The sequence below is a fragment of the Accipiter gentilis genome, chromosome 8 (genome assembly GCF_929443795.1).
Source record: "Accipiter gentilis chromosome 8, bAccGen1.1, whole genome shotgun sequence".
In the NCBI taxonomy this organism is placed as follows: domain Eukaryota; kingdom Metazoa; phylum Chordata; class Aves; order Accipitriformes; family Accipitridae; genus Astur; species Astur gentilis.
The window spans coordinates 35,137,255-35,263,278 of record NC_064887.1 but is presented as its reverse complement, the minus strand read 5'-3'; the positions used below and the strand labels follow the sequence as shown (position 1 = coordinate 35,263,278).

General features: G+C 50.6%; 4 protein-coding genes and 1 long non-coding RNA gene across 17 annotated transcripts; 3 read left to right on the top strand and 2 right to left on the bottom strand.

Moving 5' to 3' along the window:
* The first annotated feature begins 3,878 nt into the window (after positions 1–3,878).
* UCK2 (uridine-cytidine kinase 2) lies at positions 3,879–25,614 on the top strand. Its single transcript, XM_049808612.1, has 7 exons — positions 3,879–4,194; positions 14,634–14,793; positions 15,742–15,838; positions 16,692–16,834; positions 20,666–20,763; positions 22,842–22,890; positions 23,455–25,614. The coding sequence occupies exons 1-7, from the start codon at positions 3,934–3,936 to the stop codon at positions 23,592–23,594; spliced, it is 948 nt and encodes a 315-aa protein (XP_049664569.1). The 5' UTR covers positions 3,879–3,933; the 3' UTR covers positions 23,595–25,614.
* Positions 25,615–44,215: 18,601 nt separating this feature from the next.
* Positions 44,216–60,843, bottom strand: LOC126042259 (uncharacterized). 6 transcript variants are annotated; one of them, XR_007507097.1, is made up of 3 exons: positions 60,696–60,843; positions 53,331–53,407; positions 44,216–44,441 (listed from the first exon to the last, which is right to left on the bottom strand). It is a non-coding gene; the product is annotated as an uncharacterized LOC126042259 (long non-coding RNA). The 6 variants fall into 6 exon arrangements; XR_007507095.1 differs by lacking the exon at positions 60,696–60,843 and adding an exon at positions 57,052–57,161; XR_007507094.1 differs by lacking the exon at positions 44,216–44,441 and adding an exon at positions 49,006–49,231.
* A 2,675-nt stretch (positions 60,844–63,518) lies between these two features.
* On the top strand, positions 63,519–89,774 carry KLHL20 (kelch like family member 20). Of its 4 annotated transcripts, none has more exons than XM_049807088.1 (12): positions 63,519–63,630; positions 65,795–65,855; positions 73,311–73,884; positions 78,212–78,370; positions 79,536–79,630; positions 80,836–80,951; positions 81,333–81,516; positions 82,689–82,832; positions 83,052–83,185; positions 83,814–84,022; positions 85,664–85,770; positions 87,852–89,774. In XM_049807088.1, exons 2-12 carry the CDS (start codon positions 65,833–65,835, stop codon positions 87,934–87,936), a joined length of 1,830 nt encoding a protein of 609 aa, XP_049663045.1. In that variant the 5' UTR covers positions 63,519–63,630; positions 65,795–65,832; the 3' UTR covers positions 87,937–89,774. The 4 variants fall into 4 exon arrangements, with proteins under 4 accessions (XP_049663045.1, XP_049663044.1, XP_049663046.1 ...); XM_049807087.1 differs by having other exon boundaries at positions 63,519–63,634; XM_049807089.1 differs by lacking the exon at positions 63,519–63,630 and adding an exon at positions 64,258–64,425.
* On the bottom strand, positions 89,740–95,453 carry CENPL (centromere protein L). The gene is made up of 4 exons (XM_049807090.1): positions 95,232–95,453; positions 94,689–94,940; positions 93,383–93,925; positions 89,740–91,959 (listed from the first exon to the last, which is right to left on the bottom strand). The coding sequence occupies exons 1-4, from the start codon at positions 95,352–95,354 to the stop codon at positions 91,888–91,890; spliced, it is 990 nt and encodes a 329-aa protein (XP_049663047.1). The 5' UTR covers positions 95,355–95,453; the 3' UTR covers positions 89,740–91,887.
* Positions 95,454–95,480: 27 nt separating this feature from the next.
* Positions 95,481–111,864, top strand: DARS2 (aspartyl-tRNA synthetase 2, mitochondrial). Of its 5 annotated transcripts, XM_049807083.1 has the most exons (19): positions 95,481–95,543; positions 95,737–95,902; positions 96,882–96,981; positions 98,335–98,401; positions 98,695–98,796; positions 99,992–100,087; positions 101,073–101,196; positions 101,838–101,884; positions 102,615–102,721; positions 103,546–103,615; positions 104,195–104,374; positions 105,187–105,294; positions 106,497–106,559; positions 106,740–106,892; positions 107,755–107,973; positions 108,405–108,515; positions 108,735–108,810; positions 109,939–110,136; positions 110,941–111,864. In XM_049807083.1, the coding sequence occupies exons 2-18, from the start codon at positions 95,785–95,787 to the stop codon at positions 110,124–110,126; spliced, it is 1,929 nt and encodes a 642-aa protein (XP_049663040.1). In that variant the 5' UTR covers positions 95,481–95,543; positions 95,737–95,784; the 3' UTR covers positions 110,127–110,136; positions 110,941–111,864. The 5 variants fall into 5 exon arrangements, with proteins under 5 accessions (XP_049663040.1, XP_049663038.1, XP_049663042.1 ...); XM_049807081.1 differs by lacking the exon at positions 110,941–111,864 and having other exon boundaries at positions 109,939–110,934; XM_049807082.1 differs by lacking the exon at positions 110,941–111,864 and having other exon boundaries at positions 95,488–95,548; positions 109,939–110,934.
* Positions 111,865–126,024: the final 14,160 nt, after the last annotated feature.

Here is a 126,024-nt window from a genome sequence, read left to right as displayed (position 1 = left end):
CACCACTCTCCCCGCCTCTTGCTGGGCCGTGAGGCCCCACAGGGCTCCCTCGTGAGTCGCTCCGAGGCCCTTGTTTATGTTGGCCATACCCCTCGCGGTCACGAAGGGGTTGGCTTGGAGCAGCCTTGCTGCTTTCTAAAATTGTGCTCTCCTGGGTTAATTTGCCAATGGCATGAATGTCCTGTTAGTGCGTAGCAGCAGGCGGTGTTTTCTGGGGTCAAGTATTTATAAATACTGTTGCCTGCCCTTTACCAGGATGTGTTGCTGGCCCATGTGCTCCTCGTATGGCCAGCAGTGGAGTACTGCGTTCAGTGATTCAGAGGGCTGGAAGCAGGGAAGTAAATTGTACGTTGCTGCGTGTGCGTAAAATACTCACAGATGGGATGGGACTAAGAAGGAACGCTAACGAGGACAGTGAAATAATGGCAAGGATTTAGCAGAGAGACTAATTGACTTTTATTGCGGCTCCGGCAGTTACACCTGGAGCAACAGAACTAGACCAAATCCACAAGTTGTAATGGGGTAGGGAGACCTAGAAAGCAGAAATACAGAAAAGGAAACAGGGCAGGCAGGGAAGGGCAGGTTTGCGCCTGTCCTTGCGGAACAGAGGAGTCTGCCATCAGTGAAGAGCGATGCCCTGTGGGATTACGTGCGCAGAGCTGAGTGAAAAATAAGGAAGGTAAAAAGCCCCGCCATCACCCTTAAACGCTCCATTCAGAAAGACGGGGACAAAACCGTAGTTCAGAGAAAGCAGTGCCAAGTAATAAGTGAGGGTGTGAGATTAGACAGCAAACAAATCCTCCGGAGCCTGGTGACATTTGCATACAAGGAAACATGAAAGCCACATGTGTGCAGGTGACTGTGCAATGAGTCAGGCATTACTGAAAGTTGCAGTGAAGGACCCTCTGTGCCCCGAGGAAGGTTCCAGTGTTGCCTCCAGGCACGGGGAGCTTCCTGCAGCGTTGGGGGAGAACTGAGAGTAGAACCTGGCAGTAAGCAACGGGAGTCCAATGGGAGTGAGAGCCACCAGGGAGACAGGGATGAAATTAAGGATGGATATTTCAGTTTAGGGTGAGCGGCAGGAAGATATTAAGAGCTGATGATGTGGCAGGACCCAGGATAATATTTTATGCCCTGCTGTGTGCCGCCTCATGCACTTGGCTGTGCTATATGCCGTCCTCCACCCTCTCTCCCTCTCTTTAGAGCTCCCTGGGTTTACTGGCTGCGAGATGTATCAGCATCAATCAAGGCAATATTTGGAAGTAGTTTCTCTGATACCAATATGGGAAATGATTCCCACGATATCGGTTATCAATACTGAACATGGTCTTTCAGAGAACGCTTGTGCAGCAGAAGCCAAGCTGGGAGGAGATGGTCAATGACATGAACCTCTTTCCTCTCTAGTGTCTGTGCTTTGAGCTGGAGGTAGAGCTCAGGGCTCTTTGTAATTTCATCCCATCATTTTGAATCACTCCAGGATCCTTATCAGCAGGTTTTTTTCAGACAACAGAGGGCATATTACTCTCAATGGCATTTCCTTTTTAAAACAGCATTCTGTGCTTTGATCAACATGTAAAGGACAGATGAAGAGTTGGGTGCAGTTTGAGTCGATCTAACAAGCCTGAGATATAAGAAAAAGGAAAGCATTTGCATAACACATAGCTCTGGATGCATGAGCTAGGGACCAGTGCAGTCTAAAAACATTCTAGACACAGCAGAGGTAATATTTATAGAGGTAACCTTGAAACCAGATTAGAGAGAGACATGTCCAAACACATTTCATATACAGAAGTCTCCAGACTTAAACCGAACAAAAGATTAAGTTGCTTTGCATGGTATGTTAGTGACCAGCAGCTAGGATGAAGAGTCTGTAAAATTCTCAGGTAAGTTTTAAGGAAAGATGCCATCTAAAACTAACTGGGACTTGGATTTGATTCACTTCCAGTTTACAGCCCTGTCCTGGTTTTGAAAGAGCTGTTAATCTGATCTTTGCAAATTCTCCTTGTGTTCTGTATAAATAAGCCCTGAATATCCTTAGCTCGTACTCCTCGAGGGCCCATCAAGAGGCATTCACTTATCCTTCCCTCTACAAGTGTGTCTGCTCCTGCCACGTGTCAAGCGTCTGGTTTAGAAGGGGAACTGGCGATGAAATGCCACAATGGGCATCCTGCAGAGATGCTCAGCTCTGAGGTGGACGAACAGCACAGTCCAAAACAGCTTCAGCACAGCAGAGGTTTTGATCTGCCTCCAAGCAGGGCAGTAGAGAGGCTGGCAGCAGTGAGCCTCTCTGGAGAACCAAACAACCCGGAGGTCACAACACGCTGAGGGGGTTTTGCCATTCAGATATGAGTGTGTTGGTGTGGGGGTAAGAAAGAAGAGCTTTGAATAGCTGCTGGGGCCCGGCGGTGTGCACAGGAGCCGTGCCCACAGTCAGCGCTTGGAAACTGGCATGAGGCCGTGGGAATCTGCTGGAATTCATCCCCGCAGGAAGTTCTCGTCCTCATATAGCACTTCCTCCCCTGGCACTGGCCGTGCGCAGTGCCATGCTCCAATGCCACAAGCCGCAGTCCGCGGGGGCACGGCTGGAGGAGAATTGGGAGCGGTGGGAAGAGAGGGGCCATGCTTTCCCAAGGAGATCCTTTCTCACATCCTGCATGATGAGGGCTGGGATGAGGGACCCATCTGGCAAACATTTCCACACCTGTTTCGCTGTATTGAAGTGGGAAGTTAAAAACCTTGCTGAAGCTTATGGTCCTGTGAACAGGGCCAGGAGGAACCTTAGGGCATTGCTTAAGCCATCTCCTGCCCCAACGCAGGATCAACTTTACTAAAAACTTTTTATACGGGAGCTTGCTTAGTGCATTTTTTTTAAATCCTGAGGAATGGAGAGTCCTTACTCTCCCTAAACAACCTATTCCAGGCCTTAACCATTCTCACACCAAGAAAATGTCCCTGAATGTCTATCCTGAATTGCCCTTGTTGCAATTTGAGCTGGCAACATTTTGTTCCAATCCCCATGGGTAAGAGAAATGTATTCCCTTCCTGTTTGTGGCAGCCTTTTATGTATTTGGAAAAGTTTATCATGGGTCCCTGCAGCCGGTTCTTCCCCAGACTAAACACACAGTTTAGTGCAAAGCCGGACCTCAAGCTGTTCCCAAGACCCGACTGGAGACTCTCCATCAGGTCTTGCCTTTCTTGAAACACGGTACCCAGTGGCATTGGTACCTGGCAGAGGGTTAGCTACCGCATCCTACCTACGTCTATAAGTCCCGGTGGGACGTTTGCCTTTTTCACAGCAGCGGGGGCATTGGCATTGACTCTTTGATCCGCTGTACTCCTGGATCTTTATCTGTAAAAGGGCTGGCTAGCCAGCAGGTTCCCATCTTGCATTTTCACGGATAATTACCCCAACCTAAGTACAGTACTTGGCACTTGCCCGCATGGACCTGCACCCTACATTTTGCTGAGCCTTTTTCCATTTTGTCAAGAGCATTTTGACTTTGAATCCTGGCCTCCAGAGCGCTTGCGGCTCCCCCCGGATGGGTCCCATTTGCCAAAGACATGAGCGTAGTTTTTTATTCCTGGTTTGGGGTCATTAATAAGCGTTCCCAAGTTCTTACAGGACCAGGGCCCGGGTGGGGGGACATACAACGGGGGTCCTGCTGGGCACCACCTTGGTGGGGACCACCTTGGTGTGGTCCCAGCGCTCGCTGGAGGCTGACGGCGAGTGGGCGGCGGGGCTCATGGGGCAGAGGGGCAAACCAAGCCGGCGGAGAGAGGGAGCGAGGGCCGGTGCACCGGGCGGTCGCATCGCCTTTGTCCCCGGGCGGGGGAAGGCGGCGGCGAGGCGCTGGCCCATGTGGCCGCCGTGCCGTGCCGTGCCGTTCTGCGCCGTTCTGCGTCGCGCAGCCCGCCGGCAGGCTGGGCCGGAGCATGTGCAGCTGCAGCAGGCACCTGGCAGGGAGCCGCAGCGCCGGGGATGTGAACCAGGCGGGGAGGAAGGCCCTTGACTCATCAGATAAATCCAGCCCCGCACGGAGAGCGAAGGCGGAGGAGGCGAGGCGGCGGCGCTGCTGCTGCTGTGAGCAGGGGAGGATGGCGGGGGACAGCGAGCAGAGGCTGGAGGAGCACGGGCAGCCCAGCGGCGGCGAGCCCTTCCTCATCGGGGTCAGCGGCGGCACAGCCAGCGGCAAGGTGCGAGGGGCGGGGGGGGAGCTTCGCGGCGGTGTCCGCGGGGAGCCCCGGTGGGGTGGGATGGAGCGATAGGGGAGCTCCGCGCCGCAGCCTTCCCCCCGCGCCTCCCGCCGGGCGCGGCGGCCACATGGCAGCACGGCGGCTCCGAGCGGCCGCCCCGCCACGTGCGCTGCCCCGCGGCCCCGCCGGGCCGGGGGGAGGCGGCGGCGGTGGTGGGGTCGGGGGCGGGCGGGCTGGCTCGCTCGCCGCCCCGGCGGTGCACGCTACGGCCCGGGGGTGGGCGAGCCGGCGGCGGCGAGAGCGGGGCCGCCCAGGCCTCCTCTGCCCGGGCGGCGGCTGCGGGAGCTCGGCGGCCGGTAGCCCCGGGGACACGTGGAGGGAGGGGGGGGGGGTGTGTGAGGTGGGTGCAGGCTTTACCCCGCTCCGGCTGGGACCCTGCTCCCCTCCGCCTCGCCGCGGGGCGGGTGGGCTGCCGGAGGGCAGCGGGCAAGGCTGGGGGCTGCGCGGGGCTTGGGCGGCCCCGGCCCGGCCGGGATGCAGGCGGCATTCCCCCCGCCCCCCCCTCCGCAAAATCCTCGCTCCGGTGGCTTTAATGAGCGCTTCCCCGCCGTCACCCTTTCACTTGCGGTGTCCCCGAGGGCTGCTCGCCCCGCAGCAGACCCGTAGGGCGCGCTGGGTGCGATGCGATTATTTAATTTTTATTTTTTTTTTCCCCAAATGGTGTCGGTCGTGCATGGGGCTGCCCTTTTCTGGCCAACTTTAAGGTAGCAGGAGTAGAAATTCTGCAGTAAATGCTGACTCACAGCGGCAGAACGACCTCCTTGCTGCGCCCGGGAGGGGATGGTCCCTGGCAGCGGCAGGTCGGAGCGGGGCGGAGGGCTGCGGGGCCAGCCGCGCTGGGGGGAGCCGCTCCGGCCGGGGTCAATGCGGGTTTTCTCTGGAGGGCTGCTACACCCAAGCTGCAGCGCAGGGCAACTCCGGCAACGCTACGGCTCCCCCCCCCCCCCCGCAGTTATTTCATACAGTGGGTTTTTCTTTATTTGTTTAACCTGAGGTAGGTTGCTTTCTATCTTAATATGAAAAGGAAAATTACTTGGTTTTCTTGTTTAAGAGCAGTAAAACCAGATCCACAGCTAATCAGCCCTCCTATGCAGGGCAGCACAAGACAGTCTACCTGCATTTTTAAGAGGCGTTTCGGAGAGCATGCATAGATTTGGAAGTAGCAATGCCTTTGAAATATTTCTTGTTAAGGAAGCTGAATGTGGGCCGCTACAGGAGGAAGATAGAGCCTTGTATCTCTGGGTTGATTTGTGTTTGGAGGGGGGCCCCTTTTTCTCTTGAAAGGATGGCATTAACCAACTGCTGTACCTCAGCCCATAATAACAGTGTTTTAAGAACATGTCTCTGGGTACCCTATTGATTCTTGGACTGCTGTTGCTACTGCAAGGGGGAAAAATCCAGATATAACAGGGGAGGGATGGTGAGAGAGGATGCAATCTCCTCCACTGGGAACCAAAGCTGGATTGTTCCTGCAGTACAGCTCCTGGTGACTCAAACGCACTGGGTTTGTCTGCTCTCTGATGCGTGGGTCTGCCTCTCTGTAGCTGTCCCAACAACATCGTGTCTGGCGCTGCTGAACTGTTATGTCTCCGAACACTGTGTCTCTGGCCCACAAGGTAAAAGCAGTGATTACAGTACAATACGCCACAGTTGTTCTCAACTTCAAAGTGAAAATGCTTAGGCAGGCTGCCTTAGAAAAAAATAGGGAAATGGTTCTTTCTAGCAAGGGAGATGTACTGACTGGCTTTTCCTGTCTCTCAGCTTTGATTTCCCCCCCTCCAGTGACTGCTGGCTGCTAAAAACCTCTGTGCAGTGCTGCCCATTGAAGGGAATCCAGCAGATCAGTACAAAGTTTGTGGGAAAAGACTGCAAGAATGTGCTGGCAAAAAAAAAAGCTTGCTCGAGGAGAAGTAGTAGGAAAAAAGGACCTGGGGCTTGTGCACACAGGCCCTCAAATTCACATTTGTTGCAGGTGCGAGGCAGGGATGCAGTGGGGTTGTCCCCCATCTGGCTAGTGACAGTGCCCTGTGCCAGGTGATGCTGAGTGCCTCAGCATGTGCCAGGGAAGTAGTGGTGGGGCTGGTGTGGTTTGTTCAGCTAAGGGCTTGCCTGCAGCTAAAATCCAGCCCAGGGTCTGCTGTGCTGGTGCTGGGTGGAAACAAAATGCTCCTAGAGGGAAAGCAAAGCAGGCACCTTTCCTGCTGGGAAAGCGACAAAGCTATCCGACCCGCCTTCACACCAATTGAGGGTTGTTGTCATAACACACCCCTTTGGCAGCACACCAGTCCGAAGATAACGGAGGGCATTTGCCTTCCAAGGGCCCCCCCCAGCTCCTCCCACTGCTGATGGCGGGAAAAAGGCTCCACAGTCCCCCCCCCATCCCTCTTGATGTACCAGCACAATCAGGCTGTGGAAGGAAGGGATCCTGTTTGTAGCTTGCCACGACTTGTTGTGTCGTGTGGTGCCCTGGGGAAGCTGGCATCCGAAGTGGCCAGCCTTCCCCAAAGAGCTGGGGGGAGTGTTTGGCTGGTATTTCTTAAAGGCAGACTGGTGAGAACTCAAATTCAAAGGCTGACTGCTGTTCCCTAGTGAGCAAAAGAGGCTTGAGTAACTTTTTGTACTCAAATAGGAGGTAGAAACCTGAGCGCTCTACTGGTTTTCGATCTTAAAAGAAATCTGGACTGTGGTGGGAGCAAAAGTGGGGAGCCGCAGAGGTCCTGGGCAGGCTGTAATGCTGCAGCCTGTATGAGGGCAGTGCCAGCTGCATGGTAGCTGTTTTGTGTCGGCTCAGCTGGGACAGGCTCTTCACAAAAGCTTGCTGGGAGGCAGCATTTCTCTTGCTGTCCCCCAAAATCCAAGCACTGTGCAGCCTGGGCAAAGTTTGCTGCAGTCTCCTGATGTGGAGGAGATGACATGGCATTAAGACCCGCTCCTGTGCCAAAGCTGGAGAGGACTGCAACTGCCTTATTTCCTCAGAGGGATTCCCAAGGCTGGTTGTAGCATTTTCTTTCATCCTATATGCTTTCAAGTGCCTTGCTCAAGTTCTTGTTACCTTCTTATACCCATGGTCTTTGTGCTAACAGCTTTTTCCCTCCCTCCCACAAGAGATTCCTGACTACCAAGGACTGCAGCACGCAAGGCAGGCAGCCAGGCTGCAGGCTGGAGGAAAGTTCAGCAAACTGACTACTGAGATGAGCTGGAAAGTGTTGGGATACCTCCTTAAGCTCTTCACGTGTCCTCACTTCAGCTTAGCTCCTGGGACCTTGCAGCTCTGCTGGCTGGAGTGGCTCGCTCCATCTGGTGCTGGGGTGGTTGCAGGGGTGGGGAGAGCTCTTTGAACTCAGGCTGAAGCATTAATTGCTTGTCCCCATGTGCTGCAAAGTGAGATGCTGATTGCTACCTTCCAACAGGAGGTTGTAAGAAAAGACGGATTTACAAAGGGCTGAAAGCTTTTGTTGGCTGCCCAGCCTTCAAACTAGTGAGGGCTGAATATGGGTACCACTGTGGCCCAGTGGCTGCATCATTTGAATCTTGAGTTAGCACGTAACATTGGAAGTGTCTGTTTGAACGTGCAGACTGACAGTTTCCAGGCTGCAGAGCACCAAAATTGCAGTGTGTTTTCAGCCGGGTGTATTCTTCACTGTTAATCCGTTAGGCACTTCTGCTTTAAACACCAAAAATGCTGTCTGAGGCTGAGCTGGCTGCCTAGAGGAGTCAGCTAGCCAGGAGGCTGAAGAAGGCTGGTATCGCCCAGCCAGGGTGGGACAGCCAGTGTGTTGGTCCTCGGGGAAGCAGTGGCCCCAGCTGCAGCGCATCTCTGCATGAGGCAGTTCCCTCTCCACATGGGGCTTCTTGCGTGACAGAGCTCAGTCCCCTACACTGGCAAGGCCTGAGGTCCCCCACAGCAGCCTGTGGGTCACTGCCACCGTGTCACCACCTGGATGCCAGGCAAAGAAACCCAGGGGACAGCCGTGGGAGGGGGACTAGCAGGGATTGCAGCAGTCCTGTGTTGGTTCAGCACCATTTCCTGGTGACGCTTGTTCTGTGGCTGGCAGGAACCCTGAATCACAAGGTCTGACTTGTTAAACACTGGTGTCAATGTGTGCTAGAGACTCGTCAAACTTTCTACTAGAACGTTATTCTGTGCCAGCCCCTGATCGGACTGATACACAGGACGTTTTGATGGGTCAGCCCTTTCCTGTTACTGATTGAATATGTGTGAATTCGTTATGGAGCCTGCTTACCATAGCCCTGTGGGCTCAGCCAGCTCCAGGCTGTGGAGTTTGCAGCAGAGGCTTGAGAATAATATCCTGTGCCCAAAACTGGTGGATTGGGAGGGATTGTGTTAGGGGGTTTGTTTCCCTCTCTGCGTGTAATCTGTGTTCAGATCCTCTGTGTTTGTGTGTGCCTGTTTATGCTCCAGCCCCAGACTGCTGACCACGTGTGCAGCATCCCAGGGTGAGTGAACAGAAACCTGGCTATCCCAGTCCCGGACTGGTTGGCTTGTGGCTCACAAAGGGAAAGGCAGGAATGGTGAACCTGCCTGGGAAAGCTCTGGGTGGAGGCCCAGGCTTTTGGTACGAGAATAGCAAGTTTCCAGTCCCAGTGCTGCCATACGGATGTGCTCCATTAGGACTGGAAAGGATTGCGTGGGTCATGAACTAGCTCTCTGCAGTCACAGGCAGACATTTAATAGATGTTCTGGGACCCTTCCCAATTTGGTATCTGTTCTGTGTGCCACCCCAGTCCACCAAGCTCTTCCTAATACTGTATAATTAACATAACCTTACAAAAAGGGACCAAAATCGTAACTAGTGTGCTGCAGGAGGTAAGCTGGACAGAAGGCTGCAGGAGGTAAGCTGGACAGAAGGGCAGCATTACCATGGCTCCTGGTTTCAGGGACCCAATTGAGTAAAAGTCCCCTGTGATGCCTGGAAAGGGAACCGTGCTACAGGGGACATCAGAGAAATGCAACAGGGACCCAGTGGTCCCTGATGTGATCTTAGGGAAAATCCTGCCAGATCCCAAACTGGAGACTGTTTTATCCACAGGCCTGTGATGAGGATACCCCAATCAGGCTCCTGCCAATGCAAAGCCATTGACAGCCTCTGCCAAGCCTGCTCGCATCAGGTCCTACAGGAGGCGTGTTATGGCCGTGGTGTCCCTAGATAAACCTCTGGGCTTCTCTCCCTAGTGGGAAGTGGGATGTGACTGCTGCAGTCTGTCCTTGCTCCTGGCTGTACCATTTGTTGTGGGCCAAGGGCATTGCTCTCTTGGGGAGGACTGTCCTCGTGGTGAGCAGCGTCTTGGCTCAGGGCGAGCAGCCTGCAGCGGTGGTGGGAGTCTGCGCCTCTCTTCCTTCCACACTGGAGCCCAGCACGTGCCTCTCCTGGTATTGCTTCTGGCACAGCCCTTGTCCCTTTAGCTGCTCCTGAGGGGACTGGCAGCTTCAGTATTTATTTAGTGCTGGAATCGCTTTATCTGGCATAAGTCCCTTTTGCTAGGTGTCTCGTCTAGAGTCCTTGGGAAGATGAGTGGTCCTCCATGCTGCTGTATTGGGAGCCTAGCGAGCAGCTCCATGTAGATGTCCTTCTGCAGTGCCAGGCTCCCTGGGGAGGGATGGACTGCTCTCAGCAAGTGGGTTTTAGCATATCAACGTGCACAAGATTTATGGATTCCTCCTAGCCCAGGACGGGCCTTACCAGCCAGGGGCAGAAGTACCCATGCTGCCCTGTCTGCCGCAGCAAACGTGAGGCTGAAATAATCGGCTGTGTCCTGCCTGGTACCTTCGCATAATGGTTAACTGTAGCACTGTCCGTCAGCTTTCTCTTTAATACCCACCTGAAGTTGGAATTCACTGGCTGATCAGAGCTACCCAAGAGGGATTGTGGGATAATCTGCATAATAATATTGGGGAATTAGTTAACTCCTGAAGAATATCTGAGCAGCTGGCAATAGGCCATGAATGAATATGAATTAAATATGTAATGTAATTAATATCTTTCAAATAAATGTCAGGGGTAGGGCTCTGAACACCCATTCATTGAGTTTCTTCCCTTGTTCACCACCTCTCTCCTTTTGGGAAAATATGCTGGAGTTCTTCCCCAGGTGCCCTCTGCATCTTCCCCTCCCAGCAGAATAAAGCTGTACTTCTTCCTTAAACACTGGGTATTTGTGTGCTTGGTTCAGAGGAGGAATCCTGCAACGGGAGCTGCAGCTGCTTCTGTTCAAGAATAACATCTCCGAGTTTGCTTCTTGTGCTGTGATGTGCAGATACCTCCCTGTCAACCGTCTGTGTGTGGTGTGGGTTGGTTTGCACAGCTTTCCCAGGGAGCAGCTCAAGTACAAAATCTGGGGGAGTGTAGCTCAGTGGGTCGCAGCCAGTTTGCTCAAACCTGGAGCTGAATTCCCCTTGCAGCTTGTAGAAGGTCATGAACAATAGCAGGGAGCCCGGGGCTCCCTGCCTGCATGCTTGGAAAGTCCTGCATCGGTTTCATGTGGCTAACACGGGAAAGGTCTGCTTGGCAACCATGGAGGCTCAGAGGCTGCTGTGTCCTGTCTATATTTAGTTTTAAACAAGTTCTGGAGGAGGGGAAGGCTTTTGCTTGAGAAAGCCTCCTGTTGCCAGGAGTGCGCTGTGGCTGAATCGCCATCAGTGTTTGCTTTGGGTCATGGCGAGGTGTGCGGACAGTTTAGGTCTGGGGAAGGGGCTGAGCGGAGGCAAGGAGCCCTGTCATGCCTCTCGTCTTCCTGTAGATGAGATGTGTCACGCAGGGCAGAGCTGGGGATGAGGCTCAAATCCCAGGGTTTCTGTATTGGGATTCATCTATAGCATCATGTCATCTTCCTCAAGTCATCCTCCGTTTGCCTCTGCAGTCCTGGGCTTCTCAGAGAAGAAACAATTGTCGTCATCTCCGCTGGGAGAAGCAGTTGGGAATTGGCAAAGGAAGGAATTTGAGCCCAGGTTGTTCCTTCAAGTGGGTGCCAAGTGCGTGTGTCAGCACCATGCGTCCCCTGGGTTACTGTGCATCCAGGCTGGTTGCACCCTGGCACAGTACTTCACAGTCATGCTTTGGTCTTGGTCTTTCTGGGCATCTGCAGGCCTCCCCAGAGCCTAGCTACTGTCATTTCCAGTTATTAGTGGATTTTTCACACTTCTGATTAATATCAGTCACATGCAGGTATGCAGTGCTGGTTTGGGAAAGGGGGTTTAAGCAGGGGACGTGCGTCATTCATTTGGAGGGACGCTTCCTGAGGCTGGGAGTTTCTGTTCCCACTGTATAGGGGAATTTGTAACCTCTGTGTTTCTGGTTTTTCTTCCTCCTTAACACAGGGTGTTTATCGACCAAGGGGAAAAAACGCCTGTCCAGCTGTAGGAGGTATTCAGACTGGCATCAGGGAATGCCCCTCATGAACTGTTCTTGTTTCCATCACAAATGATCTTGAGGAAAGGAAAAACCTTCTTCACTTAGACCTTGCCAAGGTTTGCTGCCCCAGTAAAGCAAGCTGAATGCAACCCTTGGGTTGGAGGAACGTGCCATGTTCTCCACTGTCCCTATGTCCCGCTGCACTTAAGCAGCTATAATGTGTGAACAGTGCCATGGCCCACACCTTCTGCGGGACTGAGGTGACAGGTGTGCCTTTTCCTAGAACTCAGAGGTGACATTCCTGCCCACCTGGGCAACATGGTATGCTGAACCTGAGCTCAGTCCTGAGAGCAGGGTGTCCTTGTGATCATCCTTCTCCACCACTTCTGATAGCTCTCCAAAGCCCACCAGAGAAAAGAGAAGGGTCCATAGCATTTGCCTGGATGCTTTTGCAAGAGGCAGTTGCCACCCCAGAGCATTGGATGGTAAATGCAGCCAGGATATGCTCCAGTCCTCATCCTGGGCCCAGGTGGGAGAACGTGTTCTGGTCTCCAGCTGCTGAAGGCTACTTTTGCCTTGCGTTTTTCTCACAATCAGGTGTCCCAGGTTGCGGGGTATGTAACAGGAGGGTGATTTTCAGAGCTGATGGGGACTCTTTTCTCAGCTTTCCAGGATCAGTAGACCAGAGATTAGTGTGTGTAAGGCACAAGAAAGACTGGCAGGAACTGTCTGATGCCCTCAAATTATTTTATTGTCTATCTACATGCTGAGATCCAAGGGGAGAGTGTGAGCACAACTGTTGTGTTCCTTTCACTGATCCAAAGTAAAGCAGCCCTGCTCCCTCTCCTGGGCTGGGGAAAGCTGTTTCTGGTGCAGATCCATGTGGACCCTGCTGATTTACAGGCTGGAGGTCTCCCTGGGTGGCTGTGCTGGGAGGTGGTTTACTCCTAATTGCAAAGAGCCTGGGAAGTTTGGTGTCCTTGGCAGCTGTGGCCAAGGCTGAACCCTGCTGCGCTGCATCTCCTCGCTGCACGGGAAGGCAGCAGCATCTGGGGGAGAGAGCAGGGAGGAAAAGTGGAGGAGAGGCACTGTGTGTGCCCTGTTTTTGTGAAAGCTATGGGATACAGCTGGATAAGCAATAGGGCTGAACCATGCTGGAGAAGTATGTGGGGAGTGGGAAAACAGAGGAAATAGAGAATGGGCTCTGGCTTTGTGTCTGCGCCTGCTGAAGGGTGAGTGACTGGCACAGATTTGCAGTGCTTTGTTCTGGGTGGTAGCAGCTTGCTGCCGACGTGGCTTGGGAAGCATAACTTGCCAGCCACAAGAGGCAGGAGAAGAAGGTGGGATGCTCGGGGAGACCCCATCCCTGACCTGAAACCCAAACTTGTGCCCAGGGCCACAAGGACTGCTGTCAGGCAGCCCAAGCCAGTTCGCTCTGCAGCAGTGCTGTGTGCGGAGGCTCTCCAGCTGGGCTGGGGCTGACTCACAGCGCAGCCAAGTCAGGTCAGCCTGGCCTGGAGGGGAAGAGACAGTCTCTGGGGACGGGAATGCCGTCAAATCTTCCAGCTTCTCCGGCAAACAGCCTTGCCCTCTGCCTGCTGGGGTGACCTCCTCTGCCAGGCATGTGTTCCCCTCCCTGTTCCCTCTCACCACTGTTTTCAGCTCTGCATCTGGAGGTTGCCAGCCAGGTACAGAGCAGGTGGTTGAGCCAGCGGGGAGGTGGGAGCATGGAAAGAGCCACGGGCAGGCTGCGGGAGGCAGGCTGGAGCAAGCAAACCTCTCTTTGCAAAGCAGAGCGCTCAGTGAGGAGTATTTGTGGTAACCAAGGCCAGGATGGGCTCAGCTGGGCATCTGCAGCAAGCATGATTTGCAGGAGATAAAGCAGCTTAGTTTGGCACCAGGAGCACCCGCTTCTCCCCCAACAGTGGATGCAGCGGGGCAGGAGCGGAGCTGATGGATATGGACCCTGCAGGCAGCAGAGCACTCCCCCGCCGGCCTGACCTTGGCTTTTGCTGGCTGGGGCAGGCGTGCTGGCTGCCAGTTAGTGATGCAGTTAACGCCGCTGTGTTGTGCAGCGGCCAAGGACTCGTATGACTAAGGAGAAGGGACTGAAGCAGGCTTTGGGATTTGTCCCCCAAGCTGTACTCCGATTCAAATCATGATGGTGGGGTCTGGTGTGACCCTCGGCCATGCAGCTGGTGCCTGCTGCAGTGCCAGCAGAGTCGATGCTGGCCACCGGCACCCAGCCCGCTCCATGTGGTGCATGAGGTGCTGATCCCTGTGCCAGCAGTGCTCGTGGGGATCTTGTACCAGCAGCCAGAGCCACGTGGCTCTTCAGCCGCTGGCTCTGCAGTGCCCGTAGCCTCTCTGTGCCAAGAAGCACCAGGATATGCTTGTGGCTGCTCCTCCCAGCCCTGGCAGCTGTGGCAGGCATCGCTGATAAAGTCCCAGGGCTCTCTTCCCAGTGTCTTTTCATCCTGGGCTTTGTTTAGGGTATGAAAACAACCTGGCTCTCCCTTTCTGAGGGCTCTCTCCCTCCCTGCCCATGATGTGGTGGGGTTTCTGGGCTGGACCAGGGCTGGGGGAACCAAGGCACTGAGGCTGCCTCCCAGGGAGGAGGCTCAGCCCCGGTACCACATGCAGCTCTGCTCCCTGCAGAGCTGCTGGGCACACTGGAGCTGGCTGTGGGGGCCCTGGGGATGCAGCTGAACCCAGGCAGCAGCCAGCTGGTTTCTTGCTGCCATTTGTGCCCAGAATAGGAGCTGTGGGCAGGCCATAGGGATGGCGAAGAGGGAGGCTGGGAGCAAGCTTGGTGCGGCTTTCACACCGAAGGGCCCCACGGTGATGCCTCTGGAGCGCTTTTCCCTCAGTGGCTGTGCCACTGTTAGCATCTGTTAGACCCAGCAAGCAGTGCCCCATGCACCCAGAATGGCTGTTACCTGGGGACATCCTCCCTGTGTGGCTCAGACACCACTTGCTGCTGACTTGCCTCCTTTGCTCTTCCTTTCCCAGTCCTCAGTATGCTCCAAGATCGTCCAGCTGCTGGGCCAGAACGAGGTGGACTACCGCCAGAAGCAGGTGGTGATCGTGAGTCAAGACAGCTTCTACAGGGTCCTCACCTCAGAGCAGAAATCCAAAGCACTCAAAGGCCAGTTCAATTTTGACCACCCAGGTGAATGGAGAACAGCACCAGGGCTCTGCCACGCAGTGGGGGGTGAGGGCTGGAGTGGGACCCCCTGTTCCACCAGTGGAGAGCCTTGCATGGACACTGGGACTCTGTCTCCTCGTGGGGCAGGAGCGTGTGGCTTAGTTAAGCTCTTGTGGAGCAGGGTGCATCCCTGGCAGGGTGGCTGGGGGCCACCTGTGTCCCCTGCAGTCCAGCCTCTGTCTGTCTTGGGAAAGAAACTGCCTCAGGTGGAGTGTTTGGGATGAGAAAGGGCAAGTTGTGAACCCTCAAACTCTTTAAGATGCTCCTCTTCTCCCTGCAAAAGCATCCCCCAGTTTGAAAACCTTTCTGGTGCAGCTGGGTTGGGACCAGGGAGATCTGGCCTGGCACAGCCCCCTGGAGCCAGCAGCTCTGTGTCCCTCATTCAAGGAGGGAACCGTCTTGTGCAGCTGCTCTGCAAACCCCTCCACCGAGGGGGCTGTGCCCTGTTGCTACAACAGGGGCTCTTTGGACTATCTCTGGGCTTGGTGGGGAAATTCCAGAGCTGCTGTCCCTTCGTCCCCACGAGGACAATGACCGGAGGCAGCGAGCACCGATCAAACAGAGCCCCGTCTGTCAGTGACTTGAGACTGAAACACTGCTGCAGTCTCTCCAAGGGCTGGAGCCCTGAAGGAAGATGCCTTCCTGAGCCTGGGCTTTCAGTGTCACCATACAAGGGCAGTATTGATCTCTGCAGGCCAGATCCCAGGCTGGTGCAAAGCAGTGAAACTCCAGGGGCTCCAGGAGAGCTGGGCCTTGCTATGCCTATGGGGATGTGCAGGGCTTTCCTTCCAAGTCTGTGTGTCTGTCTGTCCCCATTGCAGGGTGCCAGTGGCTCTGGCTAGGCTAAGCTCAGTGTCTGGTGGGTGGGAAAGGTTGCAAAGCTGCCTCCGGTAATGTTTCCTCTCTCCTCAGATGCCTTTGACAACGAGCTGATTGTGAAAACGCTCAAAGAGATCACGGAAGGGAAGACGGTCCAGATTCCTGTCTATGACTTTGTCTCCCACTCCAGGTCTAACAGCCGCTCCTGCCTTGCTGTGCCTCTGCTAACGCCCTGCGGCGCAGTACCTGCCAGCCCAAACCGCCTGTCCCTCCGCTTGCGCCACTCTTAGGCGCCTAACGTGCCAACTGAAAGTTTCAATCCTAACTGCTCCAGACCCTGTGGTTAGAGGATCCAGTGCAGATACAGGCGCAGTCTGAGGGTCTGGAAAGCTGTGCAGCCATGCAGTGGCATCCAGCAACATAGAGGCGTCAGTGGAGGGGGGGTTATGGCCCCCCTTTTCTTCCCCCATTCACAATTCCTCCTCCCATAAGCTCTGTGTTTGCAGCTTTAACAAGTATTCCAGGCTCAAATGGCCTGGCACTGCCAGGAAAGGAGGAGGATGACAGTTCTTGCTCCTGTAACTCTTCCCTTGCACGTGTTTGGCTTGGTTTTGCATGCTTGTGTCACGGATGGTGTGACCCTGCTCCATTTCCCACAGAAGTGCTGCACTGTTAGGGGAGTCCTGCCTGGTTCCCAGGGGAGCAGAGGTGGCCCTTGCAGGTTCCCATGGGTCAAGCCCCATACATAGGCTTTCTGGGCTTTACAGCTTGGCACATAACACTTGCAAGCAGCAGCTGGCCAAGGTGGGGGGACAGGGGCTAGTCTGCTTCCTGCTCTGCTGTTTGTCCTTCTAGGAAGCGTACGTATGCCTTGGATTCCCTTCACCGCGGTGGGGTAGGTCTGCTCTCTCCTTGGTTGCCCCCCTGGTGCAGCAGTGATGTCCCAGGGTTGGAGCAGTGCCTAGGAGCACCGCTGTTTCCCCCCACCTCTCTTGGCTTGTTTCCCACCACCAGCATATTCTGACTCTCCTTCCCTCCGCTAGGAAAGAGGAGACGGTGACTGTCTACCCTGCCGACGTGGTGCTCTTTGAAGGCATCCTGGCCTTCTACAGCCAGGAGGTGCGGGATCTCTTCCGCATGAAGCTGTTTGTGGACACGGATGCAGACACTCGGCTGTCCCGCAGAGGTGAGGCCTGAACATGCCTTGTGCAGCAGGGACAGAAATGTTACTTAACTGATCTGGGAAGCTGGTTGCAGAGGCAGGTGACAGTGACCAGAGCAGAACTGGAATGGGCGCAAAGTTGTGCTGCTGCTAGCAAATTGCTAGGGAGCTTTTCCTCCCCAGTGCAAAATGTCACATATGGCAGCTTATGGCAGTGGAGAGCACCTTGCTCCATGTCTCTTAGGATTCAGTGGGGTTTTTGCTACCTTGTCTGGGATTCCTCCTTTGATGCATGCAGCAGTGTGACTACTGAGCATGCTGTGTTCTCACATGGCCCTGTGGCACCAGCCCTGTGCCATCAGCTGAATGGCAGCTACTGACAGTCAGCAGGTACCAGCTGGGGAAGGGTGCAATGGGTAAGGCAAAGCGTCTCAACAGTTCAATCAGAAGGCAGTGCCTGATGGATCTGCTCAGGACTTGGAGTATAGGTGTGCTCTGTGGATGGCATTTGGGTGTGAGGGTGTCCATTGTGGATGGTGCAGATAAGGAGTCTGGTTGTACATCTTGGTCTGTGCAAGCACAGCCAGCACAGCGTGGAGCCTCTTTGTGATATTTGGCACTGGAATGGTGGCTTTGGGGACAAAAAGCCCTAGAAACCAGAATATCCCTCTCTAGGACTGCCCACATCCAGCTGGCTGGGCTGTGTGTTGCCACCTGATCTAGGAAGGACTCCAGCTCTGCAGGGTCTGCATGGCTTGAGATGCCATTCATTTCAAAGCAGCCTCTAGGATTGGGGTCACTGATGTAGCACCTGAGCCTCCTGGATGATTAAGAAAGCCTTTGGGGACTCTTAGGGCAGAATTCAGTTCTACTCCTACTGTTCTACTGTCCCTACCCCTGCGTGGCTCTGACAGCCTTCATAGGGTGTCTGGGGATGCAGAAGATGACTTAGAGGAGAGGTCCTGTCCAGACCTCTGTGTCTTCAGTGCATCAGCCTGGGACTGCTCCTGTGCATGGGACTGTTCCATTCTGCAACAGAACTGGTCTTGCCTGCCCTCCTGCTGTCAGACAGATACACAGCCTCCTCCACTGTTGGAATGTCATCAGTGCTGATTAAAAGCTCCTTTTTACGCATCCTTCTTGACCCTGCCCACTGTTCTTGCATGACTCATCCAGGGAGGTGACAGCACAGTCATTGCAGGGAGACGTATTAGCAGGTCACAGATTCACATCTGCAAGATCCTGCAATGTGAGCCTTATCCCTTAAGCAGACTGTGCTGTGCAAGAACTTGGGTTCACACCCAGCCACGGGGTAGAATACATTTTTGGCAGTGCCTTGTGTCAGCTGTCTAAAGGCAAGGAGTTGCCTTGTGCATTTGCAGTGCCACATGACTGTGTGTGCGCATCCCTATCATACTTTGGAGTGTGTGGTTCAGTCACTTCAGATTTAGTACAGAACTGTGAGCTCAGAGCATGAGAACTGCTTGAGATCCCATTGACTAAGAACCAAGACCATCCAGCTGCCAACCGCAACACACAGCTAAACCCTGTTGTGCTGCAGCTGTTGAACGGAGTCCTGAGCCGTGTGGGCCCAGGCCATTCTTGGGGTATTTCTCCCACCTGCCATCAATGGCTAAAGCCTTGCAAAGGGGTAGCTAGGCTGGTTGAGGTGCTGGTGTCTCCTACTTAGGGCAACTCATCAGCCTTCTGATAGGGAACTGACCATTTGGCAGTCTCCTGGCCTGCGGTCAGGAGTTGGTAGGACCACTGCAGCAGTAAATCTGTTTGTTGTATGTCTCCCTGGCCTTTCTGGGAAAGGAGAGCCTGTGTGTGAGGTGCTGAAGGTACAATCATGTCCCTGGAATGTAGCTGGAGGCAGCTTGTAGCAAAAGTCAGGATCTTGCATTGTGACATGGCCCTGAGTCATCTTGCTCTCCCAAAAGTCCTGAAGAGTTGCAGCAATGGGCTTCCCAGCTGAGCAGCAGTGGGAGATGAGGTTCCTGGAAATGTAGCTGACAGCTCAGTTAATCAATAGTGCAGGGGGTTCAGTACATGCAACTCACGCTGTCCCCATCTCAGCACCTCTCCCAAGAAAAACGCTGCTATCAGAGTGCAGGGGGCAAGGTCTGTCAGGTGCCTCAAACAGCCTGATTCATGCAAAGCTTATTCTGGCTGAGGTCCCTCGCCGCCCTGTCCTCGGCCAGCTTCTGTAAAACGAAGACCAAGTCAGGTGTCATGTGCGTGTTTCGGGACTGATTTGAGTGATGTCTGCCTGCTGGCTCTGGATGGGTGCCGATCTGTCCTTGGGACATTTTCCTGCCCTGCAAGTAGAGGGAGATACCTCCAGATAGGGTGTGTGGTCTTAGTCTGGGTTGCTGGGACTCGTTGCTTTGGGGCCAGGTACAAGACAACGGGTGCTTGACTCGTGTTTGTGTGGGGGGGGTGATTGCCCTGGGAGCAGGCAGGAGAGTTTTGCCCTGTCAGGACCAGCCCCTGCAGCCTGGGCACTCTCCCCGTGCAGCTCGCAGGCCTCCTGCACGCCATCCCAGGCCGGGTGTGCTGTAAATACACCCTCGCTGTGCTCTGTCCCCACCCCAGAGCAGCCAACAAACAGGGTGTGGAACCTGGGAAAGAAAAGTCTCTCTGTTTTATTTTCCTTGCCTGTTTTTCTGTATTGTTTGAGCTGGGGCTTGCTCCCGCTCTCTGAAGAAGGCATGGAGCTGGCTAGAGCAGCCTGGGCTTGACTGAGCCCTTCCTGGAACAGGCAGGGAGCTGGCACAAATTCCGCTGCCTGCCCCTTCTTCCCCCCCATCGCCTCCCCTGCACGGGGCTGCGAAAGGGCACGCTGCGAAGTTGCTGGCTGAGGGCAAACAGAGCTGCGGGGATGGTGCCAAGCCAGCCCTGGGAGAACAGCGCTGTCCTGGCCCTGCAAGCACACGGGCAGCGGCTGCCGAGCAGGTCACGCAGGCTGGCAGTGCTGTGGCTTGGCTCTGCTTGGCATGTGGAGAAAGCTCGCTCTGAATGCAGTGCCAGGCGCTAGCGTGCTGGGGAGAAGCCAGCCAGCCCCTTGGGGGGAGCCAAGAGCTGTCTGCTCGGCCACAGGGCTGTTTTGGCTCTTACCCGTAGATTGAGTTCCTGCTGAACTGGGGCACTTGTCCACGCTGAAGTGGCTTTGGACTGGAGATGGCAATGGCCCAAATACCTCATGCAAGGCCTGAACGGCAGAACAAGCAGGAGGCCGGCTTGCTCTCCTGCCTCCTGGCTTCCTCCTGAGCTGATCTCCTCCAAGCATCTCCTCAGCCTCTGGTTGTGGGAGCCTGCTTTGCCTTTCCATCCCACTCAGCTGGGGACAGGACAAGGAGCCTGGCAGAGCTGGGTAGGTGGGTGAGTTTTACTCTCATCGCCTCTGCAGACCTGAGTTAAACTGCGCCTTAATGTGTGTATGGGTGAACCGCGTTGCTTTTCTATTCTTGGGCACCTCTGCACTGGGACAACTGAGAGAAAACCCCATCCTTAGGCCAAGGGCTGGGCAGAGTGACTGGAGGGATGCAAGGGTTGCAGCTGGGAACAGTCGGGACTGGGGACAGATGGAATGTGCTTGCAGAGCTGAGAAGGGAGGGAGGCCAAGAAAAGCCCTTGGTCAGGTCAGCCAGCCCCTGGTTCCTGGGAAAGCTTGGAAGCGGGTTAAAAGCATGTAGCTGGGCTGGGGTGTGCTGGGACATGTGGGCAGCAGCTTCCAGGAACAGAGACCTTAGGCAAAATACCCAGGTGGTTGGCCAAAGGCTGTACTGAAGGGAAGGGGGAGGGAGTGATTCATGTCTCGGCTCCTGACTGTGCCTTACGTCTTCCCCGTAGTGCTACGAGACATCAGTGAGCGAGGCAGGGACCTCGAGCAGATCTTATCTCAGTACATCACCTTCGTCAAGCCTGCCTTCGAGGAGTTCTGTTTGCCAGTAAGTAAGGGGAGTGACACCCACAGGGTCTGCCAAAAATGCCTCGTACCCTGCCCGGCTCCTCAGAAAGGAGCATTTAGTGCCCCAGAACTCGGGTCAGCCTGCCTTGCCTTGCTCCCTCCCTGCAGGCACTGGCGAAAATGGGGGTGGCAGTGCTGGCCGGGCAGAGTGAGATGGGGACTATTTATATAGCCACTGCCTTCCTGGTGAGATCACCTTCCCCTATGGGAAGGCCAACATGGCAAGAGAAACTCTTCCCTGCACAGAGTCTGACAAACCAACACCAGGCAGCTCAGCAGATGCCAGCCCGGGAGGGAAGATCCTTGGCTGCATGTAGCTGGAGAAGGGGAGATCCCTGCCCCCAGGCAGTGTCTGCTGTGTCTGCCTCCTGTTTTGGGCTGTCTTGCCTGCCCTTTTCACCCTGCAGTGCTGCTGGCTTCTTGCTGGCTGGATGCTTGGGAGAGCAGGGGAGCTTCTTCCTTCACTCTGTGGTATGGGATGTGGCCTTGCAGATTGCGTTTCCTGGCTGGTGAGAGGCCAAGGTGTAGAGTAGACAGACCTTGCTCGGGGCCAGGGTTGCGAGGTCTTCCTGGAGAAAGGAAGCTACTTTGGGAGCTGATAACAGAGGTAAGGCTCCCTAGCAGACAGGGACTTTGCATGTGGGAGACCACTGCAGTCCTGCAAAACTTGCAGGCAAAATAGCACATTTGCAGGACTAGCCATTGCACACCTCTCCTGGCTGTCATGTAGAGGAGGCCCTGCCTTTGTTCTCAAGGCTTTTCAAGCAGATGTAGTTATATGAGGAATTTCTTCTAATTCTGGAAGACCTGAGCCAGCAGAGTCCTGCAACCTGGGAACTGCTGGCCAGCACCACAGGCAGGAATTGAACCTGTGCCTCCAGCCTCAGGAACATCTCTGTGCCCATCTGTGTGGCCAGCTCTGCCCTTTCCCATAAGAGGGGCTGATTCTTTCTGTGGTACAAGATGTTTTCCTGTTTCCTGGGCAGCACCCTTTTCTCTGTCTCACTTGGTTGTGGCTCTGGGGACCAAGGTCCAATTCCAGTGTTATCCCAGAAAGTCTTTTCCTGATAGGCAGGTCCAGCTTGGTGGCTCCCTTCCCTGCAAGTCCCCAGCAAGGTAAATCTTTGCAAAGCAAAGTCCCCAGCTTTGCAAAGCAGCAGATGCTGCATCAGTCTCTTCTGTTGGAAGAGTCTGTAGGAGGATGAAGTGTGAAACAAGGAGTGTAGAAAACAACTGCTTTGTCCCTACCCACCAGCTTTGCAGTGGTCTGCTCCCACTTCCAATGTGCTGGTGCACTCAGCTGCAGAGCAATTTCATGTGGGTGTTGGGCAGGCTCAGCACCTACTATTGACTCCTAAATCAGCTCTGGGTCAGCTGGTCCAGCACTGAAATGGTCCAGCATGTCCTGGTGATTTTTTGATATGGCTGGAAGCACCTGGAGGTATCAGATGACACCTTTTGCCCAGCAGGCTGGCTTGTATACTGCTGGTAGAGCTTGGCTGTCAGGAAGCTGATCAGCTGTAAAAGCTGACACAAAAAAGGGAGGAAACCAAGACTGGCACCTGCAGGTGAAAATGGGTCAGGACTGGTGTCCCGAATCAGACCCTTTTTGCAAGCGATGCTCACAGAAAATTCTCCCTGCAGCCCAAGCAGATCATATGGCTGTACCCTGCATGTCTACATAGCCCAGGCATGCCAACTCTTGCTCTTGTACCAAGTCTGGCTGGATTCAGGGAGGAGGTTGTTCCCAAAAGCATCAGCTGCTGGAGTCTTGCGATCATGAGGCTTTTTAATTTCAGGTTTTGTTAGGATATCTCTTACTGCCTCTTAGTGGAATCTGTATGAGCTCCTGAAAATGGAGTCAAGATGCAAAGCATGGCCCTCAAAACACAGAGCAGAAGACAAATAAGAGCATCCAAAATGTATTATCAACAATGACGTATCTCCTATGGGGTTTGGGTTTGGTGAGGGGAAGGACCTGCCCCAGGAGACAGGAACAGTACCCCAGCCTGGTGGCTTTCCACTTTCCCCATAACGCAGTGCTTTCTCTCCTCCCAGACCAAGAAGTATGCTGACGTGATCATTCCCAGAGGAGCAGATAATGAAGGTGAGTGGACCCAGACCCTGCCATTACGTCCCGGACCCAAGTTTGAGCCGTTGCGGTTGTGGCAGAGTTACGTAGGAGGTAGCAGGACCTGCCACGGAGGTGACTCAAGCCACTGCCACCCGAGAGAGTACTGTTACTACACACGTGCTGAGATGAGCCTCTCCCCTTTGCTGCTGCCTGGAGCATTAGTGACTGGGAGTTTGTGCTCCTCTGAAGCCTGGGAGCCCATCTATGTGCAGTGCCTCCAGGCAAACTCCTGGTTCATCCCACAGAAAGGGAAATGTGCTTCTCCAAGGCCAGATGTGCAACTGGGACAGCCAGGTCTCCACCTGGTTGGAATCAGCCTGACCATACTGGCTTGAGGGCCGTGCTCAGCTGGGGCAGAGGGATGAAGTCCCAGCAGGGCAGCTTCTCCCCGTAGGGCTGCAGGTCCCTACCACATGATAGGAGAGGATAGGAGCAGGGGAGACAAGCAGGGTCATCGTCTCTGGCTTGGCTCTAGTTTATTTGCAGTGATCCTAATGCAATCTCTCCCCCATGTCTTTCCCTCCCTTTTGCTCGCAGTGGCCATAAATCTGATAGTGCAGCACATCCAGGACATTCTTAACGGAGGACTCAGCAAACGCCAGAGCAACGGCTACCTGAATGGCTACACTCCTCCTCGGCAGCGGCAGCCCTCAGAGTCCAGCAGCCGGCCTCACTGACCCCAGGTGGCAGGCGTGAGGCTGGGGGCGGAGGGCGCTCGGGCCCTGCCACTGCCCTTCTGTACATACTGTCCGTTCATTCCCCCCTTATCTATTTAAGAAACCAGACGGAGACGAATGCCTTTAATTTTGTATGTGGAAATGCTGAATGAGAAGCAGCCGGCTGCTCGGGAGCCTGGACCGCCCACAGCTCCTGGCCTTGCTCAATAACTCCTCCAGCACGGAACCGGCTATAAATCTCTATAAATATAGAATTGCTCTATTTTTGTGTAAATGCAGAATAACGTAAAATTACTTGCCATAAGGTATTTGCCAGGCTCAGTGTTGCTGGGAGGGGGCTGGGAAGAGGGTCCTGAGAGATGTTGGTGTCAGGATCTTCACCTCAAAGGTGGTAAGGAAGGAAGAACATTCAACAGCTGATTTAGTATCCCAGTGGTCTCCATCCCAGGGAAGAGATGTGGCTGTGGTGGAGGTGGCAGCTTGAGTGTGGCATGGATTTTGTGACTGGGCTCGGGTTGCCTCCTCCTGCCATTGCTGTTCAGGTCTGAGCAGCCTGGTTTTCTGGGAGGCACTGCACGATGCCACTGGGAGTTGGGAGAATGGTGTGTAATACTTCCCCTGATCTTCTCTGCACCTCCAGGTCTCAGTCCCTCAACAGCATCCCTTTCTGTGTCTGACACCCCTTCCCACCACAGGTGGGGATCTGCTGTCACACCCTCCAGCAAGGACCTGGTAGGCGATACTGGGTATGTGAGAATGTAAACATAGCAGCTGGAGTCTATTAGCAGTCTCACTGCCTGGCTTGGGTGGGGAGCCCCTCTGGTGCTCAGTTGCCCCGTGTGTGGTGGGACTCCTAGCTGAGCCCTTGGCTCAACCCTAAGCCTGGAGGTTGGCTTGCAGAAGGTCAGAGGCGTGTCTGTCATTCCTTACTTGGAATGGTTTTGCTCTTGGATGGGTGATTTTGGGTCTGTAAGATATGGTTAAGGGAGAACCAGCCTCTTCTGAAAGAAATGAGCGATGGATGATGAAAGGCAGCTCCTGAGCGGCCTGTGTGAGGCAGGGCAGCAGTGTGTAGTGGTTCCTGGGCTGCCTAGCATCCCCATATGGGGCATCCACAGGTCCCAGCTGGGTAGCATTAAACTGGATGCCCTGGAGTCCTCTGCTCCCCTTTTTCAGAGCATGCTCTTGCCTGGCCTGTGTCCCTTTCATTGCATCCTGGTGGAGGACACTGAGTCCCTGCAGTATGTTGTGCCTGGGGCTGCCCATGGTGTGCCCTCCCTTGCCCAGGGTGAGAATTAGTCTCCCCTAACCTGGTAATGCTGCAACAGCCATGTCCCAGGAGAGCCTGGGGGGGTTGTACTGCAGGTCTGGGAATGCCTGGAGAGCAAGGTGGGGCAGCTGGACTGGGGCAGGGACTTGGTGGGAGCTAGGGAAGGGGATGTGGTGGGGTGGTAGCCAGGAAATATCCTTTGGCCCATGCTGCTGGGCTGACTCACCCCACTGAAAACAAAGTTTCATAGGCATCCCGTGAAGCCTGGAGCAGGGACCCTTAGCCTTGCTCCCTCTGATGATTCTTCAGTCTCTCCAGAGCATTGGTTTTGCTCTGTGTGGTTAAAAGCTGAACACCCTAGACACCGAATGCTCCATCATGCTCCAGCCCCCTGTGAGCTGAGACAAGCTTTGATTTTTTTTTTTTTTTAAATTTTTATTTTTTTTTTTAAACAAAGAGAACAAGAAAGGAAATGCCTCTCCCAGTGACCACTGCTGGGGCAAACTTATTCCCTCTTATGGGGGCATATGACAGCCCTTTATCCCGCTCCCTGTCTGCAGACACTTCACAAGGCATGTCAGCTCTGCCATAATCAAGGGCTAGCACTGGCTAATTCTAGGTAACAGCCATAGGTAAGAGGGACTGAAGCCCTGCAGAACTGGTGAGGCCTCTCAGCTTAAGCAGCCAAGACAGCTCTCAAGATGAAACAGTGGCCTCCTGTCCCCCATGAATAAAGACAAAACACATGGATGCTGCTGTTTCTTGTCTCCTGTTCGGTGCTGCGTGTTGCTGGCTGTGGTCCCAGTGTGGAATGACACTTGACCAACATGGTTATAGTTCTGCAAGTCAAAGCCAGACCTGGAACAAACCTAGCACAGACTGCTTTGGTGAAGAAGGAGGTGCTCAAGGCAGTGGCTCTGGCTTTTGGCTGGCCAGGCAGCTCTCAGCAAATCCTGCTGCACACATGGCTTGGGGTGCTTTTGTGAAACTCCTCTGTGCTCTCAGGACGAGACAGAGATGGCCAAGTTCAGCCCTTCCCATTATATCTCTTGAACAGACAACAGGCAACTGAATTTCATGAAGACCTTACAGGCATGGTGGAGGATTAGTCAAGGGTGAGACTGCTTTTAGCAAAGGGGTAAATATCTTTGTGTCAAATTACTTTATGTCAGCATGGATTTGCAAAGGGAAAGTCATGTTTAAACAATCTCCTAACTCTCTCTGATGAAATGACTGGATTGGTAGATGAAGAAAGAGCAGTGCATATTGTCTACCTTGACTTCTGTAAGACTTTTGATACGGTCTCCCAAAAATCCTCATAGCTGTTGTATGGGCTGGATGAGCAGAGGGTGAGATAGATTGAAAACTTGCTGAATGGCTGGGCCCAAGAGTGTGGTGATCAGTGGTATGAAATCTGGTTGAAGACCAGTAATTACTGATGTACCCCAGGGGTCAATATGAGGTTCAGTCCTGTTCAACATCTTCATTAAAGGTCTGCATGATGGGGCAGAGTGTAGCCTCAGCAAGTGCACTGATGACACAAAACTGGGAGGAGTAGTTGGTACACCAGAGGGTTGTGGTGCCATCCAGAACTTGGAGAAATGGGCTTACAGAAACCTTTTGATGTTCAACAAAGGGAAGGGCAAAGTCCTGCACTTGAGGAGGAACAATCCCATGCACCAGTACCTGCTGGGGGCCACCCATCTGGAAAGCAACTTTGCAGAAAAGGCCTTTAAGGTCCTGGTTTACCGTGAGCCACCAATATGCCCTTGCAGCAAAGAGGGGTAATGGTATCCTGGGCTACATTAGAGGGAGTGTTGTCAGCATGACGAGGGAGGTGATCCTTCTCTGCTCAGGTGAGGCCACAACTGAGTACTGTGTCCAGTTCTGAGCTCCCCAGTACAAGAGAGAGATGGAGCTACTGGTGAGAGTCCAGTGAAGGGTTATGAATGTGATGAAGGGACTGGAGCATCTCCTATGAGGAAAGGCTGAGAGAGCTAGGACTGTTCAGACTGGAGAATAGAAGGCTGAGGGGGAATTTTATTAATGTACATAAGTACCAGAAGGGAGGGTGGAAAAGGGGACAGAGCCAGTGAATGGGCACAAACTCAAACACAGGAAGTTCCCTCTGAACATGAGGAAACAATTTTTTGCTCTGAAGGTACCTGAGTACTGGCAGGTCGCCCAGAGACGTTGTGGAGTCTCCAACCGTGCAGATACTCAAAAGCTATCTGGATAAGGTCCTGAGCAAGGGGCTCGAGGCAGCCGTGGCAAAGTAGGGGGTCGGACAAACTGACCTCCAGAGGTGCCTCCCAACCGCAGCCCTTCCGTGAATGGTGAAGTATTTTCAGCACGAAGAAATGCAAAGGCGCTCCTGCTGTTGGCCTCCTTAGTCACAAGCACGACCCTTCTGTGCCCGCACTGGGCTCCTGGAAGGCCTTGGTAGATGGCACCGGTGGGCCACCGTGCTCCGGGTCCAGCTGGGAGGTGATTTGGTGCCAGCTTGATCCCTTCTCCTGTGTTGAATATCGAAATGCTACTCGGATCTGACCGTTGTAGGGGATTAAAGCCGGGACCAGCATCCGTTGGGTGCTCCCCGACGGTCCTTACGAGGCTGGCTTTCTCCCCCGGCCACCTGGCTGCCGTCCAGCTGTCCGATCAGAGAATCGTGTACATCTGCGGCCACAGTCACCTCTGCTCAAAAGAGAGAAGCGCACGGGCCAAAACGCCACGCTTGGCAGCAAGGCATTTCATTCTTTCTCTTTCGTGATTGACCCAACTTAACTCTCACCCTGCAGAGGCCTGCTGTTTTCTCCCTCGCGCTACTGCTGGGTACCGAGACAGAAATGGCCGTGCGCCTCACCAGGCGAGAATCTTAAAAGAAAGCCCAGCACCTTCCTTCCCCAGAGATGGGCAGTACGTGGGTCAGTAGGAAAACGTCTCGCTTTTCACGTGACGCGTGCCTACATTTTGTAGGTCTGGAGCGTGCTAGTAAATGAAGACGGTCGGGTGCTCTTCGGCAGGAGTTTTGCCGTGTTTCCCAGCCAGCGCTGCCGCGCGCGGGTGCTCTTAACCGTCGAGAGCGAGGAGTGCGATTAGCCTAGGATTATTCCTGGAGGGACAGGACCCACGGGGCCCCGGGCATGCAGCTGCCACTGCCACCTTCCTGGCACACGAGCATCCACCAGGGATCTCGCTGAGACATGGGCACCCCCTGGGAACCTCCGTGGGACATGGGCCCCCTGCCGGGATGCGGGGCCCTCCCCCTGGAACGTGGGCACCCCAGGGCACCTCACAGCCACGGATGCCCGTTCTCTCTCACCCCAGCTTTCCCGCTTCTCCTGGAGCACGTGCTCCGCAAGCCCGCATGCAGCAGCCCGACCCCCGCCACTGCCTTTCATGTTCCCGCTTCCCTGGATCCCCTCGGTACCAAAAGGACACGTGCTACAGGAACAGTAAACTTTATTGGTCTGAAGAGTGCCGGAAGGTGGAGAAAGCAGGCTTCTCCCAGCAGGAGTTTTGCCGAGTTTCCCCGATGGCTCTGCTGCACGGGCACGGTCTGGCTGTCCCCTTTGGAGACACGGGGAGGAGCCCTGGCCTTCGGGATGCCGGTGGACCCTGGCAGCACCTTTGGGAGGGCGGAAAAGGGGACCCTCGCCAGGGGTCTTCGTCCGAGAGTTGCCAAATGCCTGTTGGCTGTTGTGCCGGGTGGGCACGGGCAACCCGCCAGGACGTGGCCACCCACTGGCCGTGGCCAGCATGCAGGAACATGGTCATCGGGGCGATAATGGCCTCCAGCTAGCAGGAGAGGTCGGAGTCAGCGGAGGTGCCCTCGGCCCACGAGCCTTCGGCTGGCTGCCACCCTGAAGAGAATTCACTGTTAGCTGGATGAAAACGCTACAGTTGGAATTGTTATCCACCCACTTCCTAACACCTGCCCCTCTTCCTAAAGCCTAAGGAACCCAAGGGGTCATGGGCAGGCACTGGCCACTGCCACCTTACAGGGACATGGGGAGCAAGCACCACACACCTCACCGGGGCATGGGCAGGCACCGGGCACCTCAGTGGGACACAGGCACCCACCGGGAACCTCACAGGGACGTGGGCACCCTGCCCGGACAGGGGGCCCCTACTCCTGGGCTGTGGGCACCCGTGGGGCACCTCACAGCCACAGATGCCTGTTCTCTCCTGCCACAGGTCCCACCCTTCATGGACAGCAGCACCCGCTTGCACCACTGCCTCTTGCGTTGCCAAGCCGCCGGGCGCACGCTCTAGCTGGAGTTGCACGGGGAGCTAGAGAAGGCTCTCCTCTATTTACCTTCTTCTTGTGCCACCTTGCTGGAGTACTGGTGCCGGAGCTCTTTCAGGCGGAGGCGGTGGATGTGCCTCAGGCACCTGACCAGCAAGGCGATTTTGGCCTCCATTAGGCAGAGCAATTGGTAGTTGGAGACGGTGTGCTTTCCCAGGCAGCCCGTCCCCACGGAAGTTGAGGCCGTCTGTCCACTTCCCTGGAAATGAGAGAGACAGGGGCACAATGAAGCAGGTGGGGGCCTGGGGGGCCGAGAAGTGTCCTGCTGGGCTTGGCTTCCTCTGGAAGAACTCCAGCCTCGCAGGACTGCTCCGGGCGGCACGTTGGGCTGAGGAAACCTCTGGCAGGCCCCGTGTTGTGCTGGGGGCTACTGGAGGGTTTCAGCCCCGCGGCTTGGCGGGTCCCTGGGGAAGAGGCAGAGGAGCTCTTGGGGCCTGCTGAGGCTTCCTTGCCCGTGCTGGGTTTTGGGTTTAGACTGCAAGCCTTCTTGGCCAAGGCTGGTGTGGTTCCCTGCTCCCCACAACCCCGTCCCTTCCTGTGTGGCTGATCTCGATTGCTCACCTGTCCCTGGGGTCTCTTCGCATTTCTCCAGCGGCAAAGTGCAATCCAAACCACGTGGAGCAGCCACAGGATTTGCCAGGCCCTGCAAAGCTGCCAGGTCCTGTCCAGCTGGACAAGGTGGTCCCAAAGCTGGCGCGGAGGGCAGTGCAGCTCAGAGGCTACGCTCTCTGTGCCAGCGAGCAGTTGCTTCAGGCCCTCAGGAGCGACGGCCATCCTGAACCTGGTCCAGCCGTGGGGGCTGCGAAGGCCAATGGAGCTGGTCCATTCGGAGGCCATGCTGTCGGCGACAGCGGGCGGTTGCTTCGGGCCCTCAGGAGCGACGTCCATCCTGACCCTGGTCCAGCTGCGGGGGCTGCGAAGGCCAATGGTGCTGGTCCATTCGGAGGCCACGCTCTCAGCGACAACGGCTGGCTGCTTCAGGTCTTCAGGAGGGACTGCTATCCTGACGACGAAGCAGTCGGCGTGGGTGCAAAGCTGAAGGCCACCAGGGAACAGAAGCAACATGCAGAGAGCCGTGGTGAGGGATTGAACTGGACCGAGCCTCATCGTGGTCTCTTCTGAGGAAAAAAATCTCAACGCGCAATCTGGCTTGGGCTGTCAACCCGAGCAGAGTTCAGGCAGTGACCACCAGAACCGAGTGGCCACCCTGCGTGTCTGCGCTTGCAAGGGTTGCTGACGTGACGAGTCACAGGCTGATGCCACGCAAGGCTCTGTGATGCCACAAAGCCTTTCCCTGCCCACCTGGCAGGCGAGGAAGGCTGAGGCAGAGCTGGGGAGGACCTGTGTAGGCCGATTTTGAAGCCTGCTCTGCCCATTGGTGGACACTGAGCCCAGCAGTGGAGCAGGACTGTGTCCCACGTGGTTGGGGCTATGCCCTGAACGTGTCAGTGAGAGGGAGCTGTGCCCAGAGCTCTACCCAAGCTGCGTTCAGCAGCCGGGCAGCCGTGACACGGTTCAGCTCAAAATCCTCTTGGGGGCTAAGTGGCAGCCCGTGTTAAGAGGAAAGCCAAAAATGCACTCACTTTGACAAAAATCCTAACCCTGCCGGAGCAGGGGGTCGGACAAACTGACCTCCAGAGGTGCCTCCCAACCGCAGCCCTTCCGTGAATGGTGAAGTATTTTCAGCACGAAGAAATGCAAAGGCGCTCCTGCTGTTGGCCTCCTTAGTCACAAGCACGACCCTTCTGTGCCCGCACTGGGCTCCTGGAAGGCCTTGGTAGATGGCACCGGTGGGCCACCGTGCTCCGGGTCCAGCTGGGAGGTGATTTGGTGCCAGCTTGATCCCTTCTCCTGTGTTGAATATCGAAATGCTACTCGGATCTGACCGTTGTAGGGGATTAAAGCCGGGACCAGCATCCGTTGGGTGCTCCCCGACGGTCCTTACGAGGCTGGCTTTCTCCCCCGGCCACCTGGCTGCCGTCCAGCTGTCCGATCAGAGAATCGTGTACATCTGCGGCCACAGTCACCTCTGCTCAAAAGAGAGAAGCGCACGGGCCAAAACGCCACGCTTGGCAGCAAGGCATTTCATTCTTTCTCTTTCGTGATTGACCCAACTTAACTCTCACCCTGCAGAGGCCTGCTGTTTTCTCCCTCGCGCTACTGCTGGGTACCGAGACAGAAATGGCCGTGCGCCTCACCAGGCGAGAATCTTAAAAGAAAGCCCAGCACCTTCCTTCCCCAGAGATGGGCAGTACGTGGGTCAGTAGGAAAACGTCTCGCTTTTCACGTGACGCGTGCCTACATTTTGTAGGTCTGGAGCGTGCTAGTAAATGAAGACGGTCGGGTGCTCTTCGGCAGGAGTTTTGCCGTGTTTCCCAGCCAGCGCTGCCGCGCGCGGGTGCTCTTAACCGTCGAGAGCGAGGAGTGCGATTAGCCTAGGATTATTCCTGGAGGGACAGGACCCACGGGGCCCCGGGCATGCAGCTGCCACTGCCACCTTCCTGGCACACGAGCATCCACCAGGGATCTCGCTGAGACATGGGCACCCCCTGGGAACCTCCGTGGGACATGGGCCCCCTGCCGGGATGCGGGGCCCTCCCCCTGGAACGTGGGCACCCCAGGGCACCTCACAGCCACGGATGCCCGTTCTCTCTCACCCCAGCTTTCCCGCTTCTCCTGGAGCACGTGCTCCGCAAGCCCGCATGCAGCAGCCCGACCCCCGCCACTGCCTTTCATGTTCCCGCTTCCCTGGATCCCCTCGGTACCAAAAGGACACGTGCTACAGGAACAGTAAACTTTATTGGTCTGAAGAGTGCCGGAAGGTGGAGAAAGCAGGCTTCTCCCAGCAGGAGTTTTGCCGAGTTTCCCCGATGGCTCTGCTGCACGGGCACGGTCTGGCTGTCCCCTTTGGAGACACGGGGAGGAGCCCTGGCCTTCGGGATGCCGGTGGACCCTGGCAGCACCTTTGGGAGGGCGGAAAAGGGGACCCTCGCCAGGGGTCTTCGTCCGAGAGTTGCCAAATGCCTGTTGGCTGTTGTGCCGGGTGGGCACGGGCAACCCGCCAGGACGTGGCCACCCACTGGCCGTGGCCAGCATGCAGGAACATGGTCATCGGGGCGATAATGGCCTCCAGCTAGCAGGAGAGGTCGGAGTCAGCGGAGGTGCCCTCGGCCCACGAGCCTTCGGCTGGCTGCCACCCTGAAGAGAATTCACTGTTAGCTGGATGAAAACGCTACAGTTGGAATTGTTATCCACCCACTTCCTAACACCTGCCCCTCTTCCTAAAGCCTAAGGAACCCAAGGGGTCATGGGCAGGCACTGGCCACTGCCACCTTACAGGGACATGGGGAGCAAGCACCACACACCTCACCGGGGCATGGGCAGGCACCGGGCACCTCAGTGGGACACAGGCACCCACCGGGAACCTCACAGGGACGTGGGCACCCTGCCCGGACAGGGGGCCCCTACTCCTGGGCTGTGGGCACCCGTGGGGCACCTCACAGCCACAGATGCCTGTTCTCTCCTGCCACAGGTCCCACCCTTCATGGACAGCAGCACCCGCTTGCACCACTGCCTCTTGCGTTGCCAAGCCGCCGGGCGCACGCTCTAGCTGGAGTTGCACGGGGAGCTAGAGAAGGCTCTCCTCTATTTACCTTCTTCTTGTGCCACCTTGCTGGAGTACTGGTGCCGGAGCTCTTTCAGGCGGAGGCGGTGGATGTGCCTCAGGCACCTGACCAGCAAGGCGATTTTGGCCTCCATTAGGCAGAGCAATTGGTAGTTGGAGACGGTGTGCTTTCCCAGGCAGCCCGTCCCCACGGAAGTTGAGGCCGTCTGTCCACTTCCCTGGAAATGAGAGAGACAGGGGCACAATGAAGCAGGTGGGGGCCTGGGGGGCCGAGAAGTGTCCTGCTGGGCTTGGCTTCCTCTGGAAGAACTCCAGCCTCGCAGGACTGCTCCGGGCGGCACGTTGGGCTGAGGAAACCTCTGGCAGGCCCCGTGTTGTGCTGGGGGCTACTGGAGGGTTTCAGCCCCGCGGCTTGGCGGGTCCCTGGGGAAGAGGCAGAGGAGCTCTTGGGGCCTGCTGAGGCTTCCTTGCCCGTGCTGGGTTTTGGGTTTAGACTGCAAGCCTTCTTGGCCAAGGCTGGTGTGGTTCCCTGCTCCCCACAACCCCGTCCCTTCCTGTGTGGCTGATCTCGATTGCTCACCTGTCCCTGGGGTCTCTTCGCATTTCTCCAGCGGCAAAGTGCAATCCAAACCACGTGGAGCAGCCACAGGATTTGCCAGGCCCTGCAAAGCTGCCAGGTCCTGTCCAGCTGGACAAGGTGGTCCCAAAGCTGGCGCGGAGGGCAGTGCAGCTCAGAGGCTACGCTCTCTGTGCCAGCGAGCAGTTGCTTCAGGCCCTCAGGAGCGACGGCCATCCTGAACCTGGTCCAGCCGTGGGGGCTGCGAAGGCCAATGGAGCTGGTCCATTCGGAGGCCATGCTGTCGGCGACAGCGGGCGGTTGCTTCGGGCCCTCAGGAGCGACGTCCATCCTGACCCTGGTCCAGCTGCGGGGGCTGCGAAGGCCAATGGTGCTGGTCCATTCGGAGGCCACGCTCTCAGCGACAACGGCTGGCTGCTTCAGGTCTTCAGGAGGGACTGCTATCCTGACGACGAAGCAGTCGGCGTGGGTGCAAAGCTGAAGGCCACCAGGGAACAGAAGCAACATGCAGAGAGCCGTGGTGAGGGATTGAACTGGACCGAGCCTCATCGTGGTCTCTTCTGAGGAAAAAAATCTCAACGCGCAATCTGGCTTGGGCTGTCAACCCGAGCAGAGTTCAGGCAGTGACCACCAGAACCGAGTGGCCACCCTGCGTGTCTGCGCTTGCAAGGGTTGCTGACGTGACGAGTCACAGGCTGATGCCACGCAAGGCTCTGTGATGCCACAAAGCCTTTCCCTGCCCACCTGGCAGGCGAGGAAGGCTGAGGCAGAGCTGGGGAGGACCTGTGTAGGCCGATTTTGAAGCCTGCTCTGCCCATTGGTGGACACTGAGCCCAGCAGTGGAGCAGGACTGTGTCCCACGTGGTTGGGGCTATGCCCTGAACGTGTCAGTGAGAGGGAGCTGTGCCCAGAGCTCTACCCAAGCTGCGTTCAGCAGCCGGGCAGCCGTGACACGGTTCAGCTCAAAATCCTCTTGGGGGCTAAGTGGCAGCCCGTGTTAAGAGGAAAGCCAAAAATGCACTCACTTTGACAAAAATCCTAACCCTGCCGGAGCAGGGGGTCGGACAAACTGACCTCCAGAGGTGCCTCCCAACCGCAGCCCTTCCGTGAATGGTGAAGTATTTTCAGCACGAAGAAATGCAAAGGCGCTCCTGCTGTTGGCCTCCTTAGTCACAAGCACGACCCTTCTGTGCCCGCACTGGGCTCCTGGAAGGCCTTGGTAGATGGCACCGGTGGGCCACCGTGCTCCGGGTCCAGCTGGGAGGTGATTTGGTGCCAGCTTGATCCCTTCTCCTGTGTTGAATATCGAAATGCTACTCGGATCTGACCGTTGTAGGGGATTAAAGCCGGGACCAGCATCCGTTGGGTGCTCCCCGACGGTCCTTACGAGGCTGGCTTTCTCCCCCGGCCACCTGGCTGCCGTCCAGCTGTCCGATCAGAGAATCGTGTACATCTGCGGCCACAGTCACCTCTGCTCAAAAGAGAGAAGCGCACGGGCCAAAACGCCACGCTTGGCAGCAAGGCATTTCATTCTTTCTCTTTCGTGATTGACCCAACTTAACTCTCACCCTGCAGAGGCCTGCTGTTTTCTCCCTCGCGCTACTGCTGGGTACCGAGACAGAAATGGCCGTGCGCCTCACCAGGCGAGAATCTTAAAAGAAAGCCCAGCACCTTCCTTCCCCAGAGATGGGCAGTACGTGGGTCAGTAGGAAAACGTCTCGCTTTTCACGTGACGCGTGCCTACATTTTGTAGGTCTGGAGCGTGCTAGTAAATGAAGACGGTCGGGTGCTCTTCGGCAGGAGTTTTGCCGTGTTTCCCAGCCAGCGCTGCCGCGCGCGGGTGCTCTTAACCGTCGAGAGCGAGGAGTGCGATTAGCCTAGGATTATTCCTGGAGGGACAGGACCCACGGGGCCCCGGGCATGCAGCTGCCACTGCCACCTTCCTGGCACACGAGCATCCACCAGGGATCTCGCTGAGACATGGGCACCCCCTGGGAACCTCCGTGGGACATGGGCCCCCTGCCGGGATGCGGGGCCCTCCCCCTGGAACGTGGGCACCCCAGGGCACCTCACAGCCACGGATGCCCGTTCTCTCTCACCCCAGCTTTCCCGCTTCTCCTGGAGCACGTGCTCCGCAAGCAGCAGCCCGACCCCCGCCACTGCCTTTCATGTTCCCGCTTCCCTGGATCCCCTCGGTACCAAAAGGACACGTGCTACAGGAACAGTAAACTTTATTGGTCTGAAGAGTGCCGGAAGGTGGAGAAAGCAGGCTTCTCCCAGCAGGAGTTTTGCCGAGTTTCCCCGATGGCTCTGCTGCACGGGCACGGTCTGGCTGTCCCCTTTGGAGACACGGGGAGGAGCCCTGGCCTTCGGGATGCCGGTGGACCCTGGCAGCACCTTTGGGAGGGCGGAAAAGGGGACCCTCGCCAGGGGTCTTCGTCCGAGAGTTGCCAAATGCCTGTTGGCTGTTGTGCCGGGTGGGCACGGGCAACCCGCCAGGACGTGGCCACCCACTGGCCGTGGCCAGCATGCAGGAACATGGTCATCGGGGCGATAATGGCCTCCAGCTAGCAGGAGAGGTCGGAGTCAGCGGAGGTGCCCTCGGCCCACGAGCCTTCGGCTGGCTGCCACCCTGAAGAGAATTCACTGTTAGCTGGATGAAAACGCTACAGTTGGAATTGTTATCCACCCACTTCCTAACACCTGCCCCTCTTCCTAAAGCCTAAGGAACCCAAGGGGTCATGGGCAGGCACTGGCCACTGCCACCTTACAGGGACATGGGGAGCAAGCACCACACACCTCACCGGGGCATGGGCAGGCACCGGGCACCTCAGTGGGACACAGGCACCCACCGGGAACCTCACAGGGACGTGGGCACCCTGCCCGGACAGGGGGCCCCTACTCCTGGGCTGTGGGCACCCGTGGGGCACCTCACAGCCACAGATGCCTGTTCTCTCCTGCCACAGGTCCCACCCTTCATGGACAGCAGCACCCGCTTGCACCACTGCCTCTTGCGTTGCCAAGCCGCCGGGCGCACGCTCTAGCTGGAGTTGCACGGGGAGCTAGAGAAGGCTCTCCTCTATTTACCTTCTTCTTGTGCCACCTTGCTGAAGTACTGGTGCCGGAGCTCTTTCAGGCGGAGGCGGTGGATGTGCCTCAGGCACCTGACCAGCAAGGCGATTTTGGCCTCCATTAGGCAGAGCAATTGGTAGTTGGAGACGGTGTGCTTTCCCAGGCAGCCCGTCCCCACGGAAGTTGAGGCCGTCTGTCCACTTCCCTGGAAATGAGAGAGACAGGGGCACAATGAAGCAGGTGGGGGCCTGGGGGGCCGAGAAGTGTCCTGCTGGGCTTGGCTTCCTCTGGAAGAACTCCAGCCTCGCAGGACTGCTCCGGGCGGCACGTTGGGCTGAGGAAACCTCTGGCAGGCCCCGTGTTGTGCTGGGGGCTACTGGAGGGTTTCCGCCCCGCGGCTTGGCGGGTCCCTGGGGAAGAGGCAGAGGAGCTCTTGGGGCCTGCTGAGGCTTCCTTGCCCGCGCTGGGTTTTGGGTTTAGACTGCAAGCCTTCTTGGCCAAGGCTGGTGTGGTTCCCTGCTCCCCACAACCCCGTCCCTTCCTGTGTGGCTGATCTCGATTGCTCACCTGTCCCTGGGGTCTCTTCGCATTTCTCCAGCGGCAAAGTGCAATCCAAACCACGTGGAGCAGCCACAGGATTTGCCAGGCCCTGCAAAGCTGCCAGGTCCTGTCCAGCTGGACAAGGTGGTCCCAAAGCTGGCGCGGAGGGCAGTGCAGCTCAGAGGCTACGCTCTCTGTGCCAGCGAGCAGTTGCTTCAGGCCCTCAGGAGCGACGGCCATCCTGAACCTGGTCCAGCCGTGGGGGCTGCGAAGGCCAATGGAGCTGGTCCATTCGGAGGCCATGCTGTCGGCGACAGCGGGCGGTTGCTTCGGGCCCTCAGGAGCGACGTCCATCCTGACCCTGGTCCAGCTGCGGGGGCTGCGAAGGCCAATGGTGCTGGTCCATTCGGAGGCCACGCTCTCAGCGACAACGGCTGGCTGCTTCAGGTCTTCAGGAGGGACTGCTATCCTGACGACGAAGCAGTCGGCGTGGGTGCAAAGCTGAAGGCCACCAGGGAACAGAAGCAACATGCAGAGAGCCGTGGTGAGGGATTGAACTGGACCGAGCCTCATCGTGGTCTCTTCTGAGGAAAAAAATCTCAACGCGCAATCTGGCTTGGGCTGTCAACCCGAGCAGAGTTCAGGCAGTGACCACCAGAACCGAGTGGCCACCCTGCGTGTCTGCGCTTGCAAGGGTTGCTGACGTGACGAGTCACAGGCTGATGCCACGCAAGGCTCTGTGATGCCACAAAGCCTTTCCCTGCCCACCTGGCAGGCGAGGAAGGCTGAGGCAGAGCTGGGGAGGACCTGTGTAGGCCGATTTTGAAGCCTGCTCTGCCCATTGGTGGACACTGAGCCCAGCAGTGGAGCAGGACTGTGTCCCACGTGGTTGGGGCTATGCCCTGAACGTGTCAGTGAGAGGGAGCTGTGCCCAGAGCTCTACCCAAGCTGCGTTCAGCAGCCGGGCAGCCGTGACACGGTTCAGCTCAAAATCCTCTTGGGGGCTAAGTGGCAGCCCGTGTTAAGAGGAAAGCCAAAAATGCACTCACTTTGACAAAAATCCTAACCCTGCCGGAGCAGGGGGTCGGACAAACTGACCTCCAGAGGTGCCTCCCAACCGCAGCCCTTCCGTGAATGGTGAAGTATTTTCAGCACGAAGAAATGCAAAGGCGCTCCTGCTGTTGGCCTCCTTAGTCACAAGCACGACCCTTCTGTGCCCGCACTGGGCTCCTGGAAGGCCTTGGTAGATGGCACCGGTGGGCCACCGTGCTCCGGGTCCAGCTGGGAGGTGATTTGGTGCCAGCTTGATCCCTTCTCCTGTGTTGAATATCGAAATGCTACTCGGATCTGACCGTTGTAGGGGATTAAAGCCGGGACCAGCATCCGTTGGGTGCTCCCCGACGGTCCTTACGAGGCTGGCTTTCTCCCCCGGCCACCTGGCTGCCGTCCAGCTGTCCGATCAGAGAATCGTGTACATCTGCGGCCACAGTCACCTCTGCTCAAAAGAGAGAAGCGCACGGGCCAAAACGCCACGCTTGGCAGCAAGGCATTTCATTCTTTCTCTTTCGTGATTGACCCAACTTAACTCTCACCCTGCAGAGGCCTGCTGTTTTCTCCCTCGCGCTACTGCTGGGTACCGAGACAGAAATGGCCGTGCGCCTCACCAGGCGAGAATCTTAAAAGAAAGCCCAGCACCTTCCTTCCCCAGAGATGGGCAGTACGTGGGTCAGTAGGAAAACGTCTCGCTTTTCACGTGACGCGTGCCTACATTTTGTAGGTCTGGAGCGTGCTAGTAAATGAAGACGGTCGGGTGCTCTTCGGCAGGAGTTTTGCCGTGTTTCCCAGCCAGCGCTGCCGCGCGCGGGTGCTCTTAACCGTCGAGAGCGAGGAGTGCGATTAGCCTAGGATTATTCCTGGAGGGACAGGACCCACGGGGCCCCGGGCATGCAGCTGCCACTGCCACCTTCCTGGCACACGAGCATCCACCAGGGATCTCGCTGAGACATGGGCACCCCCTGGGAACCTCCGTGGGACATGGGCCCCCTGCCGGGATGCGGGGCCCTCCCCCTGGAACGTGGGCACCCCAGGGCACCTCACAGCCACGGATGCCCGTTCTCTCTCACCCCAGCTTTCCCGCTTCTCCTGGAGCACGTGCTCCGCAAGCCCGCATGCAGCAGCCCGACCCCCGCCACTGCCTTTCATGTTCCCGCTTCCCTGGATCCCCTCGGTACCAAAAGGACACGTGCTACAGGAACAGTAAACTTTATTGGTCTGAAGAGTGCCGGAAGGTGGAGAAAGCAGGCTTCTCCCAGCAGGAGTTTTGCCGAGTTTCCCCGATGGCTCTGCTGCACGGGCACGGTCTGGCTGTCCCCTTTGGAGACACGGGGAGGAGCCCTGGCCTTCGGGATGCCGGTGGACCCTGGCAGCACCTTTGGGAGGGCGGAAAAGGGGACCCTCGCCAGGGGTCTTCGTCCGAGAGTTGCCAAATGCCTGTTGGCTGTTGTGCCGGGTGGGCACGGGCAACCCGCCAGGACGTGGCCACCCACTGGCCGTGGCCAGCATGCAGGAACATGGTCATCGGGGCGATAATGGCCTCCAGCTAGCAGGAGAGGTCGGAGTCAGCGGAGGTGCCCTCGGCCCACGAGCCTTCGGCTGGCTGCCACCCTGAAGAGAATTCACTGTTAGCTGGATGAAAACGCTACAGTTGGAATTGTTATCCACCCACTTCCTAACACCTGCCCCTCTTCCTAAAGCCTAAGGAACCCAAGGGGTCATGGGCAGGCACTGGCCACTGCCACCTTACAGGGACATGGGGAGCAAGCACCACACACCTCACCGGGGCATGGGCAGGCACCGGGCACCTCAGTGGGACACAGGCACCCACCGGGAACCTCACAGGGACGTGGGCACCCTGCCCGGACAGGGGGCCCCTACTCCTGGGCTGTGGGCACCCGTGGGGCACCTCACAGCCACAGATGCCTGTTCTCTCCTGCCACAGGTCCCACCCTTCATGGACAGCAGCACCCGCTTGCACCACTGCCTCTTGCGTTGCCAAGCCGCCGGGCGCACGCTCTAGCTGGAGTTGCACGGGGAGCTAGAGAAGGCTCTCCTCTATTTACCTTCTTCTTGTGCCACCTTGCTGAAGTACTGGTGCCGGAGCTCTTTCAGGCGGAGGCGGTGGATGTGCCTCAGGCACCTGACCAGCAAGGCGATTTTGGCCTCCATTAGGCAGAGCAATTGGTAGTTGGAGACGGTGTGCTTTCCCAGGCAGCCCGTCCCCACGGAAGTTGAGGCCGTCTGTCCACTTCCCTGGAAATGAGAGAGACAGGGGCACAATGAAGCAGGTGGGGGCCTGGGGGGCCGAGAAGTGTCCTGCTGGGCTTGGCTTCCTCTGGAAGAACTCCAGCCTCGCAGGACTGCTCCGGGCGGCACGTTGGGCTGAGGAAACCTCTGGCAGGCCCCGTGTTGTGCTGGGGGCTACTGGAGGGTTTCCGCCCCGCGGCTTGGCGGGTCCCTGGGGAAGAGGCAGAGGAGCTCTTGGGGCCTGCTGAGGCTTCCTTGCCCGCGCTGGGTTTTGGGTTTAGACTGCAAGCCTTCTTGGCCAAGGCTGGTGTGGTTCCCTGCTCCCCACAACCCCGTCCCTTCCTGTGTGGCTGATCTCGATTGCTCACCTGTCCCTGGGGTCTCTTCGCATTTCTCCAGCGGCAAAGTGCAATCCAAACCACGTGGAGCAGCCACAGGATTTGCCAGGCCCTGCAAAGCTGCCAGGTCCTGTCCAGCTGGACAAGGTGGTCCCAAAGCTGGCGCGGAGGGCAGTGCAGCTCAGAGGCTACGCTCTCTGTGCCAGCGAGCAGTTGCTTCAGGCCCTCAGGAGCGACGGCCATCCTGAACCTGGTCCAGCCGTGGGGGCTGCGAAGGCCAATGGAGCTGGTCCATTCGGAGGCCATGCTGTCGGCGACAGCGGGCGGTTGCTTCGGGCCCTCAGGAGCGACGTCCATCCTGACCCTGGTCCAGCTGCGGGGGCTGCGAAGGCCAATGGTGCTGGTCCATTCGGAGGCCACGCTCTCAGCGACAACGGCTGGCTGCTTCAGGTCTTCAGGAGGGACTGCTATCCTGACGACGAAGCAGTCGGCGTGGGTGCAAAGCTGAAGGCCACCAGGGAACAGAAGCAACATGCAGAGAGCCGTGGTGAGGGATTGAACTGGACCGAGCCTCATCGTGGTCTCTTCTGAGGAAAAAAATCTCAACGCGCAATCTGGCTTGGGCTGTCAACCCGAGCAGAGTTCAGGCAGTGACCACCAGAACCGAGTGGCCACCCTGCGTGTCTGCGCTTGCAAGGGTTGCTGACGTGACGAGTCACAGGCTGATGCCACGCAAGGCTCTGTGATGCCACAAAGCCTTTCCCTGCCCACCTGGCAGGCGAGGAAGGCTGAGGCAGAGCTGGGGAGGACCTGTGTAGGCCGATTTTGAAGCCTGCTCTGCCCATTGGTGGACACTGAGCCCAGCAGTGGAGCAGGACTGTGTCCCACGTGGTTGGGGCTATGCCCTGAACGTGTCAGTGAGAGGGAGCTGTGCCCAGAGCTCTACCCAAGCTGCGTTCAGCAGCCGGGCAGCCGTGACACGGTTCAGCTCAAAATCCTCTTGGGGGCTAAGTGGCAGCCCGTGTTAAGAGGAAAGCCAAAAATGCACTCACTTTGACAAAAATCCTAACCCTGCCGGAGCAGGGGGTCGGACAAACTGACCTCCAGAGGTGCCTCCCAACCGCAGCCCTTCCGTGAATGGTGAAGTATTTTCAGCACGAAGAAATGCAAAGGCGCTCCTGCTGTTGGCCTCCTTAGTCACAAGCACGACCCTTCTGTGCCCGCACTGGGCTCCTGGAAGGCCTTGTGTATTGGTTTTGTTTGGCAAGGTTTTGGTAGCAGGGGGGGTTACAGGGGTGGCTTCTGTAAGAAACTGCTGGAAGCTTCCCCTGTGTTCGAGAGAGAGCAAGCCCATACCAGCCGGCTCTAAGACGGACCTGCTGCTGGCCAAGGCCGAGCCAATCAGTGATAGTGGTAACGCCTCTGAGATAACATTTTTAAGAAGGAAAAAAAAGTTGGGACGGGGAGAAACTGCCGCCGGAGTGAGGAGTGAGAACATGTAAGAGAAACAAGCCTGCGGACACCAAGGTCAGTGAAGAAGGAGGGGGAGGAGATGCTCCAGGCGCTGGAGCGAAGATTCCCCTGCAGCCCGTGGGGAAGACCCTGGTGAGGCAGGCTGTCCCCCTGCAGTCCAGGGAGGTCCACGGTGGAGCAGATATCCACCTGTAGCCCGTGGAGGACCCCACGCCGGAGCAGGTGGGTTCCCGAAGGAGGCTGTGATCCCGTGGGAACCCCGCGCTGGAGCAGGCTCCTGGCAGGACCTGCGGATCTGTGGAGAGAGGAGCCCACGGAGCAGGTTTTCTGGCAGGACTTGTGACCCCGTGGGGGACCCGCGCTGGAGCAGTGTGCTCCTGAAGGACTGCACACCGTGGAATGGACCCATGCTGGAGCAGTTCGTGAAGAACTGCAGCCCGTGGGAATGGCCCACGTTGGAGGAGTTCGTGGAGGACTGTCTCCCGTGGGTGGGACCCCACGCTGGAGCAGGGGAAGAGTGTGATCAGCCCTCGTCCTGAGGAGGTGAAGCGGCAGAAAATAACGTGTGATGACCATAAACCCCCATCCCTGTCCCCCTGTGCCGCTGGGGGGGCTTGGTGGTGAAATCCGGGAGGGTAGTTGTGCCCGGGAAGAAGGGAGGGGTGGTGGGAAGGTGTTCTGAGATTTCATTTTACTTCTCATTACCTTGCTCTGGTTGATTTGTAATAAATTGAGTTAGTTTTGCAAATTGAGTCTGTTTTGCCCGTGACGGTAACAGTGAATGATCTCTCCTGTCCTTATCTCGACCCGCGAGCCTTTTGTTATATTTTCTCTCCCCTATCCAGCTGAGGATGGGGGAGTGATAGAACGGCTTTGGTGGGCACCTGGTGTTCAGCCAGGGTTAACCCATCACACCTTGGTAGATGGCACCGGTGGGCCACCGTGCTCCGGGTCCAGCTGGGAGGTGATTTGGTGCCAGCTTGATCCCTTCTCCTGTGTTGAATATCGAAATGCTACTCGGATCTGACCGTTGTAGGGGATTAAAGCCGGGACCAGCATCCGTTGGGTGCTCCCCGACGGTCCTTACGAGGCTGGCTTTCTCCCCCGGCCACCTGGCTGCCGTCCAGCTGTCCGATCAGAGAATCGTGTACATCTGCGGCCACAGTCACCTCTGCTCAAAAGAGAGAAGCGCACGGGCCAAAACGCCACGCTTGGCAGCAAGGCATTTCATTCTTTCTCTTTCGTGATTGACCCAACTTAACTCTCACCCTGCAGAGGCCTGCTGTTTTCTCCCTCGCGCTACTGCTGGGTACCGAGACAGAAATGGCCGTGCGCCTCACCAGGCGAGAATCTTAAAAGAAAGCCCAGCACCTTCCTTCCCCAGAGATGGGCAGTACGTGGGTCAGTAGGAAAACGTCTCGCTTTTCACGTGACGCGTGCCTACATTTTGTAGGTCTGGAGCGTGCTAGTAAATGAAGACGGTCGGGTGCTCTTCGGCAGGAGTTTTGCCGTGTTTCCCAGCCAGCGCTGCCGCGCGCGGGTGCTCTTAACCGTCGAGAGCGAGGAGTGCGATTAGCCTAGGATTATTCCTGGAGGGACAGGACCCACGGGGCCCCGGGCATGCAGCTGCCACTGCCACCTTCCTGGCACACGAGCATCCACCAGGGATCTCGCTGAGACATGGGCACCCCCTGGGAACCTCCGTGGGACATGGGCCCCCTGCCGGGATGCGGGGCCCTCCCCCTGGAACGTGGGCACCCCAGGGCACCTCACAGCCACGGATGCCCGTTCTCTCTCACCCCAGCTTTCCCGCTTCTCCTGGAGCACGTGCTCCGCAAGCCCGCATGCAGCAGCCCGACCCCCGCCACTGCCTTTCATGTTCCCGCTTCCCTGGATCCCCTCGGTACCAAAAGGACACGTGCTACAGGAACAGTAAACTTTATTGGTCTGAAGAGTGCCGGAAGGTGGAGAAAGCAGGCTTCTCCCAGCAGGAGTTTTGCCGAGTTTCCCCGATGGCTCTGCTGCACGGGCACGGTCTGGCTGTCCCCTTTGGAGACACGGGGAGGAGCCCTGGCCTTCGGGATGCCGGTGGACCCTGGCAGCACCTTTGGGAGGGCGGAAAAGGGGACCCTCGCCAGGGGTCTTCGTCCGAGAGTTGCCAAATGCCTGTTGGCTGTTGTGCCGGGTGGGCACGGGCAACCCGCCAGGACGTGGCCACCCACTGGCCGTGGCCAGCATGCAGGAACATGGTCATCGGGGCGATAATGGCCTCCAGCTAGCAGGAGAGGTCGGAGTCAGCGGAGGTGCCCTCGGCCCACGAGCCTTCGGCTGGCTGCCACCCTGAAGAGAATTCACTGTTAGCTGGATGAAAACGCTACAGTTGGAATTGTTATCCACCCACTTCCTAACACCTGCCCCTCTTCCTAAAGCCTAAGGAACCCAAGGGGTCATGGGCAGGCACTGGCCACTGCCACCTTACAGGGACATGGGGAGCAAGCACCACACACCTCACCGGGGCATGGGCAGGCACCGGGCACCTCAGTGGGACACAGGCACCCACCGGGAACCTCACAGGGACGTGGGCACCCTGCCCGGACAGGGGGCCCCTACTCCTGGGCTGTGGGCACCCGTGGGGCACCTCACAGCCACAGATGCCTGTTCTCTCCTGCCACAGGTCCCACCCTTCATGGACAGCAGCACCCGCTTGCACCACTGCCTCTTGCGTTGCCAAGCCGCCGGGCGCACGCTCTAGCTGGAGTTGCACGGGGAGCTAGAGAAGGCTCTCCTCTATTTACCTTCTTCTTGTGCCACCTTGCTGAAGTACTGGTGCCGGAGCTCTTTCAGGCGGAGGCGGTGGATATGCCTCAGGCACCTGACCATCAAGGCGATTTTGGCCTCCATTAGGCAGAGCAATTGGTAGTTGGAGACGGTGTGCTTTCCCAGGCAGCCCGTCCCCACGGAAGTTGAGGCCGTCTGTCCACTTCCCTGGAAATGAGAGAGACAGGGGCACAATGAAGCAGGTGGGGGCCTGGGGGGCCGAGAAGTGTCCTGCTGGGCTTGGCTTCCTCTGGAAGAACTCCAGCCTCGCAGGACTGCTCCGGGCGGCACGTTGGGCTGAGGAAACCTCTGGCAGGCCCCGTGTTGTGCTGGGGGCTACTGGAGGGTTTCAGCCCCGCGGCTTGGCGGGTCCCTGGGGAAGAGGCAGAGGAGCTCTTGGGGCCTGCTGAGGCTTCCTTGCCCGTGCTGGGTTTTGGGTTTAGACTGCAAGCCTTCTTGGCCAAGGCTGGTGTGGTTCCCTGCTCCCCACAACCCCGTCCCTTCCTGTGTGGCTGATCTCGATTGCTCACCTGTCCCTGGGGTCTCTTCGCATTTCTCCAGCGGCAAAGTGCAATCCAAACCACGTGGAGCAGCCACAGGATTTGCCAGGCCCTGCAAAGCTGCCAGGTCCTGTCCAGCTGGACAAGGTGGTCCCAAAGCTGGCGCGGAGGGCAGTGCAGCTCAGAGGCTACGCTCTCTGTGCCAGCGAGCAGTTGCTTCAGGCCCTCAGGAGCGACGGCCATCCTGAACCTGGTCCAGCCGTGGGGGCTGCGAAGGCCAATGGAGCTGGTCCATTCGGAGGCCATGCTGTCGGCGACAGCGGGCGGTTGCTTCGGGCCCTCAGGAGCGACGTCCATCCTGACCCTGGTCCAGCTGCGGGGGCTGCGAAGGCCAATGGTGCTGGTCCATTCGGAGGCCACGCTCTCAGCGACAACGGCTGGCTGCTTCAGGTCTTCAGGAGGGACTGCTATCCTGACGACGAAGCAGTCGGCGTGGGTGCAAAGCTGAAGGCCACCAGGGAACAGAAGCAACATGCAGAGAGCCGTGGTGAGGGATTGAACTGGACCGAGCCTCATCGTGGTCTCTTCTGAGGAAAAAAATCTCAACGCGCAATCTGGCTTGGGCTGTCAACCCGAGCAGAGTTCAGGCAGTGACCACCAGAACCGAGTGGCCACCCTGCGTGTCTGCGCTTGCAAGGGTTGCTGACGTGACGAGTCACAGGCTGATGCCACGCAAGGCTCTGTGATGCCACAAAGCCTTTCCCTGCCCACCTGGCAGGCGAGGAAGGCTGAGGCAGAGCTGGGGAGGACCTGTGTAGGCCGATTTTGAAGCCTGCTCTGCCCATTGGTGGACACTGAGCCCAGCAGTGGAGCAGGACTGTGTCCCACGTGGTTGGGGCTATGCCCTGAACGTGTCAGTGAGAGGGAGCTGTGCCCAGAGCTCTACCCAAGCTGCGTTCAGCAGCCGGGCAGCCGTGACACGGTTCAGCTCAAAATCCTCTTGGGGGCTAAGTGGCAGCCCGTGTTAAGAGGAAAGCCAAAAATGCACTCACTTTGACAAAAATCCTAACCCTGCCGGAGCAGGGGGTCGGACAAACTGACCTCCAGAGGTGCCTCCCAACCGCAGCCCTTCCGTGAATGGTGAAGTATTTTCAGCACGAAGAAATGCAAAGGCGCTCCTGCTGTTGGCCTCCTTAGTCACAAGCACGACCCTTCTGTGCCCGCACTGGGCTCCTGGAAGGCCTTGTGTATTGGTTTTGTTTGGCAAGGTTTTGGTAGCAGGGGGGGTTACAGGGGTGGCTTCTGTAAGAAACTGCTGGAAGCTTCCCCTGTGTTCGAGAGAGAGCAAGCCCATACCAGCCGGCTCTAAGACGGACCTGCTGCTGGCCAAGGCCGAGCCAATCAGTGATAGTGGTAACGCCTCTGAGATAACATTTTTAAGAAGGAAAAAAAAGTTGGGACGGGGAGAAACTGCCGCCGGAGTGAGGAGTGAGAACATGTAAGAGAAACAAGCCTGCGGACACCAAGGTCAGTGAAGAAGGAGGGGGAGGAGATGCTCCAGGCGCTGGAGCGAAGATTCCCCTGCAGCCCGTGGGGAAGACCCTGGTGAGGCAGGCTGTCCCCCTGCAGTCCAGGGAGGTCCACGGTGGAGCAGATATCCACCTGTAGCCCGTGGAGGACCCCACGCCGGAGCAGGTGGGTTCCCGAAGGAGGCTGTGATCCCGTGGGAACCCCGCGCTGGAGCAGGCTCCTGGCAGGACCTGCGGATCTGTGGAGAGAGGAGCCCACGGAGCAGGTTTTCTGGCAGGACTTGTGACCCCGTGGGGGACCCGCGCTGGAGCAGTGTGCTCCTGAAGAACTGCACACCGTGGAATGGACCCATGCTGGAGCAGTTCGTGAAGAACTGCAGCCCGTGGGAATGGCCCACGTTGGAGGAGTTCGTGGAGGACTGTCTCCCGTGGGTGGGACCCCACGCTGGAGCAGGGGAAGAGTGTGATCAGCCCTCGTCCTGAGGAGGTGAAGCGGCAGAAAATAACGTGTGATGACCATAAACCCCCATCCCTGTCCCCCTGTGCCGCTGGGGGGGCTTGGTGGTGAAATCCGGGAGGGTAGTTGTGCCCGGGAAGAAGGGAGGGGTGGTGGGAAGGTGTTCTGAGATTTCATTTTACTTCTCATTACCTTGCTCTGGTTGATTTGTAATAAATTGAGTTAGTTTTGCAAATTGAGTCTGTTTTGCCCGTGACGGTAACAGTGAATGATCTCTCCTGTCCTTATCTCGACCCGCGAGCCTTTTGTTATATTTTCTCTCCCCTATCCAGCTGAGGATGGGGGAGTGATAGAACGGCTTTGGTGGGCACCTGGTGTTCAGCCAGGGTTAACCCATCACACCTTGGTAGATGGCACCGGTGGGCCACCGTGCTCCGGGTCCAGCTGGGAGGTGATTTGGTGCCAGCTTGATCCCTTCTCCTGTGTTGAATATCGAAATGCTACTCGGATCTGACCGTTGTAGGGGATTAAAGCCGGGACCAGCATCCGTTGGGTGCTCCCCGACGGTCCTTACGAGGCTGGCTTTCTCCCCCGGCCACCTGGCTGCCGTCCAGCTGTCCGATCAGAGAATCGTGTACATCTGCGGCCACAGTCACCTCTGCTCAAAAGAGAGAAGCGCACGGGCCAAAACGCCACGCTTGGCAGCAAGGCATTTCATTCTTTCTCTTTCGTGATTGACCCAACTTAACTCTCACCCTGCAGAGGCCTGCTGTTTTCTCCCTCGCGCTACTGCTGGGTACCGAGACAGAAATGGCCGTGCGCCTCACCAGGCGAGAATCTTAAAAGAAAGCCCAGCACCTTCCTTCCCCAGAGATGGGCAGTACGTGGGTCAGTAGGAAAACGTCTCGCTTTTCACGTGACGCGTGCCTACATTTTGTAGGTCTGGAGCGTGCTAGTAAATGAAGACGGTCGGGTGCTCTTCGGCAGGAGTTTTGCCGTGTTTCCCAGCCAGCGCTGCCGCGCGCGGGTGCTCTTAACCGTCGAGAGCGAGGAGTGCGATTAGCCTAGGATTATTCCTGGAGGGACAGGACCCACGGGGCCCCGGGCATGCAGCTGCCACTGCCACCTTCCTGGCACACGAGCATCCACCAGGGATCTCGCTGAGACATGGGCACCCCCTGGGAACCTCCGTGGGACATGGGCCCCCTGCCGGGATGCGGGGCCCTCCCCCTGGAACGTGGGCACCCCAGGGCACCTCACAGCCACGGATGCCCGTTCTCTCTCACCCCAGCTTTCCCGCTTCTCCTGGAGCACGTGCTCCGCAAGCCCGCATGCAGCAGCCCGACCCCCGCCACTGCCTTTCATGTTCCCGCTTCCCTGGATCCCCTCGGTACCAAAAGGACACGTGCTACAGGAACAGTAAACTTTATTGGTCTGAAGAGTGCCGGAAGGTGGAGAAAGCAGGCTTCTCCCAGCAGGAGTTTTGCCGAGTTTCCCCGATGGCTCTGCTGCACGGGCACGGTCTGGCTGTCCCCTTTGGAGACACGGGGAGGAGCCCTGGCCTTCGGGATGCCGGTGGACCCTGGCAGCACCTTTGGGAGGGCGGAAAAGGGGACCCTCGCCAGGGGTCTTCGTCCGAGAGTTGCCAAATGCCTGTTGGCTGTTGTGCCGGGTGGGCACGGGCAACCCGCCAGGACGTGGCCACCCACTGGCCGTGGCCAGCATGCAGGAACATGGTCATCGGGGCGATAATGGCCTCCAGCTAGCAGGAGAGGTCGGAGTCAGTGGAGGTGCCCTCGGCCCACGAGCCTTCGGCTGGCTGCCACCCTGAAGAGAATTCACTGTTAGCTGGATGAAAACGCTACAGTTGGAATTGTTATCCACCCACTTCCTAACACCTGCCCCTCTTCCTAAAGCCTAAGGAACCCAAGGGGTCATGGGCAGGCACTGGCCACTGCCACCTTACAGGGACATGGGGAGCAAGCACCACACACCTCACCGGGGCATGGGCAGGCACCGGGCACCTCAGTGGGACACAGGCACCCACCGGGAACCTCACAGGGACGTGGGCACCCTGCCCGGACAGGGGGCCCCTACTCCTGGGCTGTGGGCACCCGTGGGGCACCTCACAGCCACAGATGCCTGTTCTCTCCTGCCACAGGTCCCACCCTTCATGGACAGCAGCACCCGCTTGCACCACTGCCTCTTGCGTTGCCAAGCCGCCGGGCGCACGCTCTAGCTGGAGTTGCACGGGGAGCTAGAGAAGGCTCTCCTCTATTTACCTTCTTCTTGTGCCACCTTGCTGAAGTACTGGTGCCGGAGCTCTTTCAGGCGGAGGCGGTGGATATGCCTCAGGCACCTGACCATCAAGGCGATTTTGGCCTCCATTAGGCAGAGCAATTGGTAGTTGGAGACGGTGTGCTTTCCCAGGCAGCCCGTCCCCACGGAAGTTGAGGCCGTCTGTCCACTTCCCTGGAAATGAGAGAGACAGGGGCACAATGAAGCAGGTGGGGGCCTGGGGGGCCGAGAAGTGTCCTGCTGGGCTTGGCTTCCTCTGGAAGAACTCCAGCCTCGCAGGACTGCTCCGGGCGGCACGTTGGGCTGAGGAAACCTCTGGCAGGCCCCGTGTTGTGCTGGGGGCTACTGGAGGGTTTCAGCCCCGCGGCTTGGCGGGTCCCTGGGGAAGAGGCAGAGGAGCTCTTGGGGCCTGCTGAGGCTTCCTTGCCCGTGCTGGGTTTTGGGTTTAGACTGCAAGCCTTCTTGGCCAAGGCTGGTGTGGTTCCCTGCTCCCCACAACCCCGTCCCTTCCTGTGTGGCTGATCTCGATTGCTCACCTGTCCCTGGGGTCTCTTCGCATTTCTCCAGCGGCAAAGTGCAATCCAAACCACGTGGAGCAGCCACAGGATTTGCCAGGCCCTGCAAAGCTGCCAGGTCCTGTCCAGCTGGACAAGGTGGTCCCAAAGCTGGCGCGGAGGGCAGTGCAGCTCAGAGGCTACGCTCTCTGTGCCAGCGAGCAGTTGCTTCAGGCCCTCAGGAGCGACGGCCATCCTGAACCTGGTCCAGCCGTGGGGGCTGCGAAGGCCAATGGAGCTGGTCCATTCGGAGGCCATGCTGTCGGCGACAGCGGGCGGTTGCTTCGGGCCCTCAGGAGCGACGTCCATCCTGACCCTGGTCCAGCTGCGGGGGCTGCGAAGGCCAATGGTGCTGGTCCATTCGGAGGCCACGCTCTCAGCGACAACGGCTGGCTGCTTCAGGTCTTCAGGAGGGACTGCTATCCTGACGACGAAGCAGTCGGCGTGGGTGCAAAGCTGAAGGCCACCAGGGAACAGAAGCAACATGCAGAGAGCCGTGGTGAGGGATTGAACTGGACCGAGCCTCATCGTGGTCTCTTCTGAGGAAAAAAATCTCAACGCGCAATCTGGCTTGGGCTGTCAACCCGAGCAGAGTTCAGGCAGTGACCACCAGAACCGAGTGGCCACCCTGCGTGTCTGCGCTTGCAAGGGTTGCTGACGTGACGAGTCACAGGCTGATGCCACGCAAGGCTCTGTGATGCCACAAAGCCTTTCCCTGCCCACCTGGCAGGCGAGGAAGGCTGAGGCAGAGCTGGGGAGGACCTGTGTAGGCCGATTTTGAAGCCTGCTCTGCCCATTGGTGGACACTGAGCCCAGCAGTGGAGCAGGACTGTGTCCCACGTGGTTGGGGCTATGCCCTGAACGTGTCAGTGAGAGGGAGCTGTGCCCAGAGCTCTACCCAAGCTGCGTTCAGCAGCCGGGCAGCCGTGACACGGTTCAGCTCAAAATCCTCTTGGGGGCTAAGTGGCAGCCCGTGTTAAGAGGAAAGCCAAAAATGCACTCACTTTGACAAAAATCCTAACCCTGCCGGAGCAGGGGGTCGGACAAACTGACCTCCAGAGGTGCCTCCCAACCGCAGCCCTTCCGTGAATGGTGAAGTATTTTCAGCACGAAGAAATGCAAAGGCGCTCCTGCTGTTGGCCTCCTTAGTCACAAGCACGACCCTTCTGTGCCCGCACTGGGCTCCTGGAAGGCCTTGGTAGATGGCACCGGTGGGCCACCGTGCTCCGGGTCCAGCTGGGAGGTGATTTGGTGCCAGCTTGATCCCTTCTCCTGTGTTGAATATCGAAATGCTACTCGGATCTGACCGTTGTAGGGGATTAAAGCCGGGACCAGCATCCGTTGGGTGCTCCCCGACGGTCCTTACGAGGCTGGCTTTCTCCCCCGGCCACCTGGCTGCCGTCCAGCTGTCCGATCAGAGAATCGTGTACATCTGCGGCCACAGTCACCTCTGCTCAAAAGAGAGAAGCGCACGGGCCAAAACGCCACGCTTGGCAGCAAGGCATTTCATTCTTTCTCTTTCGTGATTGACCCAACTTAACTCTCACCCTGCAGAGGCCTGCTGTTTTCTCCCTCGCGCTACTGCTGGGTACCGAGACAGAAATGGCCGTGCGCCTCACCAGGCGAGAATCTTAAAAGAAAGCCCAGCACCTTCCTTCCCCAGAGATGGGCAGTACGTGGGTCAGTAGGAAAACGTCTCGCTTTTCACGTGACGCGTGCCTACATTTTGTAGGTCTGGAGCGTGCTAGTAAATGAAGACGGTCGGGTGCTCTTCGGCAGGAGTTTTGCCGTGTTTCCCAGCCAGCGCTGCCGCGCGCGGGTGCTCTTAACCGTCGAGAGCGAGGAGTGCGATTAGCCTAGGATTATTCCTGGAGGGACAGGACCCACGGGGCCCCGGGCATGCAGCTGCCACTGCCACCTTCCTGGCACACGAGCATCCACCAGGGATCTCGCTGAGACATGGGCACCCCCTGGGAACCTCCGTGGGACATGGGCCCCCTGCCGGGATGCGGGGCCCTCCCCCTGGAACGTGGGCACCCCAGGGCACCTCACAGCCACGGATGCCCGTTCTCTCTCACCCCAGCTTTCCCGCTTCTCCTGGAGCACGTGCTCCGCAAGCCCGCATGCAGCAGCCCGACCCCCGCCACTGCCTTTCATGTTCCCGCTTCCCTGGATCCCCTCGGTACCAAAAGGACACGTGCTACAGGAACAGTAAACTTTATTGGTCTGAAGAGTGCCGGAAGGTGGAGAAAGCAGGCTTCTCCCAGCAGGAGTTTTGCCGAGTTTCCCCGATGGCTCTGCTGCACGGGCACGGTCTGGCTGTCCCCTTTGGAGACACGGGGAGGAGCCCTGGCCTTCGGGATGCCGGTGGACCCTGGCAGCACCTTTGGGAGGGCGGAAAAGGGGACCCTCGCCAGGGGTCTTCGTCCGAGAGTTGCCAAATGCCTGTTGGCTGTTGTGCCGGGTGGGCACGGGCAACCCGCCAGGACGTGGCCACCCACTGGCCGTGGCCAGCATGCAGGAACATGGTCATCGGGGCGATAATGGCCTCCAGCTAGCAGGAGAGGTCGGAGTCAGCGGAGGTGCCCTCGGCCCACGAGCCTTCGGCTGGCTGCCACCCTGAAGAGAATTCACTGTTAGCTGGATGAAAACGCTACAGTTGGAATTGTTATCCACCCACTTCCTAACACCTGCCCCTCTTCCTAAAGCCTAAGGAACCCAAGGGGTCATGGGCAGGCACTGGCCACTGCCACCTTACAGGGACATGGGGAGCAAGCACCACACACCTCACTGGGGCATGGGCAGGCACCGGGCACCTCAGTGGGACACAGGCACCCACCGGGAACCTCACAGGGACGTGGGCACCCTGCCCGGACAGGGGGCCCCTACTCCTGGGCTGTGGGCACCCGTGGGGCACCTCACAGCCACAGATGCCTGTTCTCTCCTGCCACAGGTCCCACCCTTCATGGACAGCAGCACCCGCTTGCACCACTGCCTCTTGCGTTGCCAAGCCGCCGGGCGCACGCTCTAGCTGGAGTTGCACGGGGAGCTAGAGAAGGCTCTCCTCTATTTACCTTCTTCTTGTGCCACCTTGCTGGAGTACTGGTGCCGGAGCTCTTTCAGGCGGAGGCGGTGGATATGCCTCAGGCACCTGACCATCAAGGCGATTTTGGCCTCCATTAGGCAGAGCAATTGGTAGTTGGAGACGGTGTGCTTTCCCAGGCAGCCCGTCCCCACGGAAGTTGAGGCCGTCTGTCCACTTCCCTGGAAATGAGAGAGACAGGGGCACAATTAAGCAGGTGGGGGCCTGGGGGGCCGAGAAGTGTCCTGCTGGGCTTGGCTTCCTCTGGAAGAACTCCAGCCTCGCAGGACTGCTCCGGGCGGCACGTTGGGCTGAGGAAACCTCTGGCAGGCCCCGTGTTGTGCTGGGGGCTACTGGAGGGTTTCCGCCCCGCGGCTTGGCGGGTCCCTGGGGAAGAGGCAGAGGAGCTCTTGGGGCCTGCTGAGGCTTCCTTGCCCGCGCTGGGTTTTGGGTTTAGACTGCAAGCCTTCTTGGCCAAGGCTGGTGTGGTTCCCTGCTCCCCACAACCCCGTCCCTTCCTGTGTGGCTGATCTCGATTGCTCACCTGTCCCTGGGGTCTCTTCGCATTTCTCCAGCGGCAAAGTGCAATCCAAACCACGTGGAGCAGCCACAGGATTTGCCAGGCCCTGCAAAGCTGCCAGGTCCTGTCCAGCTGGACAAGGTGGTCCCAAAGCTGGCGCGGAGGGCAGTGCAGCTCAGAGGCTACGCTCTCTGTGCCAGCGAGCAGTTGCTTCAGGCCCTCAGGAGCGACGGCCATCCTGAACCTGGTCCAGCCGTGGGGGCTGCGAAGGCCAATGGAGCTGGTCCATTCGGAGGCCATGCTGTCGGCGACAGCGGGCGGTTGCTTCGGGCCCTCAGGAGCGACGTCCATCCTGACCCTGGTCCAGCTGCGGGGGCTGCGAAGGCCAATGGTGCTGGTCCATTCGGAGGCCACGCTCTCAGCGACAACGGCTGGCTGCTTCAGGTCTTCAGGAGGGACTGCTATCCTGACGACGAAGCAGTCGGCGTGGGTGCAAAGCTGAAGGCCACCAGGGAACAGAAGCAACATGCAGAGAGCCGTGGTGAGGGATTGAACTGGACCGAGCCTCATCGTGGTCTCTTCTGAGGAAAAAAATCTCAACGCGCAATCTGGCTTGGGCTGTCAACCCGAGCAGAGTTCAGGCAGTGACCACCAGAACCGAGTGGCCACCCTGCGTGTCTGCGCTTGCAAGGGTTGCTGACGTGACGAGTCACAGGCTGATGCCACGCAAGGCTCTGTGATGCCACAAAGCCTTTCCCTGCCCACCTGGCAGACGAGGAAGGCTGAGGCAGAGCTGGGGAGGACCTGTGTAGGCCGATTTTGAAGCCTGCTCTGCCCATTGGTGGACACTGAGCCCAGCAGTGGAGCAGGACTGTGTCCCACGTGGTTGGGGCTATGCCCTGAACGTGTCAGTGAGAGGGAGCTGTGCCCAGAGCTCTACCCAAGCTGCGTTCAGCAGCCGGGCAGCCGTGACACGGTTCAGCTCAAAATCCTCTTGGGGGCTAAGTGGCAGCCCGTGTTAAGAGGAAAGCCAAAAATGCACTCACTTTGACAAAAATCCTAACCCTGCCGGAGCAGGGGGTCGGACAAACTGACCTCCAGAGGTGCCTCCCAACCGCAGCCCTTCCGTGAATGGTGAAGTATTTTCAGCACGAAGAAATGCAAAGGCGCTCCTGCTGTTGGCCTCCTTAGTCACAAGCACGACCCTTCTGTGCCCGCACTGGGCTCCTGGAAGGCCTTGGTAGATGGCACCGGTGGGCCACCGTGCTCCGGGTCCAGCTGGGAGGTGATTTGGTGCCAGCTTGATCCCTTCTCCTGTGTTGAATATCGAAATGCTACTCGGATCTGACCGTTGTAGGGGATTAAAGCCGGGACCAGCATCCGTTGGGTGCTCCCCGACGGTCCTTACGAGGCTGGCTTTCTCCCCCGGCCACCTGGCTGCCGTCCAGCTGTCCGATCAGAGAATCGTGTACATCTGCGGCCACAGTCACCTCTGCTCAAAAGAGAGAAGCGCACGGGCCAAAACGCCACGCTTGGCAGCAAGGCATTTCATTCTTTCTCTTTCGTGATTGACCCAACTTAACTCTCACCCTGCAGAGGCCTGCTGTTTTCTCCCTCGCGCTACTGCTGGGTACCGAGACAGAAATGGCCGTGCGCCTCACCAGGCGAGAATCTTAAAAGAAAGCCCAGCACCTTCCTTCCCCAGAGATGGGCAGTACGTGGGTCAGTAGGAAAACGTCTCGCTTTTCACGTGACGCGTGCCTACATTTTGTAGGTCTGGAGCGTGCTAGTAAATGAAGACGGTCGGGTGCTCTTCGGCAGGAGTTTTGCCGTGTTTCCCAGCCAGCGCTGCCGCGCGCGGGTGCTCTTAACCGTCGAGAGCGAGGAGTGCGATTAGCCTAGGATTATTCCTGGAGGGACAGGACCCACGGGGCCCCGGGCATGCAGCTGCCACTGCCACCTTCCTGGCACACGAGCATCCACCAGGGATCTCGCTGAGACATGGGCACCCCCTGGGAACCTCCGTGGGACATGGGCCCCCTGCCGGGATGCGGGGCCCTCCCCCTGGAACGTGGGCACCCCAGGGCACCTCACAGCCACGGATGCCCGTTCTCTCTCACCCCAGCTTTCCCGCTTCTCCTGGAGCACGTGCTCCGCAAGCCCGCATGCAGCAGCCCGACCCCCGCCACTGCCTTTCATGTTCCCGCTTCCCTGGATCCCCTCGGTACCAAAAGGACACGTGCTACAGGAACAGTAAACTTTATTGGTCTGAAGAGTGCCGGAAGGTGGAGAAAGCAGGCTTCTCCCAGCAGGAGTTTTGCCGAGTTTCCCCGATGGCTCTGCTGCACGGGCACGGTCTGGCTGTCCCCTTTGGAGACACGGGGAGGAGCCCTGGCCTTCGGGATGCCGGTGGACCCTGGCAGCACCTTTGGGAGGGCGGAAAAGGGGACCCTCGCCAGGGGTCTTCGTCCGAGAGTTGCCAAATGCCTGTTGGCTGTTGTGCCGGGTGGGCACGGGCAACCCGCCAGGACGTGGCCACCCACTGGCCGTGGCCAGCATGCAGGAACATGGTCATCGGGGCGATAATGGCCTCCAGCTAGCAGGAGAGGTCGGAGTCAGCGGAGGTGCCCTCGGCCCACGAGCCTTCGGCTGGCTGCCACCCTGAAGAGAATTCACTGTTAGCTGGATGAAAACGCTACAGTTGGAATTGTTATCCACCCACTTCCTAACACCTGCCCCTCTTCCTAAAGCCTAAGGAACCCAAGGGGTCATGGGCAGGCACTGGCCACTGCCACCTTACAGGGACATGGGGAGCAAGCACCACACACCTCACTGGGGCATGGGCAGGCACCGGGCACCTCAGTGGGACACAGGCACCCACCGGGAACCTCACAGGGACGTGGGCACCCTGCCCGGACAGGGGGCCCCTACTCCTGGGCTGTGGGCACCCGTGGGGCACCTCACAGCCACAGATGCCTGTTCTCTCCTGCCACAGGTCCCACCCTTCATGGACAGCAGCACCCGCTTGCACCACTGCCTCTTGCGTTGCCAAGCCGCCGGGCGCACGCTCTAGCTGGAGTTGCACGGGGAGCTAGAGAAGGCTCTCCTCTATTTACCTTCTTCTTGTGCCACCTTGCTGGAGTACTGGTGCCGGAGCTCTTTCAGGCGGAGGCGGTGGATGTGCCTCAGGCACCTGACCAGCAAGGCGATTTTGGCCTCCATTAGGCAGAGCAATTGGTAGTTGGAGACGGTGTGCTTTCCCAGGCAGCCCGTCCCCACGGAAGTTGAGGCCGTCTGTCCACTTCCCTGGAAATGAGAGAGACAGGGGCACAATTAAGCAGGTGGGGGCCTGGGGGGCCGAGAAGTGTCCTGCTGGGCTTGGCTTCCTCTGGAAGAACTCCAGCCTCGCAGGACTGCTCCGGGCGGCACGTTGGGCTGAGGAAACCTCTGGCAGGCCCCGTGTTGTGCTGGGGGCTACTGGAGGGTTTCCGCCCCGCGGCTTGGCGGGTCCCTGGGGAAGAGGCAGAGGAGCTCTTGGGGCCTGCTGAGGCTTCCTTGCCCGCGCTGGGTTTTGGGTTTAGACTGCAAGCCTTCTTGGCCAAGGCTGGTGTGGTTCCCTGCTCCCCACAACCCCGTCCCTTCCTGTGTGGCTGATCTCGATTGCTCACCTGTCCCTGGGGTCTCTTCGCATTTCTCCAGCGGCAAAGTGCAATCCAAACCACGTGGAGCAGCCACAGGATTTGCCAGGCCCTGCAAAGCTGCCAGGTCCTGTCCAGCTGGACAAGGTGGTCCCAAAGCTGGCGCGGAGGGCAGTGCAGCTCAGAGGCTACGCTCTCTGTGCCAGCGAGCAGTTGCTTCAGGCCCTCAGGAGCGACGGCCATCCTGAACCTGGTCCAGCCGTGGGGGCTGCGAAGGCCAATGGAGCTGGTCCATTCGGAGGCCATGCTGTCGGCGACAGCGGGCGGTTGCTTCGGGCCCTCAGGAGCGACGTCCATCCTGACCCTGGTCCAGCTGCGGGGGCTGCGAAGGCCAATGGTGCTGGTCCATTCGGAGGCCACGCTCTCAGCGACAACGGCTGGCTGCTTCAGGTCTTCAGGAGGGACTGCTATCCTGACGACGAAGCAGTCGGCGTGGGTGCAAAGCTGAAGGCCACCAGGGAACAGAAGCAACATGCAGAGAGCCGTGGTGAGGGATTGAACTGGACCGAGCCTCATCGTGGTCTCTTCTGAGGAAAAAAATCTCAACGCGCAATCTGGCTTGGGCTGTCAACCCGAGCAGAGTTCAGGCAGTGACCACCAGAACCGAGTGGCCACCCTGCGTGTCTGCGCTTGCAAGGGTTGCTGACGTGACGAGTCACAGGCTGATGCCACGCAAGGCTCTGTGATGCCACAAAGCCTTTCCCTGCCCACCTGGCAGGCGAGGAAGGCTGAGGCAGAGCTGGGGAGGACCTGTGTAGGCCGATTTTGAAGCCTGCTGTGCCCATTGGTGGACACTGAGCCCAGCAGTGGAGCAGGACTGTGTCCCATGTGGTTGGGGCTATGCCCTGAACGTGTCAGTGAGAGGGAGCTGTGCCCAGAGCTCTACCCAAGCTGCGTTCAGCAGCCGGGCAGCCGTGACACGGTTCAGCTCAAAATCCTCTTGGGGGCTAAGTGGCAGCCCGTGTTAAGAGGAAAGCCAAAAATGCACTCACTTTGACAAAAATCCTAACCCTGCCGGAGCAGGGGGTCGGACAAACTGACCTCCAGAGGTGCCTCCCAACCGCAGCCCTTCCGTGAATGGTGAAGTATTTTCAGCACGAAGAAATGCAAAGGCGCTCCTGCTGTTGGCCTCCTTAGTCACAAGCACGACCCTTCTGTGCCCGCACTGGGCTCCTGGAAGGCCTTGGTAGATGGCACCGGTGGGCCACCGTGCTCCGGGTCCAGCTGGGAGGTGATTTGGTGCCAGCTTGATCCCTTCTCCTGTGTTGAATATCGAAATGCTACTCGGATCTGACCGTTGTAGGGGATTAAAGCCGGGACCAGCATCCGTTGGGTGCTCCCCGACGGTCCTTACGAGGCTGGCTTTCTCCCCCGGCCACCTGGCTGCCGTCCAGCTGTCCGATCAGAGAATCGTGTACATCTGCGGCCACAGTCACCTCTGCTCAAAAGAGAGAAGCGCACGGGCCAAAACGCCACGCTTGGCAGCAAGGCATTTCATTCTTTCTCTTTCGTGATTGACCCAACTTAACTCTCACCCTGCAGAGGCCTGCTGTTTTCTCCCTCGCGCTACTGCTGGGTACCGAGACAGAAATGGCCGTGCGCCTCACCAGGCGAGAATCTTAAAAGAAAGCCCAGCACCTTCCTTCCCCAGAGATGGGCAGTACGTGGGTCAGTAGGAAAACGTCTCGCTTTTCACGTGACGCGTGCCTACATTTTGTAGGTCTGGAGCGTGCTAGTAAATGAAGACGGTCGGGTGCTCTTCGGCAGGAGTTTTGCCGTGTTTCCCAGCCAGCGCTGCCGCGCGCGGGTGCTCTTAACCGTCGAGAGCGAGGAGTGCGATTAGCCTAGGATTATTCCTGGAGGGACAGGACCCACGGGGCCCCGGGCATGCAGCTGCCACTGCCACCTTCCTGGCACACGAGCATCCACCAGGGATCTCGCTGAGACATGGGCACCCCCTGGGAACCTCCGTGGGACATGGGCCCCCTGCCGGGATGCGGGGCCCTCCCCCTGGAACGTGGGCACCCCAGGGCACCTCACAGCCACGGATGCCCGTTCTCTCTCACCCCAGCTTTCCCGCTTCTCCTGGAGCACGTGCTCCGCAAGCCCGCATGCAGCAGCCCGACCCCCGCCACTGCCTTTCATGTTCCCGCTTCCCTGGATCCCCTCGGTACCAAAAGGACACGTGCTACAGGAACAGTAAACTTTATTGGTCTGAAGAGTGCCGGAAGGTGGAGAAAGCAGGCTTCTCCCAGCAGGAGTTTTGCCGAGTTTCCCCGATGGCTCTGCTGCACGGGCACGGTCTGGCTGTCCCCTTTGGAGACACGGGGAGGAGCCCTGGCCTTCGGGATGCCGGTGGACCCTGGCAGCACCTTTGGGAGGGCGGAAAAGGGGACCCTCGCCAGGGGTCTTCGTCCGAGAGTTGCCAAATGCCTGTTGGCTGTTGTGCCGGGTGGGCACGGGCAACCCGCCAGGACGTGGCCACCCACTGGCCGTGGCCAGCATGCAGGAACATGGTCATCGGGGCGATAATGGCCTCCAGCTAGCAGGAGAGGTCGGAGTCAGCGGAGGTGCCCTCGGCCCACGAGCCTTCGGCTGGCTGCCACCCTGAAGAGAATTCACTGTTAGCTGGATGAAAACGCTACAGTTGGAATTGTTATCCACCCACTTCCTAACACCTGCCCCTCTTCCTAAAGCCTAAGGAACCCAAGGGGTCATGGGCAGGCACTGGCCACTGCCACCTTACAGGGACATGGGGAGCAAGCACCACACACCTCACCGGGGCATGGGCAGGCACCGGGCACCTCAGTGGGACACAGGCACCCACCGGGAACCTCACAGGGACGTGGGCACCCTGCCCGGACAGGGGGCCCCTACTCCTGGGCTGTGGGCACCCGTGGGGCACCTCACAGCCACAGATGCCTGTTCTCTCCTGCCACAGGTCCCACCCTTCATGGACAGCAGCACCCGCTTGCACCACTGCCTCTTGCGTTGCCAAGCCGCCGGGCGCACGCTCTAGCTGGAGTTGCACGGGGAGCTAGAGAAGGCTCTCCTCTATTTACCTTCTTCTTGTGCCACCTTGCTGAAGTACTGGTGCCGGAGCTCTTTCAGGCGGAGGCGGTGGATGTGCCTCAGGCACCTGACCAGCAAGGCGATTTTGGCCTCCATTAGGCAGAGCAATTGGTAGTTGGAGACGGTGTGCTTTCCCAGGCAGCCCGTCCCCACGGAAGTTGAGGCCGTCTGTCCACTTCCCTGGAAATGAGAGAGACAGGGGCACAATGAAGCAGGTGGGGGCCTGGGGGGCCGAGAAGTGTCCTGCTGGGCTTGGCTTCCTCTGGAAGAACTCCAGCCTCGCAGGACTGCTCCGGGCGGCACGTTGGGCTGAGGAAACCTCTGGCAGGCCCCGTGTTGTGCTGGGGGCTACTGGAGGGTTTCCGCCCCGCGGCTTGGCGGGTCCCTGGGGAAGAGGCAGAGGAGCTCTTGGGGCCTGCTGAGGCTTCCTTGCCCGCGCTGGGTTTTGGGTTTAGACTGCAAGCCTTCTTGGCCAAGGCTGGTGTGGTTCCCTGCTCCCCACAACCCCGTCCCTTCCTGTGTGGCTGATCTCGATTGCTCACCTGTCCCTGGGGTCTCTTCGCATTTCTCCAGCGGCAAAGTGCAATCCAAACCACGTGGAGCAGCCACAGGATTTGCCAGGCCCTGCAAAGCTGCCAGGTCCTGTCCAGCTGGACAAGGTGGTCCCAAAGCTGGCGCGGAGGGCAGTGCAGCTCAGAGGCTACGCTCTCTGTGCCAGCGAGCAGTTGCTTCAGGCCCTCAGGAGCGACGGCCATCCTGAACCTGGTCCAGCCGTGGGGGCTGCGAAGGCCAATGGAGCTGGTCCATTCGGAGGCCATGCTGTCGGCGACAGCGGGCGGTTGCTTCGGGCCCTCAGGAGCGACGTCCATCCTGACCCTGGTCCAGCTGCGGGGGCTGCGAAGGCCAATGGTGCTGGTCCATTCGGAGGCCACGCTCTCAGCGACAACGGCTGGCTGCTTCAGGTCTTCAGGAGGGACTGCTATCCTGACGACGAAGCAGTCGGCGTGGGTGCAAAGCTGAAGGCCACCAGGGAACAGAAGCAACATGCAGAGAGCCGTGGTGAGGGATTGAACTGGACCGAGCCTCATCGTGGTCTCTTCTGAGGAAAAAAATCTCAACGCGCAATCTGGCTTGGGCTGTCAACCCGAGCAGAGTTCAGGCAGTGACCACCAGAACCGAGTGGCCACCCTGCGTGTCTGCGCTTGCAAGGGTTGCTGACGTGACGAGTCACAGGCTGATGCCACGCAAGGCTCTGTGATGCCACAAAGCCTTTCCCTGCCCACCTGGCAGGCGAGGAAGGCTGAGGCAGAGCTGGGGAGGACCTGTGTAGGCCGATTTTGAAGCCTGCTCTGCCCATTGGTGGACACTGAGCCCAGCAGTGGAGCAGGACTGTGTCCCACGTGGTTGGGGCTATGCCCTGAACGTGTCAGTGAGAGGGAGCTGTGCCCAGAGCTCTACCCAAGCTGCGTTCAGCAGCCGGGCAGCCGTGACACGGTTCAGCTCAAAATCCTCTTGGGGGCTAAGTGGCAGCCCGTGTTAAGAGGAAAGCCAAAAATGCACTCACTTTGACAAAAATCCTAACCCTGCCGGAGCAGGGGGTCGGACAAACTGACCTCCAGAGGTGCCTCCCAACCGCAGCCCTTCCGTGAATGGTGAAGTATTTTCAGCACGAAGAAATGCAAAGGCGCTCCTGCTGTTGGCCTCCTTAGTCACAAGCACGACCCTTCTGTGCCCGCACTGGGCTCCTGGAAGGCCTTGGTAGATGGCACCGGTGGGCCACCGTGCTCCGGGTCCAGCTGGGAGGTGATTTGGTGCCAGCTTGATCCCTTCTCCTGTGTTGAATATCGAAATGCTACTCGGATCTGACCGTTGTAGGGGATTAAAGCCGGGACCAGCATCCGTTGGGTGCTCCCCGACGGTCCTTACGAGGCTGGCTTTCTCCCCCGGCCACCTGGCTGCCGTCCAGCTGTCCGATCAGAGAATCGTGTACATCTGCGGCCACAGTCACCTCTGCTCAAAAGAGAGAAGCGCACGGGCCAAAACGCCACGCTTGGCAGCAAGGCATTTCATTCTTTCTCTTTCGTGATTGACCCAACTTAACTCTCACCCTGCAGAGGCCTGCTGTTTTCTCCCTCGCGCTACTGCTGGGTACCGAGACAGAAATGGCCGTGCGCCTCACCAGGCGAGAATCTTAAAAGAAAGCCCAGCACCTTCCTTCCCCAGAGATGGGCAGTACGTGGGTCAGTAGGAAAACGTCTCGCTTTTCACGTGACGCGTGCCTACATTTTGTAGGTCTGGAGCGTGCTAGTAAATGAAGACGGTCGGGTGCTCTTCGGCAGGAGTTTTGCCGTGTTTCCCAGCCAGCGCTGCCGCGCGCGGGTGCTCTTAACCGTCGAGAGCGAGGAGTGCGATTAGCCTAGGATTATTCCTGGAGGGACAGGACCCACGGGGCCCCGGGCATGCAGCTGCCACTGCCACCTTCCTGGCACACGGGCTCCTACCGATAAGCCCTCCGGGATGTGGGCACACCACCAGGACTTCGGTCTCCCTCTGGGACAGGGGCATCCCCTGGGGCCGGCGGCAGGGCACGGGCACCCTGCCATCTCACCGCCTGACAGGGACATCTGCACCCGGCCGTCACGCAGAGCCCCGGTGAGATGGGCGCTCCCTGTCCGGGGCCGGGGCCGGGGCCGGGGCCGTGTCGTGCCGCAGGCCGGAGGCCGAAGCAGGCCGGATCAGGCCGCGCCAGCCCCGGCGCGGAGCGGAGCGGGTGCTGGGCGGGCTCTGGGCCGCTGCCGTTACCGCGGGAGGGCGGGGCGGGGCCGGAAGGGGTGGGCACGGCTCGGCGCGCGGCGGCCGCGGTTGGCGGGGGTGTCGCGCGGGGCCGGACCGCTTCCTGCCGCTGAGGAGGGGCCCGGCGGGGTGGGCTCGGCTCGGCGCGGCTGCTGCGGGACCGCGGTTCGGCGGCGGCGGCGGTGGAGGAGGGGGACTCCGCGACCGGCGTGAGTGAGTGCGGTGCCGGCCTGTCCCGCGCCGTCGGGTACGGGGGTGGCTTCCCGGGGCTGCGGGGGTGTCCCCTTGCCCCCGCCGGTGCGGCGTCGGCTCGGGCGCGCTGCCCTGCCAGGGTGCCGCCGGGGTGGCGGGGCAGGGCCGGCAGCGGCGTTGTGTCGCGCCGCTCCGGGAAGCCGCCGGAGCGCGGCGCCCAGCGCGGCCTTGGCCTTACGGTCCCAGGGCCGGTTGCGGGAGGTGGCGACCTGGGGGAGCGTGCCCGGCTCGTCGCACGGCTCCTCGGCCTCCTCCTGCGGTCCGGGGGTCCGCCGGTTGCGGTCGGTCGGCGGCGTGCCCTGTGCGCCGTGGGCTGTCGGCGCGAAGGGGGCAGGAGGGGAGCGGTGCTGGTCCTGGAGGAGCAGCCGCCCGCGGAGAACCTGCTTGTGCCTGCGGGTGCTCGAGAGCCAGGGCCACGTTTTGCTGGGAATCCCGTCGTTTCATCCAGTTGCTGCCCTGCGGAGAGCACTGGATCGAGGACCCCGGACCAAAATGTCTTCTCCCCCCCCCCCCCCCCCCCCCCCCCCCCGCCGACTTTTAACGTGGGTTTTAAGGGGATTAAATCTGATGCAATCAGGGGTCTAAGAATAGCGTCGTCCACGTTTCCTAGCATGTGCCCAGTGCTCTGGACGGCTTTAGCGTGTGTTCTGCGCACGGGCAGTTGTGGAGATGCTACTTTGCAGTGGGGCACCTGGTGCTCCCTGGGGCTGCATGCCGTGAGGCTCGCTTGTCCGGGAAGCCCCTCGATGCTGGTGAGAGGAGCCGTAGCAGCGTCTGATCGGGGAGAGGCTGGGCAGTCATAGTTCGGATTTAAATTGGCATGGAGTGCCCTAACCAGGAGGAATTGGCTTGCTATATTTGAAGGAAAGTGTGCACCTGAGTGATTTGCGACTGTGGAAGACAGCAAGTCAGAGCTTATTCTTCATTAACTGGCAAACTGCTCTGTTTGTGTTTCTGTGCTAATGTACCTAGAGAATGTTGCATGTAAAATACGGTGCTTCTACATATAGCCGAATAAAGCTATAGCTGCTTTGTAGCTTAATTTAAATTGTGCTGAAAATATTTTATTATTGTTGGACGCAGGGCTCCAATCTGACAATCTGAGTCTTGCAAAAATGATTTTATTCCTCCTAAATTTAAGTTCTTCTATTTTAAATGCTACTTCTGTTTATTTTAAGAGTTACTCCGTCTCGTTCTGTCATTGCTTTTGCTATAGTTTCACTGGTTTCCCATTTCTCACTCTATTTCTGGATGGGAGGAAGTCTGTGACTATCAATATGGAAGCAGAACACCCTTCTGTTCTTTTAATACATGACAAAAAGTTAGGCTTACTGCTTTAAATAATGATTGAATTAAATTTATTCCTGATCGAATAGTCATTAAAAATGAAATCGGCATGAGTGATGCCTTTGTAAAAAGGGTTCATCTATATTAGACTCAGAAGTTAGTGGTTGAATATGGAAGGACTGTGTAGTTTGCAACTGTTATTATTCCTCTCAGAAAATGAATATTTGGAGTGGAAGCGTAGTGAGCATCAGGCAGCATCATTAATCCTTGCAGATGTAGTACCATTATTAGCATCCCTCTTACCTCTGGGGCACATAGTTATCTTCAATTTCCAGGCACAAGTTTTATCTTGTATCATATTCTGGCTCTGCAGTGTAGCTGTTGAGCGGTGCTGTGCTGTTTATTAGGTGCCAGCCTGCCTTAAATCTCTGGTAAATGTATGAGGGTGAGATATCTCCTGCCTCTGAGCAAGGAGTGAGAGTGAGCACCCTGTTACTTGAGGTATTTTTTCCTTTGGTAGAACAATTTTAGGGATTCAGGAAGGCAGACAGTTTACTGACTTTATGATGTGTGTGTTCCATTTTCCTAAAGAACCATAATGCAGCTGTGGTGAAATTACTTTTAAAGATGATTATATTTTCTTCTGCTTTATTCTCTGTAATCCAGACATGGTTAATCTAGGCTGTGAATTTTATAGCTCGATAAGAACTTGAAGGCATATTAGTACATGGATGTGGTCAGTTCTCTTGTCCTAGTGCCAGACTGAAGAGAGGCAAGAAGGTTCTCTTGCTTCAGAATATCACCCTTTTTCTTCTTTTTTTTCTTTTGGATCAGGTCTTGAAGCATAGGGTGAAGGTTTCTTTTCACGGTGCATGGACGGAAAGCCAATGCGCAGGTAAGATATGAAAAACAATTGTCCTTCTTTTATCCAAATATGATAAATCACGTGAGTTGGTTTCATAAGTGCCTAGACCATAAAATGTTGTTTGGTTTTGTTGTTTTTTTAAAGGCCTGGCTAGGAGAATTAGAACATAAAGCATTCATCTTTAGTCCTTACTTAAATGTATTTAGTTTTCAATGTTTACAAGACCAGATGTCTTTAAATGAACATGCTATTAGGAAGAGTACAGAAGACAAGTTACTATAATTATCCATACCCCTTTCCTACTTCCTTCATTTACTATCATGTTTAAAATTCAGTATTTAATTACTTAGGTATTCAAATGGTGTTAAATAAACTGTCTGAGAATAAATTGAAACTTGATTTCTAAGGGGCATTATTTTTCCCTTAACTAAAGCAGTTTAGTCCTTTTGATGGGGTGAGGTCTTGGGTGAAAAGGAGATTTCCTTTTTGCATTATGGATGCCAGCTGCCTCGGTTCTAATGAGCTGAAGATGCATCTGAAGTTTAATTCAGGAGAGTTCTTGTTGTGGTTATGTCAGAAACATTATCTGTTATATAGAGAAAAAATTGTCACAGTAAATCAGCTTGATGACAGGTTGGCAAACAGGATTGTCTGCTAGTCTAGTTGCTTTTCACTATCTGATGGCAATCCCATGGCAAAACTTAACAGCAGATATGTTTCTGTATGTGATACAAGCTGTGTGAAGCAGTTTCCTGAAGTTCTACACCTCTAAATGAAGTAAAGAGAACTCATGAAAATTGCTTGGTCTGTTTGCACTCTTTAGGGTGTTGAAAGTAGGGAAACTTTTATTACAGATGATTCTGTAAACAGTCACGTAAGAGAAGGCAAGGAATTTTAACCATAGGTGAATATGTACAGCATTTCTAGCTACAGCATTTTCAGAAACCATTAGCCTGGGTTCTGTGTAAGGAGGTAAGAAATAAATAGTCATTTAAACCCTGGAAGAGTGACACTATATTGTTTAATTAAATGAACCTCTCAAGCACAACAAAAAAAGACTGTGCTGCTTCAGTTAAGCTAATGAGTAAACCTTGGGACATGATATGGGCATCACTGGGGCTATGTGTTGTTCAGTATTTTTGTCAAGATAAGAAATGTGGTTTAGATAATGAACAGCTGTATGTGACTTTTACAGTGAGTTCCTTTTCCTCCAAGGAAAAGGATTAAATAGCAGATGAGCTCTCTTCCATCTTAGTCTTCTACAACGGAGACTGTTTAAACCTTAACCAATATAAAACTACAGCCTTTCAGGTTCTAATGTTGTACTCCATTTACAAAAATGTTTTTGCAAAATGACGTAAAATTGCTGATTAGCTTGGCTTGTGTTCTTGTTTTCTCTCTGCTTTATTTTTTGTGTTCCTAATGGAAAAATTGAGGTCCTAAATTTATGTCTGCTGTTTTCTGCACGTCGCATTGAGGCAGAGAATTGAAGTGCTGAAATTCCTATGTCTTTTGTGGGTTTGTGGCCTTGGACTTGCTATCATGGAAGTTCTGTCTGCCACTCAGACTGGGTAGTTTTAGTGGTGGACAACAGCATGGGGCTAAAGTAGAGGTTTTCTGTTGTGGTGCTGATTCTGGCATTTCAGACTTTTTTCTTTAATTTTATTTGGATAATGGATGCAGACCAGACCTTTCAGTACCTTTTGTTTTCCCTCCCTCCCTCTGGCAAGGGTTGAGCATGGATAACGTGTTTGACATATTTACATGGCTTTACTTTTGAACTAACCTTTCAGTTGATCTCTGTGGCTGGGTGTATTGTGTTGCTGCAGTCTAGCCTGACAAGCATGGCTCTGTCGTGAGCTGTGGATTTCAGTTCTTGAATATGCTTGCATGTTTTAAGGGCCTCTGTGTGGATTGTTAAAATTTCTGTTTGTTATTTTACTGCATGTCTTAGCAGAAAATGATAAAAGGTTCCTGACTGGATTTCAAGCTCACAGATCTTCCTATGAAGTCCAGCTGAGCAGATGGCGGAGCACTTCCTTTTATCTTTTTACTCAGGGCTCTGCAGCTGTTTAACACCACATGCGAGAGTCCTGTTAAGATATTGCAAGAAGAGGGGAGTGAGACTTGGTCAGTACTGTATTAGTAAACATGGTGAGTTGGTATCAAATGTATACAGCATTCAGAGGATGGGAAGTACAATTTGAAAAGAAAAGGTATTGCAGCTATTCCTGTCCCAGATAATAGTAGAGAAAATGCATTGATGTTCAGACAGGATTTATCTTGCGTTAGAAGTGAAGTGATAGCTGGGGCAGGCTATTCTTTTTTGCTGTCAGGGAGCAGCGAGAGAACGTTGTTTTGCTGAAGGTAAAAGCGAGGAAGAGGGGACCTCTCCAGTGAAGGGCATAGTCCCACAGTACCCAAGCAAGGAGGACAGAGCAGATCTGATTACCAGGGTCAGTCAAGAGTCTGGTACCCATCAGGCAAGTCTCTGTGGTGATGAGGAAGGGCTGAGGTCAAGCCAGGAAGCCAACTCAGCAGGTCAGTATTGAGGGGTACATGGTCAGGTGCAGATGTGCCTTTAACATAGCAGAGGCCAGGGATGAGGGCTTGAGCAGCTCCCAAGCAGAGTGGGGAGGCCTTCCCAGCTTCTTCTCATTCAGCTCTTTCCTGGCAGCCTGATCCTGGGGTACAGTAGTGCTGTATCTGAGCTGGCTTCAGCACAGGCAGCCAGACCCTGCCAAGGGGGAGAGGCTGCAGATCCCGATAGTGCACTTGGGACCCTCGTGTGCACTAGGGAAGTTAACCAATTGCTTGGACATAGCTCTTGCCCAAGACAAACTGTTAAAGGCTTAGGAAGGTTTTGGAAGGCTCCAGTAATGACCTCATCTTTCAGAGTATGGACATCCTCATTCTTGGTGAAACTGAGTTTCCTGGGTTTGGTCAGTGAAAATGAAACTAAACAATGTAAACAGGGACATATACACCAGATCCTTGCTGTTCTCCTTTTGAGTAATGTAAAATAATACTGCAGTCAGGTTTATCTGCTTGTTTGCATAACTCAACCTCATTGAGAACGTATACCTAAACCTTGCTGGCTACATAAGACAAGGAACCAGTGGTATTTTTACTAATAACCACACTTCTAGATAACTAATTCCTAGAGTATTGATTTTCACAATAAAGCATTTCCATTTACTTAATTGGCCATGTTATGGTGGTCACTTCTGTTGCTGAAGGTATGGCCTTTGGCTGGGCCAAATCAAAGATGTTTGTTCTAGCAGTTCTGTAACGAGTATAGGAAGTGTTTTCTTTGTGTATGCATTAGATTAAAAGCAAGGCATTGATGGAAATCATTACTGGTTTGGTTTGTTATTTGCATTTGCTACTAAAATCCATCGCTAAGGAAATCCACTAGAGCAATGTATGATTTTGGATTTCAGTTGATATTTTCAGCCTGAGACTTGTTCTATTTCATAGGCCTTAGGTCAGCCTGTTGTTTTCTGCTGAACTGTGTTACAGCTTGCTTGTAATCTCATGCTAAAACATATATTATCTTAAAGAAAAAAATGCAGGCCCCTCTGACTTGAAAGTTAAGGAGCTCTATGACAGTATTGGAGAGAATTTTTCTTAGATACATGTTATTAGACATTTTTTTTAACTTTGGAAGAAGCTGCTATAAGCTCTAAGGATGGATGTCTCCTAGATGTCTGCATTAATGAATTAAGTTTTGGGGACTGGCATAGCTGAATAAAATGGAGGCAGAGCAGCCTATTTATTTAGCTGACTTAGTGTTGCAGACTGCCAGTGTTCCCATTTGTACTTTTCAGCAGTGTGCTACAAAAACTGATCCTTTGTCAGCCCTTTCTTAATCCCATTGTATTTGCTGATTTCCCCAGCCCTGCATTTTGATGGAAGCTAATCCCAGAATATCTGCATAGCCGAGTGTGAATCTTTTATCCTTGCATACACATTTCCTTTCCGATCCTCAACCCTTCTTAATCACCCCGAGTATTCAGGAACAGCTCTTAGCTTTGCGTGTGTGTGTGGGGGGGAGGCAGCTAGCCTGCCATGTGAGAATCAAGTGCAGCCTTCTGTCTTTCACACCTCTAAGCTACTGACTCATCATTTCATTCTCTATGCATATATATGCATAATGCACACATAATGCAGTTAAATTATTATCCTCGTGGAGACACATGCCATCAGACGGTGTCCTTCTAATTCACACTTCTGTGCCTGTGTATAGCAGCAACCCACAGTGCTTAACATCAAGCATCTGGTTTGATCCAGTATGGAAATTCCCAAGTCCATTGATCACTAGCTTCTGCCTTACCCAGAGATAAGTTACGGATGAGTCAGGAGTGCTAATTTGATTATTACTCCTTTTTTCCAATCCGTTCAATTTTCTTTAACTAGCGCTTTCTTTCCTGGAGGAAAGAGGCTGTATACAATGCAGGCACTCAGAGAAACGCTGGTGGGAACAATGCAGGAATGCCTCCAGTTCTTATTAACCAGACTCATTTTCAGTTAGTTAATTTAAAGACATGTTCAGCAGAGTCTCATTTGGGCAGAAAAATCCTGTTCTGTCTGGCTAGGAAGGACTAGGACTACTGCCTAAATCTGGCCAGCTAGTCCCATGGCATAAGATGGTTCACCCCATTGCTCTGTGTCAGCAAAGAGTCTTGGGTGGTGGGGTTGACAAGGTACACTGTATTCCTTGTGGCAGCATAGCCTTAATCTAATCTTTTTGTAGTTAGAATCTGTGCCAGTCTAAAAAGCTCTTTGTTATCTCCTTTAGGGCTGTTTTTAGTGGTGTCATCTCTGAAGAAAGCCTACAGGTTTAACAGAGGAGTTCTGCTTTCCAACAGGATGTCCTGTCCTGGACGTAGGCCATCTCTTGTGATCTGTAGTTATGTGAAATGGGTTTTTATTTGAAGAATGCTTGTTCTGTACTTAGATGCTTTGACTGACAGCCTGGTCAAGACAAAGTGTTCAAAATTATTACAGTAGCATGTGTCTTAATAAGGCTCTTATTTTTTTCTTTTTTCTCCCGGGGGTTGGTTTGACATAGCTCAAACCCCCTAATGCACAATAAAATCCATTTGGCTTGCTTAGCAAGAGCTAGACTCTACAGGGGGATTTTTGTTACCACCTTTCTCCATCTCTTAGTGGAGGGATTAAATTACTTACCCTCTGGCCTTTACCTGCTAAGGACTGTGAAGGTAAGCCAATTAGGTAAATTAATCTTCAGCCAAGGTTTCTTGGGGTTTTTGTAGGGGTACCATTGAACTTAGTTTATGTATGCTGGTGCAAGGAGAGCTTAGCTGCATTGTTCGTGAGGAACTTTGCAGAGCTTTGAAAATGGTTGTTGAACCCCACAAGGTGAATTTGGGTTGTGAGGGACAAGAGCGGGTGGAGGAGAGTGAGAGGCAGTTTAACAGCAGAAGGATTTGTCAGAGGTGTCAGAAAAGGAGAGAACGGTGATGTATATAAAAAAAGATGGAGTAGAGATAAAAACCTAAGGCATTTAAGGTGCAGGGGCTGAACAGGAGCAAGCAGCAAAACCCAGAGGGGAGACCCAGCTGCATCTGTGTAACTAAGATATAAGGAAGAGGTAATGGTCTGAAACATCTGAATATGATGATCAAGGGGAGGGTGTGGGGGGAATGAGAAAACAGGGTAAGATGCAAGTGAATAATTTGAACTGCTGCAAAGAGACTGGTTTCCCTGTGGTTAGAAAGTGCATTTGACATAATAATAAGAGGAAAAGATGTGAGGGTTGTTTTTTTTTTTTTTTAATTCTTTCCTTCAAGCATGCTGCAAAATACATTGAGCAATGGCAAAATGAAGTTAGATTTATTTTAACTCTTAGTATGAACAAAGTGAAGTAGTGACAGCCCACAAATGCCAGTGTACCAGAGAAGCTGGTAATGGATAGCATGTATTGGGTCTTCCAGTATATCTGCAACGGCCAGTGCAATCACTGGATAATTCATAACCATCAGTATTCTGATATTTTGCTCAGTGTGCTTTAATTGCTCTAAGTGATGGTTTTCCTTTGAAGTGGGAAGAGTCAATAGTTTCCTCTATTTACTTTATTTTTCATAGTAATTGGTATGTCACTGGTGCTGATACATCTTTTTTAATAATTGTGCATATATGTGGCAGAAATTCACATGTGCTTGGAACATGCAAAAAGGCGTCTCAGTTATGTGAGCACTGATCTGCTTATTTACTCTGAGTTTAATTCTTGTTTAGCACTGATTTCAGTCATAATGTGATAGTGAAGTTTGGGGTGTAGGCAGAAGTCTCTACAAAGTGAGGTATGAGATGCATCATCTTGGTTCATCTCTGTAGAAGGGCTCGGGGCAATACTGCGTTCCTGTTCCCTCAAGTTAGTAGCATACATGGTGTGAAGCATCATCTATCAGCATTGTCATGCTGCTGTGCAGAAGGGTGTTGCACTTAAGCTGTGGCAGGGTAGACATCTGCTCAGGGATGTGAGGGATAAAGGAAAGGTACCTGAACTTACGTAAAGAAGGACATTGGATAGCTAGAACATTGCATGTGGAGCTGGGAAGATGGTATGTTTTTCCTACTCTGTGCCAGAAACTTGGTTTATATATTCTCAAGTCGTTCCTCATCTCTAAAGTTACCATCTTGACTTGATTTTCTTCCTTTTTTGGTAGGCCGATAGTCACGAATACTTTGTTTTGACTTTTTCCTGATTGGTCTGATAATCCTGACTGCCTTCTGCAGTTCTTAGTCTGCCATTCTTGGGAAAGATTAACCTTCCTGTGAAATGCATTGGGGAAGGTGGATTGAGTCAGAAGCCTCCATAATTCAAAAAAATAACTAAAGAGGTGATGATTAAACGGATATTCTGGGGACCTGAAAGATACTCATGGTAGGCTGTAGGCCATTTTAAGTTACTGAAGTCTGTGACAGTTTAGTGTGTTCAGATATCACAGTGATGAGCAACCCTATCAAAAATGTAGGTGGAAGAGCAGAGAAGTTCGGTTATGTTGTGCAGCTGGAATTCTTTGCAGTGGAAATCTATCTCCAGCTCTGTCAGAGAAAACTAAAGTGACAATGGGCAAGTCAGCTAATCTTCTCTGCTTTGAGTCACTCTCTGTGAAATGGGGATAATGCTTCTTTACCACACAAGGCTGCTATGAGGTTCAGTTAATAAACATGTATGTGTAGTTGGATATTACAGTGGTGTGTCATAGAAAGCGTATAAAAATAGGTATAAATATAAGCCTGTTGCAGGTTGGCATTTGTTTACTTCTAGGTAAGCTTTGGTTTGAGGCAGGTTCCTCTTTCACGTGATCATGTGCTTGAAACAAGCACATTCCAGCATGGAGCTACAGGCACTGCTGGTTTTGCACTCATAATCGGCATGAGCCGTAGAGCTTTGGCTTGACAGTTGGTGGTAGATTAGTGGATGATGGTCCTGTCTTACAACTTCCTCCACTGCAGGTGTACCAGTACTCGACCAGGAGAGACCGGAATGGATGTGACTAGCCGCTGCACACTCGGAGATCCTAATAAACTGCCAGAAGGGGTGCCGCAGCCTGCTCGCATGCCCTACATCTCTGACAAGCACCCTCGACAAACTTTGGAAGTTATCAACCTTCTCCGGAAGCACCGGGAGTTGTGCGATGTGGTGCTAGTAGTCGGTGCAAAGAAGATCTATGCCCACAGGGTGATTCTGTCGGCCTGCAGCCCTTACTTCCGAGCCATGTTCACTGGGGAGCTGGCAGAATCTCGGCAGACAGAAGTAGTGATCAGAGACATCGACGAAAGGGCCATGGAACTGCTGATTGACTTTGCATACACCTCTCAGATCACTGTGGAAGAGGGAAATGTCCAGACCTTGTTGCCAGCTGCTTGCCTTCTCCAGCTGGCTGAGATCCAGGAGGCCTGCTGCGAGTTCCTTAAGAGACAGTTGGACCCTTCCAATTGCCTGGGCATCCGAGCTTTTGCTGACACTCACTCCTGCCGTGAACTGCTGAGGATTGCTGACAAGTTCACACAGCATAACTTCCAGGAGGTAAGAACCTAGTGTGCTGGAGTCATGGTGTAAAATGCATGAACATGTCCTGTGAGAGCTTTGGGTGGCTCTCGTTTTGTGCTTCTTTCCAAATCCTGCCTTTACATCTGTTGTGTGCCCTAATAGTAATGGGTGCCAGCCATTAGGTGGGGAAGAAAGAGGGAAGAGGTACTTGTAGGAGTCTGTCATACTGGTGGTTTGTATATGATCCATAGCATTCCTTCTCCTGAAGTTGTGTGGCGCATGCGTCATGGAAGGCAAGGTTGCAGGTGTAGTTGGAGTTTGGCATTGAATCTGATGTGGCTGCACAAGGGGGTGATGTTTTGCTTCCCTTTTAGACATGTTCTGGATTCTACATGACTGGGGGGAGATAGGTGTTAAAGTAAGGACATTACATTGATAGAACAAAAAAAGAAAATTGAGTTTAGGGATTGGAAAAGTCGGTGTATGGGGGAGTATACAGTTGCCTCAGTGGAGTCTTCAATGCCCTTGTCACAGAACTAGGGTTTTGCATCTATTATTCAGCAGAAGTTGTTTGAAAGTAATTCAAATATGTAATTTTGTAGCTGACCTTTATAAAGTCAAGTGTCTCTTCCTTTGTTAATTCTGCCTAGATGATTTTTTTGGGAAAAAAACAACCTGCCAGCAACTGGTTCAGGGAAGGGTCAGCTTAATAATGAAGGATTCTGTGAACAATAGTCTGAGAAGAGTGGGTCTTCACTTAACTATTACACCCAGATGCAGAAAGGAGCCCAACACTTCTAAGTGATGTCTTTCCTCAGCCCTGGCTGGAAGGGCAAGAATTTTTGTATGTTTTGGAAGCAGCTGCTCTCTAGGAGTACGCTCAGTGTGAAGGTCTGTTCACCTGCTAGAGAGATTTGTCTCTTGCCTTTTCCAGAAACTGCACTCTTCCATCCCTTGGAACAGGTAGTCTGCTGCAGAGAAATCTCCTCTTTCCACCTGCTTCACAGGTAGATCCTTTCCAAAGGGAGTAACTCCAGTATTGACTCCTGATGCTAATTTAGTTTCTCCAGAGAAGTGGCAGTATGTAAGTGCTGTGATTGATTGCAGCTTGCTGACTTTTTTTTTTCCTCTGCAGGAAATAGATTGGAGTTGTATTAATTTCAGTCAGGTAGTGCTTTAGAAAAACGTGAGCTGAAGCAAACACAATTGAACTTGACTGTTGGACATATTGAAGACAGCACTTGGTATCTAACTGTAAACATGTGACATCAGTTTATGCAAAAAGTTGCAATTAAATACATTTATACTAACTGTAAAGACGAGAAAATAGAATTTACTGTTTAAGATGAGAGCTTGTTTTTGGTAGAACCTGGTGATTTCCCAAAAGCCCTACATTTTAGCTGGCCATTTACGTGCTCTGTCCTTGCTCTGCATTTCTTTTCTTCTGCATTTTTTGGGGGGGGGAGCAGGATGGTAACCAGATGGTCGTTTATTTTCAGTGCTTGGTCATTTTAATGGTTAGGTCTGTGCTCTGGTTATTACATGAGTAGGGCATACTTAGAAGCCTCTAAATAACTTTTTAACAGCATAACAATTTTGTTTTAAAATGTTTTAGCATTAATACATGCAGCTGGCTGTTAAGAGCTGCTTGCTACGGGGTTCTTTTCTTTTTGCAGTCCCTCGAAGATAGCGTTCTGTCTTCCTTATCCCTGTTCAAGCACACAAAGGCAAAAGTTTGGGGCATGAGAAAACACTCTCCTCCTCAAAGATGATGCAAATGATAATTGACTTAACTGAATCATGGCCTCTGGAAAACAATTGCTTAGATTAGACCACTGTTTCTTTGTCTTGGGCAGGTTTTGGTGTCCTTCAGTGCTCCAGGAGTTTTGCAGCTCTTCATCCTTAATGATGACTTCTTTTGCTTCCACTGTTTCTTTGCAGACAATCTTAGTGGTGCTGCTTGTTGGGATTGTATTCCATTCTGCCATTATTTCCCATCTGGAGAGTGGATTGGTAATCCTTGATGGAAGCCAGTGACTTGGCTACTTAATCATCCTGCACTGTGGCGGTTGAGAACTGATAAAAAATGTGCTCTGCCGAGGCTGTATGGTCATCGTTCCTTCAAGCTGGCAAAAGAAACATGAGATGGGAATTTCGTGAATGGCAATGTAAAATATTAAGCACTAGGCATCAGGCCAACTCATGCAGTTACTCTGAAAGCAGTTTGAATTGCTTCATGTCCTCTGCTGTGCTAACCTCTAGTTCTATTAATTTTTATGTGTATTGCTGCATTACATCATTAACTTGTTGGTAAAATGTTTTTCCAAGTTTTCCATTCCCCTAAATTTAATTTGTTGCCTAAAACCCCTGGTGAATCTTGTGCATGTAATGTGAAATGGTTCTATTAACAGCTCTGCTGTACAAGAACAGCCTTCGTATTTTTTTGTTTGGTGTCTGACATCTGTGTGAAGGGAGAAAATATACTTAAGGATGAACAACTTGTACTTTGTATCAACAGACAAAAATTGCCCTCCATATTGTATACTCTGACATTTATTCTATGTGTTTGTAGAAGCAGTAATGCAAATGAAAACTGTAGAGGAAATGAAGCCCATCCAATTCTTGTTTAGTAAGCAAGTCAGTTAAATAGATGATTAATATTAGTCAGGCAATTATTAGTGTCCTTATAATTAAGCCAAAGCGTTTTAAGTAATTATTTGTTTTACTGTGTAAACTAACAAGGTTTGCAGAAGTGCTTCCAGTACTTTGAGTTTTGTGAGGCCATTGATGTACCTGGCTTTTCTGAGGGTGGAAGGGAGAGTCTGGATGACCATCCTTAACTCATAAATTTCCAGAGCCTCTGTTTCCAGAGTCCGAGGCTGCATTTACAAACTGCCAGGGTAAAGTTTAGACATAAGCTAGTCTATGTAGAAGGGAGGGAGACTATGGAAACATGCTGGTAAAGATCTTTAATGACCAACTCTGTTCTTACTCTAAGGCTGAAGAAGTGTGTGGGCTAACCTTGTCATGGCTCTTACTGACCCTGGAAGCCCACGGGATCCAAGAACAAAGTCTGGCAAACGATCTCATTGTCTGTTTTTTTCTTTTTTAACAATACTTTCTGTTGTCACTAACTTGGCAATTTTTGCATATTCGTTCAGTAATCTTAAGTAGTTTCTTTAGGTAATTAAAAGGACTGCACAGCTGACTGACATTGAGATGATCATGTAAATGTATTTTTCTTTAATTTATGCTGCAAATCACAAAAGTCATGGAATTCTAATGTGAAGGACAAGCCAATATTCGGTTATTTGCTGTCACTGAACCTCTCAGAGATTACAGGCTACAGGCTGGGAATGCTTGTAGGGAAGCCAAGCTGGCAGTTATCAGTCAAACCATTTCTGCAGTTCTCTTTACTTTGATTCTTGCATCTTCCCCATCTACCTGGTGTCTGTGCAGAAGACAGGGTTGTGCATGAGCTCGGCAACCTCCCAAGGCAGTCGCAGACTGACTCACGTGTGCTCAGTGGTGTGTTGTGTGAGCAGTCCTGCAGTGTCAGCTAAAGCCTCCTGAGAAACTCAGTCGCTATCTCGGGTACTGAAGGAATTAATGTGTTTGCAGATTGTCAGTGACTGGAATTTCACAAGAGATCAGTCCTTAGGGCCTTCTGATTCCCTCTTAAGTGCATCTGGACTTGTGCATACTCTTTGTATATATTTAAAGCAAATGAAAGAGGCAGGACCAAATGAGTCTATCTCCCTCTCCTGAAATATTTTCCATTCTGCCCCAAATTGGCATTCAGGAAGGCTTTCCATGTTCTCTACAATGCCTCTGGTAACTTGTTTCTGAGACTCTTATTTTTGTGCTCTGTTTTGGATTTCTTGTGAATAGAGCATCTCTATTCCGATACTGCTTTTCAGTCACATATCACCTGTGCAACATTTTTATTTCTGCTTTATATATTAGACACGGCAAACAAGGAGATGCGATTTTAAAGAAGGGCTTTTTTTTTTGCCCTAAATTTTGAAACCTGATCAGTGTGTTCTGTGTGGTTTAACCCTTTAGAAGTGTCCTACAAAAAAAGTTTGTGTAAAATTTCTTTTCACTTGCATCCCCATCTAAAAGTGTCTTCATTGTGTTGCTAGGACCTGCATTCTGCTCTGTGCAGCAAACCCTTCACATGTGTTGATGGAGAAACTGATGGGTATTTGGCACTTTACTGGATCAGTCCATTAGACTCTAATTCAAGTAGACTGTATCCCCTTTAGAGTTGCACTGAAGTGCTGGAGTGGTGAATGGCTCTGATGCTTTGGCCACTGTCCTTACTTTCTTTTTTTTTTTTTTCCCCTTTCCATTTAACCAGGTAATGGAGAGTGAGGAGTTCATGCTGCTTCCTGCCAATCAGCTCATAGACATTATATCCAGTGATGAGTTAAATGTTCGCAGTGAAGAGCAGGTGTTCAATGCAGTGATGGCCTGGGTGAAATATAGCATTCAGGAACGAAGACCCCAGCTGCCACAGGTAATCTTGAGCACAGTAACATTCAAGACCACTTTGTCCAGGGGAAGAATAATGAGGCCTGATATGGTGGTGCCACAGCAGTGTCACAGTTCTGAATGTGTGCAAAGCCGCAGTAATTCTCTCTGACTTCCACCTGTGTTAGGTGGCTTGCACTTTTCCTTCTAGGCTGGAAGGTGTTGCACTGTCTAGAGCCTTCAACAGGGGCTTTGTTGAATTGTTTCCAGGTAGGGCTTGCCAAACTAGATCACTCTAGTAGTCTGTCCAGACAAGCCTGCCTGCGTTGCTTTGAGTGTTGTATAAAAAACATAGTGGATAAGAAGCTTGTCTTAATTTGTGGTGTATCTTTAAGCTCTGCTGTTTGATTTATGCCTCAGCCCTCATGATCTTATACTGGAGCTTGTCAGAATGGTTTTGTTGAAATATGATGCTTCATCTAAGCCAAGCCATTTCACAGAGAAGTACCCATTCTGACAAAGCTGTCAGCCAGAAAGCCTCTGAAGTCTCAGGCTTTCTGATCAAAAGAGGTGAGAGTCTGCCTGCCTCAGTGTTTATGCTTTGGAAATAGACATTAAATGCAACTTTATTTAGTGGAAAGCTTTTGAAAGTTGGTTTAAATAAACAAGCCAAACCAGAACAACCTGCTGTTTTCAAGGTAGCTCTTAATGCTCTTGTAACTGCCTTTTTAGGCCCCTCTGTCTATACCTGCTTGTGCCTCTAAATTCTAAACTGTTGTGAAAGGCATGTTATTCGTTATTGTTCATTTACTGCACAATACCACTGACATTTAAGAGAGCTAAATGGTTGATAAAACTTCTAACTAAACTAGTGGTTCAGGCAGATGTGTTGACATCTGTAATTTTGTAAAGGTTTTCAGTTGTAATCTTGTTTTCAGCTGTTAATAGATCCAGTGGACTGTTCCCTTTCAAAGACTGATTTTCTGCTGGGTATTTAAATTAGTATATTGAAAAGGCAAAGATGCTGTAAGATGAGCTGCATTTAACTCAAATGCCAAAAAGGGTTTGGATATGTAAATGTCTGTGCATGTTTACCAGAGGAATTATTAACTCTTTATCAAAATTTGTTAGCCATTATTGTTTTCCATGTGGCTTCTTTCATCTCTGTGGGTATATTTGGTTTACCATATATGTTCTGGTTTGTGTTTTAGGTCCTGCAGCATGTCCGTCTGCCGCTGCTGAGTCCCAAGTTTCTTGTGGGTACAGTGGGTTCTGATCCGCTTATTAAGAGCGATGAGGAATGCCGGTAAATCTCCTCACTGATTACTGAATTGGATTTTGTTGTATTTGCATCTGTTCTCTCAAACTGTGCTGATTTGTCAGTGGTAAATGGGTGATACCTCACAATTTCCTCTTTTGCAACTGGGAGAAGAGATGCAAGAAAAAGTATTTTCTATTTGCGTCTTAGTTATTAGTGTGCCCTAGAAGTGTGTTTGTTCTTTCAAGTTTTCAGTGAAATAGCAAACTTTGAGTCTGCAGTTTGACTGTTGGTAAAATACCCTTCAGTGTATTGTTTTCCATTTCACCTTTTTTCTTCCTGTAGTCATGGTCTTTCATTACAGCTTACCACTTGCATGGCATTCATGATCTCATTAGGACTTAAAGTAGTTTTTCTGTGTAAAAAGTCTGCACTTTGATAACTGCACTGGACTCTGGGATTAGAGTCTGCTATTTCCCACAATGCTAGTGCAGGAAAACTGTCATTTCTTCCTCTTACAGTATGAGTCTTACCTTTCTGGTTTTATGGAGTTCTGTATCATCTATAAAGCACGCAATTTTTCTTGTTGTGCTTAATGTAAAAAAGTTCAGGGGATCAGCTAAACTGTACTCTTCCTGAATAAGCATTCGTACTGGGGGAATTCCATGTTTGTAGAGGGAAGGAGGACTTTTTTTTCTTTTTTGTTTTGTTCAAGGGTTTGGAATATTAGAATTAGTCCAGGTGGCAAGTCATGAATGGATGGACAGTGTGAGCTGGCCAGAGCTGATGGAGAAAATATTCATCAGAAGGGTACTATCTCCATCTATTGGTCATGTGTGTGTATTATGTATTTGTGTGCTTTTCAACTCCTGCTTTGTTCCTAGACAAAACAACTGATTGTTAAGTTTTAGCTTGAGGCAGACTGGGTTTTTCTTTTCTGCACAGTAAGCCTGACAAATCTCTTGTCATAGTTTTTTATCAGTCTTTATAGCAGGCAATATCTATTATTAACTCTGGCCAAATATTGATACCTGTCTACTGCTGTCACTGTGTAAATGACTTGTAAACAACTGATGAATGTTTAGGTGACAGTGTACGTTTTAACTAGAGCTATTCATGCACTTATGTGATTTGTGAATACCTGAAGTGCATGACTAGTGCTGGCTGCTTTTGCCATCATTTTTTATTCATACCTTCTCCTGAGACTGGCATCAGGTGAACTTTGGGGATTAATATTTTCCTGTCTTGCATAGGGATCTAGTGGATGAAGCTAAAAACTATCTGCTGTTGCCCCAAGAGCGGCCACTGATGCAGGGACCAAGAACTAGACCGCGCAAACCCATCCGCTGTGGAGAAGTGCTCTTTGCAGGTATGTATAGCTCCTGCTGGCTTAGGTCGGGAGATTCAAGTCTGCATTTTCTGGTGGTAGTGTTCGTGTAAGGCCAATTTTCACAACCTATTTTTGAAGTGACCTGTGCATTAGTATTTGGAGGTTTGAGTTAACTTGCACTTTCTTACTTGTTTGATTTCTTTGGTGCTATGAATGCCACAGTACTTCCAAATTCACATTAATCCTCTTGAAAAATCACATTCTGTCTTCTAGTTATAATCCTCAGAATGAGTAACTTAGAGATGGGGCTACTGGGTTAAGGCTGACAAAGTCTAGAGGGATTATTTGTACCAGGCACACATACAGTATGTGAGCTCCGTGCGTTGTTATGACGCTATTTCTTGTGTTTGGTTTCTACAGTGGGGGGCTGGTGTAGCGGGGACGCAATTTCCAGTGTCGAGCGCTATGACCCTCAAACCAATGAGTGGCGAATGGTGGCTTCCATGAGCAAAAGACGCTGTGGCGTTGGAGTCAGTGTTCTGGATGATCTCCTCTATGCTGTGGGAGGCCATGATGGCTCCTCTTATCTTAACAGTGTAGAAAGGTAGGTCTCCATAAGGCCAGTGTGCAAAATGTTAATTCTGAATGTTTAAACCTGGGTGCAGCCTTTTAAAAATGAGTTCATTTTGCCAGCTGTGTTCTTGTTCTGCTGAAAACCTGAAATTTATATTACATGTTATCTACAATTCCTTGTCCCTTGCATACCCCTTCAGTATTCTGTTGGTTTACTGCTGAACTAGGACTTCATGCATAACAGCTTGTGTCATGTTATCCCCAGCTTAATGAGAGAAGACATAGCCTTTGGTATAAGGAAGGCATATGTAAGAGATGGGTCTGGGTATAATTGATGGGAGGAGTGAGGATCCTGGTTAACCTTCTTTGCAATTGCTGGTTTGTTTTTAGCGTTGTTGAGGAAGGTGAGGTTACAGTAAGCATTTCTTAGCTGTTGAGGGAAAGATCCTGGAATTTTATTGTGGAGTGGTAACTAGAGAATTAAGGAACCTTGGCACTTACACAGAAGAAGGAAAATAGGTCAGGTTTAGACCTGTGAAAGACTTAAGTCAAACAAGCTTTACCAAGCTTCCTGTTTCTGGGAGCTGCATATGGCAATCCCCATGCCTAAAAGCCACATGACTCAAGCACTCGTAGTACTCTGAATCTTGGCCCTGTAACAAATCCATTGAGCTATACAAATATTTCCCTTCTTTCTTGAGGCTGCCCTTCTTCCTGCGTATCTCCTTGCATACTCCCAGCTTCCCAAATCATGACCCTAGCCTTACATCTCCCATGTCCTGCACTTTTCTGCTATGCACCATATTTCCTTGTCTCTGGATTCCCAAGTCCATCTGGTTCCTTCATCTTTTATTTCAAAGTGCAGGTCCCAGTGCTGGCTGATTTCTTGTGTGAACTGCAGAGAACATACAGCAGAGTAACTCTTTGCTGCTGCTCTTTGCATAGATGCAAGTTACCACATGCCAGCCAGTCCCTGGTAACCTGCTGTCTTATGAACCTGAATCTTTGATCTTCAGTTTGAATCATCTCCAGGTGCAGTTTGAACATCCCTGGAATAACATGCATTGGATGCATTATATCACTTCAGGGGTTTTATCCAACTTACAAATAGCTGTGTTGTGGTTTAAGCTCAGGATAGGCAACATGGGAGAATCTGGAGTATACCTAGACAAGCAATTTGTGCTGTTTGGTGTATTTTTCTAGGTATGATCCAAAGACCAATCAGTGGAGCAGTGATGTGGCCCCCACTAGCACCTGCAGGACCAGTGTCGGAGTAGCGGTTCTTGGAGGCTACCTCTATGCTGTGGGTGGCCAGGATGGTGTCTCTTGTCTCAACATTGTGGAAAGGTACTTTTTAATTAAAAACAAACAAACAAACAAAAAAAAGCGGGCACAGGGAGAAGAGATTCTCTTAGAAGGTGCAGTTGATGCAGATAAGCTGGAGAGTAGGCAAGTACTGTACAAATCTTACGGGGATTTTTCTTTGGAGAGAATAAGGTCAGTCTTCCTGCCGCTTTGTGAGGATGTTGACACTTCACTAAGCTTCGGTGTTTATTCTTTTGCCAGGTATGATCCCAAAGAAAACAAATGGACTCGAGTGGCTTCCATGAGCACCAGGCGCTTGGGAGTTGCAGTGGCTGTGCTAGGCGGCTTCCTTTATGCTGTGGGAGGCTCTGATGGAACTTCTCCTCTCAATACTGGTATGCCCTTTTGCTGTCCCATAATTGCAGTCAACACTTGTCATGGTCCTGTTTGTCCTTAGTGTCCCCAGATGGCTGCTGAATATCTTAGTGATCAGTTTGCAGTGTTTTTCTTCTTTTAAGATTTTTGCCATACAGTAATTAACTCTCCAGGCTTGTGAGCCCCTATTACCTGGTTGTGTGTCTTTTTTTTTTCTTTTTTTTTTTTCCCCTCAGTGCTGCATTTGGCATTGTGTCCTGAATACAATACTTTGATCATTTGCATAGCAGTTGCAAGCACATCTTTCTTCCTGCAGTAGCTCTTTTCTGCTGTAGGAAGGAAGGTGCCAAAGGTAAAACTACTGCAAAATGGTAATGCAGGTCAGTTTGTAGAATTGCCAGCTCCCTCTTGAGTGAAGATGCTGAATGTGATTGATTGTGTAGGGCTGGAGACAGAAGAGATAATAGCAAGCATTTTATAGGAGAAAAGCATTAGAGTGAGAGGTAACAAACTGGTTCTTCATATTTTTGGTGTGTGGAAATTGTAGTGTCTTTACAGATTGAGCAATACTTTGGATGCATGTTCAAAAGTGCTAACTCCCACTGCCTGCCAACCTTGTTGTCCAAAGATGTGTCATTTCCTCTGCAGTGGAACGCTACAATCCCCAGGAGAACCGCTGGCACACAATTGCACCTATGGGGACAAGGAGGAAGCACCTGGGCTGTGCTGTATACCAAGACATGATATATGCTGTGGGAGGCAGAGACGATACAACAGAGCTCAGCAGTGCTGAGAGATACAATCCCCGAACCAACCAGTGGTCTCCTGTTGTGGCCATGACATCCCGCCGGAGTGGAGTGAGTTTGGCTTGGTTTGCTTGTCTATGCTATATATAATCACGTGGTGAGAGTGTCATCTCGTGAGGTTTTTCTCTTGCTTCCTCCGTACCTTCACCTCTCTTCTTCTGTGAGGGGAAAGATTTGCAAAAAAGTCAAAGCTCTTAAGCAAGACTAGGGAATGAAGTGGTAGTCATGTCATGCCGTAGACAGCTGTTTAACATGACTGAGGATGGGGAAATGGAGTCATTTGAGGGTCTTTTTTAATAGTTTTGGTCCCTTATATGGAGTCAGCTGCTTAGGTCTGAAACAGGTGAGTTCTTCAGGTTTTCACTTAGTGATGTAGCCATGCTTGGTATGAGATACTGTTAGAGAACACTATCAAAATTAGTACCCGAGTCTCTTTGGATGATTTAGGAGGTGAACATACCTACTTGCCCAGAAGAAAGAGCAGGGAAACTGGGCAAGCATTAGTGTTTAGATACAAACTTCCAGCAAAGTCTTTCCATTGCCTTGAGATGTGTGTGGGAACAGGGTTTCTGGGCTTTCACTTTGTGTTTTGCCTCTCTTCACTGACTGCTGTGAGTATGGGGAGTGACATCATGTTCTCATCAACTGCTAATCTTCGTGCTTTTTGTAGACATGTGAACAAAAGATTAACATAGTGTTTTAAGTAGTCATCGTGTTTGGGCAGATGCAAATGTTACGAACATTTATCATTGGCTACTGGATTATATAGTAAAGAGTAGATTAATTCTGTCTGCATGTTAGTATTTCAGTGTCTGGTGAGGCAAGTATGAATCATAATTTGAGCAACTACTGGTTTTGGAGGCAGAGAATACATAGTTATTTCTGTCCTCCAAGTATATAGTACGCTGTCTGACGCTGTCCTTTTTAGTTATTGATTAGGCATTGACTTTTCATGAGCTGCTTCTATATTTGCTTTTTGCAGAAATTGCTGAACAGATGCATCTGTATCTGCAGCCCTCCTGAGTTTTCTAACATCCTCAAAGCCAAAGCAAGAACCATTTTACATTGTGTTCTTACTGTCTTTTTTTCTGTTATGCCATGAGGTGTTTTCACTGGAAGTGATCTTCCTAAATGACAGAACTGTTTGAGATTTCAGTGATTTTGTGCTTTGGCAGAAAGGCAAAATAGAAAGGCTGGAGGCAGGGTGCTTACAGATGGTCCAAGCCCCAGCCTGAGAGGAGCAGCCCAGGGACTTACATATGGTTCTCCTAGTTTAAGCACATGTTACAGGGTGTAGGCAGGTAGATATGCTGGTGCATGCGTACTACACTTGGTGAAGAATTTCAGTCCAGGACACAAGAAGTTTTGGCTATAAAGCTAGATTCTTGCATATCTATTATTGTTAAAGCAGTTCTAGTTCTTCTAGCTGGTAATAAGGGGAACCAACTGCTTTTCTTTTAGGAGATTCTGTATTTTGAAATATATATTTAACTTCTCATGTTTCGTTATTTTTTAGGCTATTTCATTTGTCCTTTTCCCCCTGGCCAGAAAACCTTTTCTGCAGACTGCCTTTCACCAAACATGGTTATTAAATCCTTTTATTAATATTTTCATTTTAACCCTTCTTTTCAGGACCTGTCTTTTCAGGACATCCCAGCTAACTAGCTACTATCTGTGATGGTTGTTTTGCAGGTTGGCCTTGCTGTGGTGAATGGACAGCTGATGGCAGTGGGGGGTTTTGATGGCACAACATACCTGAAGACCATTGAGGTGTTTGATCCAGATGCTAACACATGGAGGTAACTGTTAAGTTTGTGGAACAATCAAATAGTGATCTCCAGCTGTAGCTGCTGCCACCCAGCTGGAGCTGCTGCAGCCAAATTAGAAATGTGACATACACCATAGCAAAGAACTCGGGTGTGGTAGCTAGCATAGTGTTCACATTGTGGCTTGTTGGATTGCATGAAAGTGTAAGAATGAGAATCGCGTTTTGAAAAATATCCCCATACTCCATTTACTTACAGCATCCCCATGTCTATGACTATGGGAGTAGTAAGCAGTTGAGAAACATTTTCTTGCACATTTCTGCTTGAATTCAGCCATTGGCTCCATTTTAAGAAAAATGGGAGTGAGTTTTCCACAGTTTTTCCCATCCTGAGTATCCCAACAGATTTAACCAATGCTTAATGAATAAATCTCATTGCATCTTTTGCAGGTAGGAAAATTATGTATAGGTAGGTTACTGAGACCCAGAGAAAAGAAATGATTTTGCAGGCTTCTTGAGTAGCAAGCAAAAGGTCATACCAAAACCTGGTTTGGTTTTTAAGTGCTGCTTTTGAACATAATGAAAATGAACCACATTGAGAGATATACCCCTTCTGTTTATTTTGGGCTGAGTCTCTTCTGCTTCCCAATAAAACTAAGCTTGCCCTTAGCAGAAGGAGCTCACAGTCATGATGTAGAATTCAGCCTACTCATTTTTTGCTTTCAAACTGAGGCTCTAATTTCCAGATCCTTATGGAGGAGCTGAAACAGAACACTTTGAGCATATGATGTTCTTCCCCTTTAAATCTGCAAGACAGCAATTAGAAGAATTTAATCTGATTTTACAAGCTGAGAGAAATAATACAAAATCGCTGATCAAAACCATGTACTGAGCAGAAAGGCTATTTTTCCTATTTCTTTTCTAGTCATAGCTACACTTGAAAGCAATTGCCTGTGTATTTATTCCCAAATCTAATTAGTATTAAATTTCAAGCTTCTATCTGTATTCTTGCTGCTTTAGTAATCTGGCAGGGGTGGGGAACAGAAAGAACTTAATGTCCTTATTCCTTCCAGTTTAGTAATACTAGTAGATTAACTCTTTCCCTACGAGATAAATGGTCGTAAGAGGCAGTGGAGGAACTTCCCCTTGTTAAGTTATGGACAATGCCTTTTGGACTGCTGAGAAAACCAGTTGAGTAGAGAGTACTACCTACTTCATATTCCTTAGCTGAATGGTTTCAGCTACTCCCAGTGACAGTACCAGTAATAAAATATCTAGAGTTAGGAGTAACTGCCAGGGCTAGTATTCACAGATGTTTAGGAGATTGCTCAAGGTATTAGCTTGTGGGTCTTTTTGTCCCACTGAATTCAGTATAGCTGATCAATATCTGTGGTCTTCTCTTTCTTTTGTTTGCTGAACTTCTTGCTCTACGAAGGATATTTTTTGTGTAACCTGACCGAGAAATGCTTCTGACGCAATTTTGGTTCAAACAACTCCTACCAATGCAATTTGTTAAAGCATTTGCTTCTCTTGTTTCTGCCAGCAGACTTCAGTGGCGCAGAGGGGAATATGCAGCTGAAATGAGTAGGTTGCTGGAGTCTATAGGGATCAGATTTCCATATGAAATGCAGGCACCATTTCAGTAACACTTTCGAGAAACAGGTGGTGCTTGGGTTGCATTATATCTTGGTTGGATCAGCTGAATTTAGGGTATTAGAAATATAAAATAAATTAGTTGAATTGTGAGTAGCAAACCTATTCTTGCTTCTGTGTTACCCAAAATGTAGCCCAAGGTCAGCTGCAGCCTGCAAAGTTCTTTTCTATCTTGCACATTACCAGACAGGGCAAAAGCAAGCGATTACTCAAGTAACAGAAAACTGTGGTGTCAAAATGGGAAGCAGTTTCTGTTTTGAGAGAGAAAGGCATGAGCAAATACAGCTGTTTACCTTGGAAGTATGTAAGATGACTGCTACTCAACTTCTTACTTGTCATGCTCTGCTTTAATCAGAGGTTAACAATGGTGTAATTGTGCTCCCAAGAGCCGGTTCAGTCTTTCCTGTGGTAGTTCTCTGAAGGAGCTGAACCAGTGTGACCACTGAAACCTTGTCTTTACAGGTTGTATGGTGGGATGAACTATCGGCGGCTGGGAGGAGGAGTAGGTGTTATCAAAATGACACACTGTGAATCCCATATATGGTAAGCATCAAGAGGGAGGGAGACCCCTTGGTTCTCATTCCTAGAAAAACTGAAGAGACTTGTTGACACTGGACCTCTTTGCAGCTCTAGTATGCACGGTCTAGATCTAATGTTACTCTTTGCCGGTGACTCTTTCTATGGAATTAAAAAATGACTTCTGTGAGAGTATGCCCAATGGGAGACCACGTTGTCAGACTCCAGGGAACCACTGGACAAAAGTAAAAGTGTTGCTTATGTCCATATTTTTTCTAAATAGTCTACATTTTTGAATAAACCAAACTGTAAAGGTTACTGTAGCGTAAACAATGCTGATGTAGAGACTACATGCTATACTGGGAGTCTGGCAAGGAGGAGGGTTTCCTTCTTTCCCTCCTGCTGTGTGAGCAGTGGATGTGGCAGCTGTGTGGTGGGTGAAAGAGGAAAGTGATACAGAAAACATTGCTTTTGCCTTATTTACAGAGAGCTTCAAAAAAGTACTTGACCTGCAAGGTGCCACCTTTGCACAGAAGCTTTTCTGTGCACAGAGTATATTTATTTTTTCATTTAATTTGTATCATGTATTTTCTTTGATCGCTTACAGCGATAATTCCAGCTTTTTATATACATATATATGTGTGCATATATATATGTATTTTATATATGTATATGTGCGTGTGCGATTTGAGTTTTGACAAGCTGGTGGTTAGGGCAGGGCTATGTCCTGCCAGCTATTGTGGTTCCAACCCTTGTGGTATGTTTTAGGGTCTCTTAGAGTGCAGGAGAGCTATGAGATTGGGTGCCCTGAGTATCTTTTCAGTCTTGCTGGAGGCAAGAAGTAGAACTGGAACTCTCATCTATCGACTGAATCAGTGAAGTGCCCAAAAAGGGTGAGAGTGAAAAGGATTTCAGATGATGCCTTTTTACTGTACAGTGTATGGTACAAAAGTTCAGCTTTTGTCTCTCCCCTCCCCTGTATATGAACCTAGAACCAACTAGTTGTTGCTTACTTAAAAAACCCTTTTCCTCATGTTGCCTGATAGATATCAGTTCTTGTCTGAAGCTGGGATGCAGGTATCATCTGTTAATTCTGACTAGCCTAGATCAACACTCACTTCTCAGGTTCTTGCTAGCATGGCAGACCTGCAGTCAGTACCTGCTGAAAAAAATTTAGACCAGCATCATCGTAGCTGCCCTCCTGCCTCTTGTCTGTGTCTTTAGAATTCCTGTTGTAGAACACTGACCATGATGAGATGGTGCCCTCCCTTTTAGTGATTTCTATGCACTTTGCCTGTGTTTAGAGCAGGGAAAGGTATGAGGCTCATTATAGAGTTTGGAGGGGAGGGACTGCATGCTGGCACTCTGAGTAACTGTCATGTTTCAGTGGCTGCAGAGGCACCTAGGGGTTGGGGGAGAGGAAGGAGGAACTCTAGACTCAAAGGTTCCGATATGTTTGTACTGTAATTTCTATCTAGTATGAAAGAATGACCTTTTGCACCTGGTGCAACTTTGGACCTTACTAAATCTGATTTTAAAAGAGTAAGAGGACTGTAAATTCTTGAGATGAAGAAGGCAGTGCTGACACCTTAAGTTCTTTAACTTCATAGTTTGATTCATGTAACTCAGATTTTAATGTGCTTGAATATAGTAAAAATTACAGTAATAAATGGGTCATTAAAACTTTTTTAAAACCCCCTTTTCCCCTAAAGGTTGGTATTCTTGTGTTTACATATGAAGATCATTTGCACCTTTACAAGGAAAACAAGTATTCTGTAAACAAATGTTTACATGTATCATTTATGCTTTTTTCTAGCATGAGTAACTTGTATAAATAGTGCTATCTTAATAAATTTCTTCTATGCTGTTCTTTGTTTGTTTCTTTGGGTGAAAGCAGTGGACTATGCTTTTGTATAGACATAGATGCTGTGTTGGTTGTTTGGGTTTTTTTGTTTTGTTTTTTTCAGATACCAGTCCAAGTAAAACTGGCTTAAAACTCTGCTGTTTAATGTCACCCTCAATTGCTTAGAAGTACATTATTCAGAACCAGCTTTTTCTGGAAGAAAGCATCTGTACTATACCCAAATTTGCAGATAAGTGTGTAAAAAAGAGAATGTAGCCTTCTATTCCAGCAATACCTTACAGCTAGGTTGTAGTAGATACCACACATACCTAGCAAAGCATCACTCTTGAAAGCTGAGTAAGGCTGTAGTTGCTTTTAGTCTGTGTTCTTAAGGCAAGGAAGAGGTTAAAAGAGGGTATATGGAATTTATTTTTTTAGAAATTATTTATGCAAATTTGTTGGAAAGAGCTGAGCATAGATTTAAAACTAAGCCAGGGGTGTAACAGTCCTGTTTTCAAATCAAATACAGGTGCCACTTATGTCAGACCTCCTGCTTTACCCAGGGTTCCTCTGAATTGAGAAAGCAAACTTTGCCTAAGATGTTTCATAAAAAGAAACTAAAGCACCAGAAGTGATAGTTTAAATAGCTGCTTAGCTGTCATGACCTTCAGAAGATTGCTTAGGTGCTTCTACCAGGGTAAGAGTTACCACTTTACAGACTGCAACCTTTACATGTAAAAATAATCAGTCTTCAACTAGTAAACAAAACCTAATAAGGAGTACATGTTTCCTTAATCCTGGAAATAGATTATTAAAAGTATATTAGGAACTCAATATGCAATTATATCATGTTAGGCAGTTACATGTTTGCATGGCTGGTTCATCTCAATGTTGCTGGGGAGAAGAATGAAGAATGTTTTTAGTGACAGCTGACAAATCCTGAAATTAGGTGGTTGGGCAAAGAAGGGAAAACCTGCATCCCTGCTTTGGGGGAAGGTCACAGCACAAACTCAGACTTTAGAGATGCTACACATGTGTGAAGCCATTACAAGAAAATTGTATAAAACCCCTAGACTTTAAATTTTGCTGTTCACAGAATTATTTAATAGGTAACAATTTGTAGTTCAGTCAGGTAAGCTATAGTTGGAAAGTACCACCATACAAGTATATATTTAATCAGGCATAGGTGGTCTTTACTTTGCTCAAGACCAATCTATTGGCAAAAGATGGCAAATACTTATTTAGTACTGTAATACCAAAATCATAATACTTAGCATACACTTATTCTACTTCCTTTCTGCTCCTTTAAGCTATAGCCAGGCATGGTACACTAGCTCTTTGAAATCCTACCTGCTGTAGAAGGGAGAGATCTAGTATAAAACTTCAGCACCCATAGCTCCAACCCCAAGAGCTCTCTAGCCTAACAAGATTACATCCAAGATAACAAACATCAGCCAAAGCATAGTAAATATCTAGCTTATACACAGACCTCAATTTCCTATGTATTAACTTGTCTGAGAGGACCAACAGGCTGGACACCGAAGGCAATTGTCAGTCTCATGCTGTTCACCTTAGCCCAACTGGGGCATAGATGAACACTTTAGGACCATTACCAAATAGCCTAACTTCCTTTCTAGCTTGCTAAGAAACCTGGATTTTTCTGCCCTGGATTGTAGAGCATGCACCCTTTCTCAGGTGTGCTTGACTTTGCATTTAGATCAGCCCAAGAGTAGTCACAGTTTAGGTAAGGCTATCTAGTTAAATGAAAACCACCTTGCTATTTGAAACAACTGAAATACCTGTCAGTAAGTTGCATCGAAGAATTTGCAGTTTATCTCCTAGCCCCTGGCTGATATCTACACATAAATGAACAGAGTGACTATGATAAAACAGAGGTGCTTAATGAGCTATTATAAGTTTGTACTGTAGCCCTTCTTTAGGGCAAAATGTCCACTTGTCTTCACTGTGCATGGCATTGAATTACAGCTAGTTATGGAGTTGAGTGCAGGAGTTGAAGTCCAACATTAGACAGCCAGCATGAAAGGAAAGAATATGCTGCAGGAGCAAATTTCCAATTGGTTTGTCAGCATACACCTTCCAAAACTAAGTCTTTTTAGCATGAAGATTTGCTGAAATGACTCACTCTATCTGAGAGATTGCTAGTTCTGTCAGTAGCATCAACACTCCAGTTAGGTATTGGCTTTGTAGAAACTGCAAGAAAAAAAAAGCATGTCAAAAAAATTGCAGTTGCCAGATTTCCACACCCTTAAATGGCTAGAAACCAACTACCCAGTGTTCCACATGATTAGTCAGCTTCTCTGTTGTTGTTTGCAAGGTACCTTTGTTACTATTTTGACTCTGGATGTGGAGAAAACACACATGCTTACAGGCTGCTCCTTTCAGAGCCCTCTGACTTCTGCTCCTGTCCTACATGAAGCAGGGTACATAAGAAATGCCCTGCTCCTACTCCAGCTTTTTGGAAGGTGAGAATCTTAGCACTTCTGCTCCTTTGGCTGCCCCCATCCTCCTGTAGGAGGGCCAGGAAGGAGACTATGCCAGTTTCCTTGAATACCCCTATTGTCCCTTACTGAATATATGTCTGACTTGAACTCATAATCCACATTAGGGAAGAGCCATAACTGAGTCTGCACAATGCACATTCCGGAAGAGAATGCTGCTTCTTCAGAAAGCCTATTCAGTTGAGTATCTCTTTGTGTTTACTTTCAGGCAACAAAAAAAGTTGTTTCAGCCACTTTCAAACTACTACAGATAAAACCAAGCAACATAACACTAACATTTAGTTGTTTGCAGTTGTCCTGTCAAAGGTCAAAATGTTAAGAGATGCTTCCCAGCAAAGCTTTTTTTCTTTCATTTGATGAACTCATGCTCCGGGGAAGAGGTGCATGAGTGGAGTCCCAGTTGTAGCCTCTTAACATTCCCTCTGTACCCAGAACAATGAAGTCAGTGCATCACAGACAAAGTTTAAGCAATTGCATTTACACAAACTGTTCTGTAACTCAGAAGACCATATTGTATTGCTTGAAGAAACTTCATGAAGGATTAATCCTCCATGGTTTTAAAGGATATTGTAGATACCTCTATAGGAAGACCAGCACATTTATGAAAAGGGTTACAAGTGAAATAGTTTCAAGCAAGGTGTTTTGCCTCTTTAAGATCATCTGTTGTCTCTTGGCTCATCCACACTCCAGTTTTTTTTGTATAGTAGCTTACTTATATTTTTCTTCTACTTGTGTCTTAACAGCTGCAATACTAGGAAGCTAATGAAGTTTTTTTTTTTAAAGGTTTTTGATTATCTTTTTAAGCCTAAGTTTTGACCAATACCAATGGACAAAGAAACTTCCCTGTTCATACTGCATCTAATACACCTATTTCTGACCCAAGACTAGGTTTAGTAGCTTCTGCTGCAATACAGTGCTAAAAAACTGTATTGATAGCTGCCTCAGCTCCAGAACTAATTACAACTAATAAAAGCTGAGGGTTTAACACCTTCTTGTAGGAAATTACGCATAAGAAACATGAAACCTTCATTTTTAAAAGTAAGGCATTTCTAGACAGGCACAGCTATTTTATTTGTCCAGCATTAGTTAGGACAACATGCTACTTAAAACCTCACCTTTATAATCCCATCACAGTGTGCTGAGGCAATTGCTGTAGAAACTTTCACCAGTTTTGTAGCTGACAAGTGGATCCTAAAGTGTCTGTGGAAGTGAGAGTAAAGGCAGTCCATAAAGACATCTACCTCTTCTTGAATGATTTCCCCTGGAGTTTTTTGGACTGTGTCCCACAGAGCTTTTGCATCCTCTGGATGAATGGCGTATGAAATATCCAGAGGCTGGGGCAGACAGGGGACAGAGAAAACGAGTTCTATGGCAGATGCAGTTTTGTCCACTTTGCATCCAGTCCACATAGCTGCCATCCAACTGAGAATGAGAGGGCTAATGGCTAAGCGGCGGAAGGAGCAGTCAAAAGTCTTCTGAAACCAACTTCCAACAATGGATGTGTAACACTCTGCCCCATTAACAAGAAACAGAGGTAAACAAGTGAAGTCCTCTGGCACGTTCTTGGAAATATCGTCTCCAGACACACAGCAGAACCAGCCTGACCATATCAGTTTCTCTTCTGAGTTTTTTGGGGAAGCTGGTGATCTTGAAGAAAGCTGGAATGGGGAAAAGAAGCATTTGAATGCTACAGAGCAACTCTGACTTTTTTTAGCCAAAAATGTTTTTTTGTTTTATAATTTCAAGTATTTACTAGAAGTTTTTTCTCAGGACCTCACATGCAACATTCTTTTCTGTAAAGCTCATACCATTTACTCAGTCTGTCTGTTACATTCCTCAAAGATGCACGCAGTTCTGTTGAAAATAGCGGGAAAAGCACTTTTTACTTCACTAGGAACAGTCCTGAGATCTGAATTTATGCTGCTTAATTCAGAAGAGCCAATCCACGGTACATCCTATAACCATTGCCATACTGAACTTGGCATTTCAGTAGCATCTTTTGCTTGAGGCAAAGCATTTAGGCTGGAGCTACAGCCAGGAGGTAGGATTATACCAACTTTATCCAGGAAGCTAAATAGCTTGTCTGAGTTCTTGCAGTAAATTGACTGCTGAACTGAAAAATTAGACAAAGATTACTCCTTGTAGTCTTACTCTGATCTTACCAAGGAGTTGAACTCAAAATTGCAATTAAGCATATCCATTGCTTATGTGAGGTTCTGTTCCAGTTAAAAATAGGCAGGACTCACTTTCATTAAATCTCAACAGGTACTGCAGTAGTTATTCCATACAGCTAGGGTTTAGTTGGTGGGGTTTTTTTGTTTGTTTGGTTTTTTATGAGGCTGAGTATTTCGTGACAGCTAAAGCAACTCGTAAAATGCCAATCTCAATTACAATTATCAAAACTGCTAGAAGACTCCTTACCTGCACGAGAATTGCAGCCTGGTCTTGGTCACTACCTTTAAGGTATGGAAGGCTGGAGACAGCCACTTTGATGTCCAGCTCAACCCCTACTTCCACCGCCAATCCCTTCTGCTTCTCGGCAGCGATAAAGGCACTAAGCAGCCTCGCATAATCCCTCAGGTGAGCGTTAGAGAATCGGTACAGAGGGGTCACGCTGTATAAGGTCCACTGCTTGCGCAGCAGAAACGCTGTTCTCTGGGGATCTGCGTTTTCCTGAAAAAAAAAAAAAAAAAAAAAAATTCAGAAGATAATGTTAAAACCCAACAAACAAGGATAGCTTCCGCCTTCAGGCCTTGCGAAGCCTGCCCGAGCAGGGGCGGTTTTGCCGCCGGGCAGCGCCGCGGGAGGCGGCAGGTCTGAGGTGGCGGCGAGTCCCGCCGGCGCGGGGAACGGAGCGGGACCGAGCTGGGCTCAGGGGCAAGGACCGGGGCCGCCCACCGGAGCGGACAAGTCGGTCCCTCGCCACCGACCCCCCCCCCCCATCCCGGCCCAGCCCGGCCCTACCTGGGAGCGCGGCGCCAGTGGGAGCAGCGGATCCCTGGAGCTAAGGCCGTGCGCCCGCCCAAACGGCAGCCCCCGCGACAACCGCCCGAAGCTGAGCAGCGTCCGCGCCTCCACCGACTCCATCACCGACACCGGCCCCGCCGCCGCTTCCCGCCGGGGGCCGTTTGAACCCCCTTCCCGTCAGCCCCCGCGGCGCGCCAGGCAGGGCAGCGCCCCGGTCGCCATGTTTGTAGCGGGCGGAAGCGGAAGGAGGAGGAGAAGGAAGTGGCGGCGGCAGGTTTCTTCGGCCCCGCCGCTCCGCCGCGGCTCAGGGTGAGGTAGACTTTTCCCCCGTGAGCGTGGGAGGGAGCTGGGGGCCTCCCTGCCACTCCCTACCGGTGCCCCAGTCTGTCCCCGCTCACCCCCCGGGCCTCGGGGCTCGGGCAGGGCTGCCTCTGAGGGGGAGAGGCTGAGGCTCGGGGGCTGGCGCTTTTCCTCACGCGTCTTTATGTTTAATGCCGCGCAGGTTTGTGACGGTCCCCTGGTGTTTCTGGTTTAAGTGTAGGGCTGTAAGATGGCCCTTCCCCGGCTGCTGCCCACGGCGCTGGCCCCGCTGGCCCGAGGGCTGGCCCGGCCGGGCTGCGGGCGGGCTCTGCAGCGGGCGGCCTCTGCCTCGGCTCCGGCGGCTCCAGGTGAGAAAGGAGCGTTTGTCTTATCCCCACTGCCTCCTCCGGGCTGTGGTTGTCTGTCTTTTTTCCCCGGGACCCAGGTCAGGGTAGTCTGCACACTTGTGATAAACTGTTTTCCCTGGATCACTTTTTAAAATGTCTTATCTAAATCACGTTTTTATTTGGTTTTTGGCATCTCACAGTGAATTGTGATTCAAAATATATCAAAACCATTTTGTCTCGTTTTCTTTTTATTCCTGAGCTTTTACTTTGCTTTTGTGACCCTCTTTCTTCTGTAGCACACAACCTGTAAACAACAAGGGTAGCTGAATGCCTAACAATAGTTGGAAGACAAACCTTCATGACCTCTACACCTTTAATTGTAAAGGCTGTGATGAAGGTAGTAAGGGAGAATCATTCATATAATTACATATGTCTAGGTATTAACATCCTTCAAATTTCTCCTTGCAAGCTGAATCTCTGGCACATTCTGTAAACAGTGTGCTTGGTTTTATAACTAAGTCATGATGCCAGGCACACTGGGGTCTGTGGAAGGTCTTCTATAATCATGGTTCAGGCCTTTTACCAGTAGGGTCAGGCAGGAAACTGTTCAATTTATACCTATGTGGTGCATGTAATTTTGTTTCTGTTTTGGCTTGTCAAGCCCCTTATCTCCTGTGTCTTCTGGATTCGAATGTGGAATTGTCAATGTGCCTCAGGACTGATTTGCAGCTTTCCCTTTTCTTGCCCCTGAAATTTGCAGGGCAACAGTTTGCAGCAAGACTGTGTTCAGGTTTCTGTATGGAAGTTTGAATGAGACCTAGAAATAATCCCTCTTAAAAACTTGTTTAGAATAATTTCATGTCCTTATGTCTTATTGGGGATATATGAAGTAATTTCTTTGTGTATGTCTAAATTGTATTGGGATGAGGGGGGAACTCTGTAACTGTTTTGTCTCAGTTGTCTGCAAAAGCCATGAAAGATTTTATTATTTTTATTCAAGACTTCAATAGTTTTGTCATTCGGACCAACACTTGTGGAGAGCTGCGTTCTGCTCATGTGGGGCAAGAGGTCACACTGTATGGATGGATTCAGTATCAAAGGTAAATGCAAGCCAAGGTGAAAATGGAGATACTTATTTGCCAGATCCAACATATGCTTTAGGCCTGGATTCAACCACTTTCACGTTATCTTTTCATATCCTGCAGAAGTCACTTTTGAAGTGAGTAAAACAGTTGAGACCAGACCAGTATTTAAAATTTCAGAGTTTCAAGCAAATCTTAATTGATCTTCATTACATCACTGTAAAGCAGTTAAATATTATTAACCTTGTTGTATAGGAGAGAAAACAATTAATAGCATATTTATAGCAATTCTAAGAGCTGTAAGAAAATAACTTCTTTTATATAATGTTCTTAAACTTTAAGCAAACAATGTTGTTTGTCTTTTCAACTATAGCATCTAATGATGTGTATTTAAAGTAGGCAAGCTTTGCTTAGAAAAGGAGTATAAAGAAAAGGTAGTAAGCAGAGGATGAAATGTTAATTCCAACAGTTTGCTATAGGTGGCGTGGTATAATCACTCCTAATGGAGTTGAACGTTTTTTAAATGTAGACTGAAAGGCATGTCTGCATACAGCATAGATGATGCTCTGAAATGTTCTGTTCCTGCACGTGTGCTTGTAAAATGGAGATAGGTCCCGTGGTTTTCATGAAATTAATTTGTATCGAAAGTTGCCTTTTTGCATTTTACGGTCTAGAGAGGCTGGTTTTTATCCAGCATTGTTCTGCAATGATAGTCTGCATGGTTTATTTTTTTTAGGAGGTCCTGAGCATCTCATCTTTGAACAGTCATGGGTGGAGTTCCAGGAAACAGAGCTAGGATTGTTGCAATGTGATCATTATACTCTTGCTTTTAAAGACAGCCGGAGCGTGTTCCATTTGACAGCTTCTTGATGGATTAAGTACAATGGTAGCTGTCTCTACTGCAGCTGAAGAGGTCAAGATTTATGATTCTGGGTCTAAGAGTGTGGATTGTTCATGTGAAATTTTTTATGGGACCAATGTTGTTCTTCTTTTGTAGTTGGGCTTTTTTTTCTGTATCCACATGAACTTTAGGTTTATTGCTCATCTAAATGTGTTTATCTGAACGATGCTTCCCAGCAGGAAATTGCACAATTTCAGAATCCCTGCTCTACAGGGATTAATGTTCAAGTTAAAATCTTGCCTTTCTTGGTTATTTGCACATTGTCTGTGGCTGGGCAAAATCTTAAACAAATTGTTCAGATTAGATTCAGATGTGAGAAAAGTATCTGTACATACTTTACCTGGAAGTGCTTTGACATTAGTCACAAGGTACAGAAAGTATCTAGTTACCATGTGCTTTGGCTTAAAAAGCAGAGGAATACTGAATTCTTGAAAAAAATGTTTTTCCTTTTGTGTTTTTTCATGGATCAGACAAGGCCTGTTTCTGGTTTTGAGGGATTTCCAGGGACTGACCCAGATCATCCTTCCACAGGATGAGGTAAGTGCTACCAGAATATGAATCTCTTTTATTTTCATTTTTCCTTTGGTAGCTTGGGTCCATCAGACATGGAGAGTGAAGTACTCTGTCAGACTGAGTGCTCTGACTCACAGGTAGATTTAAGTGTTACGAGAGCCCTGATCTGACACTGCAACAGAAATATTACTGCTGTTTCCTCTGGCTTATGAGGAGTGATCCTGGATTCAAATGCGCTGTTAAGAAGTAAAGCCCTTGAGCATGGTGGATTTGTCTTGTTCTTTGAATTTCTGTGAGACATTGTCATCTTCTTGCAGGCACATTCCCATGTGAAGAAGCTCTTGTCTAATGCCCCAGTGGAGTCTGTTGTGCGAGTGACTGGAATTGTGTCCTCTCGGCCCCCAGGACAGGAGAATCCGGTGAGGATGTTGGGGTCTCTCAGGGGTTGTATTCCTTGTGGAAAAGAACACTGGATAGTAGGATTATAGTGGGTTTTGTGTCATAGCTTTGCCGTGAGTTCCAGGTGTGTGACAACCTATCCTCAGATAATGTGAGGTGAAATAACTGCTATGAGATGTAACTTAGGAGAACCTCAAAGCACATTAGACATCCATGAATTAAACTGTATTCCAGCCCTTTGAAAGGGTAATGGCTAGCTTTTTCAGGCTTTCAAAGTGTGGTTGAGAATTTCTTTTTCTTGAAAATAAGTATTGTCATCACAAGTTCCACAGCATGTGATGACCTATTTCTCACTCGGAATAGATTTTACTGTTCTCATTGTACAGGAAACAGAGGTTGAATAATTTTTTAATGCTATGCATTCCTTAGCTCTCATTGTACTCGGCTGTAGATTAATATATCAGGGTTGTATGTATCCCATCACTGGCAGACCTAAAAAGAGAACATGGATTTATGACCGTAACTTGTTTTGTTCTGACCGGTTACAGATGTCCATAAAGAATGCAGGCTTCAAGCAATGCTTTTATTTCTTTTAATCATTTATCATTTGTTGGAAGGTTGTATATGCTTCCCCCTGGTAAATAGAAAGAGTTCTGTATGATCAAATGAACTTTGATGTGGCACAGTGCTAAGTGGGGAAAGCTGTCTGTTCTCCCTTGGGATCTAAGAAAAAGAAGGCTAGTTCTGAGAACTGGTGTTCAGAACTGGAACTTCTGAGAAGTTCCTCACAAGTTGCCTTTTTTGACCTATATTAAGGACTGATGTAGATGCCGCTAATGCACACTGAAATGTAAGCTAATGGAACTAGCATTTTGTCCACGTGCATGTGTCCTAGCAGGGTCTGTGCCTGACTGTTCCTCTGTGCTCAGCATGTCTTTCAAGGAGAAGGCAAAGGAAAAGTAATTTCTCGTAGAGATCAGTATGCTACTAGGAAGTGCACACCCTCTTTGGTGAGGTGACTTGTGTTTCTCTGAACAGAAGGGAAATCTAGGAGAAATCTGTCCCTGAGAGAAGTTCCCTGAGTTACACTGTGTTAGAAGGCAGGAAGGATAATCACATGGGTTTCTTCCCCCCCCGACCATCTGTGAAATACCTTTGTCCAACTGTTTTCCCTAACTTTTCCATCTAATTTTTTTTCTTGCCTTTTTGCTCCAGAAAATGCCAACGGGGGATATTGAAGTGAAGGCGGAGACTGCAGAGATTCTAAACTCCTGCAAGAAGCTTCCTTTTGAAATCAAGGATTTTATCAAGGTGTCTGTGTTTTTTCTCTTTTTAGCAAAGTGGTGGCTTTTCAATAAATTGGGAATTTGCCCAGGGTGATGGCAAAACATCTGAGAGCTTCATCTGGTTCTCCCAGCTTTGCTTTGGGGGAAGGATGGTATTTAAAACAGGGGTACTGCTTCTTAGCTGTGAGGATGCATTTATAATTAGAGTTAAGCAGAAAACAAGGCTTGAATGATTCCAGTGCACAGGGTTTTCAAATACCACTGTAAGAGCAGATGGTAAAGGGAAGAGTGAAAGAAATCAGGCTGCGCTAGCTTTTTTGAGAGTGTGAAACGGAACCTGCCAATGCTCTGCTGTGTTTTAAGGCAAGGGTGCTTAGCCTTATCTGGATAAGCAGCTAGGCAGCCAAAGGATTTTCTTTCTAAGTACACAGTCTTATAAGGGGTTAGTTTTAGTGCAGGCTCCATGGTGTAGGAGTGACATCACTGTTAATTGAAGATATTCTCTGTGCCATAGGAACTGTGACTGATACATAGGTGTCGGAATTGGGGGAACTAGGCCTGTTCTTTCCGTGTTCTGAGTCCTGGACAAATCCCATCATCCGCACTGCTTTAGTTTTCCTGTCTGTAATAAGGATGGATCACTATTTAGTTGTTTCTTTAGATCTATGTATGATACCACTCCTCTGCTTAAAAATCGCAAGGAAGATTGCTACAGTCTGTTGCAGTGGACTGATAATAAGGAGGGCTAAAATCCTGAGCTGTATTGAGGCAGCTCTTATAGCAATAAATGTCTAGTTGTTTTTTTGGTGTTTTTTTTTTTTTTAAAGTAATTGTCATGCATGGAAACACTCAGTGGCTGATGTTCACCTGTGTAGGTTGTGGGTAATGGGTGGGTTGTGGCAATAGAGCAGCATCCTTTTTTTAGCTTCCCGCTTTTGTCCTGTGGCTTTAGGAGCACCTTCATTGGATGTGCAATTTGAATGTTAATCCGAATTGTCTCTTGTCTCCAGAAATCGGAGGCCTTGCGGATGCAGTATCGCTACTTGGACTTGCGTAGCTTCCAGTTGCAGTATAACCTGCGGCTGAGATCACACATAGTGATGAGGATGCGGGAATATCTGTGTAACCTCCATGGTAAGAAAAGTGCTTGAAGAACAGTGTGCTGCAAACATTTTAGCCTTCCCTTCTTCTGTTTCCTATTGCTGTGGGAGATTGCCAATATACTTGCTACTCCAGACTGGTCCCACTTAGTAAGGACGTGTCTGTTCACAGTGGGGTCTTTAGAGGAATGTTGGCAAGCCTGAAGGACAAAGTATATTGAAATCTCTTAGCATGCTACAAACCAGTTGTTTCAAATGAGCTATATCCAGTGAGAAAAAGCCTTTTGCAGGTAGTTTCCCTCTTTTGGTCACTGAACTTGAGGCATGCCAAAGGGATGGATTTCTTACAGGGCTTTTTTGCTTATCTTAATCAGGAAGTCCTTTTTGGAAAAGCAAAGCCTAGTTCAAAATGGATAGAGAATTAACAGTTTTTCAGCCTATGTGGAGTCCTCTGTCATCAACAGTTCTGGCAGGACATCAGGGTAGCTCAGAGCCTTTAAATCTGTCATTACACAAGTTATTCTTAGAAGCAGCAAAATCTCTAGATTTTGGAGAGGCTAGATGGTGTGCTAGATTACCTATTTTGCTGACTAACTCTACTCTAGCCTACTCTGTCATACTAGTTCTCCTTGCTCTCAGCATATTCTGTGTCTGAAGCATGTGTTTGTTCCTCAGGGTTTGTGGATGTAGAAACTCCAACACTCTTTAAAAGAACCCCAGGGGTATGTATTCTGTTAGTAAATCACTTTGGCCTCCTGCGATTGCATAGGCAGTTCATGGTTGAATTATTGTCAGTTGCCACTTGGCCTTCACTGCTGTTCCTTCACTAAGTAACATCTCATGCAAATTTCTGATGCAGCACATGGATACTTTTAAACGTAGGAGGAGTGAAAGGGGAGAGGTGATATCTTGTGTCTTAATTTTGAACCTTCAAGTGAATAAAGCTTCTGTCTTGTAGAGCACGTATTGAATGCAAATCCTGTCCTGGGACAGCCAGATTATGAACCCAAAAAACTTCCTCTAAGCACTGTTTCGTCAGCATTTATCTCAACTAGTAGGTTACTGCAGTGGCACTACTCAAGTAATTTTAATTTGAGTTTATATTCCTTTCTGTCATTTTGAAAATAATCACAGAGAAGAGAGCTGAAGCCCAGGAATTGTTGATGCAGCTAACACATGAAGTTCTTTCATTTAAACCCCTGTCTTCGATGGTGTATTGTTACGCATTAGTCTCTCAGAGCAGAAGGTGGAGAATCCTTCTTTGGGACATTTTGGACCAAGTTGGTTAACAGATTTTTTTAAGAGTAATGTACAAACAGCCATTTCCTCACAAGTGGGATTTCATAATGGGGAAAATAGGTCCTTTTCTCTTGTGCTTCTAGTCTGTGCTCTCTGTCAGGAATTGAGGCCACTTATTTGCTGAATTTTCTGAGCTTTTCTTTCTGATGCTAGGGAGCAAAAGAATTCCTTGTGCCCTCCAGGGAAGCGGGCAAGTTCTACTCTCTGCCGCAGAGTCCTCAGCAGTTCAAGCAGCTCCTCATGGTTGGAGGCCTGGACAGGTAAGAGTTTCTTGGACTCCTGTTCTCTGCGTGTCCTGTCCAGGGTTTGCTTCCTTTGATCTTTGAGGTTTTAGATACTTCCCCAAAAACTTAGTGCCAAGGATTTTGTGTTTTGAAGATGGATCCTTAAATACTTAGGACTTTTCAGGTAGGCCAGGCCCTTTGCCCCCCAGCAATAATGCCTCCCAGTAAGTGGAAATGTATCCTGTTTGAAGGTTGAATTCTTCACTGTTTTAAATTGAAACCTGATCTGAAGCACAGTCTGCCTGAAGGGCAGAAAATCTAGTGTGTGATAAAAGCCTCTCTGAGAGTAACCTATAGAACTAGTTCGGATGAGGCTGGGCAACTGAGCATGGCTGAGACAAGGAAAGCATGTTCTCAGGGTGCACAAGTACAAAGCTTTTAATTGGGCTTGTTTGTCCAAATAAAATTGAAGGAGATGGAGACAATTGTTCACACAATGAACTGCAGGCCAGGTCTTGACCATGAGTGAATTTTACATGGTCATTAGTAGAGTCCAGGTTTGGAGCAAAAGGTGGGAAAAGGGGTTGTGATGCTCCTGTTGGAACACAGCTCACCTGGTAGACTCCACATGCGTCTGGAGGTATGGTTGGAGATGGATACAGCTGCTGATTCAGTTGCTTCCACTCACAATTTCATGCTTTGGAGGGGATGGGAACAACCAGGGCTACGATCATCTGCTGCAAAGGGAACAGACCTCTTTTTTTTTTCTTTTTTTTCTCTCCTTTTTAATGATCAATTCTGTAGCCATAATTTAATTTAGGGTACTTTAAATAGTTATCTAAGTAAAAGTACTGTTGCAGGTACTTTCAGGTTGCTCGCTGCTACCGAGATGAAGGTTCACGGCCTGACAGGCAGCCTGAATTCACTCAGGTAACCAGCTCACACTGCCTTTACCCCCCTCACTCCAAACAGCTTGTAGCTGTTTTCCCTTCTGAAGCCCTGGTTTCGGCTAGTTCTTGTGCTTCTTGGGGGGTACAACACTGTTTGCTGTGTGTTTCACAGACACAGCACTTTGAAGTTAGCATGGGACGTGAACAGAGTGGTTACTGTCCTTGGCTGACTGCACAGTCCCAGGTGCAGTAGATGTGGGAGTTGTGTTGCAGCAGTGATTGTGCTTGGTGATGCAATCTCCTTCCGTCCTGCTGGGTCAGGATTCCCTTTCTTCAGCCTTGAGATCCCAGGCAGAGTTAGTATGGTTCGTTCAAGGCTTCTCCTTCTGTCCCTGCCATCATTACCTCATTCAGTTCTCTGAGGAGATTGTTGCCTGAGTCATCAGGGTGTAGGGAGATCATAAGCGCATCCTCAGTCCAATGCAGTCATGCTATGATTTCATGTAGTACATTGTTTCTTGTTATGCCTGCTTTATAAGTCAAGAGCTTCTGCAAGTGGCAGTGCAAAGGCAAAACCTGTAGCTAATGTGGAATCCTCCCTCTTGTTTTCTGTTTTAAGATAGATATCGAGATGTCATTTGTAGATCAAGCTGGGATCCAGAGGCTGATAGAGGGCCTCCTGCAATATTGCTGGCCTGAGCAAAGAGGCCCCATTATGACTCCTTTCCCTTCCATGACGTACAAGGAGGCACTGGCTGACTATGGGACTGATAAACCAGACACTCGTTTTGGGATGAAGGTGAGGGTTTGCCCATAGGAAACCTGCAGCTTTTCCTTTCTGTTAGTGTTTTAATAATCTTTGGATCATGTATACTGATTGGCTGGGGTTCTTAATGCTGTAATTTACCCAAGGTGTCTATCCCACTGTTGCTGCTTTGTACAGGTAATCATCTCTTGGAGAAGAGAGGGTTTGATTAGTTGGCTGTGGAAAATGTATGTTTTAAGAGAATTTTATTTTAAAGATAAGGTAGTGTTAGGAAGCAATGCATCTTGACTGTCTTAGGAACAGAAGCCCATAAGGCATCCACAGATACCAGAAGTGCTTTTACCTGCTGCACTCCAAAGCATACTCCTGGTGAGCATGCTTCATGAGACAGGCTTTTCCAGCCTTTTAATGGCCTGAAGATATTTTCAAGATAACAGACTGGTTGTGTGCACACACTGTTTGTATATATAAGAGTATGAAATAAGAATATTGACAAATGTATTAAGAGGAAGAGTGCTGAAAAGCAAGAAAGCATCTTCTATTTCCCCAGGAATTAATTTTGGGGGTTTCTTTTTCAGTGTACAGCTCTCTTCACTGTGGTAGGATGTCGCCATCTCAACCTTGGGTTTTCCTGGCTGTCTTGCATTTCTCTTTCTGCAGTGCTTGGCCTCCTAATGGTTATTCTGGCTTGGCACTATTCATTTCTTTCTGTGAACCATTTGATTTCTCTGAGCAAAGAAATGGTGTCCCAGGATATGATGTTAAAGGTGTTAAGACACAGATGCAGGATTTTTGCTTCATGTTCCTACCACCACTACTTTTTCTTGTGTTCTCTCCTTTCTCAGATAGTGGATATCAGTGATTTTTTACGAAGATTGGACATTCAGTTTGTGCAGAATGCTCTCAGTTACCCACATGGCACTGTCAAAGCCATTTGTATCCCTCAGGGAGTGGTAAGTGATGCTTTTACATACTGCTTATGGTTTGTGTGAGATAAAAAAATGCCAATTTGAATTCCTTTGTTGGTATGGAGATCCTTCTTGCTATTACTGGGGGAGTGGTGTCCTTCAGGGAACTTGAGATTGGTTGTAATTTATGTCAGGTTGGGCTGAGTGGTGTTAGAATGGAGACAATCAGGCGACAGGAAAAATATATTATCCTTAGGAAGGGGAGGAAGAGAACAGAGCTGCAAGATCCCTTGAGGATAGGGAAACTACTTGGGGCTTCAGCTTGCTTTTGGCAAGGATGGCTTCCAATGTGCATCTAAATAATAAATTGTGCCCTGTGGCAAGAGGTTGAAATAGAGCCAGGTATGGCACAGCTCTGTTCTGGACTGGTGAGAGAAAGGTCGGGTGGTTACAAGCCCTTCTCATGTTTGCTTTTGCTGCATTTGTGGACACAACTCACGTCTCGTAATAAGAATCTCACAGACCAAATCCAAGGCTGACAGCAGATGTAGAGTAGGGAAGCAGATTTAATTCTGGCTGCGGGCATCTTTGCAGCTTGGGCAGTATGGCGGAAAAAAATCCACTAAAACCTGAGTTTTATTTGGGGAATAGAGCTTTCTGACCATGGTTTCACTCGAGATTCCTTTTGTTTTGGCACAAAGTGCAAGTTACTGGCTTCCCACAAGAGGGCACTAAGGTGTGCATTTGAGCGGAACAAAAGTGGATTCTTGAGCCTGTCTAAACATTAGAGTAACTGAAAAAAATCAAGATCTTGATGCAGGTCTTCACATCTATTGCATTTCTTTGTACATGAGAGTCAGCCCAGTTGTTTTCCCTCTGTTCCTCCAAATTGAGCTATGCTTTCCCCATCAACAGTGTGGTGTTACAGCTTTGTTCCTGCATGCTGGAGGCAGTTAGTTGGTTGACTCTGCTGACCAGCTACATCTGATCTGTGAACAGGGAGAAAAAGTGCAGCCAGGTGTACAGCCTAGAGGGGCCCCTTCCTGAAAGGAGCCCTTGGAGAAGATGCCCAGCAGTAGCCTAGTGCTGTGGTCCCTTTCCTATTTCACAGCCCTCATAAGGACTTGCACTAGAAACAAAAGAACTGGAGAGGTTTGGAAACAGCTCAGTCAGTAGATTTGAATCCTGGTTAGGCTTTCCATAGTTTTTGCTAATGTTTACTGTATCTTCTCTTGCTCTTTCCCCAGAGATATCTTAAAAATAAAGATTTGGAGTCATTAAAGGAGTCTGCAAAATCCAAGTTTAATCAGGTGAGACAAACACTGCTGAGGCATTGGAAACAGTGAATGACAAAGTGTGTATAAAGGCACTTGCAGGCAGAGGAAGGTAGAAGAGCAGTTTTTAATAGCTGAGAGTCAGTGCCTGAGCATGTGATGCTTCAAGACAAGAGAGGGCAGCACTGGACTGAACATACTCATATCTTTCTTTAGGAAATCATGGAAATTATCTGCAGGCCTGATGGAAGCTTGAAGTCTCTGCTTACAAAGTTTCTTGGTGAGAAGCAGCAGTCAGAGCTTATCCAAGTGCTGAACATGCAGGTGGATGATGTGGTACTGCTGGCAGCTGGTGAACACAAGCAAGTGGTAGGAAGCATTTCTTGGGTGGCTGTGTGAGTTGAATGTTACTGATGTGAAGGCTTTGATGTTATCTGACCCTAGTCTAATTCTTCATATTATTAAAATAGGTCATCATCTAATTTCATGTTTTTCTGGAGCTGAAGCTATAGCAACAGCAAATAATGCATGAAATGTACCTATTGCTTTTATTTCCCCCAGTCATGTTCTGGGAAGAACTCGTAACTGAGATGAAGGCTGGAATATAAAACAAGAAAAAATCAGTGCCTCTTTTTCTCTCAACTTAACTTTTAAAGCATCAGAGAGAGATTGGAAAACAGTGTCAACTAGGTAATTCTGTCTCTTGCAAGCAGATGATGAGAGTGAAGCACAGCTGTTTATTTGCAGGAGTGAAGGAAGATTCTGTCCTTACCCTTCTCTATATTCTTGCCAGCAGACATTGCCTTCCAAGCATTGGTTTATGACAAAGTGTCATGCTTTGCTAGATAGCCAAAATTTTGTCATATGCTCTTTCTGTGCCTTCATTTCTCTGTCTGCAAAGTGCAGATCTTACCTGTGCTCCCCCAGTTAATCCACAATTGTGTAGAGCTTGAGGTTAGTCTAGGAAAGATCTGCGAAGACAGAACAGTTGGAAGAAAATGGATTTTCCAGCTCCTTACTTGGTCTTTGTCAAACTCTGGAGCTGCTGCTGCCTCAGCAGGAAGGTGATATCTTTCAGGGTACAAGGCAAAAGTGTTTAAGGCAACAATGCATTACAACTGATGCTGTCTGTGATGCTACCTTTATGAAACACTCTTTCCCTGGTTGGTGTTTGAGTGACTTCCCTGACAGTAAAATTGCCCCATCTCATTATCTCCCTTCTCTTTTACAGTGCTCTGCATTAGGAAGCCTACGGTTGGAGAGCGCTGACCTCCTTGAGGCAGCTGGGGTGGTACTCCGTGATCCTACAGCTTTTCACTTTCTGTGGGTGGTGGATTTCCCCCTTTTCCTCCCAAAGGAAGAGAATCCCAATGAACTGGAATCTGCTCATCACCCCTTCACTGCCCCTCATCCTTCAGATACCAGCCTCCTCTATTCTGATCCCACAAAGGTAACTCACTTCATGCCTGCCATGCTGGCTCTTTTACAGCTATGTTTCATGGAACTGACTGCACATTGTACATGTCTAGAAAAGCCGTATTGTACATGGCTACCAGATTACTCTGAGCATCAAATATCCATGTGTGCTCCTGACAAAAGGGCTTATAGGATACAGTTGCTTAAGGTGAGGAGTCTTATATTCTGACCCATCCCACATTGCTTCAGGTTTTGATCAACTTTGCAAAAGGATTTGTACTGTTCCCACATCTCAGCAGAAGTCCATGCCTCTGATAGGACTGGTACCTGAACTGCAAGTTACCACTGAGAGTAGTAGTGTTGTATGTCGTGGCTTCATTACCAGTGTCTTTGCTGTCTGCGTGCAGGTTGTTGTTAGACGCAGCTGTGCCCCAGCCTTGCTGAGGTGTTCATTTCTTTCTACAGGCCCGTAGCCAGCACTATGACCTTGTGCTGAATGGCAGTGAAGTTGGAGGAGGCTCCATCAGAATTCATAGTGCAGAACAACAGCGTTTTGTGCTGGAGAAAGTGCTGAAGGTAACACCTACAGATGTCTCTAACATTCTTTTGGGGATTTAAAGGATTAATTAATTTAAATATCCATTTCAAATTCTGAAAGAAACACTTGCGTGCTTCTCGGATAAAGAAACATAACTCCTAGCCCTGAGTGATGTATGACTTCATCATACCTTCATCTTGCATTGCTAGTAGAAAGAGCATTGCTTGTCCAATGACGCTTCTTATGTGATTTTGCAGGAGGATTCTGAGGTGCTTTCCCATCTGCTTGAGGCTTTGGAGTTTGGAGCTCCACCTCATGGAGGAATCGCTTTAGGTAAGTGCTCTGTAGCTCTCCACATGCAGGTGTCTTGTGACTCTTTTGGCATATTAGATCCCAGGAATAAGCCTCATGCTTGTTAGCAAAAGCCTTGTCTCCTCCTGATAGAGATGGCTGTTCTGGTGTTGCTGTTTAGCTCACCAACATGGTAATACTGTGTGGGCTTACACAGTGCTTCCATCTCTGTAGCTGCTTTGTAGAAGGCAACAAAGGTCTCGTTACCAAGTGCAGAATGTTTTGGTGTTCCTCCCCAGCATCATAGTGTGATTTAGTTCTTATGCAAGGACCAAATCACATACTGGTGGCTCTAAGGATGATCCTTATCTTCTGTTTGTAGAACAGGGTATTTATTAGGATTAGGTCATCTTTATTCTCATTCCTGTGCAGCCAGAACAGGTTCCCTGTACTGCATGCCTAGAAGCCTGGGACAGCATGGTACTTTGTTTCATGCCCTGGGTCACTGCCGCAACCTTGCCCTCTGCTTCAGTCTTGCTTCTCTTCTTCCTTACTTGTTTCACTTACTAATTCAGATAATGCCAGACTCTTTTTTCCTAGAACCCTGCAAGTTTGTGGTTTTAAAAAAGAAAAAAAACCTCCAAACACGCCCCCCCCCCCCCCCCATCCCAACTCACCCCAAACAAACAAACAAACAAACCTACAAAAAACAAAGGTAGCATTTTAACCTGTGGTCTTCCAGTGTCATTTCCTTCCATCCAATCACCCAGATGCTTGTGTTCTTCTTGAATTCCTCCTAGTTGTTGTAATCCTTCAGAACTGGTTGATCAAGAGCTTTGAGCAGTTAAGCAGAGCCCCGACACCATTCCTGCCACTTAGCTGCTCTGGTTTTGTTATGCTGTCTTTGCAAAGGCACTGTCTCTGTCTTGCAGTCCTTGGTGTGTTGCAGAACTTTCTGTAATACTGAAAAGCTTTATTTTGCTAGGCATTTCTGCTCTTCAGGCAAGTATGTTTCTCTGCTACTGGTCGAGATGAATTTTTTCCCTTGCTTCGCTTCTATTCTTCAAGCTCAGTAATACTATCTACTCCATCTTTCTGATTTTTCTGAATCAGAGGAAGTAATATAGGGCCATAACTCAAGTGGTTCACCAGTTTGTTTTCTACTTCTAGGACTTGACAGGCTGATCTCTCTCATCGTTGATGCTCCAAGTATCCGAGATGTCATTGCTTTTCCTAAATCCTTCAGGGGACGAGACCTGATGGGCAATGCTCCAGACTATGTCACTCCAGAAGAACTAGAGCCATATCACATCCAGGTTTCCTGGCCTCTTGCAGAAAGAGGCAAAGAAAAACTTTAAAGCCAGTGATGTAAGCGGATCTCTTTAACCAGAGGTGGTTACAGCTTCTAAATACTAGAATTCAGTTCAGAAAACATCAACTGTTATGGGAGGGTGGGGGCAGTACAACTCCATTGTACTATGGCTGTTTCAGGATTGAATGAGAAATAGATACGAGGGCCTCCTGATAGAAATTCACCTTTGTGTTGGTAATGTGATGGAGAAGTAGAAAAGCAAAAGAAAAGAACACAATTTTAGCATAGGATATCAAGACTGTTGGCTTTGGGGTGTCATTGGAGGGAAGATGGGAGCCATTTTTTTCTACTCTCCACTTTTTACATGTCCCTTGTAAAGTATTTTTCCTCCCATCTGGAGGAGATAGTATCAGCTTCCCTGGCAGGATGGTTTGTATTCACGATGATCATCAAATCTGTTAGCTGAGGACTGTTAAAATAAAGCAGTGCTGTGCTGGGCCAAAAGCTTTGGATACTTCACAGCAAAACTTCAGTGCAGGCAGCAGCTTGTCTCATGTTGGAGGATACAAGATCATCCTGAACTTGCCACAGGGAGGTCATATTCAGCTGTGTCCTTCCTTCAAAGAGGGGGAGAGAAGCATTCATACCATTTGCAACAGTTGTCCTCAAAATACTTGCCAAAGAGGTGATGATCTGTCCTTGGGGCCTGTGGTCCTGGTGCTTTTCAGCACGCTAATTCTGAGGCTTGTATGTTTGTAAATAAAGTTTATCTGGCAATGTGGTTTTGACTGAGCTTGGCTTTGGGCTTTCTCTACAAGAGCAAGCTGCCAGTTTTTCTTTGTGACCCCTGATCCTTCCAGGAGATGACAAGAAATCTGTGACAGCATAGCAGGGTTGCCAGTCTTCCGTGAATTCTGCCTGGTCCTGCAAACCTGGTGCTACAGTGGTGAGTGATGCAGCAGCAAGTTACTCACAAGTAACTGTTCATCCCTTTCCCACATCAGAACAGCCACAGTGCAGGAGCAACTGTACAGAGCAGAGCATGGGCTCTAGCAGCATCCTACCAGACCACGCCACTTGGCTCTGCACTGTAGCGTATAGGAAGCCCTCTGCAGAGGCACTCCAGTAGGTGTTCTTAACTGTGTGTTTAACTTGGAGAAAGCAGAGAATTGTTGGGAGGAAAGGTGGAAGGTGAAGAAGCTGAGGAAAAGAGAAGGAAGAGATCACCTGAATAAGTCAGGAAGATGGTGCAAAGGAACTAAAAGGAGAACTACTGTGTCCCAGGTGGGAAGGACAGCAGGAGGCATCTGCTAGAGGAAGTGCATGAGGAGAGACAGAAGACTGCAGTTGTCTGAGCTGATACTGAACTCCAGCCTTCTGCAAGAGATCCTATCCTGCAGATTCTAACAGCTGCTGGGCTGCTCCAAAGGTTATCGGCTAATTCAGTCTCCACATTGTGGGATAACATTACATGGTGGTGCACACTTGGCTTTTTTAAATACTGGACTTTCCTGTTGATAAAGAGCAAGGGAGGTGGCTCTTCTCCTTAAGGTTGTGGGTTTTGAGTACTTTATACTGGCTAAAATTGCCATCCATAGACAAGTAACAGTAGAGCTGACTTGCTGCTGCTTTGCAGATTGTAAGATGATGGAGTTATGTGTGTGAAAGAAAATGTAAATCCTTTCTTATCTCATGTTATGATTGTTATTGTCAGTCTCAGAGCATGGTTAAATACTATACTAAAAAAACCCAAACAACAAAAACCAAAAAACACCACAATCCTGGATTTCTATTTACATTCATTCTAGTCAAACACTTTGAATTTCTTAATTTTCTTTTCCTTGTATGAGCTATTCATTCTTATATTGAAATTAATTCACCTTTGTTTTAATTCCACCTTTTTCTTTTTTTTTTTTTTTTTTTTTTTTTTTTCCCCTCTGAGTAGAAGCTGTCAGTAATGGAGTGAGGATGAGTTTTCAGAGAGAAGCTGAGTTGAAAACTGGATCCCTAAGCAGATACATGTTAACAATTTTGTTTTGGTGATATGCAATACAGCCACTACAAGGCTATGTATTATATTCATACTGCTTTTTTTGAGGATGCTGGATTTTTTTTAGTTTCCTTACTGGTAGTGAGTTTAAGATTTGCATGGAATTTGCTTGAGGATCACCTGTGTTCTTAAAGCAGGGATGTCAGAAGCTTGTTAGAGGACGTGGAATCACAGAAAACAGTTACTCTGAAAAATTCTTCATTCTCCCCAGACTATTATTTATAGTAACTGTAAACATAATGTGCTGAACTTTTTTTGTTTTTAATTGGGAAATAAGGGGTACTATATCATTTGGTTAGTAACTGTTTGCAAAGGCAAATGCTGTTTACATCTGAAGAGTCCTAGTTCTTTAAATTAGGATTATCATCAAGCGTTCAAAGGGTAACTGCTGCTCAGAGAGGTTTAGGCAGAAACGTAACACTGCCTGGAACATTCTTCTTCAGAGCACTTGTTAAACATGAGCAAGCCATCCCTGAGGCGTACACATCCCTCTTTCTTGTGCAGGCTGTTTTGTGATGTTTGTTTACCCACTGCTATATTAAGGACTTGCTGTAGTTGTAAGTGTGTGACACAGCTACCATTAGCTACGGTGAAAAAAAGTAACAAAACATGTAGTATGAGCTGCTGCAGTCCTGCCACAATTAGGTCAGTGGAAAAGAGGTATCCCAAATTTACGCAAGCCATCTGTGCTTGGCTTGGATTTGTGAATGAAGGTGGCTTACGCTACAAGTGTGTGGATTTGCCAGTGGTTGTGTGAATGTTGCCACAGAGGAGACATTAATTGTTTTGGTTTTTATAGAGCATTGTGTAAGGTTTCACTTGGGCTTGTGGAAGCCTGTTCTACAGAAAATCACTTTTAAACTGCAATCTAGTTGGCATGCTTAGCTGCATATTTTGGTAGAAGCAAGGGTAGACAGACATTACAAAGAAATACATGTAAATAAGGGGTGGTCATGTTGCACACCAATACCTCATGCTTGCTGGAGAAAAGCTGCTGGCCTGTGATCCTGAAAATAGATGTTAAAACCACTTCAGTTTAGCATAATGTCCATCAGAAACACCTGCTGAAAATAAGCTACAGCATAACCACAAACGGCAAGCTTTCACAGAGCCCTTGCTGCTTCTACTCCTTTCTTTTTCCTGTGAGAGACAAAACTATGGAGAAGTATTGCGATGCCAGCTATGCTAGAAGATGCAAAGTCCTGGCCTCCTATATTAAGAGTTAACCTTTAAGTAGTCTTTTATTAGAGATGTGGTGTGTAAGAAAAGGTTGGTGGATCTGTATTGCTGTGTGGTTTGGGTTGGTTGGGTTTTTTTCCCTTCCTCATGGAGCACACGTCTCCAGGCCCAAGCCAGATAAGCAGCGTGAATGTGCTCATCAACCTAATGAGAGTCCAAAGTCCTTGAAGGTGCCTTTATGCTACTTCTTTTTGTCCAAAGAGCAAGTAGTAATACAATTAGCATACGCAGACTCCTCCCTGTGTTGGAGGTACTAATGAGGCTGTTGGCTGTTACCAGAAATGCCCCTGGCACGTGGAGGAACCTCGCATGCTACAGTATGTATGCATGTAAAATTAGTAACAAAACCCATATCACTACTATCTCCAGATTCCTGCAGTGATTTCCACTTGTCATTGTGACTCCTGTGCTCTTTCTTCAACCTTTTCAATGTGTGTATATATTATGGACAAGAGAATTGCTCAGCCTCTGGGTACTCTACCTGCAGCAGTTGGCTTTCTTGGGAATAGAATCACCAGCGGGACACAGGTGCTGCCTGAGGGTTTGGTTTGGGTCTTTGCTGGTATGGATCAGCTTGTGATGGTTGAGTGTGTTCCCCGACGTGGTCTTCTCAACTCCAGAGAACTTAATGACTAGCATAGATGGGATGTGAACATTCGGGTGGGTTAGGGATAGGATTGTATAAGGAGTGCTCTTGCAGGAGCCAGAGTTGTGTGTAAGGCCTCTGTACTCCTTTAACCCTGCCAGCTTGCTGATTTTCTTCCGTTAGATCTGAACAAAACACTGGTAAAATGAAGAGATAGTTTATTCCCCACCTGTAGGGGAACTGGCTCTGTGTCTGTTTCAATAGATCTGGCTGGAACAACCCTCTAGTAAGTTTATACTACCCTTTTCTAACATCAGAGATAAGTTTCTGGTGTGTTTCAGTATTTTTTTTCCCTTTCCAGAACAGGAATGTAGCATGCTGGTGGGATTCTCAGCAGCCAAAGTGTGGATTTGGTTTTTTTTTCTGATAAGTTTCCAAGCAGCCTATCTAGAATATTTCTGGTTGGACCAAGCTGGGAAGAGATTGCAGCATTTGATTTCAGCCACCCCAGATGGCTTGGGAGAGTTTGACTGTGAGGGTTTTGTACAAACTGCCATAAAGACAGGAACTGTTTTCAGAACTCAGACTGGAGTTTAATCCTATGTTGTGCTGGTATCTATCTCTCTAGAGTTAGCTAAATTAGAATATAACTTCACAGCAGCTTTGTGTAATCCTATGCTGCAGATACCCAGAGGTTCAGGGTGCTGATTAATTCCCAGTTCTGTTGAAAACAGACCACTGCTATATGAAAATATTATAATTCGTAGCAAGTCAGCAGAAATTGTCAAAGAATTTTTTCAGCTCTTTGCAGCTGGATTTGTACCCACTATTTTACCCTATGGGGAAAAGGGGGGAGCTGCTGCTCTGTACCATCACTTTCCTGTAGCCTGAGTCTGATAGAAGGACATTTGTGTGTACTTTTTTTCTGTGTTGGAGAGCATGGGGACCTTAGCTCAGACCTGATGTAAGGACATTCAGTGTGGTAGAAGCCAGAGGACATTACTTGCGTGTACAAAGCTACTCCTGGAGCTAGATCGTATCCTAGACCCAGTGTTACTGCATGTGAGCAGGAGGTGGTGCATTGTACGTTTATGTGGGGAATCTCCAGCCCCAGGAAGGCATGACTCTGCTGTTCTGTATTTCACCAGCATCTCTCCCACCAAGAGGAATGGAGCAGGTATGGCAGCAGGTGATGCTGCACTGATGTCCAGCATCTGGTTAATACAGGCAGCCTCAGAAGAGGAGCCTATGATGGTAAGAGCAGAAGGATAAGGAGAGTTTACGCTCTCAAATGTAAGGGTTTCTATCCCCCTCCCCCCCCCCCCTTACTTTATGCGTTTAGTTGCTTGCACAATGATTTGTTTTGACCATGCTTGCTTGGTGTTGTCAGCATACGTAACCAGCCGTCTCGTGAGGATGCTTGGTACACTCTTTGGCCCATGTGTTAACAGCAGCAGAAGAGGCATACATAACTGACAGCCGCCTAAATGGTACCAGATGGAAATCCCCCATGTAAGCTTCACATGACTTCACCTTTAAATGTTTGGGCTCTGTTAGGCTTGTGTTTTAGTTTGTTGGTTTTTTTCAAAGCATTGTTTTATGTAATTAAAAAATGCTGATTACATGCAGTCACCAGCTGTGCCAGCCACAATTTTACAGCAAACAGAGCTCCGTGACAGATATATTCAGATGGATTGGTCACATTTGCCTCTAATAATCCATCAGGCTCCAGTTTTCTTGTTATGTTTTGATAGCCTTTGTGTTTACTGTAGTGCTAGAGTAGAGTTGAAGAAAAGCATTATGGATAGTTCTCTCATTAATTTGATTGTATTTTAAGTGTATTTGTATTTCTGTAGCCATGAGTTCTGTTAAATTATATGTTATTCTAAAAAGTACTTCCTCTTGCTTAATTTAAATCTCTCATCTAATCATTTCATGAAGTACCTTCCCATGTAGGTTATTAGAAGGAATGAATACTCAAAGTTCTTCTGTGTTTTCCATTCCGCTCATCACTGAATGAATCAATATCCTCTGTTTGTCAATCACATAGTTTAAAGCTGTACAGTTTTAGGCAATTTCACCTGCCTTCCTGTTGAAATCACTGCATACCTCCTGTGCTACCAGCAGTGACTTTCTGTACACCCACTTGACAGCTGAAGTGGCCAAAATCTGATGCTCTCGTATGTTGTTCAGAGTCTTTTTTCCCTTGTATGTGTTACTGTTTGTACTTACCAACCTTCACTTTCTGCTCTGTACTGTGTAAAGGTACTAGATAACTTTTTTGGTGCAAAAACTAGTATTAGCCATGTACTTCAGTTAATATTAAAAAAAAAGAAAAAATTATCAGAAAGATCACCAAGTACCTGAAAAAGAAAGCAGCAAGCTTTGGTAACACTTTGCGCTTTCCCAGGTAGCAGGTGTATACCGAAGTGAGTGATAGAAAAACATTTCTGAGAACAGTTAGTACAAGGGGCATGTTCAGTGGCAGTTTTCTCTGGAACAACAATCACAGTGTACTATTGGATTTTTTTTATATTATCTTCTATTTGGAGAGTGATAGATTTACAACACCCTCAGTCCTGAGAATTTTACTTGTTTGCTTAGCAATTGAAGAGAATTGTAGTTGAAGGCTTCAGCTCTTTGATGGTGTCCCTTGAAATGCAGGCTCCTCATTTGTCATTGATTCAATTTTTCTTGTCATTAGATCTTTATTTGTGTATAAAGAAAAAGACATCCAGTACAGTTCTGTAAAAGAAAAGCCTGAAATATTTTTTTTCTTGTAGCATGAACAGAACTAATTTGACAGCAATTACGGTGCCAGGGTTCTGAGTAGGGTGGTACTGAGCGACTCTAATCCTTCCAAACAGCATCACTTCACTTTCAGTGGCAAAACAACAGTGTCCAGAGCAAAATGGGTAGGATATTCCTCGTGGGTGATACAGCCCCTGGTAACTGTAGAATGCCATTTTTTTTGTGGCTCTGTACAAACATATAAGAGAACAAATAGGAGAGGTGGGTGGACAACAGGCTGACTAGCTCAAGGTCACACAGGGTATCGTCCCAGGGAGCATCCCAGGAATACTGTAACAGCTCACATAGCTAACTGATCTCTAACCTCCCATGCTTCTTTACAAGGAAAAAATGCTGGAGTTTAAATAAAAAGTACAATGTCATATTCATAGTAAAAGTTTAAAAAAGCAATTATGGAAGGCAAGAGCTTGATTTGGATGTTTGGGATGTCTTGCAAAAATCCCAAGAATGCTTTAAATAGAATTTAAAGTGAAAGCATGTAAAGCTATGAATTCTCATTTCATATTTTCACTGTTAATATTGTATAACTAAAGACAGATCCAGCAAAAAGAGTTTCTTTTAATGGGAGGAGTGTAATTTTTAGCACAGCTGCCACAGAAATACACAGGACCAAGCTCTGTCCACAGTTGCCTTTGGAGATAGCTTGCTGGATTTAATGCTTTTGCAGGAGCCACATGAAGAAAATATCTGGCATGCTCTTACTAATTTCATTTGTGGAAGAGGAGATAAATATTAATGCACATAAGCGCCCATTAAATGTAGACTCACCAGTTAAATAACTACACTGACTAAATTAATATACAAAGGTACTTGGTAGTCAGGGTGACATTCAGCTGGAATGATACTTTCTGAAAGGCAAGTTCTGCGAGTTTATAATTTTATTAATGCTACCTGAAAAACATTCTGTTTAAATCTAACTTGGGAGCCTGCAGACCTTTTTTGATGTCAAGGTCATTTCCATACTTCTCTTCTGCTCCTCACTGCTTCCTTGGCAGTACCGATCAAAGTGTTTGAGGGATGCCCAGTGAGCAGCCCTTCGTTATTTCAACTAAGACCAGTTTTTGGATCCAGCACACTGCATGGCCTCATAAACGGCTGCTGAAGCTCAGGTGAGGAATAGGAGTAAGTGACTGCGATTTGGAGAATATAGGAATGCGCTGACTCTGAAGTAAAATAACGTGCAGTTAATTCATGCTGCCACCTTGTGGCTCCTGCTTAAAAAGATTTAAAAATACTGAAAAGTGTCAATCAGAATCTATCATGGAACAGTAGGAAATACTGAAGCTGTTCTTTACATAGCCAGTGACACAGACAGAGGAGGTATTTGTGGGCTTTCCTAGGGGTTACTGTTCCCGTTGAAATCATGAAGTAGGTTGCTGTTCTATTCCTTAGCCTTTCACAGTAGTGTGAACTAAAAGCTGGAGATGCACAGTGTGTGTTTTATGTATATCTTCTGTGATACTATGCATCTCATTATGGAGAACTGACATCATATAATGTGCAGTTATGGAAATTTTTATGCATTGTAACAAATTCATAAACAGAAGATGTCATTTAACATCAAAGTTGATTTATAGTGTTCATTTATTTATTAAGTATACCTAGAGGAAAAGTAAAATCAGGGATGAGAAGTCTCACCAAAGTCTGCTGAAGGCTGTGTCCACCCCAGTGTCATAAAAGACGAAACGGTGAGGGTGCTCAGGAGGCTGAGTTGCTTAGCTCACCTTGCTTTCAGTACAATATTCAGGACTTGAACATGATGCTGCTGAACAGTAGGATGTTTCTAATTGAGCTTAGTACTTTTATGACCTCTTTGGCAGCTCTTGCATTTCACTTGGCCTTGCTTTTGAACTGCTGTAGGTTTGGTTTGGGATTTTTTTCCCCCTCCCTGGATCTAGGATTGCTCATGCTAATGTCTCAAATTTCTTCGCTGTCTGTGGGTGACTCTGATTCCTTGAGTCACTGTGGTCCCTGTTGTACAGGCAGGGACTTCAGGAGGCAATGTCTCCTGGCAGCTCCATGTGCTTATCCAAATCTTTTTTCAGGGCACTCTGAGACTGTACAAATGGTTACCATGTAACTGTTGCCATTTATAATGTTTTGTGTAATGTTTGATAGACGGTGTGTTGGACTGTGCTGCATAGCTTCTGTGGCCAAATAAGACTTAAAATTTTTTCCCCCCAGGTTTCTATCTCAGTATTACAGCTTGGTTTCTTCCAGGTTGCCTAACTCAGGGCTTGCCTCCTGAGTAAAGGGAGAGAGCTTTTGGTGACAGCGACCTGGTGATATATTAGTGCCACTACTAAATGAATAACCACAATTCTGCCTTTGTAACTATGGGATTAGTTTATATCTCTAAGCCTGCAGGACAAAGGCTTTTTGCTTCACCACGATCACTTCACCTAAGAAATACTTGTTACGACTGTGACAACTCTTCCTTTCAGTAGTCCTGGTAACCATGACAAATGAGCAGGTCAGCACTTTCCTTGGTCCTTCTCGTACTATTAATGTACGTGCAGGATAATCGTGGGAACAGAAAGACCTATTGAAAAAATGTCAAGAAGGCTAAAATGTTTAATGCTTTATTTTTTCATACTAGTTGTTGTTAGAAAGTTCAAGAGAAAGAAGTGCTGACTAGTGCTGCTGGTGATAATGACAAATAGTGAGATCTCTGCTTAGAACAGAGGAAGAAAATACATTCGGCAGGGCTGTTGGGAAATCAGGTGGTCTCAAGCTGTCTGGGTGTCAGGAATTTTAGTACAAAGTTAGCTGAAATGATTTCAGAATAATTTGTGGTGGTTTTTGACAAATTATGGTGGATAGGTGAGGAACCTGACTGCTGCAAAAGTCATGCAGTACCTGTCTCTAGAAGGAAGAAAAAGAGGACCTGGATAATTACAGATCAGTTCAATTTTCATTTATAGAAGAAAAAAATTTGAAACAAAAGCAGTCTGGAAGATGCTGGACAAGTAAACCTTGTGGTTTTTTTGAGGAAAGTCATCTCAAACCAAAGTAGTACCATCCTATGACAAGATTAAAAGGTCTTATTGCTAGGGGAGAGGCACTACGTGACAAATACCAAGACTTTTTGGCATAGTCATACCTAATGTGACTCTAGATGAAACTGGGTGCAAAATGGTTGGATGATGCTACCCAGGGGGATGGGGATTAAATGTGTATTTTCAGGTGCCTATCCCAGGAACATTTCTTTCAGTCTTGGATGGTGAATAGAAAATGTAGCTTCATGTATTTATTAACGAACTAGTACAAATTTAGAGAATCTGTAGGCTATTGGGAGAGGGATATGGCTGTGATCAAACCTTGACAAATGGAGAAATGCTCATGGAAAAACTAGGGTGCCACACTACGGATAAATGCAAGTTGCTGTATTTAGGAGGAAAAAACCCAACTCTGTAGACAGCGGCAGACGACCGGCTGTTCTGACAGCAGAAACTGCTGGTGTTTATACTGGGTCACAGGCTAAACATGAGTCAACAAACTTGTCCTATTGTGAAAAAGCAAATACCATGCTGGGGTGTAAACAGTCATGCAGGCAGCAAAACACGCATTGCTGTCTCTTTGTTCTGCTCAGCCTGGTGTCGTCTCAGCTACAATACCCGATTTGGGCGTTTAGAGCTGTGCCGTCGAAGAGAACCTGCATGCTGCGTAATTCCTAGCCTGTGCTTCTGGACCGGCAAAGAGCAGCGCTGTTCTCTTGCTGCCTTGTGACTTGGGTGCGGAATGATTCCCTTTGATACAAAAAGCTGTTTCCTCCCATCTGCGAGCAGGGAAGGCAGAGACTGATGTGAGAGAGTTGAGTGGGTGAACAAATTGGGTTCGCTTTTTTTGTATTGCATGTGGTGCTGTCCTAAAGCTTGATTCCTGGCCCATGCAGAGTTGACCTGTTATGCCTGTTATGCTTTGACAGTTTGTTTTACATTTGACCACTCTGTCTTCTTTAGTAGGTGTTGATGTTTCTCTCAAATTTAACTTTGCAGACCCAGCAGATGATTGTGTTCCCAATACTGGGTTTTTTTGAAGAGCAGAGGGGCTGTTTACATTGTACCTTTATTGCAGATTCTGGCTGCTGCCTGAAGTCCACGGGACTCCTGGAACTTGCATCCACACTGCCTTGTAGGCAGTCTGAGCTTGGAATCACCTGGGTCTGGATCAACTTCACTTGCCCGTGCAGCTGCAGGGACTTGGGAATATCTCATCTGCCTGCTGTCAGGCAAATAGTGTCTTTGCAAAGGCAGACGATGGAAAATCCTGAAATACAACCCTCTCTCTGTGGGTCACCTTGTTTGGACATCTTTAGTCATGCATAAGGAGACTGCAAGCAGGATATGCACAACTCGGCTAATAAATATGGCTTTATGGCTTTAACGCACAGTGAGGACAGGCAGGTTTTAACAAGCTGGAAGACCAAGCATTAGTACAAGCTGCTAGACCAGGCATTAGTACGCTTCTACCCTCCTCTCCCTAAGACATCCAAAAAGTCTTTGCTGGCCCCATAGGTACTGCCAGGAGCAGAAGGATTGGTCTCCAATGGTCCCTGCAGCAGATCCTTAACAGTGCTCAGTTACTGTCTTCTGCCTCCGTAAGTATTTCCTATAGAATTTTCAATATTGATGTTTCTCCCCTTGAATCTTTGAGCTACTGACTTACCCTGCTGCAACAACCCTGTAACTTTGTCTTATGTGGCATAGCTCTATTTCATATCTTTTTTTTCACCTCCTGGAAATGTCTTCTGTTTATTTTAGGGAGCTGGGCTGCATTGAAGTTAGGCGTTTGGGCCCTTGGACACTGTTGAACCACTTGGAGAGGAGGTAGAAGGTTTACAGAGAGAGGATTAGGCTATCCCCAGTCTTGGAGGCAGTGTCGGTGAAGGCTAAGCAGGTAGCAGTGTTGATGTCAGGCAAGCGATGGGTTAGGCTGGCAGGGAGGGAGGAGGGTAAGAGCCAGCCTCAAGCACCAGAGTCAGCACTGTCTCACCACCGGTGGTGATTACGGGGGCTGCCTTGCCTGCCGGACCAGCTCCATAAGGGACAGACCTTCCCAACTCATGGCTACTTATAAGGGACTTTCTGCTGCTTTGCAGCATGGCTCTGGGTTTTGCCAGGCTGCACTGGTAGAAATCTGAGAGACTAATTAATTACTTAGAGCTGGTATGTGGTTTTCCAGGTGTGGCAGCCAGTTCTCAGGGTCAAAATGGCTGGACTGCATTTATATATCTTGGCCAGTGTCATGAGAGCATCTAAATGCAACAGTCTGGGCAGTGGAGAGGGATGACTTGGTTCTCGGGCCTCTTGTTCTTTGCCAAATGGTACTCGGGTCACAGCAACTTCCATAGAGGGTAAAGACACACACGTCTCCTCTCCAAGTGCACCATGCTTTAAATAGAGGCTCAGCAGTTTTCCCAGATGTTAGTTTAGCAATGCAAGGGCTAAACAAACAGCAACAGATGGGAAGTCCCCTGTTGTTGTGAACCACAAAGCCAGAATATGACTCCAAAACACGTTTTGCAGAGTTGCTGCTCACAGCAGGTTAGTCTGAGTGAGAGGTGAGCTACAGCTGAAGGAAATGAGAGAGCAGCAGGAAAGTTGTTATATCCTCCTCAGTTGTGATGAGGAGGCAGCGTTGGAAGATAATGGCTTACCTCTGAGCTCTGTGTGTTGCTGCTGCAGCAAGGGTAAATGCAGGATTAACAGCGAGGGTTTTTAAAGACATTTTTCTCCAGAAACACTTCAAGAGTGTTGCTCCCAAGGGCATTTACTTCAGGAGAGAGAAAGAGGTTATCTCAAGAGTCCCTTCCCAGAAGAGTTCTCTGTTATGTGATGTTTTAGCAAGAAAGACCTTCTCCAGAGACTATGCTTTCCCTCAGGAGATTAATCTGTTTTGCAGAGCTTTTCCTTGTACGTTTCAAAACCTCATTTCTGTCTCCATTTGTTTGAAAAAAACACGTAAGATCAGTTGTAGCCCCTGGCCTGTTGTTCCCCTGTGATGTGGTGGTCTCCCTTACCTCCCAGGCTGGACTTCACACAGAAGTTACGATACGGCCGTCTGCGGTCAATACCTTTGTTCAGTACTGCACCTGGCTTGGACTCTGCTTACAGACATTCGATGCCCTGGGTCACTGTCGTTTCTGGAAATCATCTCCTGCTGTCATCAGATAGATGTCCAGGAACATGGCCCCAGGATCAGGGACCAGTGGAACCAGAGGCTACACGAGCAGCCAAAATTCAGTGCTTTTTCTCTTGGTTTCCTTTTGGGAGTACATTTGCCTTTTCTGCCATTTACAAGCCCAGTTTAATCAATAAAGGGCTTTACCAGAGTCCCAGGGTCACAAATTAAAAGCCAGACAAGTAGAAGCATCATGCTGTTTCCCACCAGTACTGCCATGTGATGATATCTCGAGCCAGAAGACCTCTTTAGAGTGTGGGGTGTCTGCAACACACCTGAGTGACTAGCTCTGGGGTTTCCATTTCCAAGGCTGGGTATTGCTGGATTCACGACCTGGTTTAAGTAAGATGGAATATGTCTGTGTGAGGGGAAGGGGAGCGAAATGTCACGGGCAGGCAGACTGTTGGTGAAGCTGTCTGCCCCTGCAGGGACCAGGGTTCCCGAGGTGGATCCAAGCCATCAGACTTTACAGCCAGGACGAGCTGCTAATTTCAGTAATGGCACTGTCCTGGCTGCCTGCTTTGAAAGATGCTTGAGTTTTGTTTATGCACAAGGGAGTCGTGTTTTGTGAGCGCACCATCCACCGCGGGGGACATCTCTGTGAGCAGAGGGCCAGCACTAATGCCATCCTGTGTGGCTGTGAATGAATTCACCCTTTATTCAGCGCTTTCCACCCCTGCTGAGCCGACAGCTCTGCGCTGCTCACAGGCGTACATAGATGCTGCCATTTGCAGTGCTCCTTCAGCTGGGCTTCCACACCCCGGTGCCTCTAATCCCGGACAAAACCCAGGCCGTGGAGCAGCAAACACAACGAGACCTCTATTCTTAGCCTGGAAAGCCTCAAAGCTGGTTCTCTGGGGTGTCGGGCGATGAATATGCAGCTACTGGAGCTCTTGACAAAGCTGAGTGAATAGCAGCGTTTGTCGTTAGCCCTGAACATTCACTCCTCTCCCATTGGATCCGTAGCCTTCACTGCAGCTTTTCTCAGTTACATAAATATGGCCTATTTTCCCCTCACGACTTAACATCTTGCTCGCTAAGTTTAGGCTTTTGCACACGTACAAAACAAACCCTCTGATTTTTCACACACAGCTGGAAATCCTGGCTCACCCGGGGAGAAGCCATCCCTGCCTGTATAAAGCCTTCACAGTGGTGATGGACAGCGGCGCTGGCAGTGTCCCCTTGCGAGTGGCACGACCCTGCGAAGTCCTGGATGCTGCACTGCAGATCATCTGCGGTGCCTTGTCCTTTTTCCCCCAAGAAAGTCTGCCCCCAGCCGTGTGGCTGTGAGGATGCCGGAGGCTCTGCCTCCATGGCAGGCTGCACGGCGTCCTGGGGACTGGAAGGTTGGCTGCATGCTTTGGGGCACAGAGCAGATGGCTCCTCACTCCCCAGAAGATGCTGATGTGGGTAGATTTTTCCCCAAAGATGGTTCACCCCCACCCCCGAACGTACTGGGAGACTGCACTGCAGTATATCTGCATTAAGAAGAGCCCTATAGAGAATGGATGTCATTTGGAAACCTCCCAGCCCCGGGGTGTAAGAAAGCTGACTTGCATCTACTGAGACTCTGGGAGGCTTTATCAGCGATATAAGTGATACAGGTGCACAGGGCTGGAAAACAGATGCCTGCATGCCCCCTTGCAGTGATATTACTCCCTGCTTCAGTAGCCTGAAGGGATCCAGCTCCCCTGTTCTGCTGGAGTCCCTCCACGGTGGGGAGATGGTCAGGATCTTGACATAGCATCATATCTCAGCTTCTTACTCCTCTTGTGGTGGGAAATAAGGATACCTGGTTATAGATCCTGAAATGATCGTCCCCTAGGCCGATGTATCTGCTGCTACGGTCACAGAAGCCATCCATAGCTATGGATCCACAGCAAGACCTTTTCTATTCCAGGGCTGATGGCATGCTGTGACTTGAAACATGTTCTGACAGCTCCTGGCAGAGCGACCTGTGAGGGAGATATTTCCTGGAGCTGGGCACCAACATCCTGAGGCCATCTGAGAAGGCAGGTGGTTGGGGTGCTGGATTTTGGCTCAGTAGGACTCAATCCTATCCTGCTTTGCTGTAGACACATGTGTAATCTCAGGTGAGTTTTGAAGGTGTATTACTGAAGCTAGTCACTTAGAGACAGACCTGGCAATGTGGGGTACTCTCAGGTTAACTGCTGTGGAGGGTATTGACTTGGAGACTTTCTGTGTTTGTAATTCAGTGCACCACACCCATTGATTTTTTTATTAACAGCAGCCCTGTGGCTAGATATCTATGTGTCTCTGAAATCACCAGTGGGAAACCTTGGAGTAGGGAGCTGCAGTAAACAGGTGAGTAGGGGGTTTCAGGGAAGGGCATAATACCTTAAGCATCCGACGTTGCTTTCAATTTAATCCTGCTGACCAAACCGAGCACTCTAGGCAAGACCCAGCCCCTCTGAGCGGTAAGCCACTAGGGCAGAATTGGGGAGGAGGTGTGAAATCTTTCAAAAAGCTGGCAAGGGCATTAGGCACAAAGCTCTTGCTTCTTTCCAAAGGGGCACGCGCTTCTAAGCATGTGATGCTTTAGAAAAGCACATTGTAAAAATCTGTGGAGTGAGGAATTGGTAGCCCTCTGGGGAGGATTACACCTAGATTTCTGAATCCCTGGCATTTTGGGTCTGTCATTGCAGCAGATGAGCAGTGTCAGGGACTGCAGGCAGCTCTGCACACAGCTTTCTGTGCAGCATGCAGAGGGGAGGTGTTTTGGCTGGAGTGCCTTTCCACACCATCCAACAGCCAGGCCAGGCCTTTGGACCTGTATCGGCATGACCCAGATAATGGGAATGGGGTCGGGGTGGGCCTGAGCTTTAAATGATGTTGATGCTTTGGGTACGTGCAGCCCATTTTCTGTCTGTCTTGATGTAATGCCATTTTTAAAAGCTCTGGGTCAGGCTAGTCCTACACCATCCCTAAATGTACCTGAGGAGGACTGGAGTTGGGGATTTTTTTTATGTTCAATGGAGGAAAAGAGTCATAAAGGAGAAGCTGAACTCTATCACTGCAATCCCTTCCTGCCCTCTAGTGCAGCCCTTCCCCTCC

Coding starts and splice junctions, on each gene's coding strand:
- UCK2 (XM_049808612.1), top strand. CDS start 3,934: ATGTGCAGCTGCAGCAGGCACCTGGCAGGGAGCCGCAGCGCCGGGGAT. Junction 20,764..22,841: donor TCGAGGAGTTCTGTTTGCCA/GTAAGTAAGGGG, acceptor CTCTCCTCCCAG/ACCAAGAAGTATGCTGACGT. Junction 22,891..23,454: donor CAGAGGAGCAGATAATGAAG/GTGAGTGGACCC, acceptor TTTTGCTCGCAG/TGGCCATAAATCTGATAGTG.
- KLHL20 (XM_049807086.1), top strand. CDS start 73,279: ATGGTCCTGTCTTACAACTTCCTCCACTGCAGGTGTACCAGTACTCGA. Junction 81,517..82,688: donor TATCTTAACAGTGTAGAAAG/GTAGGTCTCCAT, acceptor GTATTTTTCTAG/GTATGATCCAAAGACCAATC. Junction 82,833..83,051: donor TGTCTCAACATTGTGGAAAG/GTACTTTTTAAT, acceptor TTCTTTTGCCAG/GTATGATCCCAAAGAAAACA.
- CENPL (XM_049807090.1), bottom strand. CDS start 95,354: ATGGAGTCGGTGGAGGCGCGGACGCTGCTCAGCTTCGGGCGGTTGTCG. Junction 93,926..94,688: donor AGGCTGCAATTCTCGTGCAG/GTAAGGAGTCTT, acceptor TCCCCATTCCAG/CTTTCTTCAAGATCACCAGC. Junction 91,960..93,382: donor ACTGTGATGGGATTATAAAG/GTGAGGTTTTAA, acceptor TTTTTCTTGCAG/TTTCTACAAAGCCAATACCT.
- DARS2 (XM_049807083.1), top strand. CDS start 95,785: ATGGCCCTTCCCCGGCTGCTGCCCACGGCGCTGGCCCCGCTGGCCCGA. Junction 105,295..106,496: donor TTTGTATCCCTCAGGGAGTG/GTAAGTGATGCT, acceptor CTCTTTCCCCAG/AGATATCTTAAAAATAAAGA. Junction 108,516..108,734: donor TGCTGGAGAAAGTGCTGAAG/GTAACACCTACA, acceptor GTGATTTTGCAG/GAGGATTCTGAGGTGCTTTC.